We start from the raw sequence: 138,958 nt of genomic DNA, 5'->3' as shown, positions 1-138,958 counted from the left end.
GCGGGGAGCTCTGTGCATAGAAGGTGCTAAAACTTGTCGAATTGAATTTATCTGTTGACAGAACAAGAGCAAGTTCAATATTGGTTGAGCGGGGGGCGGGGGGGGGGTTTGCTTTACTATCTGGAAAAGGATGTAAATATCAAAGCCCAGCCTTTGGACTTTTGGCGTGCCTGCCTGAGGTTGTAACCGGACCAGTTTGTTCTCTGGACTGTAGGAATATGCTGGAAGGAAGGCGATTCGGCATTGGGGAAATCCCGAGACATAATCCTGTCTCCCACCCCGCCCCCATCGGCACCTTTTGTGTTTTCTAGTATAATTGGTGCAGTGCAGTCTACAGATTAATTTACAGGGAATCAGTATTGTGCAGCGGGTGAGAACACAAGCTCTAAAGTCAAAATACCTGGGTTTAAGATCTGGTTCAACTACCTGTTAAGTGTGTGACTGTGGACAAATGACTTACCCTCTCAGAGTCCCTTTTCTTCTCTGCAAAGTGGGAGTAATGATAGAACCGACCTCGGGGTCGTTGTGAGGGGTGAGTGAATTAAGGCACGAAGAGCACTTGGTGTGATACCTGACAAGGAGAAAATGCTTACAGTTTTACTTTATGAGATGTTGCTTTATGTTACTTTTAAATAATGCTTTATGTTTTATATTATTTGCTTGTTTTTATAGTTGGGAGGTGAAGGAGATGGGTTCTTTTCCCCTTGGAGTGCTGGGAACACTTTATAGCAGCACTGTAGAAGAAACTTTGGAATTGGCAGAGAAATTCACTTTGCCTTAAAATATAAACTTCTGTCGTCCACATTCCCGTGTCTGCAATTTAGAATCCCCAGAAGCTCTGAGCATGCTGAGGTGGCTCAGACCTCTTTGTGGCCACACCTGAACTCACATACTGCTCTCTACTGTCTTTATTTATTCTGTTTACTCTGAGTTGTCAGGGTTTCGAGGCAGAAAGAATGATTAGGTCACCAGGTGCTGCCTTGGACCCACTGGGGGTTACTTACAGTGTGGCGTATGCATTGATTTACCTTTCTGAATCCCTCAGATTCTGAATTCTGAAACTCACTTGGGTCCCGGAGTTCTGGTACAGGATTTCAGACCTGCACTGAACTTTAATTTGAGCGCCCTCAGTAGGCTACTTACACAGACACACGGGTGGACACATAATGTGACACTCAGACGTTGCACTTGCAGCTGTTCTATTACATTGCAACATGAAAGGTTTAAAAACAATCGAAACCTATGGCCTAGGAAACTAGCCCAAACTCCAGTTATTCTAGGATCCACTCGATTTATCAGTGAGTCGTCAAGCGTTTATTAAATGTCTAGCTATGGACAGAATTACGCGTGATAGCCCCGAATGGAAACAACCCAAATACTCATCAACAGATGAATGGATGAAGAAAATGTGTTCTATCCACACAGTGGAATAGTGTTCATCCATAAAAGGGAATAAAGTGATGATATGTGCCCCAAGGGGGGGCTCAAACTCGAAAATGCTATGCTTAGTGAAAGCAGCCAGACAGAAAAGGCTGCATATTGTTTGATGCCATTTATATGAAATGGATGGCCCTCTCCATACTTTGCATACGTCATAATTTTTTGTTGAAAAACTGGACATTTTGAATATTATAATATGGTGGCTCTGGGAATCAGATTCTCCCCCGCACCTCCACCCCAGGCTTTGCTGTTGTCCACTGTGGGCTGTAATTGTTTGTTCATTTAGTGACTTCTCTAGGCTATTTTTATAAAGACTGTATTTTTTGTTATGCGTGGTCAGTGAAGACTCTCTTCTGAGATTTGACCGAGATTTCCTTAAGTGTCCAAAGAGACATTTGACAGAGATTTCCTTAAAAGTCCAAAGCAAAACAAACAAACAAACCCCACATCAAACAACTCACAGTCTCTGCCGTTGAGATCTGGGTGAGTGTTGGGACAGGCCTTCAGCATTCAGCAGGCAGCTTACAGCTTACGTTGGGTCTTCACTGCTGTGCGCAGGCTTTCTCTAGTTGCGGCGAGCGGGGGTTACTCTTCGTTGCAGTGCGCAGGCTTCTCATTGCGGTGGCTTCTCTTGTTGCGGAGCGTGGGCTCTAGGCACGTGGGCTTCAGTAGTTGTGGCATGCGGGCTCAGTAGTTGTGGCGCACGGGCTTAGTTGCTCCGCAACATGTGAGATCTTCCCGGACCAGGGATCGAACCCGTGTCCCCTGCATTGGCAGGCGGACTCCTAACCACTGCGCCACCAGGTAAGTCCAATAGCTCTTTGCTTCTTATTGCTGGATAATATCCCATTGTATGATGTACCGCAGTTTGTTTATCCATTCTTCTGTTGAGAGACATCTTGGTTGCTTCCAGTTTTTGGCAGTTATGAATAAAGCTGCTATAAACATTTGTGTGGACATAAGTTTTCAGCTCATTGGGGTGGATACCTAGAAGTGCGATGGCTGGATGGTATGGTAAGGCCCTGTTTATGTTTAGCTTTGTAAGAAACTGCCAGTGTGGAACCCTTTCAGAGCCCTTGTTCCCCAAAGCATCTCACTCTCCAGCTTTCCTCCCTGGCTTTCAGTGCTGTCCGTTGTCAGCCTCAATTAATATCCTTTGCCCCAGGCTGCAGTGACTGGTTGACTGCCTTGAATGTTTTTGACAAATGCCCTCCCCATGGCCACTCTCTGCTCTGAGCAAGTTCTGAGTTACACACAACTCAGAAGGCAACTCACAAAGGCAACACCTTTTCATTAGACCTTCAGGAGCTATTTGACAGGTCAGGACAGACAGCCTCAGTTCTCTGAGAACAAGGTCCTGTCTGCTCCCTCCCACACCAGGAACCCACAAGAGAAGGTGGGTGCTGTCTTCAGAATCACTGCTGAGCTGGAGAGTGGGGAAGCGGGTGGGGGGGCGTTCATTCACCTTTCTCTTGATAAGTGTTTACTTGGTTGCTGTAAACCTTGACTATTTTCCACAGTTCAGACAAGGTAGATTTTTTTTCACTGTTTCTATGCTGGCGTGGGTGGGAAGTTTTTAAATTATTAATTCAATCTTTTTACCCTTATAGGTCTTTTCAGATAGTCTGTTTCCTCTTGAGTCAGTTTTGGTAATTTATATCTTTCTAGAAATCTGTCCGTTGTTCTCTGAGTTGCCTAATTTGTTGGCATGCAGTTGTTTATAGTATTCCTTTACAATCCTTTTAATTTTGTAAGATCATGAGTGATGTCCCTTCTTTAATTTCTGATTTTAATATTTTGAATCTTTTCTCTCTCTCTTTTTCTTTTTAGGATAAATTCTACTAGTTTACATGTTACATAGTTTATTCCTTTTCTCTTGCGGTTACGCTTAGATTCTTTTAGTGTGAATACTTAAAGTATGAAGTTAATCTTCGTCTTTCTTTTTTTTTTTTACTAAATGATTCGAAACCTGTGGTAGTCTTTGAGCCAAAGTCTACAAGGTACAGTCTTATGCCTTGTCTGGAAAAGTCTGTGTAGACTCTTGAATGCTGGTTTTCCTGTGCGTTGAGTTCTGTGCTGACTCCTGCCTTTCCTCAGTCTGCAGGTGGGGGTAGTCCTTGTCTTCTAGCCTCGTGTCTGTTGAGAAGTTGTAAATGACCTGCCTCGTCTTCCTGGTAGTTCTTAGGGTTTTCTCTTGGTCTTTAGGGTTCTGCAGTTCTGCTTGTGTGTCGACGAGTGAATTCATTTTTATTTGTCCTGCTCTGGCCTTGCAGTGCTTGGTCATGATTAACCATATACCTTCAAGAATCATATCTTTAAGTCTGGAGTCCCGTGTTTCCGCAGTTCTGGAAATCCCTCCACCATTCTCTCTAAGATACCATGTCTCCTCCATCCTCTCCTCTTCCCTTTCAGGACCCCTTTTAGGCATATGTTGGACTTCTGCATTTGCTTCTTCATTTGTATTTTCCATTTGTTTCTCTCTCTGCACTGAATTCTGGGGGGGGGGGGGAATTATCTTCAGATTGCTCTGCCCGTTCATTATTTGTCTCTTCAGCACTGTTTAATCTGCTGTTTAACCCTCCCAGTGAGCTTTAAATTTAAAAGTCTTTCATTTCTAGAAGTTTCATTTGTTTCTTTTAAAAAATGTCCTTGCCCCTTGTGTCCTCTTCTTTTCTTGGCTAGGTTCTGCTGTCTCTTGTCCTATTTTTAACTAGTTCTTGTGATGCTTTTCAAGGCTTGTGTGCAGTGTTTTTCTTTCATTTATTTAGTTTTCCTGTGGATGGCTTGGCTCTTCCAGGGTCCCAGGTCTCCCTTTCCTGTGAACTCAAGTCCCTGTTTCCTTTTCCATGTGTCTGTTACAACCTCAGGTCCCAGCCTCCAGGGCAGTGCTCTTTAAGAGAAATATAGTATGAGCCATGTATATAATCTAAAATTTGCAAATAGCCACATTAAAAAATAAAGAGGTAGATGAAATTAATTTTAATAACATATTACATTTAAGCCAGTAGATCCAAAATATTATCATTTCAACATGTAATCAATATGAAAATGAATTATTTTTGGTACTAAGTCTTCCAAATCCAGTGTATTTGACACTCACAGCAGGTCTCAGTTCGGGGCCACATTTCAAGTGTGTCATCACCACATGTGACTGGTGGCCGCCATATTGGATGACAGTTCCAGGCCCTGTGTTGGAGTCTGACTTTCCCCTTGGGCCAACTTGTGCTCGCACGTGTGGCTTTGAGTTTCCTCATTGTTGCTGGCACTTGGGGTCTTACCTGTCTCTTGAGCTTGACTCTGTATTAAACATGGTCTTTTCTCATATCTCTAGGTGTTTAGAGTTGGAGAAAGAGGTCAGTTTAGTCCACCATGTTGCCAAAATCCTTTCATTTATTCCTTACAACAATCTTTTTTTTTCTTCTTTTTTTAAAAAAATTTTTATTGGAGTATAGTTGATTTACAATGTTGTGTTAGTTTCAGGTGTACAGCAAACTGAATCAGTTATACATATACATATATCAACTCTTTTTTGAGATTCTTTTCCCATATAGGCCATTACAGAGTACTGAGTAGAGTTCCCTGTACTATACAGTAGGTTCTTATTAGTTATCTATTTTATATATAGTAGTGTGTATGTCAATCCCAATCCCACAATTTATCCCTCCCCCCCACCATCCCCTGGTAACCATAAATTTGTTTTCTATATCCATGACTCTACTTCCATTTTATAAATAAGTTCATTTGTACCCCCCCTTTTTTTTAGATTCCACATATAAGTGATATCATATGATATTTGTCTTTCTGTGTCTGACTTACTTCACTCATTTTGACAATCTCTAGGTCCATCCATGTTGCTGCAAATAGCGTTATTTTGTTCTTTTTTATTGCTGAGTAATATTCCATTGTATATATGTACCACATCTTCTTTATCCATTCCTCTGTTGATGGACATTTAGGTTGCTTTTTCCTTACAACAATCTTATGATGGAGGTACTCTTACGCTCAATTTACAGATGAGGAAACTAGGGCTCATGGAGCTTAAGTGACTTGCCCAAGGTCATGTGGCTGTTAAGTGGCCGAGAACAAACCCCCATACAGGTCTGTTTGAATTCCAAGTCCACACTCTATCCACCATGCGTGTTGCCATCTCATAATTGTGATTCCTCCTCGTTCATTCTCAGGAATTAGACACCACCAAGAGCTCTCTCCTCCCTGACTCCTTACACAGCCTTGCTTGTCTAGAGAGTAGCTCTTGGCCGAGACCTGGTAGTGGAGAGCCATGGACCAGTGCAGCCTGGGGGACAAGGGCACCCTTCCATCCAAGATGCACCTCCCTTCGTTTCCCGAGAGCCAGGCGCTCAAGTGCAGCGACACCCTCAACCGGGATCTGGGGCCCAGCTCACGAGACCTGCTGTACGACGGCCTGAGCCACTTGGACCTGGACCCCAGCCTCCCGATGCCCGACGCGCCCAGCGAGATGCTGGAGGACAACTTGGATGCCCTGTCCCTGTATCCGGGGAAGGACGGTGACTCCGTGAAGCTGCCGGAGGAGCGCGCAGATCCAGAATCCCAGACTTCCTTACGAGGTAAGGCTGTCCACCCGGGTCCCCCGCCTGGCGGGCTGTTTCAGCGCTCCTGTGGCTGGTGAGGGGTTGAGTGTACCCGGAACGGTTAAGAACATTTTTCTCTTCCACGGGCGAATAGGGAACAGTCACTTTCTTCCTACTTGGAAATTGTTCCCAACTTCCTAGTCAAGGAAACTGAACACTGATCCTGGGGAATAACGTTGAGAAACTTGGATGTTTGGGGGTTTCCTAATCTTGTGTGTGTGGTGTGGGCAGACCTTTGAGTTGATGGGACACTTTCCCATCCATCACCACAGCTCAGAGGCTCCTTTCGCGTGTCCAGAATGACCCAGTATCCTGTCCACCTGCTCCTTGGTTGTCTAACCTTCCTAAGCCTCATTGTCGCCATCTGTAAAGTGGGGGACAGTAATACCCACTCTGCTTCCCCCCCAGAGTGACAGCAGTAAGAAGCAGAAGAAGAAATGAAAGTAAAAGCACTTTGCAGGCTGTGAAGCACTGGACAGATGGTAGTGATTTTTACCAATACTGTTAGAATACCTTCCGACAGCCCATTGATGCAGTTCTAAGTCTTTCTCTTCCGCAGCGGAGGAGCAAAGGGAGAACTAATGGAATAGTCAGAGACCTTGGTTAAATCACCTTTTGGTTTACCTTCAGACTTCCGCCATAGGATAAATTTGATTTTTGTTTTTAACCCACTTCATGGGTTCTTGGGTAAGTTGCTTAGGCGAGTTGACTAAGAGCTCTTTGATATTTATAATCACATCACACGCGTGGAAGGCCACATCCGGAACAGCCCCGCAGAACAAATGTCAATGTTAATTGGGATCAGCCGCTCACGAAATGTCCTGCATACTCGCTAGAATGAAAAACTACTGAGGCCCACCCTCCACACGATGTAGACAAGCCATTAGCCTTGTCCCCGTGTTGGAACCATGGCTAAATGTGAAATCCTAGAAACCAAGGACATCCTTGGTATTGCAGGTGCTGGGCCAGGCCTGGCTACAGTAATTAAGGTTCTCAACCTGGACCACAGAAATTACCTAGAAATGCTGCTATGGTGAGTACGTGTGCGTTTTGCTGGGCAGAGAAACTGATTTTCACCAGATTTTCATATGGGTCTGTGCCCCCCAGCGAATGTTACAAAACATTAATCTAGTTCAGTTTTTCCTAATTTGTTTTAAACTTGAGGATTTTTTTTTTTTTGGTTACCTTATTAAAAAAAATCCACTGAACGTTAAATTTTTTTTTAAATCGATTTCTTTTTTTTTTTTAATTTATTTATTTATGGTTGTGTTGGGTCTTCGTTTCTGTGCGAGGGCCTTCTTCTAGTTGTGGCAAGCGGGGGCCACTCCTCATCGTGGTGCGCGGGCCTCTCACTATCGCGGCCTCTCCTGCTGCGGAGCACAGGCTCCAGTCGTGCAGGCTCAGCAATTGTGGCTCACGGGCCTAGTCGCTCCGCGGCATGTGGGATCCTCCCAGACCAGGGCTCGAACCCTTGTCCCCCGCATTGGCAGGCAGACTCTCAACCACTGCACCACCAGGGAAGCCCCTGAACGTTAAATTTTAACTCTTTACACTTCTCTAACTTAAATTCAGATTCATACAAATGGATATGCTTATATGTTTTAATTAGAAAAGTAATACATATTTATATAGAAAACTTAGAAAGTAAAAGTAATAACAAGAAAAATCCCCACCATGGCTCCCACACGTGGATTTTTAAAAAACGTAGGTGAAGCCACTAGGATACACGTGGTTTTGCAGAGATGTATTAAGTGTCTAATTCATTTGACGTTTCTAAAACTTAGTGTGTCTGCTTTCTTATATGAAGGTAGACTATTCGATTGTCACTGTAATGGTTATCCCATTGTATTGTCAGACCCTATTCTTGCCTGATAGACTGTTACAGTGGATCTGTGAATAACTTTGACGTTGAGTTTTCTCGTGGATGAGTTCTTCGCACATATTCCTCCCTGTAGGCTTGCTGGTCGGAGAACACACACAGTTGTAGAGCTCGTGTACACACTTTCTGGGAAGAGCAAGTGGCTTCCCGGACCAGTGACTCAGTGTGCCTGTTTTTCAGTGTCCCTGCCAATTTTTTTGAAACCACATTTTGTTTTCTAGTTTAACAGTTGCTTTAATGAGCATTTTATTTATTTATTTTTAGAGAAAAACTTCTGTTTATTTAGGCTGCGTTGGGTCTTCGTTGCTGCACGCGGGCTTTCTCTATTTGTGGCGAGCGGGGCTACTCTTCATTGCGGTGCACGGGCTTCTCATTGCGGTGGCTTCTCTTGTTGCGGAGCACGGGCTCTGGGCACGTGGGCTTCAGTAGTTGCGGCACGCGGGCTCAGTAGTTGTGGCTCATGGGCTTAGTTGCTCCGCGGCACGTTGGGATCTTCCTGGACCAGGGCTCAAACCCGTGTCCCTTGCATTGGCAGGCGGATTCTTAATCACTGCGCCACCAGGGAAGTCCCTCCCTTTACCTTTTATTCATCAAATCTAGCTCTGCCCCTTGTAGCAAGACAGAAGCAATCTGCTCCCTCCTCCACATCCTGGCCCTTCAGCTACTTGAAGACATCTCCCTCTCCCACATGGACATTCCCAGCCCCTTCACCTGTTCCTCTGATGACGTGATTCATGGAAATACCTTTTATCATTTACCCAAGGAGTACAGAAACATGGAAAATTCAGATATACAGGAAGAGGAAAATTAAGTTGATCCATGATCCTACCAATCAATCCCATTCTGTTTGTTTTCTATTCAAATTTATTTTTCCCTTTTAAAGACTAGATCATTCTGTTTTTCAACAGTCTGCTTGTTAGTGGCACAGCACTTAGTGGTACAGCATGAACATCCTTTCACGTCATCAGATATTTTCCTGCAGTTTTATCTTAAATGCCTGCGCCATAGACCATTGAGACCAGAATGCAGTCACCCACCTGCCCTCGTGTCAGTTATTAGGTGGTTTCTCACATTTCACCAGGAAAAACAATGCTGCAGTTAACTCGCTTGCAGTTAACTGCAAGATCTCCGTTAATTTGTACAGATCTACGTTAATTTCCTTAATTAAAAAACCCAGAGTGGAATTGGCTGGGAGAAAGGACTTAAACTTTTTAAGATTTTGCATTGTGCATTTCTGGCTTGCACTTGCAAGTGTGCTGTTGATGTTACGGTCATGAAGCCCCACCCGTCGTGTCACTCTGTCCTGGAAGCGCTCAGACTGTTGCTGTCCCCTCCCTTACCCCCCAAGTGAGGCCTCAAGATTGGGTGCTGCCCTGGAGGGGTGGCCTGACCAGGGTCCCTTCTCCCCTTCACCTGGTGCTAAACCTGGCCTTCTCTGCGTGAAGCTGCTGAAGTTGGGGTAAGGGTTCTTGGCCAACTCCCTGAGTCCGCTGTGGTCCGAGGGTGCTAGAGTGCTTCCGCCCGGGCTCCGATGTCCCCGGATGTCATAACCTGTGCTTTCTCCCTCTGTCTAGACCTGGGGCTAGGCGTGCTCAAGGTGCCCAAAGAGGCTGACAAAGGAGGCAGGGCCACGTCCAGGAGCACAAGGAAAGGGAAGCGGCAGCACAACTCCCCTCAGACCCCACTCCTGGACTGCAGCCTGTGTGGGAAGGTGTTCAGCAGCGCCAGTTCTCTCAGCAAGCACTACCTGACGCACAGCCAGGAGAGGAGACACGTGTGCAAAACCTGCAGCAAGGCCTTTAAGCGCCAGGACCACCTGTATGTAGGAGTCTGGTCAGGACGTCTGTTCAGGGGGCTGCTGGGGGCTGGGCGTGTTCCTGGTTCTTTTGCATCCCCTCCCATCCACCTGCACCGCCCCCCACCGCCGGGTGTCCCAGGTGTGTGCGACCTGTGCTCCTCCCATGGCCAGTGTTTTGGGGGGCAGGGCTTACACTGCCCAGGACAGGCCGCCCTCCCCAGCCTCCAAATTCACTCCGGTGAGGAGAGCGCCGCTGCGATTTGCAGACAGGACCCTTGTGCTTTAAAAACACACTCCGGAGGCAATTTTGTCATGGAGGGAGTTGGGCTAACTCTGTAGAGAAATTTTCAGAGTCCCTGGTAGGTGTCTGAGCAAAACAGATATGCACTTCATGATGAATATGTGTTGGGATAACACCAGGGCGTGAGGGGTTCTGAAATGCCTGTTTCTAGAACATGGCAATGGAGTGTTCACTCTTTTTTTTTCCTTTTTTAATTCCCCCTTTCTTTAATTCATTTTTTTAAACTTGACTTTAAAAAGCAAAAAAAACAAAAAAACAAAAACAAAAACAAAAAAAAAGCAAGCTCAGTATAAGAGTTAGGAGCAGAATTCCGTTTGTTCTTCATGTCTTAGAAATGATAAGCTTTTCTTGCTGCTGAGGGAGGAGAGACAGACTTTCAAACCGAGAGACTTGTAAGTGGGCAAGGACGATCCCTTGCATTTTTACAGCTCGCCCAGCCTTTACTGAGGGCTTCGATGAATCCCGCTTTCATTTTATCCTCTCCCCTCTCCCCGTGAAGGATGGGAAATGATTTACTCCTGTCACAAGCTGGTAACAGTTAGGGCTGGAAAGTGGGTCTCCGGATCCCCTCTCTGCTGCTTCCCTCAGATGGAGGCCAAGGGTCCACATTTGGAAAAGGGTTTTATTATTTATTGGGCCACATTGATTAGAACCATCCGGAGTAGGATTGTTGGGAACCCAGAGGGGTGATTTACCCATTTGTTTATATTTGTAATATATTAATGTAGATATAAGAATGATGTAAATATAATACATACTTGCATTCTTTTATATTTGCAGAAATTATAGGCAAATCTGGCTTTTTTTTTTTTTTTTTTTTTGCTGTGGGGCTCCCAGGTAGCTGTCTAGAGGAATCCTATGGGAAGGTGAAGACTCCTTTGTTCAAGGAAGGATCATCCCCAAGTTAGCATTTCCTCAAGTGCATTCTCAGAACTCTGGTTCTCTGGTTCTCAGGGATGCTAAAAGGGGCTATTTTAAAAAATGGTTTTGTGGGCAAACAAGTTTGAGAGACATGGAAAGTTAAACAGATATTTCTTTATCTATTCTGTGGCTTTTCAGTTTGCTACTATGAACCTCCAAGAAGTAAACTGTTTTTTCAAAACTTATTTGCCAGCTGAGCCCAAGTCCTCAGGGAGCAACTCCGGAGACTGGTGTTCCTTAGGAACCCACTTTGGGGAACTCTGACTTGGCTCCCACTGATTTTTTTTAATCTCAGATTAGGGGTTTGCTTAAGGGTGAGGGAAAGAGCTCCCCCTTCCAGACGGCCGTAGCAGGGGTCTTTCCTCATAGGGTCTGAGCAGTTTCTGAGCTGCGATGCTGCTGCCCCCTGGGGACACGCCTGAGGTCCTGCAGTGCGTGACCCACGCCGAGACACCCGCTAACCTCCTCCTCATGTGATTCCAGGACCGGGCACATGCTCACCCACCAGAAGACCAAGCCGTTTGTGTGCATCGAGCAGGGCTGCAGCAAGAGCTACTGCGACTACCGCTCCCTGCGCCGGCACTACGAGGTCCAGCACGGCCTGTGCATCCTCAAGGAGGCCCCCCCGGAGGAGGAGGCCTGCGGGAGCTCACCCCACGCGCACGAGGTGGCCAGCCAGCCCGCACCTGCGAGCCTGTGGTCCCTGGCGCCCCCGGAGGCCCCGTCCCCCAGCTCCCTCTTGCCCAGCCGAGACCTCCTGCGCTGTATCGTGAGCAGCATCGCGCACCAGAAGGTCCCTTCTCCCGGGCCAGCCCCGGGAGGGCCTTCAGACAGCCGCGAAGGGAGGAACACGGCCTGCTCCTGCCTGCCCGCATCGGGGTCCTCCTTCTGCGGCCCAGCCAGCACCCCGGCGGCCCCAGGAGCCCTGGGCACTGAGGTTCCCGAGGAGCCCCGGCCCCCGCAGAAGGAGCCTGCCACTGACGTGTCCACAGCCGTCCACTCGCGGGCAGCGGAGGACAGCGGCCCCGACCCAGCCGAGCCGGAGCCGCCGCTGCTCCAGCCCCCGTCATTCCTGGAGGGCTGGCCCGAGGGCGCTCCCCTGCCCGCCTGCCTGCCTCTGTTCCGTGGCCAGACTGTCCCCGCCAGTTCCCAGCCATCAAGCCACAGTTTCCAGTGGCTCCGGAACCTGTCGGGCTGCCCTAAGAGCAAAGGAAACAGTATGTTTGTCGTCCACCAGCCCTCTGCAGTGCCGTCCCGGGAGGGCTCCGAGCCTGGCCCCGGGCTCAGCAGCGACTCCCCTGCGGGGGAGCCCTCACCCAGCCGGGGCACCGGTCTGGAGGACACGCCGCCCTTCCCTCCCACGCTCCTGAAGGCACCGGGGGAGGCATCGGGTGACCCCAGCTATGCCAGTACCAGCGGGGAAGATGACTCATGGGCTTCCAAGAAGAGCAAGTTTGACTGCGACTCCTTCTCGTGGCAGAACCCTGGTGAGCCTGGCCCCCAGGACGGCCCGAAGTCCAGCAGCCTCCCGTCGGATGCCACGCCGCTCTTGTGGCAGCTGTTCCTGAAGTCTCAGGAGTCTCTGGTGAGCCACGAGCAGATGCAGGTGTTCCAGATGATCACCAAGTCCCAGCGGATCTTCTCCCACACCCAGGTGGCCGCCGCCTCCTCCCAGCTTCCCACGCCCGACAGCAAGCAAGTTGCCCTGAAGTCACTGCAGGGGCTGTGGCCGCAGCAGCCCCCGCCTATGGCGCCCACTGTTGACTCTCTCCATGCTGGCCCTGTGAACCCTGAGCCAGAGGGATCCCTAGCCCGCAGGAGAAAATCCACACCCGCTTTCCCCACAGAGGCCTCCCCCGGCAGCGTGAGCCAGGACACGAAGGGAAGAGCAAAAGTGGCTGCCACTCCACCTGCCCTCACAGCGTCGTCCCTGGACCCTCCCAGGAACCCAGACATCTCTTCTCTTCCCAAGCAGTTGAGATCCTCGAAAGGGACCTTGGACCTGGGGGACATCTTCTCCCCCAGGGGCCTGTGTCAGACCCAGTTAGGAGGGGAGGAGCCATCCAGAGCCCACCTGCCAGGGAAGCAGGCCCAGGCTGAGAATGGCACGGCTTCTGGGGCCACAAAAGGTGAAAAGGGCCCGGCCTGCTCCCGGGGCGGAGGCTACAGGCTCTTCTCTGGCAACTCCAGGGCCCAGCGCTTTTCAGGCTTCCGGAAGGAGAAGGTGAAAATGGATATGCGCTGTGCGGCTTCTCCAAGCCAGGTAGCCATGGCCTCCTTCTCGTCGTCGGCCGGGCCTCCAGCGGATCCCCCCTGGGACTCCAAGTCCAAGCGGACGATATTCAACAGGATCCAGGTACCAGGGCCCTCTCACGGGACCTGACCATGCGGGAGGCAGAGTCTTGTCCTTACCTGTTTCCGTGTTTCTAACTTGTCCAGGCACCGTATTTAACCTCAGCAAATCCTCAGATGCAGTTTGTTTACAGAGGGGGGAATGAAGGTCCAGAGAAGTGACGGTTCCTCCCAACACCCTCTGCCTCGCAACACACACACACAAAACAGAACAGGGTTTTAGAGTTGTCAGAGACACTTTGTGTCATGTTTCTTCACTAAACTTTTTCTATTTGCTTTCTTTCTGCCTTTCGCTTCCTTTTGGATTTGCCTCCTTCACTTCTTCAGAGAATGTAAAGGCAGAGCTCCTTTGCCTTTGATATTCGTACGTGAAATGCTGTCTTTTCTGGTTGTGAATCACAGGTCCACAAGTCGGACTTGGCCCCTGCTGCAGCCTGGCGCCGGTGCGCCCTTGTGGAGCAGCTTGGGTCCTCCCACGTCGTGCCCACGAGGTCCTGGGCGCAGAGAGCTCGGCCCCGTGTCTTCGTGATGCTCTGAGGGCCAGCGTCCTTCCTGTCACACCACAGCTGCCTCCTCCTCTTTTTTTTTTTAACAGCTTTAATATTCACGTACCATCTAATTCACCGTTTTGAAGTGTACCATCCAGTGGTTTTTAGTATGTTTACAAGGTCATGCACCCATCGCCATTCTTTGCCAAAACACTTTCATCACCACAGAAAGGAACCCCACACCCTTGGTTGTCACCCGCAATCTCTCCATCCCTCCTAGCCCCTGGCAACCATGAATCTACCTTCTGTCTCCATGGATTTGCCTTTTCTGGACACTTCATGTGATTGGAATCATACGCTACATGGCCTTTTGTGTCTTTTGCTTCTTTCACTTAACATGATGTTCTCAAAGTTCATCTGTGTCGTAGCATGGATCAGAACTTCATTCCTTTTTATTGCTGAGTAATCTGTCCATTGTATGGATACACCATATTTTATTTATCCATTCATCAGTTGATAGATATTTGGGTTGTTTTCACTTCTTGGCCATTGTGATAACGCTGCTATGAACATTTGTGTACAGATTATTGTTTAGACATATGTTTTCATTTCTCTTGGGAAATACCTAGGAGGGGAATTGCTGGGCTATAGGGTAATTCCATTTGAGGAAGTGCCAGACTTTTCCAAAAAGCTGTGCTGCTTTATATTCCTACCCAGAGTGCATGAGGCCTCCAGTTGCTCTGCATCCTCGCCAACGCTTGTTATCGTCCAGTGGTTTCTTTTCATTACGGCCACCTTGGTGGGTGGGAAATGATAATCTTATTATGGTTTAATTTGCATTTCCCCGATGGCTAATACTCTTGAGCATCTTTTTTTTTTTTTTTTTAATTTACCATCTTAACTTTTTTTTTTTTTAATTTATTTATTTATTTATTTATTTTTGGCTGTGTTGGGTCTTCGTTTCTGTGCGAGGGCTTCCTCTAGTTGTGGCAAGTGGGGGCCACTCTTCATCACGGTGCGCGGGCCTCTCACTATCGCGGCCTCTCTTGTTGCGGAGCACAGGCTCCAGACGCGCAGGCTCAGTAATTGTGGCTCACGGGCCCAGTTGCTCCGCGGCATGTGGGATCCTCCCAGACCAGGGCTCGAACCCGTGTCCCCCGCATTAGCAGGCAGATTCTCAACCACTGCGCCACCAGGGAAGCCCTCTTGAGCATCTTTTAATGTGTTTATTGGCCATTTGTATATCCTCTTTGGATAAGTGTCTTTTCAGAGTCTTTGCCCATTTTTAAATTGGGTTGTGTTTTTATTATTGAGCTGTGAGAGTTCATTATGTATTATAGATACATAAAGATACGTAGTCCCTTATCAGATACATGATTTGCAACTCTTTTCTCTTATTCTCTTTTCACTTCTTGATGATGTCCTTTGAAGCACAGAAGTTGTAAGTTTTGATGAAGTCCAATACGTTCTGTCTTTTGTTTGGTTTTAGAGTCATCCAAGAAACCACTGCCTACTCCAGGGTCACCAAGAATTACACCTGTGTTTTCTTCCGAGTCTTATAGTTTTCACTCTTGCATCTCATTTCTGATATGTTGGCTCAGATGTATTTTCATCTTCAGGGTGGAAGTATCTACCGGCTCCCCCACCTGATGAAGGAGGAGAACATGGCAGGTGGCTGGTAAGTTCAGAAGCCCCTCGGGAATCCTCTGGTGGCTTTGATGTGCTGGCCCTGGGTGAGCGAGCTCTAGATGCTTCACTCCTGAAGGGGTGAGCACCAGGCCACGGAGAATCGGGGGTATCGTCTCCATTTCTTAGGGTTCGTCCAGAGCTGTCAGGGGATCAGTGTTTGGGGACGGAGTCCCATTCTCCCTTTCTTCCCCACAGTCACCAGCACAGTGGTGGTCCCACAGACTGGGCAGAGCCAAGGAGCACTTACGTCTGCAAGAATTGCAGCCAGATGTTTTATACAGAGAAAGGGCTGAGCAGCCACATGTGTTTTCACCGCGACCAGTGGCCGTCACCTGGAGGGAAGCAGGAGCCGCAGGTGAAGGGGCGCGAAGCTGCCATTCATCTCAGGAGGGAGCCGTCCTCCTGCGGGGAGCCTGGCTGGGGGCCGGGAGTCAGGGCTGTGCTGCTCTGGAGGGGCCCCTTGCTCCCTACCTACTGTGTCTCTTAAAGGGCTGCCTCTTCTCTGGGTGTAGGTGTTTGGCATGGAGTTTTGCAAGCCACCAAGACAGGTGCTGAGGCCGGAGGGGGACAGGCAGAGTCCCCCGGGAGCCAGGAAGCCCTTGGACAACATGACCGCAGCCCCTTTGGTGGTCCCTGTGTCAGTGCCTGTGGCTGCAGCGAACCATCCCCCGGGGAGCAAGGTGGGTGCTGAAGGAAGTAGGTGCACTTCCTTCCAGCTGCTTTCCCCCTGCCGGTGGGAGCTGTGAGAAAAGCCCCCAAATCCTGACTCCAGAAGAGCTTGGTCTGTGTGTTCATTCATCCGTTCACCCTCCAGTGAACCTCCTTTGTGTCTGGCCCTGTGCTGGGCAGCGACCACAGCGGGCCTGCCCCTGTCCCCTGGGGCTCCCAGCCCAGCAGAGTACATAGACCCATCCCCGGACACCGACGGCCCAGAATGGGCCGGGCTGGGGGAGGGAGCTGTGGGAGCCCCGAGGGGGCACCAGAGACCCTGCCTGAGGAGGGGGTATCGGAACTGAGATCTGGAGGAGGAGGAGGAGTGAGACGGGCAGAGAGGAGGGGAGATTGCGTGGAGGTAAGGGAGAGTGTAGCAAGTCCAAGCCATGGTCTCTTCAGCCTGTGCTGGAAGGCCCCACCTGGACAAGCTCGTGCCGGACTCGGGGACGGGGTGCATGGAGCCCACTGTTTGTCTCGCAGGAGCTGCTGTCATTTTGAGGGGAACAGTTTTTCCTTTTGTCATGCTGTTGCATCTGTCTGGCCCCCACACCTTAAGTGCCAGTCATTTTAACAACGGACATGAGTTTCCAAAATGGTCTGAGTGAGGGCCTCTCCTTGGGGGGCGTGGGTGCCTGAGAAGGCTCCAGCCTCAAGTGTCACCCGGCTTCGGGTCCGGAGTCTGGCTCAGGCGTGGCGGCCCTGCTCGGCCTCCCGCGCGGAGGACTCTGGGCACGGCCATGCTGGGTGTGCGTCTGGCTGGTCAGTACCCTTTCCCACTCTCATGCCATCTTGAGGACTGAGCTGTGGGGCCGGTGGCCTCAGGTGACCCCCGTGGTTCTGAAGTCTCTTCTTCTCCAGGGACAGGGGAAGGACGGGGAAGAGAGAGACAGCAAGGAGAGCAGCCAACACAGGAAGCGGAGGAAGCTGCCCCGGCCCAAGGCACCGCTCATCCCTCCTCCGCCCTCCACGTCCGGGGAGCCGGGCCCGGGGGGATGCCGCCAGAGCTGGCTGCTCTCGCCCGTGCTCCTGGTGGACCGCCTCCTGAAGGGACTGTCCTGGTGCCCTCCCTACACGCCGCCCCCGATGCTCAGCCCCATCCGGGAGGGCTCTGGGCTGTATTTCAACACCCTCTGTCCCACGTCTGCTCAGGCCCGTCCCGACAGGCTCATCAGTGCCATGCTTGGTGAGTGAGGTTGATCACCCCACGACGGGCCTGCGGGGGGCCAGACCCAACCCCCTGTAGAATCTGGTCCAGCCATTCTCTCTGGCCTACGCCTGGGTCTGGTCTGGGGGTCCCGTTGCTGTTCAGAACTATCCCAGGACCATCTGGGACCAGCAGCCTTCTAGGTGCTTATAATTTTGTAGCCAGAAAGAAAATAGACGCCATTTAGCCTAACCACCCTTCTGCCTGCCCTTTCGAGTAATTTTTTTTTTAATTTTTTTTATTTTTGGCTGTGTTGGGTCTTCGTTTCTGTGCAAGGGCTTTCTCTAGTTGTGGCAAGCAGGGGCCACTGTTCATCGCGTTGCGCGGGCCTCTCACTATCGTGGCCTCTCTTGTTGGGAGCACAGGCTCCAAACGCGCAGGCTCCGTAGTTGTGGCGCACGGGCCTAGCTGCCCCGCGGCATGTGGGATCTTCGCAGACCAGGGCTCGAACCCGTGTCCCCTGCATTGGCAGGCAGATTCTCAACCACTGCGCCACCAGGGAAGCCCTCGAGTAATTTTTTAAACAGCTTTATTGAGATATAATTCACATGCCATATGAATCACCCATTTAAAGTGTACAGTGTTTTTTTAGTGTATCCTTAGAATTGTACACCCATCACACAATCTAATTCTAGAGCATTTTCATCACCTCAGAAGATTATTTCCACGAGCGGTTACACACAGGCCCTGTAGCCCCCAACTCCTCAGCCCTGGGCAACCACCAGTCTACCAACCTACTTTTTCTATGGGTCTCCCTATTCTGGACATTTCATATAATTGGAATCATACAATATGTGACATTCTGTGTCTAGTTTGTTCACTTAGAATAATGTTTCCAAGGTTCATCCATGTTGTAGTGTGCATCAGTGCTTCATTTCTTCTTATGGATGAATGATATTCCATTCTCTGGATAGACGACGTTTTATTTATCCATTCATCAGCTGACGAGCATTTGGGTTGTTTTTGTCCCTTGGCTATTACAAGGGACGAAAATGTGCTGTTATTGCAAATGTGCTGTTAAGAACATTTATGTATAAGTTTTTGTTGGACATAAGTCCTCATTTCTCTTGGGTATATACCTCAGAGTGGAATTGCTGGGTCAAAGGGTAACTATGTTTAACCGTTTAAGGAGCTGCCAGACTGTTTTCCAAAATGGCCGAGTCATTTTAAATTTCCACCAGCATTGTATGAAAGTTCCAGTTTCTCCACATCCTTGCTAACACTTCTTATCTGTCTTTTTTATTATAACCATCCTAGTGGGTGTAAAGTGGTAGCTCATTGTGGTTTTGATTTACATTTCCCTGATGGCTAATGATGTTGAGCATCTTTCCATGTGCTTATTATCCGTTTGTATATCTTCTCGGGAGAAATGTCTATTCAGATCCTTTGCCCATTTTTTAAATTGAATTCTTATCTTTTTATTATTGAGTTGTATCAGTTCCTTATATATTCTGGACGCAAGCCCCTTATCAGATATATGATTTGCAAATTCTCTCCCATTTTGTGGGTTGTCTTTTCATTTTATTTATGGTATGGTTTGCAGTACACAAGTTTTTAATTTTGATGAAGTCCAACTTATTTTTAGGTCTTTGATCAATCTTTAGTTAACTTTTATATATTGTATGAGGTAGGAGTCCAAATTCATTCTTTTGCATGTATGTATCAGTTCTTCCAGCACTTGAAAATACTGTTCTTTTCTCATTGAATTGTCTTGGTACCTTTGTGGAAAATCAGTTGACCATAAATGACTTGAGATTTTTCTTCTTTTTTAATACAGACATTTTACAGCTATAGATTTCCTTCTGAGCATTGCTTTAGCTACATTTTGTAAGTTTTAGTATGTTGTGTTTTTATATTCATTCAGCTAAAGTATTTTCTAATTTATCATTCCACTTCTTGTTTAATACACTGATTATTAAGGAGTGTGTTGCTTAATTTTCACATATTTGTGAATTTTCCAAATTGCCGCCTTTTATTGATTTGTAATCTAATTCTCTTGTGGTCAGAGAACATACTTTGTTTCTTTTTAAATTTAATTTATTTATTTTTATTTTTTTGGCCGTGCTGTGCAGTTTGCAGGATCTTAGTTCCCTGACCAGGGATCAAACCCATGCCCCCTGCAGTGGAAGCGTGGAGTCCTAACGACTGGACCGCCAGGGAATTCCCTTAAATTTATTTTAACATTTAAAATTTATTGAGGCATGTTATATGGGCTAGAATATGGTCTGTCTTGAAGAATGTTCCATGTGAATTTGAGAAGAATGTATTCTACTGATGTTTGGTGGAATGCTGTATTTTGTCTGTTTTGTCTAGTTAGTTTCAATTTCCTTGTTGATCTTCTGCCTAGTTGCCCTATCTACTGTTGAAAGTATTGAAATCTCCAACTATTATTTTTTAATGGTTTATTTCATCCTTCAGTTCTGTTGTTTGTTGCTTCATGTATTTTGGGGCTCTGTTTTTAGGTGTGTATATGTTTGTAATTGTCATATCTTCCTCATGGCTTGACCTTTTATCATTATGATGTGATTGTGATATCATTTGTCATTATTACAATAATTTTATCATTATCTCTAGTAATATTTTTTGTTTTAAAGTCGAATGTGCCTGACATTAGTATAGCCATTCCATCTCTTTTATGGTTGTTGTTTGCTTGGTATATATTTTTCTCTTCTTTTACTTTCAGCCTATTTGTGTCTTTGAAAATAAAGCATGTTACCTATAGACAGCATTAGTTGGATCATGTGTTTTTTTATCCAGTCTTACAAACTCTGCCTTTTGATTGGTTTGTTTAATCCATTCTTGTTTAATGTTATATTGATATGGTTGGATTTACATCTGCCATTTTGCTTTTTATTTTCTATATGTTACATGTCTTTTTCTCCCTCTGTTCCTCCTTTCTTTTGTATTAAGTATTTTCTAGTGTAACATTTTAATTCTTTTAATTTTTCACTTTTTCTTAGTTATTTCTTAGTGGTTGCTCTAGGACTTAAAATATATGTCTTATCAGAATCTGTTCGGATGTGTAATAACTCATTAACAATGAAATATAGAAATACTGCTCCTACCTAGCTCTATTCCTTCTAACTCTTTTGCTATTATATGTGAGAGACCCAGTAATACCTTACTGGTCATGTTTATTGCTTTATATAATTTTATTTCGTGTAAAAAACAGAGAATAAAGGAAAGCAAGCATGATTCATAGAGATTGTTATATTAACCTTCTTATTTACCATTTCTGATCTCTTCAAATATATTTCTATATGTTATAGGCCCACAATACATATGGTTTTATGCAGTTGTTTTTTAAGGCACTTAAGAAAAGAAATATGTAATCATACTGATTTTTATAGTTACCCATATTTACTAGTGCTTCACTTTTTTTTTTTTGGTTTGGATTCAAGTTACCATCTGATGTCATTTGCTTTCAATCTGAAGAACTTTCTTTAGTATTTATTTTTATTAGGGATATATAATTCACATACCATACAATTCATCCCTTTAAAGTATATAATTCAATGGTTTTTAGTATATTCACAGAGCTGTGCAACCATCACTACCATCAGTTTTCAGAAATTTTCATCATCCCCAAAAGAAGCCCTGTACTTATTAGCAGTCCCTCCTTTCCATCCTCCCCACCCCCAGCCATGGGTAACGACTAATCTACTTTGTCTCTATCGATTTGACTATTCTGTATATTTCATATGAGTGGAATCATACAGTATGTGGTCCTTTATGAGTGCCTTCTTTTAGTTAGCATGATGTTTTTAGATTTCATCCACGTTGCAGTATGTATCAGTACTTTGTTCCTTTTTGTGGCTGAATAATATTTCACCTTTAATATTTCTTGTAAGACAGGTCTGCCAGCAACAGATTTTCTCAGTTTTTACTTATCTGGGAGTTTCTTTATTTTACCTTCATTTTTGAAAGATAATTTGCTGAATATAAGATACTTGGTTGACACTTTTTTACTTTCAGTAATTTGAATATATTATCCCATTGCCTTCTGACCTACATCATTTCTGTTAAGAAGTTAGCTGTTAATCTTACTGTAGTGCCCTTGTATGTAACAAATTGTTTTTCCCTTTTTGCTTTCAAGATCTTATCTTTATTTTTGCTTTCAACATTTTGCCTATGTTATGTCTGGATGTAAAGCTCTTTGTGTTTAATCTTTCTTGGAGTTTATAGAGTTTGTTGGATATACGTATTGTTTTTCATCAAATTTGGGAAATTTTCAGCCATTAATACTTTAAATATTCTGTCCCCTGCTCCCCTCTTTCTGGTACTCCCACTACATGTATAATGTTGCATTTAATGACATCTCACATTTCTCTGAGGCGCTCTTCACTCTCCTACATTTTTTTCTCTCTGTTCTTCAGATTTCATAGTCTCCATTGTTCTGTCTTCAGGTTTGCTGATCGTTTCTTCTGCCAGCTCAGATCTACTGTTGAGCCTTATTTTGCTTATTGTACTTTTTTAACCCCAGAATTATTTCCATTTGGTTCTTTTTTCTTTTTTTTTTTGGCTGCATCACACAGCATACAGGATCTTAGTTCCTCGACTAGGGATTGAACCCGAGCCCCCTGCAGTGGAAGAGTGGAGTCTTAACCACTGGACCACCAGGGAAGTCCACATTTGGTTCTTTTTAAAAAATAATTTCCATCTCCTAATGGCATTTTCTCTTTGATGAGAAATTTTTATTTTATCTAACTTTAATTCTTTAAGCATGGGAGCTGGGGGAAGAAGAAGCCCCCATCTCCTTGGCTGCACCTACCTGGGTAGAGCTTCCATTACAAAGAGCCGGGGGCTAGGTGGGTAAGGGAGTGGGCCATGGCTCCAGTGCCACAGACTCTCACTGTTCTTACCAAGATTTAGTAGATTTTCTTGAATGAGTATTTCTTAAAATGCTGTATGCCTTTAGGACAACTTGCAGAGACTTTAGCTTACTGTTCTTTTTTTTTTTTAATGATTTTTTATCAGTAAATTGGTTGTTTTGCTGAGTTCCTTACTCTACTTTTTCAGAAGTCTTATCCCCCTTCTATGCAATCTTTTTATTTTATTTTATTGTGATGTGAACAGTTAATCTGTGATCTACCCTTTTAACAAATATTTAAGTGTGCAATACAGTATTGTTGACTATAGGTACAATGTTATACAGCAGATTTCTAGAGCTTGCTTAACTGAAACTTTATGCCCATTGATTAGTAACCTCCCGTTTCCCACTCCCCCAACCCCTGATAACCCCTATTCCACTCTTTGATTATATCAATATGAATTCAACTACTTTAGATACTTTATATAAGTGGAGTCATGCAGTATTTCTCTTTCTGTGACTGGCTTATTTCACTTAGCATAATGTCCTCAGTGTTCATCCATGTTGGTGCATATTGCAGAATTTCCTTTTTTTAAGGCTAAATGGTATTCCATTGTATGTTTATATCACATTTCCTTTATGTGCTCATCTGTCAATGGACATTTAGGTTGTTTCCACATCTTGGCTATTGTGAATAGTGCTGGAGTGAACATGGGAGTTCAGATATCTTTTGAGGTCTTGACTGCAGTTCTTTTGGATGAATACCCAGAAGGGGGTTTGCTGCATGATATGGTAGTTCTACTTTTAATTTTTGAGGAAACTCCATACCATGCAATCTTTTTTTTTCTAATTTTTAATTTTATATTGGAGTGTAGTTGATTTTTAATGTTGTGTTAGTTTCAGGTGTACAGCAAAGTGATTTTGTTATACATATTCACATATCTATTCTTTTTTAGATTCCTTTCCCATATAGGTTATTACAGAGCATTGAGTATAGTTCCCTGTGCTATACAGTAGGTCCTTGTTGATTATCTATTTTATATATAGTAGTGTGTGTATACCATGCAATCTTAAAGAGCCTGCTTTTAGCTGCTCTGGAAAGGCAGGCAGAAAGGGCCTTGTGGGTCAGTTCTAGCTAGTCTTCTTGAGGCTCTTCTTTGTGTGTTTTCCAGATCACATGGATGGCTCTTTTGGCATGTGTGTGGTGAAGGACGACACCAAGATCAGCACTGAACCGTGAGTTGGAACAGACTTAGAACCTGAGGGTCCTTCCAAAGTGGGGATGCTTTTACCCTCCTTGCATTCCAGTGTCGGTTTTTCCCAAGGGAGCCTTCATCACGGGAAAATCAGGTCTAGATCCAGAGCCTCTCTAGGAGAGAAGTGGTGGATTTTTCCAGGTGTTTCCCCAATATTCCTTCTGTCCAGACATACCATAGTTGGATCTCTGGGGACAGAATGCCCAGCACCCTGGGGTTCTAGGTAGAATTGGTGAGATACTCTTGTGTAGCCACGGACTGTGGCTAGATGGATGTTACCTTGGATGTAGAAGCATGCCAGGTATCAGCACATAACTCCCCTGTCCTAGACCCCAAACGCCTGAGGCCAGAAATCTGGCGATAAAGTAAATCGGAGGAAGGAAGGGAGTATCCCTCAAGAGGTCTCTGGAATACCTGTGCGTGTCTGTTGGGGTGATGAGCACTCCCTGTGTCTGAGACATGGCTGAAGGGTTCCACAGAGCAGGGCTGTGGCCTGAGAGCAGGGCTCACCGCACATCTCTCTTTTATTTCCCATCTTGGCCACACACATATGTCTTGTATGTCCGTGTGTATGGCCTCATTTCAGACACATCAACATAGGAAGCCGGTTTCAGGCTGAGATCCCAGAGCTCCAGGACAGATCACTGGTTGGAACTGACGAGCACGTAGCTTCTCTGGTCTGGAAGCCATGGGGAGATGTGATGACCAACCCGGAAACGCAGGATAGAGGTGGCTGAGACTTTGGGGCCAGGTTCCCAAGGGCCCTCCTCCATCTCCAAGGAGTTTCTCCTCCCAGTTCTCACCTTGACCAAGAAGCAGTGATCCCCAGGCGGGGGTGGGGTGGGCAGAGCTGGCCTTCAGCGCAGTATTGCTTTGCTGTGCTGCAGTCCCTTGCCCCACCTCTCCTCTCACCCAGTAGCTGGCCAGGCCACCCAGAGCAGGTGCCAGGAGCAGGGTTTCTGCCGTCCTCCTTGTCCCTCCCTTCCCTCAGCCTGCTTTTAACAGAGAGGTGAGGGAGATGGTGACAGGAGCCCCCCGCCCCATCTGTGCTGTCGGGGAGGTTTCCTCTCTGGCCCTTGCTGACCCTCTGTGTCTCCTCTCCTTCCCGCTGCCGGGCTGCCTGCTGGAAACAGTGACCAAGCTCTGCAACGTGGCCTGCTCCAGCGCGATGCCGGGCGGGGGCACCAACCTGGAGCTCGCTCTGCACTGCCTGCATGAAGCCCAGGGCAACATCCAGGTGAGGTGCAGGCGAGGGTGGGCTCAGAGGAGCTGTGGGAAGCTCCCTGCTCTCTTAGGGCCAGGGGCTCTAGGCGCATGCCACTTGCCTTCTACTTGGGGCTTTGCAGCTCACGAGAACCGAAGGCTGGCCACCCACCCTTCTCCCTGGTCGCTTTGGGACTGGTGGTGTCCTTGTGAACATAGGGGAAATGCACACATACGGGCTCAATCAGTTATTTATCTGGGGTGACAGCAGAGCACCAGGGTTCCTCCAGCATTACCTCATCTCAGCGGCACTGGGGAGGGGGTGCCTAGCAGAACCAACTCAGGGCCTGCATTGATCTGGTTTACTTAATGAACTTTAACTTTTTGATTAAAAATGGTGTGTGAAAACCTCTGATGCAACAGAAATGCCTCTGCCTCCTCCAAGGACCCTCCTCACAATCCTGAAATTTAGAAAATAAAGTCCAACTCTGTGTAGTGGGAGAGGAAGTCACGTCACCCGAGTTAGAGACCCAAGAGTTAGGGCTACGTGGTGCTTTTTCTCAAGCTGAGAGGCAGTGGCTGGCACGTGGCGGGTGCTCAGCAGAGTAATCAGCACATATTTCCTGGGTCCTCCTGATACCTGGTGATGTCACGGTGTCAGGCTGGGGCCAGCTCAGGGGCCCATTCTTGGCTTAATGCTCTGCTGCCACCATCTTGAAACTCTTAATAGTTTTTGAACACAGGGCCCAGTGTTTCCATTTTGCGCTGGGTCCTGCAAATTACATAGCTAGTCCCGACCGGGGTTACGCTGTTGAGCAAGACAAATGCCCTCTCTTTGCAGGGCTTACATTTTAGGAGAGTGAACACATGAAATACATTTTTTAAAAGTGATAGATAATGATTAGTGCTATGAGGACCATAAAATGGGGTAGGGCAGGGGCAGTGCCACTCCAAATGCTGCTCCTTGAAGAAATAAGGAGCTTGTGCCAGAATAAGTCCACACACTGTTTCCTTCATCAAGTAAATCTTGCTATGAAAAAGGTAACGTCAGCTGCACTCAACAGTACGCTTCGTGCTGTAGGCAATGTGTCCCAAGTGGTTCACAGCTGGTGGCCAGTCCACAGACCGACCACACTTTGAGTCGCCCTGGGGTAGGGGTGGCTTTAGGGAGGGCTGCACATATTTTTTGAATGAATGAAAGAATGAAGGCGGGCCTCTGCCTTACCTTCCCTCCCTCAGAGAGTTGCCCGCCACTCCTCTCGTTCCAGGTTGCCCTGGAGACCCTCTTACTGAGAGGACCCCAGAAGCCATGGGCTCACCCTCTCGCCAGCTACCGCTACACAGGTAACTGGAGCGTGGCTGCCCGCGTGGTTTGGGCCTGGTTGAGGCCCCTGTGCGCCAGTCAGCTTCCGCGGCACGCTCTGCACGTGCCTCTCGGAGTTCTCTTGGGGCCTGCACCTGCCCTCCCAGAAGGGCCCGTCCTCTCTGGGGGACTCAGTGGGTGCTGTTCTCTAGTTGGATCCAACCTTCCCCTTTCCACTGGTTCCCTCATGGGCTCTGCCTGGCCAGAAAGGGGGTGCCAGGTTGGGGGGGGCTCAGGTTCCGCAGCTGAGCACTCCAGCCCTGGAGTCAGGCAACCTGGGGCCCCCGCCTGCCCTTGGCAAGTCTCTTAACCAGCGGAAGCCTCAAGTTGCTGCATCTGTCAAGTGGGGATGGTAATAGCCCCTACCTGCTAAGGTTTTTGTGAGGATTGTGTGAGATAAAGCAAGTAAGGGGCTTAGCAGAAATCTTGGCATATAATTGGCGCTCGGTGGCCTGAAAAAGGAGGGGAGTCTGCACTTCAGCCGTGGCTGTGGTCCCAGAAGGAGAAACATCCTTCCTCCTCTTGGCTGTTTCTCCAATAGGTTCGGACATCTGGAACCCCATGGAGAAGAGGCTCTTTAAGAAGGCGTTCTGTGCCCACAAGAAGGACTTCTACTTGATACACAAGACGGTAAGGCGAACGTGGCAGGCTGGTGTAGACAAGGCTCCCTCACACGGCCGAGGCGCTAGAACTGCAGGGCCTGTCGGGGCGATACTCTGCTCATGCTGTGAACAGTTGACAACTAAAAAGCCATTGCTTTGAACAACCCCAAACAGTACAGAAATGAATCCCACGTTCAAAATAAAGCCCTCCAGGCCCCTCCCCACAATCCTACTTCTGATTGATAACCTGACAGGCATTTACTGCCCATACGGATTTTACACACCTATATGCACTTTCTCAAAAAAGGATGAGATCATATATTTAATATCCTGCTGATTATTTTGCTCTTTTTTTCAACTTGATGTACACAAAATTGCACATAAAGTGTAAGATTTAATGTTTTTGACATATTTATACACTTGTAAGACCATCACCATGATCAAGATAATGAAAATATGTCACCTCCAAAAGTTCCCTCCTGCCCCTTTGCAACCCTTCCTTCCTGCCACCCAGGTCCCTAGTCAACTCTTGTCTACTTTCTGTCACTATAAATTAGTTTGCATTTTCTAGAGGTTTATATAAATGGAATAATCGTACAGCATGTGATCTGCTTTGTCTGGCTTCTTACACTCAACGTAATGATTTTGAGATTCATCCATGTTGTCGTGTGTACCAATAGTTCATCCCTTTATTGCTGAGGAGTGTACCATTGTGTGGACGGACCACCGTTCATTTAATCATCCACCTGTTGGCGGTTTCCAGTTACTGATGACTACAGATAAAGTTGCTCTGAACATTCACATACAAGTCTTTGTATGGACATGTACTGGGTTCTTTTTTTTTTTTTTGCGGGGATGGGGGTGGGATTATAAATACCTAGGAGGGGAATGAGGGTAACTTATAGCAGATGTATGTTTAACTTTTTAAGAAACTGCCGAACTGTTTTGCAAAGTGGCTATACCATTTCCCATTCCCACCAGCAGGTTATGAAAGGTCCAGTTGTTCCACACCCTCGTCAACACTTGGTATGCTCAGTCTCTTTAATTTTAGCCATTCTAATGAGTGTACAGTAGCATCTGACTCCATTTTCCTAATGACTAATGATGCTGAGCATCTTTGTCTTTTTTTGCTATATGTGCACCTTCTTTGGTGGGCTGTCTGTTCATATCTTTTGCCTATCTTTTTATTGGGGTGTCTGTGTTTTTATTGAGTTGTAGGAGTTATTATTTTGTGCTGAACACCAGTCCTTTATCCAGATATATGCTTTGGAAATATTTTCTCCCAATATGCAATTTGTCAGTCTCCTAACAGTGTCTTTTGAAGAAAAGTTTTTAATTTTGATTAAGCATAACTTATTAGTTTCTCTTTTATAGACTGTGCTTTTCGTGTTGTATCTAAGAAATCTTTGCCTAACCCAAAGTCACAAAGATTTTCCCCTATGTTTTCGTCTGGAGGCTTTATAGTTTTAGGTTTTATTTCTAGATTTATGACCCATTTTAAGTTTATTTTTGTATGGGGTGCGAGGTGAGTTCATTTTTTGCATATGGATATTTATTGTTCCAATACCTTTTGTTGGAAAGACCATATTTTCTCCACTCAGTTGCTTTTGTACCTTTGTTAAATATCAGTTGGCCATATATATATGCATCTACTTCTGGACTCTGTATTCTGTTCCATTGATCTGTTTGTCTTTTATTAAGCTATTCCCATATTGTCTTTGTTACTGTAGCTTTATTCTAAGTCTTGAAATCAGAAAATGTTAGTCCTTCAACTTTGTTATTCTTTTTCAAAGTTATTTTTTCTATTCTAGATCCTTTTTATTTCCCTATGAATTTTAGAAATAACTTGTCAATTTCAAAATAAAAATTCCTGCTAGGAATTTGATTGGTACTGTTTTTGACTCCATAGGTCAACTGGGGAGAGTTGTTTTCTTAACAATATTGAGTCTTCTGACTCGTGAACAGGGTATATCTCTCTATTTAAATCTTTAACTTTTCAGCAATGTTTTGAAGTTTTTAGTGTACAGTTGTTGCATACTTTTTGTCAGATTTATTCCTAAGTACTTCTGTTTTTTATGATGTTATAAAGAGTTTTTTATTTCAGTTTCCAATGGTTTGTTGCTAGTATGTATAGAAATAAAATTGATTTTTATATTGATTTTGTATTCTGAAATGTTGCCAAACTAACTTATTAGTTTTGGTAACTTTTTTGTGGATTCCACTGGATTTTCTACATAGACAGTCATATCATCTGCAAATAAAGACAGTTTTATTTCTTCCTTTCCAACCTGGATGCCTTTACTTTTTTCTTGCCTTGTTGCACTCTAGAACCACCAGTACAGTATTGAGTAGAAGTGGTGAGAGTGGAAATCCTTGTCTTGTTCATGATATTTGAGGGGAAACCACTCCACCGTTAGCTGTAGGGATTTTGTAGGTATCATTTATCAGGATGAAGAGAAGTTCCTTCTATTCCTATTTTGCTGAGAGTTTACATCAGCAATGGACATCGGATTGTATCAAATGCTTTTTCTGCACCTATCAAGATGCTCGTATGATTTCTCTTTTTTAAGTTTAATATGATGAACTACATTGATTTTAGATTGTTCAACCCATCTCACGTTTCTGGGATGGGCTCCACTTAGTCATGGTATATTGTCCTTTATAAATATATATATATATATTGTTGGATTCTATTCGTTAAAAGTTTTGTTTAAAAATTTTCATCTATGTTCATGAGGGACATTGGTCTGTAACTTTCTTTCCTTGTAATATCTTTGTCTGGCTTTGGTATCAGAGAAATGTTGAACTGACAGAATGAGTTGGGAAGTGTTCCTTCCTCTTCAGTTTTTTGGAGGGCTCTGCCCAGCTGTCGCATAAGGCCATGAGGTATCCGCCACGTAAGGACACTCTGCTTTAATTAGTCCCAGTCGGTAGACACGTGGCTCCACAGGCTGTCACAGTGAGCGTCCTCGTGTGCACCTTTGTGTGCGTTTTCCCGGAGAGAAGCGTTCCTGGGCCAGCCTTGTTGCTCAGCGCGTGCAGAGCTTAGGCGGGTTGACTCTGGTGGCTTCTCTCGGAACCCCTTCATCCCCAGGAGGACTTCGGGATTCTCTGTCCCCTGTAGCAGAGGAGCATACCAAGCCGTAGGGAGAGGCGTTTCAGGAGGGCTTTCAAAAAGTGGCGGCTGGCCCCATGGGGAGGGGATTTAGGGCGTCAAGGCCATACTCACTGCTGCTCCTGAGGCACTGTCCTTAGCCGGCTTCTGTCTTCCTCCACTAGATCCAGACAAAAACTGTAGCCCAGTGTGTTGAGTATTACTACATCTGGAAAAAAATGATCAAGTTTGACTGCGGCCGAGCCCCAGTGCTGGAAAAGAGGGTCAAGAGAGAGCCGGATGAAGCAGACAGGACAGAAGCGAAGGCAGAGGGTCTCGGGGTAGGGCTTCTGGAGTTCAGCGCGGATCTGGATGCCCGGTGCCCATCCAAGCTGGGCGGGGGTGGGGGGGTGCACCCCGCGACGTTTGTGTTCTGGACCCCTGCTTCTCCCTTAGAAGGGCGGCGGGGTGGTCAGCACCCTTTCATCATCTCTGCCCCCTCTGCAGATCACTTGTAGCCCTCGGGAGAGACCCAGCCACCGTCCAACCCCCGAATTAAAGATAAAGACTAAGAGTTACAGGAGGGAGTCCATCCTCAACTCCAGCCCAAACGCCAGCTTGAAGCGGACCCCTGAGCTGCCGGGGAGCAGGGAGGGCCAGGGCTTCTTTCCCTGCAGGGAGTGTGAGAGGTACCGCCCTTTCCTTGGATGCTCCCACACCGCCTGCCCTCAGCCCCCTGGGGTCCCTGCCTCAGGGCTACCCGCCTCCCCCTGTTCTGACCCCTGTGTCCTCTGGTGCCTCCTCAGGGTGTTTGACAAGATCAAGAGTCGAAATGCCCACATGAAGCGGCACCGGCTTCAGGACCACGTGGAGCCCATCGTCAGGGCAAGGTGGCCCGTGAAGCCCTTCCAGCTGAAGGAGGAGGAGGAGGAGGAGGAGGAGGAGGAGGAGCTAGGGGCTGACATCAGCCCTCTGCAGTGGTGATTCTGGGCGGGCAGCAAGTTGGGACGGGCACCTCCAGCCCTGTCACGTCTCCTTTAGCCACTCCAAGGTACCCCTCTGCCTCCCTGGCCCCGTCAGTGTCCCCACCGGGCAGCCCAGCTTGCAGACACGAAAGGCATTAGGCCACGAGCAGGCAGGGGACGCACAGTCATCTGATCACTGCGAAGGCCCTGCCAGCTGTGCCAGAGGCTCTGTTCTCTTTAGGTTAATAGTCTCTTGCCTTCTTTCAGTTCCGCTCCTTCCAGAGCAGAGAGGCTTGGGGAGGGAAAGGTTACATCTGGGTAGCTCTTCAATCTTAGCCTCAGTTTCGGGCTTGGTTACATTCGTTAGATAAGGCCAAGATGTAGAGAATCAGTGGAAAATACCTTCAGATCTCCACCGTGTTGGGGCCCCTTACCGGGGGTCTCTCTGCCTTCAGATTCCGTCCCTAGTCTTGCCATGACTTGTACGTTGTTAGGTTTTTTTTGTACGTGTCGACTTGTAAATCTTATTAAATTGGGTTCTTAAGCAGCTGTCTTCTGGCTTCCCTGCCTGTTGATCCAGCGAAGGCTTCTGAGCCCCTGCCCCTCCCAAAAGCCACAGTGACGAGTAAACTGAGTCCCTGCCCTGGAGGAGCCTCACGCATTCATGCAGCCCGCATTTATCAAGCACCTACTGTAGTTGTGCTGGACACGTGATGGGGACATAGTGATGTGGAGGGGCAAGGCCCCTCCCCTCACAGAGCTTACATTTTAGGAGCGGGAAGGTAGCAGTGATAAATCAGCAAAAAGGCGAGTTTAGATGTCGATAGCGCGTATGCTTTTGGCCGTAATAACAGAGGAGTCAGCGTAGGTTTAAGCTCTCAGGACATGCGGTGGTGCCAGGGGCTCCACGGTGACGGCAAGGCCTGCCAGCGGCGGCCCGCGTCAGCAGGTCGGCTGCAGCAGCAGCAAGAATCCCCTCTTCTACGCGAGCACCCAACCTTCGGAGGGAGCAGGGCAGAGAGCAGCTCCCTCCCTTCCTTGTTGCCCTTTTTAAGAGTGAGGAAAGCTTGTAGCAGCGCCCAACAGAACGCTCCTCACGTCTCCTCGGCCAGAACTGTAGCCCGTGCTCTTTCTAAACTGATCCCTGGCAGTGGCGAGGGAAGTAGCCACCGTTATCCCGGACCCTCAAGATTTGTCTCCAGGACTGGGGAGAACCAGTGTGTTCCCTCAGATTTGCTGTCACCCGATCAACACTGGAATCCCATTTGCCAGGAAAAGAAGAGGAAGCAGAAATGGCCACTGGGGAGTCAGACCTTGTGTCCACAGCAAAGCGACGTGAGGAAAGTACAGCAGGGGGCCAAGTCCGAGGGAGTGACAGGGAGTGGCAGGCCAGTAGGTGGGTGGCGCGGGGGTGGGAAGCCACACCGAAGAGGCTGCTGAGGCCGAGACCCGCTTCCAGGCCATGGCGTGGGCGTGGCGAAGCGCTGACTCTGCCACGGGACCCAGGGGAGGCTGTTCAAAGCTCTAGCTGCTGTGTGGAGGCCGTGGGCGGTGATCCGGGAGGCCTGGAGAGTAGCTGGAAGGCCCTCAGGGGAGATGGTGGCCTGGGCTGGAGAAGCAGTGAAGAGGCCAGAAGCGCAAGGCTTAGGGATCACATTAGAAGTAGACTCAGACTTGCTGAGGGGTCACACGTCACAGAGAGAGCTGGTAAGGAAAAGGACGGATCGAGGTTGGCATGGCAGGTTGGGGTTTGAGCAACTGAGCAGATGCTATTAACTGAGATGAGGAAGAGGGACACATCAGAGGGTTGATAGCTTAAAGGCGTGACTGCGTCTATAACTATGTGCTGCCTTCGGAGGGACTGGCTAGGGGAGCAGGGTAAACGGTGGTGTCAGGAGGCTTCACAGAAGGGCCAGGTTTCAGCTCAGTAAATCGGAAAAGACGGGGAGGGAGGAGGAGCAGAGGAGGAAGTTGAGTTGGAAGCGGCGTGGGCACTGTGGCTGGGGGAAGGGCTCTGGCCTCAGATGAACCAGAATTTACAGCCTGGCTCTTCTTCCTTCTTTGCCACCTTGGGCAAGTCATTTTCCCTGTTTGAGTCTCAGTTTTCTCATTCTGTAACTGGGATGGAAAACACCTACCCCCATATATCTGTTGATGAGAAAATGTAAATCGGATGTTGGCAGGTGCCCCGTATGACCTGAGCACTCATGCTGTTGCTGTCACCGTGTGGGTCCCACCCTCCATAACAAGTGAAGCCCGATGACACTGGAAATGAAAGTCTCTGGCTTCATGGTCGGGTGGTATATTAGTTACCTATTGCTGCGTAACAAATTAAGCTGAAACTTAACAGCTTTAAACAAATGGAAACTTTTACAATAGTGCTGCTTAGAGGGGCAGGGAACCCAAACTGTTTGTGGTTATCCAAACTCACCCCCATCTTATCTGCGGTCAGAATACAGTGGCAACCACAAGTGGGTGGTCCAGAAGAATCTCTGAATGTAAGAAGAGAGTTGGGCAAAGGTTTCTTGTGAATTACCTCCCCCCAGCCAAACTCCACCCCCAGAAAACAGTGTTTTCTCAACCCCAAATTATCTGCATCGTAATCATCTAGGGGTCCTGTAAAAAATGCATATTCTTGTACCCCACCACAGACTTTCCTAATCTGAATCATTGGAGGTAGGGCCCTGGAACTTAAATTTTTTAAAGAAGCTTTCTTAGAAGAATAGTTTTTAGATATGCATAAAAATTGGGAAGATGGTATAGAGAATTTCCATATACCCCCCAACTCAGTTTCCCCTATTATTATCTTACATTAGTATGGTACATTTGTTACAATTAATGAACCAATATTGCTATATTATTATTAACTAAAGTCCATCCTTCATTCAGATTTCATTAGTTTTTACCTCATGTCCCTCTTCTGTGCCAGGATCCTCCCAGGACACCACATTACATTTAGTTGTCACATCTCCTTAGGCTCCTCATGGCTGTGACAGTTTCTCACACTTTCCTTGTTTTTGATGACAGTTATGAGAAGTCGTGGTCAGGTATTTTGGAGAATGTGCCTCAACTGGGGTTTGTCTTATGTTTCTCATGATCAGAGGGGGAGGAAGACCACAGAAGTGAAGTGCCACTGTCATCACATGTTATTACGGGTACACAGTATCAGTGTGACTTGTCACTGTTGATGTTAACTTCCACCACCTGGCTGACAATGTTTGTCATGTTTCTACACTGTAAACTTAGTCCCCGCCCCCAATACTGTCATCTGTGGAAGGAAGTCACTGTGTACAGTTCATGCGTAAGGTGTGAAGAGTCACGCTTCAACTTCTTGAGGGTAGAATAGCCACATAAATTATTTGGAATTATGCACGGAATATTTGTCTATTTTCCGCCATTTATTTATTTGTTCAGTCATTCATTTATATCAGCATGGGCTCATGGAGGTTTTATAGACTGGGTTATTATCCAGTGCTACTTTGTTGCTCAAATTGTTCCAGCTTTGACTATTGGGAGCTCATTCAGTTGGCTCTTGTGTCTCTTTGACATACCCCATTTGTGTGTCTGTGTGTGTGTGGGTGTGTGTGTGGGTGTGTGTGTGTGTGTATGAGAGAGAGAGAGAGAGACGAGATGGAGGCTGAGAGACTTCTGTTCTGGAACTACAAGATGCTCTAAGTGCATCCTGTATAATTTCCTGCCCAGTCCTAGAACCAGCCATTTATCCAAGGAGCCCTGGTTCCTTTTATTGGAGAACAGTATTAGAAACTAAGATCTGGGCACTAGGTGTGTTTGAACCAGAATTTTTAACACAGTCTCACCAGCTACTTCTTAATGAAACCAGAGTTAGAGAACCTCTGCTCTCAGTTTTGACTCCCGTCGCTCAAGTATCAGCATACCTCAGAGGTACTGCAGGTCTGGTTCCAGACCACCACAATAAGGCCAGTCATAGGAGTTTTGTTTGTTTCTTTCCCAGTGCACATAAGTTATGTTTACACTATACTATAGTCTATTCAGTGTGGAGTAGCATTATGTGTAAAAAAAAAAAAAAAAAGTACATATCTTAATTTAAAAATACTTTATTGCGGACTTCCCTGGTGGCACAGAGATTAAGAATCCGCCTGCCAATGCAGGGGACACAGGTTCGAGCCCTAGTCCAGGAAGCTCCCACATGCCACGGAGCAACTAAGCTCACGCGCCACAACTACTGAGCCTGCGCTCTAGAGCCCGCAAGCCACAAGTACTGAGCCCTCGTGCCACAACTACTGAAGCCCGCGAGCCTAGAGCCCATGCTCCGCAATAAGAGAAGCCACTGCAACGAGAAGCCCACGCACCGCAACAAAGAGTAGCCCCCACTCGCCACAACTAGAGAAAGCCCGCGCAGCAATGAAGACCCAGTGCAGCCACAAATAAATAAATAAATAAAAGAAGAGAAAAGTCTCCAAGTATTTGGAAACTAAATAGCACTCTTCTAAATAACTCATGGGTCAAAGAAAGAAATAAAAAATGAAATTATTTTTAAAAACTGCTAAAAAATGCTAACCATCATCTGAGCCTTTAGCCAGTCGTAACAGTAACATCAAAGATCACCGATCACAGGTCACCCTAACAAATATAGTAATAAAAAACTTTAAAGTATTGCAAGAATTACCAAAACGTGACAGTGAGACATTAAGTGAGCCAACTCTATTTGGGAAATGGCGCGGCTTGGACAGACTTGCTCAACACAAGGTTGCCACAAACCTTCAATTTGTAAAAACCGTAATTTCTGCGAAAGGCAAGAAAGCAAAGCACGATAAAATGATGTTCGCCTACTTCACTGGCCTTCCCAAGCCAATTTCAGCATAGGTCGACAGAGGGCGCAGGAAAAGGGATACCATTTTCAGTCTTACCACTTACGCCTTTCCAAGTGAAGGAGAACGTCAGGAGGTAAAGAGCGAAGGCGGGGACTAAACTCTTGCGCAAGGGAACTGTCAAACCCAGGCGTGGATTGGCCGTGTCTTCCGGCATGGAGCTGTCACGTGAGGATCACTGGTCAGCTGACTATGGTCCAAATTCCGCCGGGAAGTGAGACGGGACCAAGGGCTGATGTTGATTGGTGGAGGAGGATCCAGAAAGGTAGCACTTCAAGGCGGGTCCTTGGCGGTGAGGACTACGACTGGCTTATGCGGGGTCACGTGGTCTGGCCCGGTAGCACCAGGAAGAGAGTAGGGTGCCGTACGCGGATGCATACGCATGCGTTAAAGCATCGGGTCGCCAATTGGAGGCTGTGAGTCACGGGGCGGCGTGCGGCGGCTGGTGAGGGCGTGGCCGACGGGGCGCGCGCCGCGCTACGACGCCGCTGGTTGGCCAGTGCGAATCACGTGGTTCTGGGCCGCAGGAGGCGCGCGCCGGTGCGACGTCAACGCAGACCACTAAGCTTTCCTGAGCTGTGTACCGCGGCCCGGCCGCAGCTGAGTCCTCCGAGGGCCCGGGCGGTTTGATGAGTACCTTTGCGGCCGCCATGGACAACTCCGGGAAGGAAGCGGAGGCGATGGCGCTGCTGGCCGAGGCGGAGCGCAAAGTGAAGAACTCACAGTCCTTCTTCTCGGGCCTCTTTGGGTAAGAACCGCGCCGAGGGGTCCGGCCGAGACCTAGACTGGGAAGACAGAGGAGTCGTAGACTGGGGCGGCGATAGAGACGAAGGGCTCGAGCCTAGAGGACGGGGGGTGGGTGGGGAGGTTGCAGGATCATGTGACATGGTCTAAGGCAGCAGAGGTGACACCGGCCAAGTGCCAGGGTGCCCGGGTTGTGGCATTGGCAGAATAGTTTGAGGAGAGTCTGTCCGAGATGGTAGAAGGGCCCTGGGCTGAGGACACCCAGGCCGAGGCGACACCATCTGGAGGCAGGAAGGGGATCCAGGCTGAAGATGGGCCAAGGGGCTGGAGGAGAACCTGGGCCGAGGGAATATGGTCTCAGGCCTTGAAGGGGACCTGGCCTGCGGGGACTGAGGGAGCCTGGGAGGGCAACCAGGTCAAGAAGCCTTTTGGAGCTCTAGGAGAACCTATTTGAAGGATCCCAGACGGGCGTCTTGGGTCCCTGGGACTGAGGACCCTTGTCCGAGGGCTTCACCTTTTCAAGGCCTGGGGCGGTGGATTTGTGTGAACGCAGGCTCAGGGCTCAGGGCTAAGGTGATCCTGGGAGTGATGAGCCCAAGTCTGAGATGTGTGAGGTGTCTGGGATGAGTATGGCCTTGGTCACGGGTGAGTAGTGTAAGGGGACCTGACACCAGAGTGAGATCTGAGCAGAGGAATCCCTGGGGTGATGGAGTTACGGCTTCTGAAGAAGCCTGGACTGGGAGGCTGGAGACTAAGGTGGGGTGAGGCTTGATTTAGGAACTGGAGGGATAAAAGGGAGAGATGAGGGAGATGAGAAAACCAAAAGGGGCCGAAGACCTGCTGTGTGATCCTTGAGTAAGGATTGGGTGGGCATTGTGAGTAGTATGCGAGTGGCGTGCCCAGGATACCGCTGAAGGGGTCTGGGAGACAGAACCAACACCTGCAGTGTGGCAGACGTTTCCCATAAAGTTCACGTTGGCTCGTAAAAGTTGTTTGGATGGCCGTCCTTTGAGGAATTTTAGTGGCTTAGGAGTGTCAAAAACCTTGGTTTGAAAGTGGTCTCTGCCATTTCATGACCTTGGGTAAGCTGTTTAATTTCTCTGTTACAGGGGGGCTTAGTGAAACCTATCTCAGGTGTTTGTTGCTAGTATTGAATAAGAATGTAAGTAAAGTGCTTAGAATTGAGCCTGGGATGTGGTTATCACTCTGAGAGTGCTAGCTGCCATCAGTGTTACTTCCAGGAAGGAAACAGATGTGGAGCTTGTACAGGGCTGGTGGGGATCAAGGTAGGGGTCTGATGGGAGAAGTGGGGATGGGGGGTCAGAGCAGGGAGAAACAGTGTGATGAGAGAGGAGCTGAAAGAGGTTAGGAAAGGAACTCCGGGCCATGGGGACTTAATAGGCTGAGGGGAGGGGGCTTGAGGCCCCGGGTGGAGGGAAAAGAAGGCCGCGGAGGACTGAGGAGGGTTGTGTTGCTCATGGGCCTGGGAGGAGAGCTGCAGCGGGCCGGGTGAGTTTGTAGTGAGTTAGGAGGAACCGTGAGGAGGGGGCCGCATGGAGCCTGGCAGCAGAGACAGGCAGAGGTTGGGGAGGGCTGTGAGGCTGGGAGAGTCGTCCAGAAGGCTGGAGAAGGGGCTTGGGGGGAGGACCAGGGATTGGGAGAGATGGTGTTAGGAGGTTGGTAAGAAATGAAGTAGGGGAGGGTTCTTCCCGGGAAAGGAGATGGGAGCCGCTCGTTGTTATTTGAGGGTGGATTATGTTTAGTGAAAGAACTTGAGTAACCTGGCTGAGAATTGCCGGGTGTGGAGAAACATCCGGGGCTGATGGCCTGTATTGATTAGGTGAGAAATGTTTTATTTTAGAGGCTAAGAGTGGGGAGAGGGTATGTGTGTTTCTGCTTCCTTCACAAGGGGAGAAATTCAAGTGCAGTGTTCTGGGGTGGGGCTAAGAGCTCAGTTTTCGGTAATGGTTTTCCTGGGTGGCTTTTGGTGTCTGGTCCCTTTGGACTGGGGGTTAGTGTACTGTCGGGCCGTGCTTGGAGGGAGCAGCTGAGTGAGACCCTGAAACACCTTTCACCTGGTTGGGAAGGCAAGATGAACGCTTGCTAAAATACTATTAAAGCAAAATTGTCAAATGTGACTAAGGGCTAGATTCTGTTGTTTGTGGGAGGTGCCTGACCTGAGAGGAAGCTGCATGAACTGAAGGAAGGTTCTGGTGAGGTATGAGCTGGGCCCCAAGGAACCCTAGGTCATGCTAAGGGAGTGGGGGCTGGGGAAGGTGTTCTAGGCAGAGGGAATTGTGTGAACAGAAGTCTAGTGTGAGGGGAGGTTCTGCCCGAAATCATGGGGAACTGAGATCTAAAGGGAACAGGGATGGCTCCCCAGAGGAGAGAGCTCCATCTGGGAGGATGAACAGGAGTTCCAGGGGTACCCTCTGGCGGGGGAGCACTGATTCAGGCAGAGGAGACAGTTTGAGCAAGGCCCAGATGAAGGTTTAATGCAGGGGGTTCCGTGTTAGCCCATAAAGGTAGAATGGGCAGAAGGGGGTGAGACTGAACAAGAACCAGGCCCAGTCCTGGAGGGTCTTCTGAGAAAGGGCTTGGATTTGAGGAGGTGTTGGAGAGTACTGAGGATTTTAACGGGGGCCTGTCTTAGCCTGTTCGGGCTGCTGTAACAAAATACCATAGGCTCGGTGGCTGATAACCAACAGAAATTTATTTCTCAGGGTTCTGGAGGCTGAGAAGTTCAGGATTATGGTGCTGACAGATTTGGTGTCTGATGAGGACCTGCTTCCTCATAGACAGCTATGGTTTCACTGTGTTCTCACGTTGTGGAAGGGGCGGTGGAAGGGGTGAACTAGTTCTCTGGGGTCTCTTTTATAAGGGCACTAGTTCCAATCATGAGAGCTCCACCTTCATGACCTAATCACCTCACAAAGGCCCTCATACCATCACCTTGGAGGTTAAGGTTTCAACACATGAATTTTGGTGGGGAACCCAAGCATTCAATCCATAGTAGGGCCACTACTGGAGGGTTCCCATTTGCCTTTTAGAAAGGACTGCAGCAGCTGGTGTTGGGGAGAGTGAAGACAGTGACAGTAATACTAGCTGATAACGTTTATTAAGTGCTCACTCTGACTCTGAGTCTGGCCTGGGCCAGGCGCTTTACCTGCGTCCTCACATGTAGTCCTCACGACATCCCTGTGGAGGTGGACAAATGGGGGCTTAGAGATGTTGATATATTTGCCCAGTCCTCTGGTGAGTGGGAGATCGCGTTCACACACAGGCCTGTCTGATCCCAAAGCCCTCTTGCTGCCACACGAAGTTTCTCCTTGATGCTCGGGCCCGTTTCTGGGCACTCCGTTTAGGGAGGATGTTGGCAAACTAACTAGGCGTCTTAGGGAGCTTCCTTCCTCTGATTCTCCCATCTTCCCCACCCACGTGGCAGTTTTCTCCAAACGTCTGAAAGAAAGAGCAGGTGTATTCATCCCAGACCCTTCAGCTCCAAGAGCGGTTGCCATGGTGCAAGGCTAGCGCACAGGACAGGGATGCAGACGGAGACCGAGACCCGCCTGACCAGAGCCTGTCTGCCGGAGGGGCCAGCCCGAGAGGACTTGCCTCATGGGCGGGAACCACTCCTGACACCTTCCCTCTGGAGCCGGGGTTGCCGGGGTTCCCGGGGTTCAGCGTTTCACAACCCTCTGTGGCTTCTGAGGACTGGAGGAGGGAGTGTCGGGGCTCAGCTTGTCCCTCTTGCTCCTCCTTCCCCTTTCAGGAACCTCAGCGATGACAGCAGCCCAAACTGAGAGGTCTCTGCTCATGTCAGAAGGGCCAAGTAGGGCTGCTCCCGCCTGGGATCGGGGGCAGCCCCGTCACCTTGGATGTTAAGGCCTTCTTTGCTCTTCGTTGTTCCTGGGCTGCCAGACACTAGGGAGCTTTGGTGCACCAGCAGCCTGGGAGGGAGGCTGTACCAGCCAGCTCGCAGATCCAAGCTGCTTCTGTACCTTCCCTCCCCTCCTCGGCTCCCCAGCCAGGGCTCAGGAGATGGGAGAGCAGCCCAGACTTCTGCTCTGGAAGCAGAAAGGTGGCGATTTCCCAGACGATGCAGTTGTGGAAAAGGAGAGGGGAGATGCAAGATGCGCTCTTTCTTCCTTCCTGCTCCCTGTCTCCCGATGGATCCAGACTTATTGCTGTGCCCCTTCGGGATGGCGCAGGTTCCAAACAGTGGTTCTGTTCCCCGTGCTTTTCCTCGTCCCGAACATCTCCCCGTGACCCCTTCCCCCAAATCCAAAATAAAAACTTCTTTCCACTCAGATACCAGTCTGTTTAGCAAGTTTCTTCTTCTGTGAACTGAAAATCATAGTAATACCTACTTCGTAGGATTGTCCTAAGGAGAGAATGAGGTTGTGCATGTGAAGCGCTGCGAGCACAGTGCCTGACCCTGGTGAGTGCTTATTAAGTGCTTATTGTTATCAACAGTATTAGTATTAGGTATTGTGATGGGAAGTTGAGCCCGAGGCGCTGGAGAACTAGAGATAACAGGGTGCTTTCTGTGCACAAAGAGCAGCCTGCAGATCAAATGTTGACACAGTTCCTGCTTGAACCGCTCTTGGGCACCAGCAACCCCTGGGAGCCCTGGAGGCTGGCTTTCCTGAGGCAGAGATTGTGGCCAAGGTCCTCCGGGTAGGTGTCCCCCATCCAGGACCCCCCCCCCCAGGCCCTTGGCTGAGGAGTGCCGGCTTCCAGACCACCTTCCACCTGCAGAGCACGCAGGACCCCGGGATGTCGGTGAGCTGGGCACCGAGGTCACTCACTGTCCCCTGCCAGCTGCCAAGATCCACAGCTTAAAACTCAGCCTCTCTTGCCCGGGCTCAGAGTCGAGGCTTTCCTGAGGGGACACAAGGCTTCCAAGGAAGCCGGTCGTCATTTCGCCGCAGTCCGAGGGTTCTGCCTCTCTTGATGGATGGGACCCTGCTGTCTGCTCACACAGAGGTTTTGACACTCCTGTTTGGAGTGGGGCTACTGAGAGGCAAGGGTCTTTCCGAAACATCTTTTAAGAATAGGAACCATTGGGTGCTCTGGCTGGGATGAAGGAATCCTGTTGGGTTGCAGAGGGCATCCGTGCAAGAACCACGGGAAGGCCTGCTGGGTCGTGTGGCAGGCGTGGCCGCTGCGCTTGAGCTCACGGGCAGGAGGGCGATGGCCCCGGAACCAGCCCCATCCGTGTGGTGTGCAGGGGCTGGGGTAGGTGGGAGGCCCCCCGCTCTGTGGAAGCCAGGGGAGGGGCGCCACTTAGCTAATCTGGAGGTCAGGCGATGAAGCCCACGCTGAGATGCGAAAGGAGAACGTTTCCAGAACCCACTCTCTCGCCAGCCTGAAGCGGGTGAGTGATGCTCTCGTTGGCTCAGCACCTGCTCTGTGGCAGGCGCTCTCCTGGCTGCTGCCTGCGGGGACGGGCTGTTCCTCGTGCCTCCAGCAGGCCTGCCGGCTGCGGCGTCTCATCCCCACTTACAGCTGAGGAAGCAGAGGCTGGGGCGCCACGAGCCAGCACTGGAATCCAGGCCTGCCTGACTGTGGTCCTCGATTTTTCCACCCACCCCGAGCGACTCTAGAATTCCCGTTGCCGGGTGGCCGGCGGCCCTTGGGGTGTATTTCTCCTCCGTCGTGTAATAGCAGCTGTTGGAGCGCCTGCTGCGGGCCGCGCTCTGTGCCGTATGCCAGGTACTGCGGCTTCTGACCCTCACGAGACGCCTCCCCGGTCAGGCCCGTCGTCTCTGTGTTACAGATAAAGAAACCACGGCTCAGGGGTGACTAGCCCAAGGCCGCACAGCTAGCAAAGTGCCCGAGGCTGACTCCAGCCCAGGTCTCTCGGCCCCCAAGTGCGTTCTCTCTCTCCCCATTGCCCGTCCAGGCATTTCAGAGCTGGGCAGTTAGTGTGTTAACACTGGATTCTTCCGTCGTTCCTGGGGCCCTACGGGAGCTCGACGCACCGCAGAGCCAGAGGGGCAGCGAGGGGCTTAGCGCTGGTGGGCGATGCAGGAGGAGAGGCCGAGAGATGCCCGGAGACCCCGCGGCTGTGGCTCTGCCAGCAGAGGGGCGAGGCTGGGGGGCCGCTGCTCCCGGCGCCGGGGGCCTCTCTGTTTTCTGATGTACCTTCAGCCTGCCGCTCCGTGAGGCGGGCTAGGGCTCAGCGGGGGGCTGGCTTAATGGCTCCCTCCGGGCCTCCAGGCTGCTCAGGCTGCCCCCAGCTGAGAGCAGCATTTTCTCCTGAGATGAGGGAAACCTGAGCAGCGCTGGCTGTTTCATCGACAGGAGAGGCCGGAGCAGGCAGGGACCTTGTGCGCCCCCTCCTTTTCCAGAAGACTCTCGGACACAGGGAAGGAAGCTTCCTGGACCACAGGGTGAGCAAGAGGCAGGGCAGGTTTCCCGGCCCGGCCGCTTCCTGGCAGCGTCGGCTTGGGCCAGCCCCTCACCACTGTGAGCCCAGCTTCCTCCTCTTGTCAGCCAGGGTCATACCTACAGGGTGACTGTGGGGATCTCTGTGCTGCTTCAGGTGGCACCTGGCAGGCCGCTATAATGAGTCATGAGGATGCACAGCAAAGGAGAGGAGGTGGGGGCCCAGACCGGCCCTTGGGCCCGTTCTTCCCCACCCAGGGCGCGGACGGAGAATCAGGGCGGGGACCTTCAGGCCGAGGAGGGGGCTGAGGGCAGGTGTCTTTGGCACCGCAGAAGGACAGGGGTTTAGGGAGTGTCGGGGACCTAACGTGGGAGTTACTCCACCTGCCTTGCCTTCTGAGGCCCTCAGGAGACTGCAGGTTGGGTGGGTGGCTTGTTTCTGGGAGCCGGGAAGTGCCCAGGGGATGGAGAAAGGAAGGAGGGAGGCTGAGACTCTGCCCTGCTGACCCCCTGGCCCGGGTCCCACCGGGCTATCTGTGCGTGCCTGGCGCCGCACCCTTCCCTCCGTACGTACGGCAGCCACTGGAGGATGGTGGCTGTGCCTGGGAGACCTGAGCCTGCTTCCTCCGCCTTGCGGGGCAGGGGAGAGAGCAAAGCTGCGTCGGGTAATTACAGACAGCCCTGCACCAGCCCGGCCCAAACCAGTTCCCTCTATTCCCGGTGTGGCTCGGAGCTGTGTGATGGGAAGGGCAGAGCAGAGGCAGCTTGGGGGGATCAGTGGGGGGAGGGACAGTCAGCTGTCCCAGGCGCTGCCACCTGGGCTCTTCAGAAGATGCAGGGCCAGCTAGCCCCTCTGGCCCTTGTGCAGGGGTCCGAGGGAGGCCTGGTTTCTTTCCCTCAGCAAGTTTGTCGGGGAGGCCACTCTTAGATAAGTGACATGAAGTGACCTGACCAAGGAGAGAAGTCCTGTAGTAAACCATGCAGATTTATCACATGGGGAGACAGCTTGGAAAAGCAGAGGAGCTGGGCTCTTCTTCCTTCTGCCCATTCTTTCCTTGCCAGAACGCTCCTTATTATAGGGCCTAAACCCTTCTCGTGGCTTCCAGCATGGGGTCCCCCGTCCACCTCTCCATCCTCAGTGCCTGCCACTCCCTGGACCATAGCCATCCTGCTCCCCTTCTCTTCCTTCAACTGGCCAAGTTTGTTTCTGTCTCAGGGCCTTTGCACATGCTGTGATTGCTGCCTGGAATGTGCTTCCCTCTTCACATGGATGGCTCCTTAGTCATCTTTGGGGACTAAGCTTAAATCTCACATAGTCACAGCAGCTTTCCCTGACCTGCCCATTCAAAGAAGCCCCTCGTCCCCCAGTCCCTCTGCAGTTGTCTTGCTGATGTCCTGTTTACTGAGGGTCAGGTCTTTCTCCTTTGTTTGCTGCTGTTATCTGCAGTGCCTGGCACGTAATAAATGCTCAGATATTTGCTCCCCAGTTGAATAAATAGCTATGTGAATGGCTTCTCCTTCAGGATCTGCCAGGGACCCGAGTCATATTACTTTCCCCTTTGATGACTCCACTTCCATCTCTAAGGCAAGAGGCTGGAGCTCCAGAGATTCTCCTGTCATCTCCTGGTCATGGGAGTGGCCCGGACCCAAGCTTTGAGGGGAAGGAGGAGGCAGGCCTGGAGGCCTGAGCAGATGTTAATCCCTCTGGCTTTTCCACCCGCAGTTAGAATCAGTGAGCCAGCACGGGGTTGGCCCAGCTTAGTCTGGGATCATAGAATTTCAGCCCAGCAGCTGACAGGCCTTGTGTTCTGAGCCTGCCCTGTCCCGCTGAGCTGCGACAAGCCAGCTGAGGCTGACTCTGCTCATTGTTATCACCCGGCTTTGGGCCTCTCCGTGGTGGGACGGGCCATTTCTGCTCCTCCGGGAGCCTGAGCTTTTTCAGAGAATGTCTGGGTCTGGAGAGGATTTAATTGCACTCACAAGGAAGGGAAGGATGCGCTAGGGGATCCATGGGGTGGGCAGATCTGTGGTTGTGGCCTGTGAATGCACCTGGCTCCTTTCAGAGAACCTTCCAGAGAAGATCCCCCAGGGGGTTTTGTAGCCTGGCCCCCAGGGACCCTTCTGAAATCTCTTCTGCCCAAAGCTTGTGAAAGTTCCTCACCTCTCCAGGGCCGGGAGTGGGTTCTGAGGAAGTCGCTCCAAACAGGGGCCCCAGGCCCAAGGCGTCTTGTGCAGCTGTGGTGGGAAGATGGGGGAACCCAGCAGGGTGAGCGTGGGAGGTGTGCGTCACCACATCCCTCAGGGCTGCTTCCTGGGGACAGCAGAGGGTGGGTGCAGAGTGTCAGCACAGCCCCAGAAGGCAGAGGGGAGACTTCTCATCTGAAGAAGCAGCTTACCTGGTGCGATTTGGATTCAGGAAGCCAGGATTCCAGTCCCAGCCACCCTGCCAGCCCGCCCTGGGGGTATTGCCTTCCGACGTTACCTGACATGGGACAAGTCACTGGTGGCTGCTTCCCAAGAGGTCAGTCTAGGTCAGCTTTTTCCCTCCCAGACTCTCCTGATCATCTGAATCATCTGAGGCCATTGTTACAAATCTTGATTGCAGGCCCCACCCAGACCTGCTGAGTGAGCTCTCCAGGGAGGGTGGCTCTGGGGCTGTGGTTTGATTATTACAGCGAACATCTGATGTGCATCCAAAGCATGGGCAAGCTGGCCCTACCGCACCAGCAGTGCAGAGGGCAGGGGTGCTCCCCATACTGTGTCCAGAATTAGGTCGGAGGCCCTCACCCTCTGTGGCTGGTGTCGGCGAGGGTCCAGGGCCGGATGACACAGGGCTGAGGGCTGGGACAGTGAAGATGATTTATTTGTGTGGCTTTATTTTTTGGGGGGGGTTGGGGGGGCCGGTGGGCAGCCTCACAGCTTGCGGGATCTTAGTTCCCCAACCTGGGTTGAACCTGGGCCCCGGCAGTGAAAGCGCCGAGTCCTAACCACTGGACCGCCAGGGAATTCCCATTATTTTGCCATTTTAAATAATCTTGTGCTGAGCATCCTTGTAGCTTCGCTGCTTAGTTTCTTTTTTTAAAATTTTTTTTTGTAGTTTATATTTTTTTATTTTTGGCTGCGTTGGGTCTTCGTTGCTGCGCGCGGGCTTCTCATTGCAGTGGCTTCTCTTTGTTGCGGAGCACAGGCTCTAGGCGTGCAGGCTCAGTAGTTGTGGCACACGGGCTTAGTTGCTCCGCGGCATGTGGGATCTTCCCGGGCCAGGGCTCGAACCCGTGTCTCCTGCATTGGCAGGCGGATTCTTAACCACTGCGCCACCAGGGAAGTCCCTCTGCTTAGTTTCTTAGGATAAATTGCTAGGAATGTAATTCATTGCTGCATCACAGAACCCAATGTAAATGCTAATATTTAAAATACATATATATTTTTTTTCTCGAATAGGTAAAATATGCAGACGATTTTAAAATCCAGACAGTACTAACGAGGGATATGAGTCTGTCTCCCACACCTGGCACCCAGTTCTACAGACCCCACCTTAGAGAAAAATACTGTAACTATTTTTTGTGTGTGTATTTTTCCAGAAACCTTCTATGTCTACATGTATGTTTCTGTTCTCACCCTCTTTTTCTGTTTTGTTTTAACACAAATGGGAACTTTCGGTGTACATATTTTAAAACAGTATTTCTTCATATGTCTGTATTAGTATATATCTGCCTGGTCGTGAATTGGCAGCAACACGCTTTTAGGGTTGAGACGCCTTCATTGGACAACTGCAGTGTGCAAGGGACAGGGTTAGGGCCTCGAGGAAAGGACAAGGTGTCCAGGGATGGACTCTTCCCCAGAATGCTTTGCAGTCTCGTGGGGAAAAGGAATTTGCAGAGATCCTGGGATCCAGTGGTCAGCACCGAGCATCTGAGCAGGAAGTGGAGGAGACTGTCAGAGGCAGGGCTCCTGGGGGTGGTCGGGAAGGGCCCCCCCCTGCAATGAGGGTCCAACCCAGACCTGCCCAGCGAGGGCCTAGCCAGCCTTTGCGTGATGGGCTGGGGGCCACCGACTCTGTCTCTCTTGGGCTCGAGCAGAGGCCTGAGCTGTAGCTGGACTTGGGAAGCTGGCTTCACGGGGACATGCTGGGGCTGGGGCTGGGGCCACCATCCGGCGGAGATGTGAGGGCATATCTCCACTGTCGCTGGGGCAGGAGGCTTGCTTTTCCATTTTTTGGGGGGGGCCTCACTGTGCAGCATGTGGGATCTTAGTTCCCTGACCAGGGGTCGAGCCAGTGCCCCCTGTATTGGAAGCTCAGTCTTAATTAACCGCCAGACCCCCAGGGAAGTCCTGGCTTGCTTTCTCTTTGATACCAGATTAGATCTTTTTCTTACCTTTTTTTCCTTTCCTTTTTCCCAGAGGCTCATCCAAAATAGAGGAAGCATGTGAAATCTACGCCAGAGCAGCAAACATGTTCAAGATGGCCAAAAACTGGAGTGGTATGTGATCCCTGCTAGAGCGCCTCCATGGCTCTTTCTCCGTTTTTCCCTCAGCTTCCGGTCCCAGAGGCCTGGCTGAGGTGTTGGCCTTGCAGCTCCCCCACCAGTGCCATCTCCAGCTTTACAAACCCACTGGCCCAACATCTGGTCATTCCGAGCCCGCTGGGTTGTTTTACAACTTGGGTCACAGGGCCTTGGAATGAGAACTTAGAGGATAAGGATAAATAGATTATTGAATTCAGATAGACCCATGTAGATTGATGAGCTCTTTGAGGGGTTTCTCCTTGAATTCAGAATTTCAGGTTTCCAGCAAGGACCTACTATATAGCACAGGGAACTATATTCAATTTCTTGTAATAACCTATAATGGAAAAGAATCGGAAAAAAGAATATATATGTGTAAAATTGAATCACTGTGTTGTACACCTGAAACTAACACAATATTGTAAATCACCTATACTTCTACTAAAAAAAAAAGAAAGAAAGAATCTCAGGTTTCCCTGGAAGCAGTTCCCTAATCCTTCCATCAGAGTCTGAATTCTGGGCTGGGGATCATTCAGGTGGTTCCAATAATAACATTAACACGGCTCCATTTATTGAGCCCTCTCCTAAGCACCAAGCTTGCATTATTTAACTGAATCATCACAGCAACACCATGAGGGTCAGTACCATTAACATCCCCATTTCACAGATTTGGAAACTGAGGCTTGGCCCAGCCCTTTGCCCAACACGCCACGACTAGTGAGTGACTGAAGCAGAATTCAGAAACCAGAACTCTGACTCTGGAGCTGGAGGGCTTAACCTGCCCCATGTGGCTTCCTGACCTTTGGAGCCAGAGTGACTTGGATCTGTGTCACAGCTCAGGCTGGCCACGTGACCCCAGGGAGGTTACCTGGCCTCTCCAAAACTGTTTCCTCCTCAGCACGGCAACGGGGAAAGGAACGGTCCTGACCCTGCGGGGCTGTCATGTGGGTTCATGGAGATCAGCCGTCCCCACGCAGGGCAGTCAGCACAGCACAGTAGCAGCTGCGAGCTCCATTTCCCACTCCTATTAGCAGCACCGCTCCCTCTAGAGTGGGAGGGGAAGCCCTTAGAGGACTCCAGTCAACAGACTGGCAGACTGCAGGAGCACTTACAAGGTCCCCAGCCATCTGTGTGCTCTCACTCCAGTTGGGGCAAGACACACACACAGACAGTACCATAGAATACTGGAAGGGCCTCTTCCCGGAAGAGGGCATCCCAGGTCACGTGCCTCCTGAGACTCTCACAAGCTGTGTTGGTGAACGGAGTGGCCCTTCTGACTTGGCCAGGAGGGGTATGGTCAGACCCTGGCAAGGCTGGAGCTTGGGCGGCGTCCGCCAAGGAGAGGTGGGTGGGCAGGGAGGGGCTCTTTTTTTAATCTTTTGGCCGCACCGTGTGGTATGCGGGATCTCAGTTCCCAGACCAGGGATTGAACCTGTGCCCCCTGCAGTGGAAGCGCAGAGTCTTAACCACTGGACCGCCAGGAAAGTCCAGGGAGGAGCTCCAGGAGGTCCAAGGGGCCAAAGATCTGTTTGGGTGCTACCTGCAGGCCTGGAAGAGAGGTTCAAAAAGCCAGCGCTCGAGCCCTTTGGGGGCTGACTTCATAACATGGCTTCAAACATCAGCAAGATTGGATCAAGAAGATCAAGCAAAGACAGTGTTGAAACCCAGGGAGGAACTTTCCAACTACAAAGGAAGCGAAACCTGGGATGGGGCTGTGAAGGCACGGTGTGGAGGCACAGGGCAAAATGGACTATCGTTTTCTGAGAATATTTTTGGTGTCCTGAAAATTAGAATAGCTTTTTCCTAAGCTTTCACAGCATGTATTGTGCCTAGAGCCAGATCCTATGTGTATTTTTATATGCTCCTAAGGTAACAATACCATTAGAGAAAGAGTATTTCTTTCTCAATCGCATAGATGGTGCTTTTCTCCTAAAATTTGTCACCTCCCTCCTTCCCCCAAATATTCAAACAAAAGTCTTAGGCCTTTTTTTTTTTTTTAACTTTTCCCCCAATGATGCTACTTTTCTGGAAATTCTGCACTCAAGTTTGGAGCCCTTAAAAACAAGAAAGAAATCATACATAGTGCAAACCTGGGTGGCTTTGTCTAGCCTCCTGCTCTAAAGGGACAGGATGGGGGCCAGGCCCGATTGTCCTCTTCCAGCTCAGGAATTCTGTGATTCGGACTCGGCCGGAGGAGGATGAAGGGCAGGGGCCTTAGGACTGAGCTGGTGTTGGCCATTGGAGCTCCCACTTAGCACAGCCCTACCCCTGGAGGAGGAGGGGTCCCGCTGTCTCCCACAAGTCAGATTAGGAGCCGGAGACGTGCGAACAGGATGGCTTGGGGCGCCTGGAAGGTGGCAGTTCGCAGCTGAGTACAAGACAGCCTGGGCTTCAGGTGTGGTCTCCGCCTCCCTCCACCCATGGGCATTGGTCCCCATGCTCTCAAGTTCGTGGCATCTCCGTCCTGTTTCCCTTTCTGGCCGTGAAGTCCCTGGGGGAGTGGACCTTGTGAGGCCTCCTTGCCACTCAACCTGCAGCGACTCCGTACGAGGGACCGGCATGTGGACAGAGGCAGGGGAGCCGGGGAGTTAGATTGGAAGGGCTGGGGGCCGTGCAGGGAGAAGTCAGGCTTGGAAGGGGAGAGGCAGTGGAGGGTCTGGGGTAGCTGCATCCTCATCTCCACTCTCTTGCCCAGCACCCCCGAGCAGCCCCATCCCACGGGTCAGCCGGCACGCTGCCTGGGCCGGGGGTGGGGGCAGCAGCTCCGGGGTCAGGAGGCCCGAGGTCTAGGCCTGCACCTCGGCTCACCCCGGCCAGGCTCTTCCTGTCTCGGGGACTCTTTCTGCACCTGGAGAGCTCGACCACCTCCCTGGGACCTGTCTGAGCGACCTAAAGCGCAGAGCCGCCCCTAAGACGGGATCCCCCTCTTCTGTTCCAGCCGCCGGAAACGCCTTCTGCCAGGCAGCCCAGCTGCACCTGCAGCTCCAGAGCAAGCACGACGCGGCCACCTGCTTCGTGGATGCCGGCAACGCGTTCAAGAAAGCCGACCCCCAAGGTGAGGGCCTCTGTGGGCTGCTGGAGCTGGCAGCCCAGAGCGCCAGCTGAGCCCCAACCCAGAGAAGGCCTCAGGTTTCCGACCCAAGATAGTAGGCAATAGGCTGGCCTGGAGGCGCTGGCGCTCTAACTTCAGCATTGGCTCCCTTCCGGCTGGCGTTGGCCTCGCGCTCCAAGCCTCCGCCTCCCCTTCTGCTCTGTGCCTGCAGCTGATCGCGCCCCTCCCCTCCTGGAGCCTGGGAGCATTTGGGAGTGGGAGTTACATTTCAGACCCACCGCATGCCAAGGAGAGAGGAAAATCTGTTCTGTTGTCAGAATTAACATGTGAGAGGGGGTGGGAGGGGGTGCAGAGACCAGCCAGGTAGGAGTTGCTGCCGAAAAAGGAGCGGAAATTATCCTAACCTGGCTTCCCTACCCCCTGGGGGCGGTGGGGATGGGGTCAGAGAGAACAGATCCCAGAGACGTAGCTGCAGAGAACAAGTTCCTTAGAATGAGAGCGTGCTGGGGACAGAAGCCCAGTTTGGGACTGACTCACTGTGAGGAAACCGTTTCTGTCCCCCTGGGCTCATCCTGAAGTAGAAGCTCAACCCAGTGGGTACCAGAATTTTGGATTTCGTGGAGCTGGAATTTTATTTTTTAATCATGGTGCCAGACATCGGTTGCCAACTTTTAATTTTAACAAGCTCATTTTTTTAAATGACCATCTACAATTACTACTCACTCATAAGAGAATGGGAAATATGTGAATATTAATTTTTTTTTTTTAAAAAAAGGAGATGCATCACCTTGGAATAAAGGCCTATCCTTCCCAAGAGAGGGCAGTTGGCACCAGTGCCCGGGGGTCTCTCCAAGGATCTGTGAGCACTGGTTCACACACCAGCGCTGGGGAATTGGTGGCGGATTCGTTATCACCATCGGGACATCTAGTTCCCAGTGGAGGATTTGACGTCTGTGTGGACCAAGTAGCTGTTCTCTGTTCCCAGACGTGACGGGTGGTTCCTGTGCAGCCGGGTGTCTCACACATGTGAGCTCAGGCTCAGCAAGAACCCAGGGGAGGCCTTGTGACTGGGTGGGCCGTCGTCGCTCTGCACAAAGCTAAGTGCATCTGGCTGGCAGCGCTGGGCCACAGCAGGCCACGTGGTGATGTGATGACGACCCAGGGTGACCTTGGGTTTGTTTTCAGCTCAGATCACCCAGGGAAGTCTGTGTGTCCCCCGCAGAGGGCCCCCGCCCCCAGCCTGCCTTCTCTCTGGGGAACTGGTCGACCTGCAGATGCTGCCCCAGCATCTGTGACGCTCAGCTGCTGCTCCAGAGTGCCTGGAAGGGCTGATGTCGGGGGTGGGAGCTGAGGCCAGGCTGCATGGCACGTGCACAGCGCCACTTGCTCTTCACACAAGCCCCCGCGCTTCCGGGGGACACGCCCCACCTGGCACCGTGATGTCGCGTCCTTCCCCAGCTTTTGACCTGAGCCTTCTCAGCGAGCAGCGATGGTCTGCAGGGTGTGTGTGGGGTGCTGGGGCCCCGGTCGGGGGTGTGGCCCAGTGCCTGGCCTCCGGAAGCGTGGAGGGCGGCTGAGGCGTCGGTGGGAAGGCAGCAGTGGTTAGGTGTGGCGACGTGCCCATCTTGGGGCTCAGAGGCCAACTTGGTTTCTCTAGGGATCAGATCAGCGAGCCTGCTTCTCTGGCCTGGATGCTGAGGGTGGGAAGGGGTGGATTTGGTACTGGCGGTGGCTCTCAGGGAACAGGAGGCACTGTGGCTCAAGGGAGAGCCTAGTGTGGGCAGAGCCGGGAGCGGTGCCTTGGCTGGAGCTCCAGGCTCTTGGTGCTGAGCCGGGAGTGGTGTTGGAGCGGCAGCGTCCCAGCAGCACCGCATCTCGACTGCCCGCCCCAGTCAAGGAGGGCGGGGCTCACTGTGGTCTCTGAGGCCCGGGGCAGCCTGCTCCCCTGTGACCTCGGGGAGACGCCTAATCTTTTGGGTCTCCGTTTCCTGGTCTGGTAGAGCAGAGACCACACGTGAGATAAAGCACAGACGTGCCCAGCACGGCCCCTGGCGTGTGATAAACGTCCAGTAAGGGGCAGCCCTCGGCTCCCATCAGATGGCAGCCCGGCCTGGGCACCCCCTGCCTCCACCCCTGGCCGCTTGCCTTGTGAAGCAGAGCCGGAGGGCCCATGTGGACCACTGCCCGGTTTCCCCGAGCAGGTGGCCAGCTCCCTGGGGCCTCGCTGCTCGCCTCGCCTGCCTCAGAGGCCTGGCCCTGTGTCAGCACTTCGTACAGGAGTCCTGGAAACGCCCCCTCCCCACCGCCGACAGGCCGCTGAGCCTGTGCCTGGGACTGCCAGGGCGGAAGGAAGCGATTGGGCGCCTGTCACCGCTCTCCCTCTGCGAGTCTGCCCTGAGTGTGGGCCGAGGGTGGCCTGCCGCCCCCTTGGTGGCTGAGGGCAGAGGGGGGAGGTGGTGACCACAGCTGTCATTGGTTCCCAGCCGCCGCCGGCCGCTATGGGTAGACTCAGGCCAGGGAGGCCTCTTACCCTGCCCGCCTGCTAGCCGGGCCCGGGGGTGCGTGTGTGCGCACACGTGCACCCAGGGCAGGGCAGTGGCCAGACCCCCACTTGCCCTCCCCCGTGTGCTCCCCCAACCTCACTGCCAGCCTCACTGGGTACCTGCTGTGTACCAGACACGTGGCGTCTTCCTTGTACCCATTCCACTTCTTCGTGGGGTTCTGCGATTTGCTTCCTTGTACTGAGGAGGCCTGTCTCCCTAAGCCAGCACCTTCCCCTCTCTGGGCCTCAGCCCTCCCCGCCCACCTTCTGGGGCTGGATCATTCCCAGAGCCCCTTTCTGGCTCCCAGTTTCTGCAGGTGGCTGGTCGGGGACAGGTGTGCCAGGGTGCGTGGGCTGTGCGCCCCTGGGGTCCTGGTGACCGGAGATAAGCTGGTTGTAGCCAGTGTGTCAGCAGCTAATCCGCTAGTGCTCTGGCTGGGGTGGCAGCTGGCAGCCTGCCGCTTTCAGGGACAGCTGTCCTGGAGCGAGGGGACTCAACCTTGTGAATCCATGCTGCTGCCTGCGGGTGAGCCTTCTTCCCCTACTGCCACCGCAAGGGCCGTCTTGCTGACGACACTCCAGGCCAGCGCCGGCAGGCCCGGGGCGGCCGCTGCAGGGGAGCTTCCGGCCTCTCCCCCTCCAGGGCTGCTAGCCTCACCCGGGCAACCTTTGCCCCTCTGCCTGTAGGTGCCTGCTGTGCGCCCCATCGTTCCAGCAGAGGGGGCCTGTGAGTCGCTTGTAGGGGGGACCTGCTGGCCGCATCCACCCCCCTGGGCTGGAGGACGGAGCAGCGTGGGGTGTGCACGGCTCACGCACCGCCGCCCTGCCCCGGCTCCTTATCCCCCGTGCACTGGGCTGCCAGCTCAGCAGTTACTTCCAGAAATGCTCTGTCACAAAACGTGTGTGTGTGTGCGTTGAAGTAACACTGCTTCAGGCTGTATTTGTTTGTGGTGTTCTCTCCCTTTTCTCCTTCTCTGCCCCTTTTTGCTTCCTTTCCCTCTTCCCTACTGCCTCAGGCTTCCCCCATCAGCCTCAGAACCTTGACCCAGTGGGGTACGCTCTCTGAATCTTTTAGGGGTCCCGAGGGGCCTTTCAGAATTGGACCCGACCTACCAATCCTCCCTCCCCCAGAGCAGTGCTCACAGACACCCCCTTTTGGCCTGTAAATTTGGTGGTTGGTGGGGGAGCTTGTGGACTCCCTGAAGGGCCAGCCACAGGTCTGGGCCGAAGAGCCTCTGTCACACGTCTCCCTGCGTGATGAGACCATTAGCCCCTTGAGAGCAGACACCGGGCCTGCGGCTTCATTGCAGCATCTCAGCCCAGTGGGCCCTGCTGACTTTGGAGACCCCGGCGGCAGACCAGGGGGCTTACAAATGCCGGACTGCGGGGTGAATTTTCAACCTTGCCCCAGCTCAGAGCCCACCTGCTGTGGTCTGTCCAGGCTCTCTGTCCGTCTCCCTCCATCTCCCCCAACACCCTTTCCTCCTGAGATGCATTAAAATGGTGTTTAAAAAAAAATCCACCCGAGAGCTCATCTCTATCTGCTAGAAAATGCCACCCACTCATGCTTCTCTCTCTCCTCCAAATAACTTGTCAAAAAAAAAAAAATGCCTCTCCCAAATTTCCAAATTTAAAAACTTGCAAGAGGTAGTACAACAAAGGTGCCCAATTCTTCCTCCCAGGTGCCATCCCAGTGTGTGTGTTTTGTCGGTGAAACCTGGGGCTTGAGGAGCCAGCAGGCAGCAGTGCCAGGCGGAGGAGGCTGCAGAGGGCTCTGCTGCAGGCTGGGATGTGGGCAGAAGAGTGGGGACCCCAACCGCTGGGGCCTCAGCATCACAGCACCCAGCCGCCTCCTGCCACAGACGGAGGCCAGGGGATGCAGCTGGTTCGGGGTCCCACCGTGAAAGGGTGGCAGAGCCCAGGTGGGACCTGGCCGCCTCTGCCGGCAGCTCATCCTCAGGGGCAGGGCCTTGGCAGATCTGGTCCAAAACACCCACGGGAGTCTGGCCGCCAGCTGGCTATGCCCTGTCCCAGGGGTTGCTGGGAAGGTGGTGGCATCGTGGCGGCCCGAGGGAGAGGGCCGCTGTATCAGCAGGGCTCCCCCGGAGGCATGTGCCCGGCAAGTCACAGTCAGCAGGATAAATTAGCTTGACCAGGTTTCCTGCGGCTCGGGGTCCCCTCACCTTCCCTCCCTGCTCAGGAGCGTAGCCCTGGCCCCTCCCAGTGCAGCCCTGCACCTTCCTCCTCTCCTCGGCCTCTGCTGAAATGACTTCACCTTCTCATTTCTCCTCCCCGCCTTCCTTTTTCTCTCCCCAGAGGCCATTAACTGCTTGATGAGAGCAATTGAGATATACACAGACATGGTAAGGGTCACTGCGTGTCCTGTCTGCCCCGTTGCAAGTCCTACCATATTGCCCCAGCTTCGCCTCTCCTCCTCCGGCCCTGAGAGCAGGCGGGAGACTGGCAAGGTGGGGGGTGTCACCAGAGCCGGGCTGGGCTGGGCTGGCTGGGTCCTCACGCAGCTCCTCACCAGCCTGGCTCCTGGTGGCAGCTCCCAGCACGTCACAGGGGCTGACGGCCCCTCCCCAGGTCCTGCCTCTGGCCCCCCACAGGCCGTCATTGTCCTCACTCGTAGACGTCACTGCTGTTGGGGTCCTCGCGTGTCCGGTGCGTTTCCCCTTACCCAGACCTCCCCCCCGCCAGCGTCCCATTTGATTCGGGGAGGGTAGGCAGGGCCCAGAGTCAGCTCAGCCCCTGCCCTGCCCCAGGGAACATCCCCATCGACAGGTGAGGCCCAGGGAGGCAGCTGCTGGGCTGAGGCCAGGGAGCCAGGACCGTGGACCAAAGCCAGGCCCTGGCGCCTGTCGACTCCACTTTTTGCCCCTTCGCGCTCTACCTCTGTCAGACCCCTCCCTCGGGCAGGAACCTGGGCCGGAACCTGGGCCCTGCCTCTGGCCGGGTCCAGGGCCGTGCTGTAGTGGTGTCGCTGTAGCAGTGGCAGCAGCCGCCGTGCATTGAAGCAGACGCTCCGAGCTGGGTGGTTTAGTCTCCCCTGCAGCAGCCCCGTGAGGTGGGCACTGTTGTCATCCCGTTTGACAGGAAGGAGGGTCCCAGACAAGAGACGTGACTCGCTCAGGGCCCCACGCCTACCGACAGGAGTCGCTGAGACCCAAAACTAGCCCTGGCTGAGCCCAGGGCCTTGCCCCTTCCTGCTGCCCTCAGCAAGGAGGCGGCCATGGACCAGGCTCCGGGTGTGAGTGGCGGGCCAGGCATCTGGACCCCCACTGGGTGGAGGCAGGTAGGAGGTGCTCAGCCCCTCTGGGAGCTGGAAGGCATCCTTGGGGAAAGCCCTGGGCGCCTGCAGGGGAAGCTGGAGAGCAGGGGTTGACCTGTGAGGAGGGCTGTGTGGCCGCACGGGACAGGGAGGCTGTTTCTTAGGCAGCGGGGCGCCTCTACCAGGTGACTCTGGGCTGGTCCTCCGCCTCTCTGGACCATCTGTCACACGCCTCCTCGGGCCAGAGCTTCTGGCAAGTCCCTGTGCAAACGGTGCCTCGGCGTTGCTCCATCTGCCTGTGCCCCCATGGAGACTGGATGTGGAGGGCCGTGCCCGCCGTCACCCAGGCCGCTCGTGCTGGAGCCTCCCTTTTAAGCCCCGTGCCCCTCTGTCTCTTGGGACCTTCTGCGCACCTCCCCTCCCAGGGGCGGCTGAGGGCTGAGAATCCAGCTTTGGGGGACGTGGAGGGGTGTGGTTGAGCTGGGGCGGGGCACTCAGGACGCCCCTCGTCACTGAGGGCTCCTTCCCACGTCTCACCCAGGGCCGGTTCACCATCGCGGCCAAGCACCACATCTCCATCGCTGAGATCTACGAGACGGAGCTGGTGGACATTGAGAAGGTCAGTGGCAGGTGGGGCCCGGCCAGTGGCCGGGGAGGGCTGCCTCGGCCGGTCCTCTGAGACCAGGACAGGAGCACGGGGCACCGGCAGAGCCTGGGTAAAGGGCTCCGGTGAGTCCCGGGCCGTATTGCGCCCGAAGGTGATGAAGGCTGCATTGGCCCCTCGCCCTCCCCCCACCGCCCGTGTCTCCCCAGGCCATCGCCCACTACGAGCAGTCTGCAGACTACTACAAAGGCGAGGAGTCCAACAGGTACCCCTCCTGCCCGCCCCAGCCCCTTGGCGAGGGCCCCGGACCCGGCTGCCACCAACCTCCCTCCCCTCTCTCTGCCCCATTCAGCTCTGCCAACAAGTGTCTGCTGAAGGTGGCCGGTTACGCGGCGCAGCTGGAGCAGTATCAGAAGGCCATTGACATCTACGAGCAGGTGGGGCGGGCGGGGCTCCGAGCCCTGCTCTCGGGGGCGGCACGGCGCCCCGTCCTGCCTGCCAGTGCCCCGGCCTCCCCCCAATCCTCTGCACTTCCCTCGGTCATCCCCACGCCCTCACCCTGTACTCAGCCTGGCTGAACACTCCTCTGCCCACGACCCCATGCGGTGTCACCGCCTGTCACTGCCGTCTTCCTAGACAGGCCCTTCCCACACTGCTCACAGGGCACTTCCCAGGCAGCCCCAGAGTGAGGCCAACTCTGAAGAAGCAGAGTCAGGGAGAGAGTGGAAAGAACTGCGAGGCCCGGGGTAGCCAGAGGCAGCGGAGGAGCCTGCTAGAAGGGGCCCGGGGTAGCCAGAGGCAGCGGAGGAGCCTGCTAGAAGGGGTCCGGGAGGTGGTGTCTGCTGGGCGGGGAGGGCTGGGGGGGGCCCAGCCGCCCTGGTGGGCTCAGCCTGGCCAGGAGAAAGGCAGGCAGCTGGCCTCGGAGGAGAGCGGGGCGGGCGCCGCCTCTCATGTTCCCGCAGCCTGCCACCCCTCTGCCCACCAATGTGCCAGCCTCCTGTCGGGCCTGACAGCAGGGCCGCCTCTCCCTCCACCATCGCGGGCGCCTCGGGAAGCCCACGGACACCTGGCCTCAGCCCTGTGGCCACACCCCCGCTCCCCATCATGCCCTGGTCCTCGGCCACTCACAGACTGGTTGCTGACTTCCCCGGGGCTGGTCTCTTTTCTCCCTGCCCTCGGGGTCCTGGGTTAACAGGGCCCCACTGGGGAACAAACCCCGTTCCCAGCTGGCCCCCAAGTGCCTGGCAGTGACCCTGGCCCTCTGGCTGCCCGCCTGCTCGTGCCTGCAGGTGGGGACCAACGCCATGGACAGCCCGCTGCTCAAGTACAGCGCCAAGGACTACTTCTTCAAGGCGGCTCTCTGCCACTTCTGCATCGACATGCTCAACGCCAAGGTGAGCCCAGGCCCAGGGGCCCACCCAGAGCTTACCCACCCCCCACAGGGTGACTGCCCTTGGAGCACAGTGTCTGTCACTAGGCCGAGTCGCCTCTTAACCCCTTCGGAGGTTAAGCCCCTCACTCACGTCTGGCCCCTGGCATTTGGCCTTTGGGCAGGAAATGCTTGTTTCTATCCCTGATTTCACTCGCTCAGTCCCTGTAGCCTTTGAGTTTCCAACTCCCGACTTGCTCAGTGCCAGGCTTTTTCTTTTGTGGGAGCACTTTTTGAGTCCTTACTGCACCCCATGAGGTTGATACCATGGTCGCCCCATTTTACAGATGAAGACACTGAGGCTGAAACCAGCGTCCCTTGTTCAAAGCACGTGGCTAGTAAACTGCAGCCCCAGGATTCCAGATCTTTCTGACTCCCAGTGTCATGATTTGAACCAGAGCCTAAATGCCAGTTCTGCTCGTTCTCAGGGCTGCTTAGCAAGAGAGGGGTCAGGGCTGGGTGAGGGGTTGGGGAATGGCCAGGGAGAGGAGCTGGGTTCTGCTGGCGTCTGGGATTTCTTGGGGTCTTCAGCTGCCCCATCCTCAGCCACATGGTGTGTCTGAGCCCCACCCTTGCTCCCTTTGCCGGCGTCCGGCAGGGCAGGTGAGAGCTTGGGCTTTGGGGTCAGGCCAGTTCAGATCCCCAACACGTACCTGTGCCCTGAGCGGGTCACTACCATCTCTGGGTCTGTTTCCTACTTTCGAAATAGGGTCACCATCGTTTGACCCTCCCCGGGTCCTCGTGAGGGTTAAACGTGAGAAGTGCCTGGCGTCAGGCCTGACACATAGGATGTGCTGTTATGAGGCAGTACCAGGCAGTTGTTGCCATTGCCCCTACCCTGGGTGGACCGGGTGCAGGAGAGGCACTGAGCACCGGCCTGGGGAACCCTCCTCCTTCCCCCAGGCCCCCGCCGCCCCCGTCCCCTGCATCTGTCTCTGCGGCCAGGCTTGCACTGAGCTCAGCTCCGTGAAGCTGCCGCCAAGCACAGAGCCCGGCGTCACTGGAGGCTGGGGTGGGGGGGGTGGAGGCGCAGACAGCTGACTCGGGGCCAGAGCGGCCCCCGATCCCCTCGGCTGCCGGGCCAGCTGCTCTGAGGGCCCTTCTTTACTAACTTGTGCCCTTCTTCCTCCCCTCCGCCCTCGCCGACACTCAGCTCGCTGTCCAGAAGTATGAGGAGCTATTCCCTGCATTCTCCGACTCCCGGGAGTGCAAGCTGATGAAAGTGAGTGCCGGGGGCTCAGGCCACCCCTTTCCTGCGTCTGCACTTGGAGCAGGGCGTGTGGATGGGAATCTGGAGGCTTGGCTCCGGTTAGCACGATCACCGAGATTTGTACAGTAATTTTCAAGGGTCTTTTGTTTCCCCCTCGCCTGCCGTTTGGGTCTCCAGTTTCTGGATGAGACAAGTGAGATTCAGTCAGCAATGGAGCTGGGGGCAGAGCTGGGAGGCTGCAGGATCTCACACGCACACAGGCACGCGTGCACGCGTGACGTTCTGTGTTAGTGACTTTTCGATGCGGAGGGCAGGGTTGGAACACAGCCCCTTCCTTCCTGTCAGCATGGGAGTCCCCCCGACTTTCACTCACCCAGATAGTGTGTGTGTGAATCTCATCCAGGTCAGGCCTCAGGCCAGCCTGGGCCCCTGAGCCCCGCCTGCCATTTTCTTGCAGAAACTGTTAGAAGCCCACGAGGAACAGAACGTGGACAGCTACACCGAGGCGGTGAGTGGCTGGCAGGCGTGGCCGCCCTTGTCAGATGTGCTCCCATGAATTTCACCCTTTTTTATCTCCAGCCCCGGCCCCTGGCTATGAATTCCTTTCTCCCGTCACTCCAGGATCCTCACAGGTAGCCCCAAGAGGTGCGGGGAGTGTTCTCCCCGTTGTAGAGATGATGGCACTGAGGCCTCTCGGGGCCGGAGCTGGGATTGGAGCCCATATCTGTCTGCTCCTGAAGGCCAAGGTCTTTGCACCACTCAGAGTCCCCCTGGGGGAGCAGTTAAGGATGTCTCACGTCAGGCACTTCGGGTGATCCTGGATGTGCAGGGAGGGAGGGAATGAGCCGCGTCATTCCCGCTCCCCTCCCCGAAAGCAGGAGGGAGGAGGAGCAAAGGGTGCCGGAGAGGCGGCATTGGGAGGGTCCCCCTTTCCAGCAGCTTCTCTGATAGAACCGCCCCACGGAGATGTTTCTCCCTTTCCTTACCCTGTTCTGAGCTTTCTGGAACTCAGTTCCATCCAGCTCAGGTCCACATTAGGTCCTCCAGACTGTATCTGTCAAGCATGTCTCTCCCTGGGTACCCATCACCAAGGCCATCACTCATCATCGTAGGCCTCTGAATGATGACAGAGACCAAACTCGTCAGGACCATCCCGCCCCAGACAGTCCATCCCGCCGCTTCTTATGTCTCCAGGCCTCAATTTCCCATCCGTAAAACAAGAAAACTGGACTTTTTTTTTTTTTCAGCTATAAAATCTTTCTTCCCCCCAAGGGAAGCCTCACGCCCAGGCCAGTAGAGACACAGAAGGGAGCCGCTCCGGCTTGGGTTGGGGCCCGCTCCTCCTCGGGGACTGAGGCTGACAGGAATACACCTGGAGGATCTTGGGAACAGAGACCGTGGGCTAGGATTGGTGGCAGGGCGGGAGCCGAGGCCAGGCGTGGGGTGGGCCGCCCCTCCTGACACCGGTCCCCCGGCGCACACAGGTGAAGGAGTACGACGCCATCTCCCGGCTGGACCAGTGGCTCACCACCATGCTGCTGCGCATCAAGAAGACGATCCAGGGCGACGAGGAGGACCTGCGCTAGGCCCGCCTGGCCCCCTGGCGCCCGTCTCCCTGCCCCGTCCGCTCTCCCCCAGCCTGGCCCTCCAGTGAGGATCGAGAGGATGGCGAGGAGCCCAGAGAGAGGTGGGGCCCGAGACGTTGGCTGCGAGACCTTCCCTCCTCCCCACCAAGGAGTCTCGCAAGCCACAGCGCAGGCTCAGCACTGCTTCGGGGGCCCCTGAGGCCAGGCCTGCTGGCCAGACGGTCACCCTCTGTTCTCGCCGCATCCCTTGCCCCCTGCCCCTTTATTTAAGCCCCCGGAGGTACCCTTCTCCCCGCCCCGACACGCAGAATCTTTGATGCAGACGTATTTGCTGTGGGTGCTGCCGGGGGTCAGGGTCAGCATCTGGCCCCCCATCTCCCAACCAGCTGACTCATGAGGTTGGTGTCTGTCTCTCCACCTTTGCCCCCCAGCCGAGCTCTGAGCCCACGTAGCCACCGTGATTTGCTGTCACCGCTGGGGGTGGGCTCCTTCCCCACCCAGCACGGGAGCCTCCCAGCCTCCTGCAGCCCTCACCTCTCAGGGTAGTCCCAGGCCCTGGAGCTCCGAGGGCCATCCCCATGCCCACCCCTCCATCTCCACCCTGCGCTTCGAGGTGTTGTTGGTGGGGTGGGAAGCTGCCGCTGCCTGAGGAAGGAAATAAAAGACAACACTTGTGCACGAGTCTCTTCCTCCTCACCCTTCAGGGCCTGTGTCCCGTCTCCCTGGCCCTCCCGCCTTGGGCTCTGGGCATGCTTTGTGGGGAAGAAGAGGGCAGGCTTAACCAGGAGGATGGGCTGGGTCAGAGCCTAGAGAAGGGGAGGCCCAGGACTGGTGGGTTTGGGAGCCATGGGCTTGCGATCTTTGAGCTCTGGGCTTTCTGGTCCTTGGTTTCCTCAGCTGGAATGATGGGTGCCAGTGCCCCTCCCCCAGAGCTGGCGGGAGGACCGATGCATCCCCGGTGATGAGAAGGGGTGGAGGAGGCCCACCAAGTTTTCCAGCCTCACAGCCCACGTCCATACTTCCCTGCAGGGAGGCCTGAAAGCCCCAGTGGCACTGTTCCATCTGTCGAAGGGTGGGGGAGGGAGCGGCTTTGGCGGGCGGAGTACATGGAGGACTGAGTGGGTATGGTGAGTGGGAGGGGAAACAGCAGGAGCCCTTTGCCCAGGAAAGGAGGGCAAGAATCAGCCGCCGCCTCCACACTCCAGCACGTGGGCCTGCCTGTCAGGTGGACAGTCTGATGTGCCTGTGCTTCCACCGGCACTGGGCTGGGCCGGGCGCTCCCCACTTTGGAGTGGGGGAACAGCCGGAGGAGGGTCAGTGCCCAGTTGCAGACTCAGTGTCACAGTATGTGGCGTGACGTCAGGAAGTGAACAGGGGCTGCAGAGGAGGTGCTGCCCAAGAAACCAGGGCAGGCTCCTCGGAGAGCTGCTCCAGCCTAGAGCCTGGAAGGAGTTCAGGAAAGGTTCAGGCTCAGCGTGTGTCAAGAGAGTGGCCTCTATATGACACCCTGCCCTGCCCTTCTGTCCCCTTCAGCTTCTCCCACAGCTCTAATCGATTGGGAACGGCTGCCTAGAGCTCAGTTAAGACTCCTGAGATCTCAGATTGATTACCAGTGTCTGCCATGGCACAGGCTGAAGAGTAAGTAGTGTGAGAATCTGTTTGTGCCACCCATGACCTAAATAGTGATTCTCAACCCTGGCTGTGCTTTAAAATCATATTAAAAGTGCTCAAGCTTGGGTTGCACTCTGATAAATCGTGATTTGATTGAGGTTCCCCACCCTTTTGGTTTTGGAGGGTTTTTTTCCATAGGTGATCCAAACGTGTAGTTAGGGTTGGAAACCACTGAACAGGACAATTCTTTCCTTTCCAACCCATTTGTTTATTCATTCACTCAAACATGAAGGGAATGTGGTTTCGCGGTTACCAAGGGAGGTAGAAGAAGCCTGAAGAAAACATTGTTCAGAAGCGGCAGAACCAGACCCCACCCCCATTTACTCAGCAATTATCTACTCAGCACCTACTGTGTGCCACGCCCTGGTTCAAACCCTGGCATTACAGCACTGAATAGCATAACCAGATCTGGAGTGGACACAGACTCCTTTCTTTTCACCACCCTCCAGATCCAGTCTGCCTTTGAGAACTCTCCTCTCAGGTCTCTTATGCAAGTGTCCCAGGTGCTTGGCAAAGGGCCTGGTACATAGTTACGGGTTCTTAACATGTTTACTAAATGCTCGTTCCATGTCAGGCTTTGTGGGCCAGGCATCAGGGATTTGACTGTGACCAAGGGAGATCCAGTCACTGCCTTCACAGATCTTGCAGTGTGTGTGCGTGCGTGTGTGTGTTTTCTTTCTGTATGGAAGGGGGTGACAGAAGATTACTCAAGGTGACCAGGACAGCTGGCCAACTCATGTCTTCTGGAAATAACATACAGGTATACATAGAGTCCCCAAACCCTTGATGCCCTTCTGGAGACAAAAAAGTATATACAGGAATCCCAGAAGACCTCATCCTGTCTCCACCACTTACTATCGATATATCAGTCAAGGGACTTACTCTCCCCGAGCCTCAATTTCATTCTCCAGAAACGGATAATAAACCTCTTTCCAGAGTTGTTGCAACAGTTTTTGGAGATAAATTCGTACAGTGGTCAATAAATGCTGAATAAATGAACGCGGGGTAACGAGCAGGGTAGTTGTGAAGATTCAATGAGATAATCAGCCAACATGACTGATAAAGTAGGCTTTCAGTAAAGAAGGTGGTGGTAATTGGCCAGGACAGATAGCTAGAACTTTTTCCTTGGGGTAAGAAGAATGCATTTCACCATTTTAAAGGTGATGTGATTCAAACAAACTATGGAGCTATTGTGTTTGGGTTCCAATACTGACTGCTGCTTCTAGCTGTGTGATCTTAGACAAATTACTTTACCTGTCTGTGCCTCAGTTTCTTCATCGGTAGAACATATCGTACCTACCTCAAGCCTGCCTGTGAGTTTTAACTAAAAATTGATAGATGCAAAAGCGCTTAGAACAGTTCCTGGCAGGTAAGGGCTATATTGAGCATTAAGGTTCTTCTTATTCCGCCTTCCGCACAGCCCACAGCAGGGGCCACCACTTCCCACCTTCAGGTCTTAATCTGCCGTCCCCACGGCCCTGAAAAGGACCAGGCAGGAGCGCGCAGGCGCATTGAGGCAAAGTCTGGTGGGAAGCCCAAGCGGCCCGGCTGGCAGCCATCTTGGTAAAGGGCAGCGTCGGCAGCTTCTCTACGTAATCAGTCTGCGCGACCGGCCGGCGCCCGGCGGTCCATGGCGAAGAGCGGGCAGCCGCGGGGGCTACGGGGACCGGTGTTTGAGGGGCGTGATGGGGGAGGCGGCCGTGGCCGCGGGGCCTTGCCCGCTGCGCGAGGACAGCTTCACACGCTTCTCGTCTCAGAGCAATGTGTACGGGCTGGCGGGCGGCGCGGGCGGGCGCGGGGAGCTGCTGGCCGCCACCCTTAAAGGCAAGGTGCTAGGCTTCCGCTACCAAGACCTCCGACAGAAAATCCGGCCCGTGGCCAAGGAGCTGCAGTTCAATTACATTCCCGGTGCGTGGCGCCATGGGGCTGGGGGCTTGGAACGTAGTGCTGAGAAGGCTTCTGAGGCTCTGAGCCAGGTCACCAGATGGGAGAATGGGATCAGGGTGATGGTGATTGAAGGGGGTCAAGGCTGGTTATCTGGAGGCATTGGGGTCAGAGGACAGGGCTAATAGGGGCCTTAAGTAGTTAGGGTTCAGGATTCCTCAGACTCAGAAACCAGGATCCCTCCTACCATGGTGATAGTGATGAGGACTCGTACCGTCCCAGAGGTCATGATAATTTGTGGTGGTCGGAGATGACTGAGTCCTAGAGGTCAGGGCTCACTGTTGATTGGGAATATTGGGGTCAGGGGTCTGCCTGAAACGTGAACTTTGAACTGTCCTCTCCCAGTGGACGCAGAGATTGTCTCCATCGACACCTTCAACAAGTCGCCCCCAAAGCAGGGCCTGGTGGTGGGGATCACGTTCATCAAGGTACCCAGAGCCCTCCACCTATCCATTTTCTCCTCCTTACTGAGTCTGACCCATATCCCTCTTGCTGTCCCTACTCTCCCCTGAGGCCAGTTTCTTCTCCCAGGATTCAGGAGACAAAGGCAGCCCCTTCCTTAACATTTACTGTGACTACGAGCCTGGCTCTGAGTACAACCTGGACTCCATTGCCCGTAAGTGTGGCCTGGAGGGAAGGAGGGATGGGAAAGGGGGGGGGGGCTGTCAGGTCCCCTGTGCCCATCTGCCTGTGCTCCCCCTGCAGAGAGCTGCCTGAACCTGGAGCTCCAGTTCACTCCTTTCCAGCTGTGCCACGCAGAGTAAGTAAGCCACAGGTGTGATACAATAGGGAGTGTGTGTGTGTGTGTGTGTGTGTGTGTGTGTGTGTGTGTGTGTGTTGGGAGGGCGGAGGCTGTAGCAAACTGGAGACCACAAACCTGCCTATAGACAATCAGACTAGTTTGTTTTTTAGAGCATCGTGCATTTAAGGTAGCCATGGACCAGACTTGGCTGATGGGCTACCATTTTGTTATCCCCGAACTAGATAATTTGAGAGTGAATTGAGCACCTGTGCGCCAGACGTGTAGAATTCTCAAATTCTAACGATCTACATTTGGGCATTCCAAGACCCAGAAATGCCAATTTTTCTAGAGTTATAAGCTCTGGGATTCCAAGATTTGAAAGTTCTACAGTTTGATGATTCTGAGATTCTGTAATATTAAAGCCCTAACATTGTCATATTTCAAGGAGACAGAATACAGACCGTCTAGAATACTGATGTTCTAGAATCCCAAAGTATAAGAATTCCATTCTAGAGCTCTGAACTCCAGAACACCAGTGTTCTAGCAGAGGGGTTGGCAAACTTTTTCTTTTAAGGCGCAGCTTCGGGGTCAAATAATCTCTATCACAACTACTCAAGTTGGCCACTGTAGCAAGAAGGCAGCCATTGACACTGTGTAAATGAATGGGTGTGGCTGTGTTCCAATAAAACTTTATTCACAAAAACAGGCCGTGGGTTTTGGATTTTCCCTGCAGATCATAGTTTGCCAACCTCTGGCCTAGCAGATGAGAGTTTTAGAAACTGAAGGTTCTAAAGCACTAATGTTCTGGGTTCTACGATCTGGGTATTCTACCAATTCTATAAGTCTGAATATCCATGATGGCAATTTCCAGAAGTTCTAGCATTTCAAAGGAGACAGAAAACAGAACTTCTAGAACACTGGGGTTCTAGGGTAAAGAGGTACTAGTGTTCTGAGGTTCTGCAGCCCATTCTAGAGCTCCATGTTCATTCCTGAATCCACATCCAGAGTGAAGATTCTAGCAAGTGAGGGCTCTAGAAACAGAAGGTTTCTGTGATTCTGAGACTGGAAAGTTCTAAAATCTGAGATTCTGTGAGGGCTAGTTTCTAGAATTCTACATCCTGAGATCCTAGCTCTGGATCCAGTGTCTAGAACCCAGAATGTTAGGGTTCTCGCAGGCAAGAGTTTCTACAAGAGGAGGATTTTAAAACACACGGACTCTACCACACTGGCATTCTAGATTTTTCTGCTTTCAGGGTCCAGGTCGGGGATCAACTGGAGACCGTGTTTCTCCTGAGTGGGAATGACCCAGCCATTCATCTCTACAAGGAGGTGAGGCAGGGGGAGGCTGGGTGGGCAGAGCCCTGCTGGGGCCACCATGGGCTGGCACGGGGCGCAGTGTGTGAGGCTGGCCGCTGACTCCAAGCGGATGGCGGGTCTTGGTTCCCCCAGAACGAGGGGCTGCATCAGTTTGAAGAACAGCCCGTGGAAAACCTCTTCCCAGAGCTCACGAACCTGACCAGTAGGTAGGAGAGGCCCTGATAGAGGCCAGTGGGAACCGGGGCAGGCAGCCTCAGAGAAATCAGGTGGTGGGAATTGACCCCTAGAGAAATCAGGCCCAGCGGAGGCCCAAGGCTCTACCGGAGGTGGGGTGGGGTGGGGTGGATGCTTCTAGGGAGGTGGAGGTGGGGGCTGGGGCCTGGTGACGGCCCTCAGGCCCCTCTGTCCACCCGTCCACCCCCAGTGTCCTCTGGCTTGACGTGCACAACCTGCCCGGCACGTCCCGGCGACTCTCAGCTCTCGGCTGTCAGAGCGGTTATGTCCGTGTCGCTCACGTAGACCAGCAGAGTCGAGGTGATGGCTGGGGCAGGGGCCCAGACACGGGGGGGCGGGGCGGGGCCGGGCGGGGCGGGGGTGCTCGGGGCTGGGCCCTGAGTCCTCGCCCTCCACACAGAGGTTCTGCAGACTTGGACGATCCTGCAGGACGGCCCCATCTCCCGAGTGATCGTGTTCAGCCTCTCGGCCCCCGAGGGTGAGCTCTGGGCAGGGGGAGGCCAGGCTGCGGGCTCGGCTCCTCCACCCACATTTGTACCCCTCTCCCCACATGCCCAGCTCCCCACCATCCCTCCCTCCCCCCTGTGTGCCCCCACTCCAGCCCGGGAGCTACAGTGTTCCCATTCCCTCCCCACGACGCTCCTGAATTTCAGCTCCAGCTACTTGCCCCTGTGGTGGTCTGACTTTAGCTTTTACCCTGGAGTTGAACTTCTGCCTTTCCCTTGGTGGTCTGACTTTCACCGCTCACACTGTGACTTCCTCTGACCCCCCCGTCTGTGGCCTCTTCACTCTGTCTCTCGCTACCATCCAAGTCCAGGCTTTTCTCACGGACTCAGCGCTGTCTCCCCACTCGGGGTCTCTCCTTTCGCCCCACATGTTGATCTGTTCCTCTTACCGCAGTCTGTCCTTCTCTGGTGTTTCTCTTGGCCTGACCTCTGTGGTCTGTCTTCTGCCCCTTCCCCTGTGGTTTATCCCCTGATGCTCTCACTGTGGTCTAACCACGGACTTTTGTGCTGTCACCTAACCTTTGTCTCTTCTACCCTGGTGGTCTAACCTTGGACTTTTTAAACTGTCATCCAACACCTCTCCCTCCTCCTGGCATCTGACCTCCATCATTCTCTCGTGGTCTAACCTCTAACCCTCCCCCTGTAGCCCAGTCTCAGGGGTCTAACGTGTGTTCCTCTCAGGAATGGATGGATGGGGAGGAGGGAGGAGGAGCCTAGAACCTGTCCCCTCACACCTCCCCCGCCATTCACGTTCCTTCTCCAGAGACCGAGGACAGGCCACAGCGGGAGGAGTACAGCGTGCTGGTGGCCAGCATGTTGGAACCAGCGGTGGTGTATCGGTGAGGGCCACGGGGCACGTGGGTGTGGGCTGACCCCATGCCTTTGCACGGTGATCTAACCTTGTCATTCTCCGCAGAGAGTAAAGCTTTGGGTGTAGTGGTTCAGGGCTGGGCAGGTAGAGGTGTCTGTGTCCCAGGGAGAGGAGCATGAGTGTTTAAGTCTAGAACTTGTAGGGGATGTGCTGAGGCCTTGGGTGGGAACCGAGATGTCCCGTCCCCCTGGGGTAGGTGGACAGAGCATGTTGGCAAGTGTTTAATCACAGGCTCCATGTGGGAGAAAGCCCTGGTTTATGGGATCTGCCCATTTCCGTGCTGTCAACACTCCCACCTCAGTGGATTTTGAGCCACCAACGTGATGCCAAGCTGCTCACAAAGTTTCTGAAAATTTCCCAGTCGGCTCCCGTGAGCCAGTGCGAGCCAGCTGGGCACAGCTGGTGGGCGGTGAAGGTGTCCGGGCTGGGGCTGAGCTCTCAGGCTTCAGGGGGCCTCGTGGGTGTCCAGACTGGAGACAAGGGGGTCACCAGAAGGAAGGTGTGGGTTTCTATTTGGGAGCAAGGCAGTCCCACCTCCAGGGACGGTGTGGGCGTCCAGATCAGAGACAGTTTGAGCTCCCCTTGGTGGATATGAGGATGTCTAACTCGGAGACGAGGGTGTCCAGGCTTCAGGAGGAACAGCACATCCAGACCTGACCCGTGAGGGTCCGGTGCTAAGGGTGGCGGGCACCGCAGTCGACCTCAGTCTCCCCGCCGTGGTCTGACCCTCAGGGACCTGCTGAGCCGGGGCCTCGAGGACCAGCTTCTCCTGCCTGGCAGCGACCAGTTTGACAGCGTCCTCTGTGGCCTGGTCACCGACATCGATTTGGATGGGCGGCCGGAGGTCCTGGTGGCCACCTACGGACAGGTGGGGCCGGAGGGGTGGGGCTGCCGTGGCCTGTGTCCTCTGCCTCCTGCCTCTCCCCGTGTGACCCCAATCCCCTGCCCCTGCAGGAGCTGCTCTGTTACAAGTACTGCAGCCCAGAGCGCGGGCTCCCCGGGGCCCAGCGTGGCTTCCGCTTGCTGTGGCAGCGGAGCTTCTCGAGCCCCCTGCTGGCCATGGCGCACGTGGACCTGACCGGGGACGGGCTGCGCGAGCTCGCTGTGGTCTCCCTGAAGGGCGTGCACATCCTGCAGGTAGCCAGGGGCCCCTGAGACGGCGCCTTAACACCCGCCTCATTGAGGGCACGATCTCACGGGAGAGGGGCAGTCAGGCCTCGGCCCGATCCCTCTGGAAACTGGAGCCTGGGCCCCGCTTCGGGCAAGGGGGTCATTGGCTGCAGGCCCCCTCTTGGGGGAGGCAGGCGGTTCCTGTTGGTCAAGGAGAAGGGAGGTGCTGGGGGCACTCACAGCCAGGGGGAAGGGGGCCCGGCCACAGCATCTGTCAGCCCCGGCCCCCTGGCCTCCCTCCGCCTCCCGAACGCCTGTACTTTGTTCCGCCTGCTTCGACCGTGTCCCTTCCCTGTGGCCCAGCCTGGATCTGCCCCCGAGACCTGACCTGCACTCTTCCACTGCGCCCTAACCTTGGCCCTCCTACTGCAGCCACCCTTTCTTCTACCTGTGTGACCGGCTTCATTCTGCCTGTGGTCTAACCTTCAGCCTCCTTCTCCAGCCAGTCTCCAGCTTTCTGCCATCGTCTAATATCAAACCCTTCCACTTTGGTCTAACCACTGAACTTTCTACTGTGGTCACGCCCGTGACCTGTGGTCTAATGTCCAGCCTTCTCCTGTACTTTGACCTCTCACCCTCCAACATCAGCTTAACTGCCCTTACGGTTTAATATCCAACCATTCGAATGGCCCAAGGTCCAGCCTGGAACCTTCCGTTGCTGTTTAACCTCCAACTAATGTGTCTGACCTCTGACCTTTTCACTACAGCCCGGCCCCAGCCCTTCAGCTGTGATGTACCTCTGTTTCCTGATCTGGTGTTTTCCCACCCCTTCGCTCTGGTCTGACTCCAGGCTCCTTTCCCATGTGGTCTCACCTGGGTTCTTTCTACTGGAGTCTAGCCTTACTGTCTCCTCTACAGGCTTTGCTGGGGCCTTTTGCTTCAGTCTAGTCATCAGCGGAATGGTCCAGGTTAGACCTCAGAGAGATAGAGGTTGGACCCCAGTGGAAAAGTCTGAGGTTGAACCACAGTACATGGGACAAAGGTTGGACCCTCGAATAAAACGGAACGAGGAGAGGTCTGAGGTTAGACCACAGTGGACAGGGCTGTGGTCCACCTGGGGGAGAAGGGGCTTCCCTTCTGCTGTGGTCTCAGCCTCCCAGCATCCCGCATTGTGATCTCTTTCAAGCCATTCCACTGTGATCTCCCCTCCGTCCCTTCTCTCAGGGGCTAACTTCGGACCCTCCAACCAGGGTCTGGCTCTGTCCCTTGTGTGGTGGCATAGTCCTCTCTTTTCCACTTTGGTTTGCTCCTTCTCTGTCCTGTGGGCCTAACCTTTTCTGCCAGGGTCTCACCTTTGTTCCCCCTGCTGTGGACTAACCTCAGCCTCTCTCGGGTGGTCAAGCCTCACCCCCATATAACGCGAGCTCTCCTTTATGTTTTTTTGTTTGTTTGTTGGGGTATAGTTGTTTTACAATGTTGTGTTATCTGCGTTATGTTTTGATCCATCCCCGTCCCCTCCACCAAGTTCTAACCTCAGACCCACACATCTGGGGCTGGGCTTTGTCCCTTCCACCGGAAATTCACTGAAGGCCGTCCCCCTGGGTCTGACCTTCACCCCATCACAGAGACCCATTCGAACCCCACACGCGGACCTCCCACCGTGGCTGCGCTCTCAGCCTCTGGGGGTTGGGGGGGGCGGCATGTAACCTGCACCTTCCAGCTCTGTGTCAGCCCTGCCCTCCTCTCTCGTTCCCCACAGCACAGCCTGATCCAGGCCTCGGAGCTGGTTCTGACCCGGCTTCGGCACCAAGCGGAGCAGAGGAGACGTCAGCCACAGAGGCTGGGGGACAAGGTGGGCGCCGGGCCTGCTGAGACCCCGGCCTCCTGAGCACCCACCCACTGCCCACCCCAGGCCTGCCACAGTTCCTTGGGGTGCCCGCCTCCAGCTCTTCATGGCGGGGGAAGCATCCTGAAGGAGGCACTGGTCTCCCCAGACACCCCAGGGTGGTGGAGCAGTGGGTCCTGCTCTGGCTCCGCCCCATCGTGCCCTGTGACCCCCACTCCCCTCTCTGTGCCTCTGTGTCCCCATTTGAAAATTGGATGATCCCACCCCACCCCGCCTCTATCCCCTTGAGACTCGGTCAGTGGTGATTATTTCTGTGTCTAGAGGAACCAGACTTGCACTTGTCTCCATTCTTTTGTTCGGCATACGCTTGATGAGGACCAACTGTTGCCAGGCTCTGTCGGGAGCCGGACTCACCCAGAAGAATGGAGGGAGGGGGGGACTTTGGGGATTGGGGATCCAAGGTCAGACCCAGCAGCTGGACTGAAGTGGGATCGTAGCGTAGATTTCAGAGGAAAGAAAGGAAGTTAGGCCCTACAGGAAGTTAAACCTCCATAGGAAAGACTGTAGAATATAAGGGAAAGGTCTGTAGGGTTATTAGACCTCCGCAAGTGAACTGAGGTTAGACCCCAGTGGAAAGCTCTGGATCTGAGGTCAGGGCTCAGTGGGAAGATAAGGAAATTGAGCCTCAGAGGAGAAGATGTGGGTGGAAAGGACTGTCGTGGGGAAGCCATGGTCAAATTGTAGCAGGGGGTCTCAGGCCAGACCCCCTGTGAATAATGCTGAAGTTGGACCCTAGCAAAAATTACTATGGTTAGACCTTGCGCCAAGAGCCAAGGTTAACACCCAGCAGAAGTGATCGATTTAGGTCTCAACTGGGGAGTCCTGAGATGAGCCCCAGGCTACACTGTCCTGGAAAGGGCTAAGGGTAGGCCTAGTTGAAAAGCCCAGGGGATTGGGGAACCAGGAAGTGGGAGACAAGGCTAACTTCCCTGCCCCATGGCTGTAGCGATGGCCCCTCCTGTGGCCACTTCTGTGGCACGAGGAGAAGGAATTGAGGCCTACATCACGGACCAGTGGAGGGCGGGGACAACAGAAGAAATCTTGCCAGGAATAGAATCGGGTCGGGAGGGTGGGGGAGCAATTCCTGAGCGGGGAGAAATTCCTGAGCGGGGTCCAGGCTGGTTGTGGGAGGGAGTTCCTTCCTTGCTGCTGCAGGGTTTGGGTGGGACCCCTGCTTCCTGGGGGGGAGGGGCAGGCACCATGGTCGTTCTAGCCATCTGTCTACCTCCTGCCATGGAAGTCCACCCGTCAGTCTGACCATCTGCACCGACAGTGAAGACTAAGCTACCAGTGCCCCACAGTGGGTCTTCAGGAGGCTGGAGCCCACCAATTCTTGGCCACCCCTGTCTTCACCTCACCTCCCAGAACCCAAGTGTGGGAAATTGCAGGGAGCCGGAGCTGGGTCGTCTCCCTCCTCTCCTGGCAGTGGGCCCGGGGGTGTCCAGCCAGGACTGGCGATGGGCATGGGCCATTGGCAACATCAGGGTCTCCCTCCTGCTGCCCGTCTGCAGAGGCTGAGTGCTCCGTCGCCTCCTGTCCTGGGTGGGAGTGGGACCCTAGGGTGGGATTTGGGACATTTAAGTAGTGATGTTCTGGGTCTGTGAGGTGTGTGCACGTGTGTGTGTGTTCACCATTTCAGGACTCGTGAGTTTGTGTTCCCAGCGCCTGCCCGGTCCTTTGCAGCTGGCTGCCTAACTTCTTGCCAGCCCCTCAGTCTGGGACAGTGTGTAGTGTAGCAGTTAAGGGAGAACCTGAAGCCACACTTCACCACTCTGTGCCTCAGTTTCCCCATCTGTAAAATGGGGCTAGTAGCATTTACCTCACAGGGCTTTTAGGAGGGTCAGTTGTGTCAACATGTGTCAAGCACTTATTAAAAATGTTATAACAATGCCTGGCACGTGGTAAGGGCTGGAAGCCCCTTGTGAATGGCAACTGTTGCTATTATTATTAGTGGGTGCCTTTGTGGTTGTTTCTGGCTGGCTTTGTCAGCAGGCACAGCATGAGAATTTGGATCTGACTCTGGCTAAAAACATTCTTGCCCTCCCCCCAGTTCTGGGAGCCTGTGACTATTTGTAGCTGTTTTGCCTCTTTGGCCCTTGTATGGATCAGCAAGTGTGTGTGTGTGTGTGTGTCCGCGCGCGCGCGTGTGTGCTGTCCCTTGCCTGTGGTGCTGAACCCAGAGGGTGGGTGGGAGGCTTGGGCTGCTTCATCTCCCCCCACCCCACCCCCCGCCCCTCCTCTCTCCAGGCCCCGCCCCGGCTCCCCGCGCCGGCCTCCCCTCTCCCCGCCTCCTCCTCCTCCCTCCCTGCTCTCTCCCCCGGCCCCCCTCCTCCCTCTCTGGCCGACTCCCCCTCCCCCGAAGCCCTCCCCCCCTTCCTCTCCTCCCTCTATCCCCTCTCCCTCCCCTCCTCCCTAGCTCTCCCTCTCAGTCTCCAGCTCGTCCCTCTCTCTCCCTCTCTCTCTCCCTCTGTCGGGCGGAGTCGCCCACCACTGCCAATCCAGTGCTGAGGGAACCTGCTCTAGGCTGTAGCTGCAGGTAGGAGACCCCCAGTTAGCGGGGGCTTGGGGGAAGGATGGTGTTACCCCAGGTGGGTGGAGGGGGGCATTTGAGGAGCCAGGAGCCGCTTCTCCCTGAGCTCCGTTATAGGGGATGGGGGGCTGCATATCCCGGGCGCGGGTACCAGGGCCCTAAGGTGCAGTAGGGGCGCCACCAGCGGTCAACATCCTCAACCCCTCCTGCGCTTCAGGGAGCACGGCGGGCTGGGGAGGGGGCGCCTCCTGGGCACTGAGGGGGTGAGAACACCCCACCCTGTCTGGGGCAGCACCCGCACTCGCGTTCTCCGCCTACACCTCCGCCCCCGCCTTCCTGTGTCTGGGTCTCGTCTTTCTGTGTCTCCACATCTCTCAGGGGTCTCTGTCCTGCGGAGTCTGGCCGCCTCTCCGAGTCCCTTTCCCTGTCTCCCTCAGTCTCACTCTTGTCTCTGTCTCTCTCTGTGCCTGGGTCTGTTCCGGCTCTCTGTCTCTAAGTCCTTGGTTCCTCTCTGCTTTCCTCTTTCGCCATCTCTGTGTGTTTCCCTCTGTCTCTGTCTCTACTGTCTCAGCTTTCCCGTGTCTCTGTCTCTGTCCATCTCCGCGTGTATCTTTCTCTTCCCTGCTTCTCATTTCCATCTCCGTCTCTAGGACCTGGTCTCTGTTTCTCTCTCTCTCTTTCCTCTCCGCTTCTTCTCCCTGGTTAACTGCCTCCTACACACCTTTGTCTCCGCCCCTGGCAAGGGGAGACCTGGGGGAAGAAGACCCGCCCCGCCCCCTGCCGCCACCGCAGAGTGGGCTCCCCCAGGAGGCACGGAGTCCCCCAGACTCCTCTCCCTTCCTCAGCCGAGCTCCCCCCATCCTCCCGGCTGGCATCCGCCCATCCCTCCCCTGAGGACAGAGCTCCTCTGCTCTCCCCTGCCTTATTTCTGGCATCCTGAGGCCAGTCCTTCTTGCAGTCTAACCTGTAGCCTTTGTAGAGGAGACTGAACCAGTCCTGTCTGCAATCTAACCTCCCATTCCTCTTCATATTGACTGGACCGGTCCCTGCTGCAGTCTAACTTCCATACCTCTTTTGCCGTTTGTCCATTTCTTGACTCATTCATTCTTCTGACAATTACTGAGCACCTTTCCTGCTCCAGGCACAGTTCTAGGTACTGGGCCAGGCCAGTCCCTCCTGCAGTCTCGCCTCCATCGTCTCATGGTATGCCAGCCCCAGACCTGCCTCCCAGTGGGGCTGGAGCTCAAAAGCTTCTCCACCGCCCCTTGGGGGCTCTGAGAGGGCCCTTCTGAGTCTAGAGGTCCCTGGCCGATACATCCTCTTCTTTTCTGTTGGGAAGGGGGCCCCAGAGAAGGCGGGCGAGATGAGAGGTGTGGGGCTGAGCCTGTAGCCCAGGCTGTGATGGGGTGAGGTCCTCGAGTGCCCACGTGGGATTCCAGGTGGGTTAAAACAAGCACCAGCTTAGGAGTCCCACACCTTGAGTTCCATCTCTTTTCTGCCCCTGACTTGAAGTTGCATGACTTGGCCAAGCTCTTTGCCCCTCCGGACCTCAGTTTACCGATCGGCGTACCATAGGCTGAACACTGAGACTGTGTGTGTCTGTGTGTGATCCCCAGGCTGGGACATTGTGTGCAGGCGGGAGAGCCCGGCTTACCCTGGAGCAGTAAGCGTGCATGTTTAGAAGCCCGTGTCCCCACCGAGAGCAGGCAGTGGGCACTCCCTGCACCCACCCTGAGCGCGGTCAGGAACCATCACCCCCCTTACCAACATGAGGGACTTGAAGGAGGGGGTCCCACCTGGCCTGCCAGACTGACTGCCCCACCCCACTGAAGCTTGCAGTCCCACCCTACAGATGAGGTCTCCGAGGCCCCGAGAGGTGGGTGAGGCAGAACTGGGGCACTCGCCACTGACCCAGCTGGCCACTGGCCCACAAGGGAGGGGACAGATGGCCCCAGGAGACGGTGCCCGCCATCTGCCCTCCGGAGTCCCACCCTGGCCTCCACCTGATGCTTTTGCCCCTGGATTCTAAACCCAGATTATGTTTCACGGCTGCTCATGGAGCGAGAGAGGCAGAGGCAGGAGGCGCAAGAAGAGGGAACCCAGCTGTCCCCAGTGACAGGGCTCAGACCTCTTGGTGGTTCATTTAACAGATATTTATCTAGTGCTTTCTCTCCCTGACCCCTTCTTCCCTAAGGCCCCGGGGAGAGGACACCAGGTTTTGCAGGAAAAGGTATTGAACCAGGCTGCTTTGCCCAGCGCCAGGGCAAGGAGGGCGGGCCTCCTATTGGCTGACCCGGGTCTCCCTTGAGGACTGAGGCGGGAGGGACAGGTGGTTGGACCTGAGGGAGGACTTCCCAGGCCATGGCCCTTCCCTGAGAGAGGGAGTGAGATGGTATAGATGAATTCTTGACTCCCAGGTGGACCTGGTTTCTCCTGAAAGCTGGGGGGAGGGGAGGGAGGGAGAAGAGAGCGTGAGTCTTTGCCTTGGATCCTGGTGGGTTTGTAATTATGCCTAAGTCGTTGCTAATTAGGGGACTACTAATTAGATGTATCATTAGGGGCCTTGCCGAGGGGGCTAATTGTGCGGTGGCCCTTTAAGAATCACCCCGCCCCCTGCCCCCCTACACACACACACACACACACACACACACACACACACACACACACACACTCTTCAGGGAAGTTCTGCCAACATTTTGCCTCCCTCCCCCAAAGGAGCCAGCTCCCAATCCATGAGGACATGGGTGTACGTTGGGGGCAGGCTGTGGGTTAGACTGTGAGAAGAACTTTTCAGACAGAAATGGACGTTACTGGGAGAACTGAGGCTGGTGGCCAGGAGAGGGGTCCGGGAGGGTGGAGGCCCTGAGGACCCCTGCCTTCCTCTCTCAGTCCCATATTATAGGCTATGGGGTTACCATGACAACACAAGGGTGGGGCAGGGGAGCTGGAAGTCAGGACCACTCTTGGAGAGAGAAACTGGGAGCTGCAGAATGGGTGATGGGGGACGTTGGGCAAGTTATTTAGCCTCTCTGAGCCTTGGTCTTCTCCTCTGTGAAATGGCTGGGTCCTCCCCAAAGTGGGATGGTGTCATTTCAAACAGAGTGGCCACAGAAGGTGACATCTGAGTGGAGAGCTGAAGGAGAAGAGGGAGCGGATATGTGGGGAAGAGTGTCCCAGGAAGGGGGAACAGCAGGTGCAAAGGCCCTGAAGCAAGAACTTGCCCGAGGAACAGCAAGGAGGTGGTGTACCTGGGGCCAAGTGAGGGAGGGGGAGAGAGAGAGAGAGATGAGGCCAGAGAGGGAATGAGGGGGCCAGATTGTGCGAGACCTTATGAAGCGGGGAGGGGCTTTGGTGTTCTGAGTGAGACCAGAGCCATGGAGGGTTCTGATCAGAGGGGACGATGTGAACTGATTGGCATTTTTAAAGAAGACCTAGACACAGAAATAGCCACTCGAACCCAGGACCAGAGGCAGGAAGAGAAGTATTCACCCCACACCCACAAATGTGGGTGTGGGGTCAGAAAGCCCTACCTAGGACCTCATGTCACAGCTTCTAAGGAATCCTGCACCTGCCAGAGACCCGGGGATGCTGGAGAGAGACATCTGCCAGCATTGCAGGGAAGGATGTGAGTGAGAGACCCTCCAGCAGCCCCTCCCCAGCCCTACCTGAGACAGACAGACAAACACCCCAGCACCTGCCACAGCCCAAATCCCAAGCAGGAGCCCTCCAAGCACCAAGTTGGAAACCATAGGAATCACAAAATGAGTTGAGGGCCCCCCAGCCCCTTGCCTCACCCACTAACTTATTCAGTCTGTGTTCTTTTGTGCCTGACTTCACTCTTCCATGGCATGTCTGTGAGATTGATCTGCATTGTTGGGTATATCAGTTGTCCGCTCCCTTTTCAGTGCTGTATAATACTCCACTGCATGACTCTTCCGCCATGTACTTCTCCATGTTCTTGTTGATAGGCATCTGGGTTGTTTCAAGAGGGGAACCATTATAAATGAAGCTGCTGCGAACATTTGTGTATGTGTCTTCTGACGAACACTTGACTTATTTCTCTTGGGTACATACCTGGGAGTGGAATTGCTGAGTCCTAGGATGCTTGATGTTCAGCTATAGTTTCCTGCAGTGGTTTGACTCCCATCAGCAGTGCATGATGTCTTTATCTTTCTGTGTCTTTCTCTCTTGGTCTCTGCCTGGTGCTCTCTGTGTCTCTTTGTGACCCTGTCTCTTTGAATCACTGTCTCTCTTTGGCTCCCCCAGTCTCTCTCCTCCCTCTGTTAGTCCTCAGCTTCTCCCCCTTTCCCTGACCCCAATGAACCTCGACTCCTGAGCAACAGGGAGGGGTTTGCTCCCCTCACCCAGACTTCCTCCTCCCCCACAGGACCCTGACCCCCTCCATGGCTCCCCTGGCCTTGGTGGGGTTTGCACTCCTCCTGGGGACTCCCCCATGCTCAGGGGCGGCCACCCCGACCCCCTCCCTGCCACCTCCCCCAGCCAACGACAGCGATGCCAGCAGCATGGGGGGCTGCCAGGGCTCCAACCGCTGCCAGCCAGGGGTCCTGCTGCCCGTTTGGGAGCCCGATGACCCGTCGCTGGGCGACAAAGCCGCGCGGGCCGTGGTCTACTTTGTGGCCATGGTCTACATGTTCCTGGGTGTATCCATTATTGCCGACCGCTTCATGGCATCCATCGAGGTCATCACGTCCAAGGAGAAAGAGATCACCATCACTAAGTCCAACGGCGAGACCAGCGTGGGCACCGTCCGCATCTGGAATGAGACTGTGTCCAACCTCACACTCATGGCCCTGGGCTCCTCGGCCCCTGAGATCCTGCTGTCTGTTATTGAGGTCTGCGGCCACAACTTCCAGGCGGGCGAGCTGGGCCCGGGCACCATCGTGGGCAGCGCTGCCTTCAACATGTTTGTGGTCATTGCCGTGTGCATCTACGTCATCCCAGCTGGTGAGAGCCGCAAGATCAAGCACCTGAGAGTCTTCTTTGTCACCGCTTCTTGGAGTATCTTCGCCTACGTCTGGCTTTATCTCATCCTTGCCGTCTTTTCCCCGGGTGTGGTCCAGGTGAGCAAGGACCCACAGACATCTCCTTGGTGCATGTATGTCAGCAAAATCCAGAGGGGTGGCTCCCCGGGCTTGGAGAGTCAATGCTTGTATTTGCAGAAATGCATGCTCACATCTGAGAGGGCCGCCAGGTACGGTTGTGCAGGTCACGCACTGCACAAAGGCATTGGGCCGGAGAGGGCAAGTTGGGACTGGAGTCCAGTGGGTGCTCCCAAGCCAGGTCTGGATGGCACTGCAGGTCCTGGAAAGGGCTCATCTGCGCAGTGTGGGGTGCCATTTTGCAATATGCCCATCCAGAACTCTCACAAGGGGGCCATATGTGCTAACAGAGTCCTAGTGATCTGTGTAATGCATACGACAGTCTAGCCAGGTATTTGCCAGGTATGGTCACACATGTTTTCTTATACTCCCTGCCTTTTGCATAATTTATTTCCACTTTGGCAATAAGACATCCCCCGTTTGCATAATTTGCGTTACAGTTGCATAATCCAGCCTTGTGTTTTCTGACAGTGCTAACTTGGGTAACTTGGTGTAACTTGGTGCAATTTGCATAGTTTACCCATGGATTTTGCATAGATCCATGCCCACATCTGTGTAATCTAGCTCTGTATTTGCCAGATATGCAGTCGTGGTTTGCATAATTCATTCATTATTAATAATTGATTTCTGATGTTAGGATAATTTATGCCACTTCACTGTAATTCATACTCACATCCAATCCAACCTAGGTATAAGCCCAGCCCACTGCAAAGACCACTTTGCATAATTTATTCCAATAGTGAGACAAAATTTAGACCCACAGCTGCATAATTTACACCCACATTCACATAATCATTTGCCTCTCATTTATCCAGTGTCTTAACGGCATACTGCTTAGTCTTCCTTTAAAAGATTTGCCCAATTCATTTCCCACAGCCCCCATGACCACCACCTACATTTGCATAATGTATTCATGGGCCTGGCTTAATTCGCTCACACACGTGCATAATTTATTTGAGCCTACCCAGGATTCCTTCACACGTACGTATAATATACTCATGCATATCTGTCATGTTTTGCCAGTTATAGTTTCTTTCCAGGAAGGATCTAAAGTTAGAGTTATAAAAATTCTTTGCAGATGATATCAAGGCAGATCTGAGGGATTAGAAACCACAGTGAGGAAAAGGGGCGATGGTAGCACCAGAAAACAGGGATGAGAAAGGGAGAGAGACAGTTACTGTGACTGACTCACTACTGTAATGCTGAGTTTCCTGGCTGCCGTGGCAAAAAGTACAGAACGATGCTTCACACGGTTCTCAGGCACTATTAAAAAAGGATGCTATTCTGACTTGGGTTTTCAAAGTGGTCCCTGACAAGGATTTACACCGAAACTGTGAAAGGAATTTTAGACACCATGGGTGGGAGGTGGGATAGGGATGGGATAGGGAGAGGGAGAGATTTCCCCTGAGAAGGAGCTGGCTCAGACATAGGGAAGAGAGTGTAAAATGCCACAGCTCTGGGTAGAGAAGTGGCTATGGAGGATCTCTTCAGGAGTAAATGGAGACCAGACTTTTGGGATGTTTTCATGAAATGGCCAGACTTATGGGATGTTTTCATGACATAATCGAAAGAACGGGCATGAGCTAAAGATGATGCCATTCCCTCCTAGAGGCAACGAACTGGAGTAGTGAGAGATGGGTCTGGCTCTGGGTTTTCTCCAGAAATGCTGTGTGACGTCAGGCAAAACCTGTACCCTCTGGACCTCCGTTTACACATCTGAACCACAGAAGGGGTTGAAGTAGACCATTGGTTCTGCACCCTTCATATCCAATCCTCCCTTTTTATAACAAATTTTGTTATATCCCCTTTATTCTGCTGGTGTGAAATTCTTAGCTAATAGGAGAGAGGTTTTCTAGCCTCAGAGTTTGGTGCCTGGACTCTGGAACCCGAGGCCTCGGTTCAAATCCCATCTCTGTTGTTTCCTAGCTGTATGACCTTGGGCAGGTTCCTTACCTGCTCTGTGCCTCAGTTTCCCCACCTGTAATCAGGGGGTCATCCTAGTACCAGCTTCAGAGGGCTGCATGAGGATCTGTTGAATTGCTACATGTGGAAGGGCTTAGAACAGCGAGCCTGGGACAGGGTAAATGTGAGCTCCTCTTCCCGTTAACAAACTTCCCTACACTGTTGGCTTCCCAGAAGTCAGTATAATGCCCAGACCATGATATAAAGGAAAGTAATATCTAATAGAACAATCTGCATTTCTACATGTAAACGCTTGGGCATGACTACCTTCAAAGGCATGACGAAGAGCCAGATGGTGGCATCTACTTACATATAATGAACAAGTTGGTGTTTAAGAGAAAAAAAAAAATCAGAAACCATTCCCATGCACGGAGACCAGCAGAGGAGTGGGTAGCCATGAGATTGAAATCAGGCATATTCGGCGTATATTAAACCATACAGGAAAATACTTCATACAGATATAAAACAGAATGGAGGGTAGACTCCAATTATCATAAGCAGGGTTTTCGCTGACGTGAATGTCCAGTGGGAGGTTCTGAAGTCAGGCAGGATGTGGGACAATTCTGCATCGTGTGGGACTGTCCCATGAGTCGCTGGATGTCACCAGGCTGGGACCGTATCCCCCTCCCCAATTATGGTGGCAACCCATAAATATCCCTAGATCTGTGACACCCCCTCTTGGGGGCGTTCTGTCCACTGAGACCCGAAGGTGTGTCTCGCTCCCCTCCCAGGGTGGGCAAGCCCGTGAGCCCATTTGCAGGGGATGCGCTAGAAAGCAGATGTGAATCTATCAGAATCACCTTTTGTTTACCTGCAGGGAAGAAAGCCGATCTCAGGTGTTTGAGATCTCTCTTCTGATTAAGAGAGAATCGCCCACAGCATATACAGTGGCCAGTTCAATGAGCACAAGGCAAGAGTTCATTTTGCAGCTTGCGTGGAAAATTCAGTTTCTTTTCACAAACCTGCTTGGTGGCTTTCTGTGGTACTATTTCCAAGTCCTGCCTTTCCTCTGAACCATCAGTAAACACAGCGACAAGGGCCTGTGGCAGTCGGAGCTTAAAGATCGTTCCCCTACCAGGCTCATTTTAAATACACCTCTGGGGCCATCTGATTTGTAAATACTCCTTGATCTTTTCTTCCTTATCTTTAATGAGAAAGGTAGCATATGAGTCTTTACATGAATATTTCAAGGCGAGCTGTCACGTGTTGGTGGATGTTTCCTGTACATGCCTGGGCCTGTGCCAGACCACAGGCAGACTTGAGTCCCAGACCTCAATGAGCCCAAGATAATAGCGCTAGTAATAATAATAATGGTAATGGTCATTTCATGTTTTGTGTATTTTCCATGTGTCAGTAACCAACAAGGCTAAGTGCTAGGGGTATATAAGCTCATTCAATCTTGGGGATGTCCCCATTTTACAGACAAGAGGCTGGGCCAGGCATTCCTCTTCTAGAACCAGGATCTAAACTCAGCATTGCCTTGTCTCTCTGGGGCGGTAGCATGTAAATATGGGAACTCGCTTTATGAGGCTGTCAGACAACGAGCCAAACTTGGGCTTCTTTTAGAGTCAGAGTCCTGTCCCTAAGGGCCAAACAAATCCTAAGGAAGGAGAATCTGGCAAGGGCTGTACTCACTGGTGGGGGGCGGGGGGGGAGGGAACACGACAGTTTGGGGAGGTGAGCAGAGGACAGACCCTGGGTGATGGGTAGGCTTTGGAGAAGTGGAGGCATCCTGGGTGAGGAGGGGCCGAGGGGAAATGGAGCAGGGAGAGAAAAGACAGAGGGAGAGAGAGGCAAGAAGAGACACCAGCTCGGGGCTGGGACCACACGGTGGGGACGTGTCTCTGGCTTGGTGGTGGCTTAGGATGTCCGGGGATAGGATGTCTGGGTTCCCGGCACTGGGGCAGCTAAGTGTGGTTCTCAGTGTGACAAAAGGTGGTTGGATGGATGGATGGATGGATGGATGGATGGATGAATGAGACCAGGAGAGAGGCAAGAAGGGCGGGGGAAGGGGGGGGAACATAAAGAGAGAAGAAGGGTGGGGTGGGAAACTGTGAAGAATTTCATGAGGGAGAGAGGTAGGTATCTACAAAAGATATGAAAGAGAGACAAGGAGACAGCGGCAACAAGAAAGGAAGACACAGAGGGAGAAAGATAAAAAACCAACTGACATAGAGGATGAGACAGAGGCAGAAAGAGAAAGAGACAACGACCTAGAGAAACAGAGAGAGCGAGATATGGGGCGAGGCAGGGAGGAGCAGAGACAAGAGCCAGAGAGAGAGAGAGACAGAGATGGAGGGAGATAAGGGAAAAGGGGAGAGACAGAGACACGAAGAGGCAGGGGGAGAGGCAGAGATGAAGAGAGACAGGAGAGAGGCAGAGACAGAAGGCCAGATGGGGACAGATGCAGGGGAGGGGCGCGGGGAGCGCCGGGTGGCGGCCGGGACCGGGCTCTGGGAAGAGAGGCGCCGGGAGGCGGCGGGCCGGCTGCGAGCGCGCCCCCTCCCGGCGAGGCGGTCCTGACCCGCGGGGCCGCCCGCAGGTGTGGGAGGCGCTGCTGACCCTCGTCTTCTTCCCGGTGTGCGTGGTGTTCGCCTGGATGGCCGACAAGCGGCTGCTCTTCTACAAGTACGTGTACAAGCGCTACCGCACCGACCCGCGCAGCGGCATCATCATCGGCGCCGAGGGCGACCCCCCCAAGAGCATCGAGCTGGACGGCACGTTCTTGGGCGCCGAGGCGCCGGGCGAGGTGGGCGGCCTGGGCCCGGGGCCCGCCGAGGCCCGCGAGCTGGACACCAGCCGCCGCGAGGTCATCCAGATCCTCAAGGACCTCAAGCAGAAGCACCCGGACAAGGACCTGGAGCAGCTGGTGGGCATCGCCAACTACTACGCGCTGCTGCACCAGCAGAAGAGCCGCGCCTTCTACCGCATCCAGGCCACGCGGCTAATGACGGGCGCGGGCAACGTGCTGCGGCGACACGCGGTGGACGCTTCGCGCAGGGCCACCCTGGCCGAGGGCCCCGGCGAGGACGAGGACGACGGCGCCAGCCGCATCTTCTTTGAGCCCAGCCTCTACCACTGCCTGGAGAACTGCGGCTCTGTGCTGCTGTCCGTCACGTGCCAAGGCGGCGAGGGCAACAGCACCTTCTACGTGGACTACCGCACGGAGGACGGCTCCGCCAAGGCCGGCTCCGACTATGAGTACAGGTGGGTCCCGGGCAGTGCTCCCCGGCCCGCCTGGGGTGGGTGGGCAGGGAGGGCCGGCTGTTCGAAGGTCATAGGTTCCGCCATCCAGCGGCCTCCAGGCTCCTCAGTCTCCTGGCTACCTCTGGCGCCCATCCTTACTTTGCTATGGGCAGACCTGCAGTATTCATTCATTCATTCATTCACTCTTGAGAGTCTACTTTGTACCAGGCACTGTTCTAGGCATTTGGCAAACGCTGCTGGACAAGACAGACAGCAGTGGCTGTCCACCTACCACGGGCTGCTCCTCCCATGGCCATGCTCTACCTGTGCATTCTTGTGCTTGACACTCCACCGTGTTCATTATTATAGCTCCATTATATGTATCACACCTGGTAGAACAAGCACCCTCCCACACACCATTAGTAAAGTAAAAATGTTTATTGAGCACCTACTATATGCCAGGTGTATACCCTGGTGAACAAGACAGCTAAGGTCCCTACCCTCAAGTTGCAATAAGGTTATAAACTATGAAACATATAAAAACATCAGGTGATGGGGGGAAATGAAGTGGGATAAGAGGACAGACAGTGTCCAAATTGTCTCTGGGTGTTTGGTTCCACCATAAAGCTACCCACTCTTTGCACCCTCCTGTGTCTCACTGCCCCAGTCCCTCTTCTCACCCCTCTTTGAGCAGAACTGTGATCTTGTTCAGCAACTCCTACTGCACGCCTACTAGGTGCCAGATGCTTTTTAAAAAATTTTTATTGCAATATAGCTGATTTGCAATGTTGTGTTAATTTCTGCTGTACAGCAAAGTGACTCAGTTATATATATATATATATATATATATATATATATATATATATATATATACATTCTTTTTCATATTCTTTTCCATTATGGCTTATCACAGGATATTGAATATAGTAAGACCTTGTTGTTTATCCATCTAACAGATGCTTTTTTAAGGGGCTCAACAGAGAACAGTAAAGAAGATAGATAACTTCTGTGTCCTCATGGGACCACAAAATTCTTTGTGTATTTGTAGTTCTGTCCATACCACACTCTTTCAAGAATTATAGGTTTACAGTATGTTTTGTTATGTTAACTGATGTGCAAGTCTCCCATGGTTTCCTATAATAATAGCATTTATTGTGTGTCTTCTATGTGCCAGAAACGAATCTGGGCAATGGAGACCAGCAGTAAACGAAAGACGTAAAAGTCCCTGCCCCAATGCAGCTGACATTCTCATGGGAAAGACAGGACATTAGAAAGTATACATTCAAGACATTAAAATATCAGGGAGTGGTAAGCACAATGAAGAAAAATAAAGCAGAATACGGGAGAGAGTGTTGATGGCTGAGCTTTTCATAGGTTCCACCTGCTGAGTTGAAGCTGAACTGTTCACAGATCTTTGGTTCTGCCATCATGCGGCAGCCAGCCCCTCATCCGCGAACTCTTCTCTTTCTGGGACTGAGGTACCCGTTTCACAGATTTTTACTTCCACCACTGTGCCTCAGCAAAGACCTTTGGTAACCCAGGCTCCCCTCTGCCCCATGATATCTACACATCTTTCCACTGCTTTGGACATTTGTAGGTCTTTCCCTCCACCTCAGTCAGTCCAGGATCCTTTAGTCTGCCCATCCTCATCCACCTCTCCCACCCTGCCCCTCCGCAGCCTTCCCTGAGTGGAGCACAGCTGTTCATGGATCTTTGTTCCATCATCCTGTAGCATGGGATCCCTTTGGCCACCCATGACCTCCTCCCTCCATCCTCTCTGCCCATCCTACATCTCCAGCCTTCTTCGACTGAAGAAAAGGTATTCACTGTTTGGGGGCTTGCTGTGACTCAGTCTATCCACCATTCCCCGCCTACCCACACCTCTGGGTCTGCATTGTCCCCATCAAAGCCCCAAGCCTTTGCAGAAGGAAATGAGTACACGTGTCACCTGCTGGGATCAGAGGCTGCCTTCTCACCTGCCAATGACGTCATGAAGGAGATGTTTGAAGTGAAGGAGTAAATGCTGTTCAGTGGTGGAACCAAAGAGCCAGGAAGAGTTGACACCTTCCTATCCATCCCTGTTCTCCCAACACAGTTGATATTCACAGGCCTGGCATCACTTATCAAGGCAGCTTAGGTCCAGGACTGGGAGGGAGGACACCTGGGCTCCAGTCCAAGCTTAGCCCTGCCCCCTGTTCCCTGTGTAAGTTCCTGCCTCAGTCTGGGTAGACAGGGCTGTCACGTACAGTTGTTGAGGTTGTGCACTGCACAAGAGCAGCACATCTAAGAAAGCACTATTCATATAGTGGACATTGTAGATTTCTATGTCTATTATGACAATTTCCAGATTCGTGGAAATAGTGTCTTGAAGAAGGGGAGCCGTTTTCTAATTTGCCCACAGGTATCACTAGGCTATGGTGGTCCTCTGGGGTCTTAGTTTCTCCAAATTAATAATGATCTATGAGGCCCCCAAACTGCACAGCTCTTCCAAGACTCTGAGATTTAAGCCCCTATAATCCTAACATGCTAAGGGTCTAAAATTCTAAGATTCCAGGTTTCCCACATTTTGATATTCTAATCTGTACCCCAACCAGTCTCTGATCTGATGGTTCTAAGATTTTCATTTTCTCAGATTTTGTGCACCCAGTATGGGAATATGAGTCCTGTGAACCTAGCCTTCTATGATTCTGATATCTGGTTTCTAAAATCCCCATGTTCTTTTTCTCCCCAACTTTTTTTTTTTCTTCATTTATTTATTTACTGGCTGCATTGGGTCTTCGTTGCTGTGCGTGGGCTTTCTCTAGTTGCGACGAGAGGGGCTACTCTTCGTTGCAGTGTGCAGGCTCCTCGTTGCGGTGGCTTCTCTTGTTGTGGAGCATGGGCTTAGTTGCTTCACGGCATGTGGGATCTTCCCGGACCAGGGCTCGAACGCGTGTCCCCTGCATTGGCAGGCGGATTCTCCCCAACTTTTTATTTTGAAAAATTTCACACCTACAGAAGGGCTGCAAATATAGTCTGGCGAGCCCTCACGTAACCTCCACCCAGATTCACCAATTGTTCCTATTTTGTCCTGCGTGCATTCACTCTCTTTCTTTAATATATAATAATATGCTTTTTGAGATGCTACTCTTTTTTAATTTTTATTTTATATTGGAGTATAGTTGATTTACAATGTTGTGTTAGTTTTGGGTGTACAGAAAAGTGATTCAGTTATACATATACATATATCCATTCTTTTTCAGATTCTTTTCCTATATAGGTGATGACAGAATATTGAGTTCCCTGTGCTATACAGTAGGTCCTTGTTGATTATCTATTTCATATATAGTAGTGTATATTAATCCCAAACTCCTAATTTATCCTCCCCCCCCCCACCTTTCCCCTTTGGTAACCATAAGTTTGTTTTAGAAAAATATATAATAATATTAATAACTGTGGCACTTTATTAGAGTGAGTTGCAGGCAGCAGGGCCATTCACCCATAAACATAAGTGTGCATCTGCTAAGAATAATGATATTCTCCTCCATCATCAGAATACAATGATCACACTTAGGACATTTGATACTGAATCAATATTATGATCCAGTCTACAGTCTATGTTTGCATTTCCCCGGTTGTCCCTATCTCACCCTTCATGGCTGTGTCTTCACTCCCTCTCTTCCCATCCAATCTGGAACCACGTGGTGCATTTGGTCGTCATGTCTCTTTCACCTTCTTCAGTCTGGATCGATCCCTCAGCCTTTTCATGACTTTCATGACCCTGACACTTTTGAAGATGTTAGACCACTTACTAGAACAAGCCTCAATTTGGGTTCATCTAATATTTCCTCATGATTAGATTCAGGTGATGCACTTTGGCAGGACTCCATGGAGGTGACGCTGTGCCCTCCTCGGTGCATGGTGCTGGGAGGCACATGACGCCCACGTGTCCCATTACTGATAATGTCCAGGTTAACCGTTTCGTAAAGATGGTGCTAAAAGCCCAACATTCTACTATCCCTTAAGTTTCCACTTCTAACATGCCATTACTTTAGGATTCACTAGTTAGCTAGTGCAAATATCACTAGCTAACTTTTGTTGAGTGTTTCCCCTGTATTAACTCAATCCTTATAACACTACCGTGAGGTAGACAGGGTTATTGCCTCCATTTTACAGATGAGGAAACCGAGGCTCAGAGGGCTGCAGAATCCTAACTGCCTGGAGATCACACAGCTGGCACAGGTCGGCCCACCCAGCTGGGTGCCTTAGCCACCACGGATAGCGCCCCTAGGCTGACGGCTGCCCCAACAGGGAGCCCTTGTTCCCTCCATCCAGATCTTGTCATCCAGTTCTACCTCTGCCAGAATCTTGGGGTCCCTCTGCCCCTCCCACAGAGGGATAGGGGGGATATTATAGAGTTTTGACATCTGTTAACATCCCAGAGTCATTTTGATGTCTGCAGCCCTGCCAGGAGGAGCCCACTCATTCCCTGTTCCCTCAAAGTTTCACCTTGACTCAGGCCCTGCCTCATTCCCTCCCCTACCCCGTAATAGAACATCTTGCATGTGCTTTAGAAAGTTACACAACTGACGCTCTTTTAAACCTAAGCCAGTTCACATCCCTCCTCTGCTCGGAGGCCTCCCATGGTTCCCATCTCACTTGGAGTAAAGGCCAAAGTCCTCACCGTGGCCCACCAAGACCCCATGACATCTGCCCCTGTTCCCCTGCTCCCTCAGATGCAGCCTCCCTGGTGTTCCTCAAACAGTCCAGGCTCACTCCTGCCTCAGGACATTTGCACTGGCTGTTCCCGTTACAGGAATACTCTTCCCCAGATATCCTCCACGTGGCTCCCTCCCTCAGGCCTCTGCTCAGATGTCACCTCCTCAGAAAAGCTTTCCCTGACCACTCTAACACAGCTCCTTCTCCTCACTCTCTACCCTCTTTCCTCTATTTTCTCCAGACCATCATCATCACCTGACATTATATGTTTTATTATTCGTCTCCTGCACTGGAACAGAAGCTCCACCAGGGCAAGGATTTTCCTCTGATCTGGTTTGCTGCTGTTTCCCCAACACTAAGAACAGTGCCTGGCACACAGCAGATGCACAATACATGTTTGTTGGATGAATGAACTGTAATTAAATCCCTAGATGTGTAATTGTCACTGTGATATGGCTCTGCCATGGGGCTGTTCCCGTGTTCCCAGCATTGCCCAGCAGTTACTCTGGGAGTGTATGTTGAATGACTGAATGATGCCAAGTTAAGGAGTGTGGACTTTCTCTTGGGGATATCTGGGAGCACAGAATGGTTTTTATGAGAAGCATGGCAAGGTCAATTCTGGGCCCTATGTCCCTGCTACTGAAAGTGTGGTCCATGTACCAGAACCATTCACATCCCTTGGGCGCTAACTAAAACTGCAGAGTCTTGAGACCCAGGCGCTACTGAACCAGAATCTGCATTTTAACAAGATGCCCCAGGGAATTCGTGTGCACATGGAGGTTGGAGAAGCATGGCTGTGGACCACTCCAGGCTCCCTTTCCACCCTGGGACTTTGCATGTGCTGTTCCCTCTGCCTGGAGCTCTCCTGCCCACTAAATCTTCTCCCATGAAGCCTGCCCTGATCGGACCTTCATCATCAGATGATGATGTTGGGAGGGACCAACTCTGTCTTGTTCTCCCCCTGCATCTCCTGCCCCGGAGAAGCCCACCCTCATTCACCCTCAGTATTACTTGTTTAATGCCTGTCCACCATTATATTTGTAAGTTCTTCCGTGGTGCGGCCCCCTCCTCTAGGAGGCCCACCCTGGCTCCTCCCACCTCCCCCACAGCCTTTGAGCGACCTTCACCCCTTTCTTTCCCCTCTCCTCCACCGCAGCGAGGGCACGCTGGTGTTCAAGCCGGGCGAGACACAGAAGGAGCTGCGTATCGGCATCATCGACGACGACATCTTCGAGGAGGACGAGCACTTCTTCGTGCGGCTGCTGAACTTACGCGTGGGCGACGCGCAGGGCATGTTCGAGCCCGACGGCGGCGGGCGGCCCAAGGGGCGGCTGGTGGCGCCGCTGCTGGCCACCGTCACCATCCTGGACGACGACCACGCGGGCATCTTCTCCTTCCAGGACCGCCTGCTGCACGTGAGCGAGTGCATGGGCACCGTGGACGTGCGCGTCGTGCGCAGCTCGGGCGCGCGCGGCACCGTGCGCCTCCCCTACCGCACAGTGGACGGGACGGCGCGCGGCGGCGGCGTGCACTACGAGGACGCGTGCGGCGAGCTCGAGTTCGGCGACGACGAGACCATGTGAGCGCGCCGGTCGGGCAGCCCGCGGGCCGGGGCAGACCGAGCGCGGCCGGCGAGAGGGGCGGGACCAGGACGGGACGGTGCCCGGGCGGGGGCGGGGCCTGGATGGGCGAGGTCGAGAAGTGGGTGGACCTCGGAGAGGCGTGGTCTTGGAAAGGGGTGGGGCCTTGATGGAGCCCTCCTCTTGAAACGGAGAGGTCAGGGGAAGTGGGGCAGGGCCCAGGGAAGAGGTGAGACAGGGGAGAGGAGGGAGGAGACTGGGGTGACGGGGCGTGGCCAAGATGTTGGGACGCGATGTGGGCGGGGCTTGGGAGAACTGGGCTGGTTTGGGGAGAGGAGAGTGGGACCCCAGGAAGAAAGGCCAAGTGAGGAGAGAGGAGAGGAAATAGGATGGGGCCTGGGGAGAGGAATGTGGAAGGCTTAATTGGTAGAATGGAGGAGTGTGGCCTGAGGTTCCTTTCAAGGCGGGAAGGTGTCTGTGGAAATGGAGGGCGAGTGGGGTCTGGGTAGGGACTCAGGGAAAAGGACAAGGCCAGCGAAAGAGGGCGGGGGTCTAAGGAGATGGGGCAGAGACTGAGGAGGTGGATGGGGGAAGGGGTGAAGCTACTGGGTAGGCGGAAGAACCTGGGGAAATAGCAGGAGACCTAAGAGGAATGTGGGAGAGGCTTTGGGAAGAGGCCGAGTAGGAATATGGGGGCCTAGGAAGAGACACGGGAAGCTGGAGGGCTGGGATTTGGGAGGGTGGGGTGGAATCTCGGGAGGTGAGCTGGATACACAGGAATACGTATGTAGACACACAGACACAACCAACACGCACACCGGCACATACGGACACACAAAGTCAAAGACACAGAGTCAGGGCTGGTCTCACGCCCAGACATCCGGCAACCCCTTACACAGATGCCCGAGTCCCCTCCATGTGTGCCTGCAGCCTCACATCCCCCTCCCCCTTCCCCCCGCCCCCCCCCCCCCCCCCGCCTGCCTGGGATGCAGAAGGTTCCTCCCCTCCTTTGCCCGCTCCTTTCCGCCCCCGCACGCCAGTCTGTCTCTCTCCTCCTGCCGCCCACGCTCCCCCCACCTAGCAGAGGCCCTACCGCGCTCCCCTTCCGTCTCCCCCTCCCAGCTTCTGTGGCTTGGCCTCCAGCTCAGCTTCTCACTGCTCTATCTCTCCATCTCTCCGTTTGCGTCTCTGCGTCTCTCGCTCCTGGCACTCCCCCTCTGGGTTTCTGTTAATCTCTAGATCTCTGTCCCCAGTATCTAGCTAGCTCTCTGACTCGGGTTATATTTAAGTCACGAACTCTCCATACCTTTCCATCTCTCTCTCTGTCTGACTTGGGTTGAGAACTTAGGTTGGGGGCTGAGGGCACCGTTCCAGGCCCCATGTCTCCCACCCAAGAGGCCGAGGGGATGGAGGGCGTTATCTTTCTACTTGTTCCAGCCCTTCTTGTAGTCTGTCGCTTCCAACCAACTTCCCGCCTGCCGCCACAAACCCACAGGCCCTCTCCTCCCGCACATGGCTTCCCCAGGCTGGGACACCCTCTGTCCCCCACCCCCGCCCAAGCTTCCAGCTGTGGCTTCAGGAGACGGAGAACAGGAGGCTAATTAGCGTTTAGGGAAACACATCCTTCCTCTGACGGGCAGGCGCTAATTAGAGATGCTTCGAAGCAGCTTGTCTGGAGGGTTGGCCCCAGGCAGGATCAACACGGAGATGGAAGAGACACCCAGAGGTGGGGCGGCGGGGAGATATGCAAGAGAGAGAGACAGACAGAGAGGCACCCAGAGACAGAAGAGACCTAGCAAAAGAGAGCCGGAGCCAGAGTAAGGGAGAGTCAGAGAGAGAAACAGAGAAGAGAGCGAGAGCACGAGAGAGACAGAAAGACACAAACTGAGAGATGGATACCGAGGAAGCCAGAAGCTGAGTGACAGAGGCCCATCAAGAGAGGGGAAACGGAATTGGGAGACTGAGACGGAGGAAAACTGAAAGGAAGAGAGATGCAGGGGAGATCAAGAGAGACGTTCTTCTCACTGAGAGCAGCTCAGTGGGACTCAGGGAAGGAAAGGCCCTCCTGATGCTACAGAGAAAAAAGAGTTTGGGTCAGCAAGAGAGGATGGGAGACAGGATAAGAAAGAGACTGGGTCTGAAATCAGAGTGGAGTTCCCAGGAAACAAGGAGGGCAGGCGTGAGGATGACAAAATGTCAGGCTGGGGAGGAAGGCTGTTTCCTTTTTAAAAAATAATTAATTAGTTTTAATTTGAACTATAGTTGATTTATGATATTGTGTTAGTTTCAGGTGTACAGCTAAGTGATTCAGGTATATGTATATGTATATATATGTATATATATTCTTTCTCAGATTCTTTTCCATTACAGATTATTACAGGATATTGAATATAGTTCCTTGTGCTATACAGTAAATCCTTGTTGTTTATCTATATTATATATAATGGTGTGTATCTGTTAATCCCATACTCCTAGGGCTGCTTCCTTTGATCTCAGGAAGTCCTGCCCTTGTCTAGCTCGAGTCCCTCTTGCTGTCCCTTGATAGTTGGGTTTCTGCTCCTTTTGGGTCCCGTGAGGGCACACTTGTCTGGGCGCCAGTTGGCGCGTGTGTCACTGCGTGTCAGTCACTGCGTGTCAGTGGATCACGACGTGTCTGAGAGAGAGTGAGCGTCGGAGGTGTGTGTGTATCACCCTGTCAGTGTGTCAACGTGTCAATAGCCGTCTGCGTGTGTCAGGAGACCCCCTCCTTGCTGCGGTGTTTCAGCACCGCGGACAGCTCCCAGCCCACTCCTGAGGTGGGGGGCACCCATTTCTTCCACCCACAGAAAATTTTAAACATCTTGAGACTGGGAGTGGGTGAAGGCGGAAGTAGGCGTATGTCTCCACGTGACCGTCTTGTGTGCGTCTGTCTTTGCATGGGTGTCACTGTGTCCTGTGCGTTCGTGTGTTGAGATAGGTCTGTTGATTGAGACCCCTTTGCTTAGATTGTGTTGACTTTGGCTATTCCATTCTGTTGCATTCAGTCTCTCCGACACTGACAGACGGAGATGGGGAGCGGAGGACACAGAAAGAAAGGCAGAGAGCTGGGGAGAGACTGAGACAGAGAAGGTCAGAGAGGTGGAGAGAGAGAGACACAGAGAGGCTGATAGATGGGCAGAGAGACAAAGGACGATTGAGAGACTGTGATGCGGAGAGAGACGTTGAAGGGAATAAACAGACGCCAAGAGGCGTGAAGAGCGAGGCGTGAGGAAGGAGGGTCTACGTGGGACCACAGCAGGGGGCTTACACGGCGGTGATGTCGCCCAGGCTGCAGAGGGGCTGTCGTGCTAGTTGGCATCTGGTCCGTGTGATTTTGCCACTGCATAGGGAATGGCTGCGGGGTATGATGGTGTGTGGGTGTGGGCGGTGTGATTGGCTGTGCTTCCTCTGCTGGGTGACCGTGTGGGCTGGGTGTTTGTGTTTCTGGGTTCTGGGGCCAGGCCTTGTGGTTCCTACAGCTGAAAGAGCTGCTAGTGGCAGAGCTGTGGGCTTTGGGGGGTTGTGGGTCTTCGTAATAGAGGGGGGGGTCGGTTGTATGCCTGAAGGGGATGGATAACTTTTGGCTGTTTCTCCCCGCCCACCCTCCTGGTTACCATGGCAGCGGGGAATGCAGAGAAAATCCATTAGCCCTCAGTTACACCTGCGAATGTGGTCAGGACAGGAAACGGGAAGCCAAGGGTCTCCCGGACTGAAAACTCTGAGTGAACAACTGCTTATGGAGGGCACACTATATGCCAGGCACTGTTCTAGGTGTTGGGGATACAGCAAAGAACATAAATGAACAAAGATCACTGCCCTGGTGGAACTTACATTTTAATGTGAAGAGGCGAATGGCAAACAATAAACAAAATAAACACATTAGACGGTGTGTTAGAAGATGATCTGGAACAAGGAAGACATAGAGCAGGGGAAGGGGGCCAAGCGTGCTGGGGTAGGGGTAGGGATGGACTTCAATATTAAAGAATGCGGTGGGAGTGGGTCTCATTGAGAAAGAAAGTAAAGTTTGAACAGAGAACTGGAGGAGCTGAGGGAGTGAGCATGGGGAAACCGTGTTCTAGGTGGAGGGAACAGCCGGTGCAAAGGCCCTGAGGCACAAGCAGGCCTGGTAGGTTCAAGGAACAGCGAGGAGGCCAGCGTTGCTGGAGGGAGTGAGCGAGGGCGAGAGGACTGGGAGGCCAGAAAGGGAACAAGGGCCAGATGGCAGGGGTTCTTGTGGGCCATTCTTGGGTCTTTGGTTCTTCTGAGCTAAAAGTGAGATGGGAGCCAGGTGAATGTTCTGAGCAGAGGAAGGAAGCACCCAGTCTAACCTAGGTTTTATCGGGATCCCTCAGCTTGATGCTTCATACAAACTCAGCTTCGTCAGATGCATCTGCGCTTGTTTCTGTCAAATGGGGATAATAAGAGAGCCTTCCTCCCAAGGGTTGTTGTGAACATTGAATGAGATTCCAGAGCCTGAGATGGAGCGAGTGCTCAAGAAACTGGGTGGCCAATGGGCGAGTTATTGGTGATTCAGGGGGAGGGGGTCTTAGGCTGCGTGCTCTCCCTCTCTGCTCAGGAAAACTCTTCAGGTGAAGATAGTTGACGATGAGGAATATGAGAAAAAGGATAATTTCTTCATCGAGCTGGGCCAGCCACAGTGGCTTAAGCGAGGGATTTCAGGTAAGGGGTGATGGGTGGGCTGTGGGAGAGGTAAGGGGTCCAGGGTGGGGGGACCCTTGGAGGCTCAGTTGTGGGCAATCCTTCAAGCTCGTGGATCTGAGCTTCCCAGGGAAGATCTCACCTTCTCCCTGTCTCTGTCTCTCCCCAGCTCTGCTACTCAATCAAGGTGAGTGGACTTACTTCCAGACCTTGGGGGTGGGTCAGTGCCTCAAGTTCCCCTCAAGGTCAGGTTTGAGGCAGGTTGCAGGTGTGATAAATTTGGTGGAACCAGTGTGAATTTGGGGTGACAGAAGTGTAAAGGCCAAGATCGTGTTTTGGTTGTAGTTAAGATGGTGGGGGGGAGTAAGTCATTGAATCCAATTTGGATTTGTGGTGGGGTCAGAGGGAATCAGGTTTGAGGTTGATTAGGGCTGGGTTGAGGTTGGGATTTGGGATTAGTATTAGGAACTGGGTCAAAGCTAGAATTAAGATGGAGATTGGCTTCTGGGTTTGTGGTGGGATCTGATTAGAACTGGGGTCAGATTGAGGTCAAAGCTAAGGTTGGAATTCGAGGTGAGTTTGAGGAATTTGAGGGTAGAGTTGGAGCCAAGGTCAGAGATGGGGGTGAGAGTTGGGTCTAGGGTCAGGGGCTTGGAGATAGTGACAGAGTAGTTTTGGAGCTGAGATCAGAATTGGGGTTTGGGGTTAAGATTAAGGATAGACTGAAGATTATATTAGTCAAGGTAAGTAATACAAGCTACTAGAACAAATAGGCCCCTAAATCCCAGTAGCTTAACACAATAAAAGTCATTTCTCACTCAGGCATAGTTTTCTGAGACTGTTCCTGGTTGGCGGGTGGCTTTCTTACGAGAGTTAGGATTGGGTTGGTGCTGGGCTTGGAGCAAAGGATCAACATACTTTGGGGAGGTCAATGAGCCCAGAGCCAACTGTAGATGGTTCTGGGTCCAAGATTTGTACCAAAATCGGGAATCCCCCTCTCTCCTCACCACCTCAAACACACTCTAGGATGTTTTCAGAGCTTGGATATGAAGACCAGGCCTCTTCCACAGGGTGGTGATGGTAATGACAATAGTGGTGATAATAATAAAGTAACCTTTTTAGTTATTGTGTGCCAGGCACTCTTCTAAGCACTTCACATGAATTAACTCCTTTAACTAGGAGTTAATAGGAAACCACCCTATGAGGTAGGTACTGTTATTGTGCCCATTTTACAGATGTGAACTCTGAGGCACAGAGAGACTAAGGTATTGTCCAAGGTCACACAGCCCCCACCACATGAACCTCAGAGCCCACCAACTGAACTTCGTGGACCAGCCCATGGGAGCTGGGTCTCAGGTTGGGGAAGGTGGTGGTCAGATGGGAGGCAGGGGCAGGGGGGGGGAAGCATCACCAAGGAGGCGTCCCAGAGAAGAGCAGACAGGGTTTTCTTCATCAGTGGGAACAGGTAGTAAAGGCATCGCAGGCCCAGGTAGGTAGGTCTCCTTGGAGTCTAACTCCCATCCCTCATGCTGCAGGGGATGGGGACAGGAAACTGACAGCTGAGGAGGAAGAGGCTCGGAGGATAGCAGAAATGGGCAAGCCGGTTCTTGGGGAAAACTGTCGACTGGAGGTCATCATTGAGGAGTCGTATGATTTTAAGGTGATTTTCTGGGACCTCACCTTCCTGGAGTCTTGCCTGGGTCATTTCCTTGGGGAGAGTCCAGGAGGGGATCAACCATGAGGGTCACAGGGGAAGGGCAACCAAGGTCCGAGGCCACCGTCTGTGTCCCTCCGTTAGCACCATGGACAGCACACGCTTCCCTTGTCCCTTCTTGCTAGAACTGGGATATGGAAGGTTGAGGACCCCTGAGCATGGGGTGTGAGCCCGCATCCCCAGTACCCCTCATGGAGCTGCCCTGGGGTGATCATGGGCCATGGTCTCTCCCCACCCTCTCATCCCCAGAACACGGTGGATAAACTCATCAAGAAAACGAACTTGGCTTTGGTGATTGGGACCCATTCGTGGAGAGAGCAGTTTTTAGAGGCAATTACGGTGAGCGCAGGTAAGTGGGAAGGGAGGAGAGAGGAAGAGAGAAAGAAGAGAGGGATGGAGAGACAGAGAGAGGAAGAGAACTGAAAGGGAGAGGGAAAGAGGGACATGGAGAGAAGGACAGAGAGCGATAGAGAAGAGAAAGAAGACAGGAAAGACACAGGGATATGCAAAGAAAAAGACTAAGAAACAGATACAGAAAGACAAAGGAAAAGATAGGGAAAGTATACAAATAGGAGAGATGGACACACAGAGAGGCACACAGAATCCCAGAGAAGGACAGAGATGCGGAGAAAGCATGAAAGGTGTGGAAAATGAAGACGCAGAGGGCCAGAGAGAGAGAGAGGCAGGTAGACACAGAGACACGGAAAGTTGGTGGAGACAGGGGCAGAGGTGGAGAGCTGTGAAGCGGTGGGATCCCAGCCCGGGCTTTCTCCTGGTGTCAGGCAATTGGAAGGTGGAAACAGGTTAAATGGCATGGCCTCTCCACACAGCCTGGGTTCCTCTGTTGCTATGGAGACAGTCTCCAGGGCACCCAGTTCTCCCACCTGAGCGGGTTCTCACCCCCTTAGGCCTCAGACAGGCTCACACTGCCCCCCTGTGGCCAGATATTTGATGACATGGATTCACAGACACAATCTTGGAGACCAACACTGGCCATCTGTGATAGGAATTGGGGAAACTGAGGCCAAGAGACATAAGAGGGACTGGCCTGAAGTCCCTCAGGGAATACAGAAAGGACCAGGGTGGAACTCAGGACTTCTGTCCCTTGAATAACATCAGGTTTCCTTCAGGGAGGCCAAGCTGGTGGGAACTGAAAACACATGAGGAATTGTGGTTGGAAAGAAACTGGTCGGTGGGATCAAAAGAAACCAGGCACCAGGGATGGAAAAGTAGCCGGTAGCAGGCCTAGAGACACCAGATTGTAGGCCTAATAGAAATGGAGTGGCATCTCCCTCTGAAGCCACATTCTTTCAACATCTACTTCTGAAGGATCCTCTGGACCCGGTCCTATGCAGGGCCATTGCTGGGGACAAAGAAATGATCATGACAGCTCGGGACCTGTCCTGACAGAGCTCACTGTCCAGTGGGGGAAACAACCTGTCACAAGAGAGTGACAACCCAGATTGGGCAGGACTGGGACGGGGTCCCCAGGGAGATATGGGAGACCACATCGGGTGTCTGACCCAACTTGAAGGTCAGGGAAGGCTTCCTGGAGGAGGAGCCTTCTGATCTGAGTCTTCGAATAGGAATAAGAGTTAGCCAGGAGGAGGGAGCCAGACAGAGGGAAATCCAGAGTCTGGAAATGTGCAAGATTATGGCACATTTAGGGAGGGTGATTGGTTTCAGGCCTGAAGAAAAGGCAGGGGATGAGGCATGAGAGGTGAGCAGGGTCCAGACCCCAAAGGCCTTAGAGGCCACAGGAGAGGGCTTGGGTGTCATTTTAGGTGCAGTGGGGAGCCATGGAGCTTTTTTCTTTTCTTTTCTTTTTTTTCCCCATGGAGTGTTTTTTGAATGAGGGGAGCGCCTGGAAGTGGAGAGAACCTGTGGAAGGAAGAGCGAGAGGGTGGGATGGGGTGTGAGCTGAGGCTGTCAAAACTGGCAGGAGATGGGTCATGCAGGGTCTGAGAGGATGTGGTGAGGAATTTGAGCTTCAAGAACAGTGGGGAGCCAGAGAGGTCCCTCTAGGGGCTTAGTGAAGGTAAGAGGGTTGCATGAAACTGAAACTGGGGGTGTGAGATGGTGGTTGTGGAGGCCATGGGTCTATAGAAAGCAAGTGATTAGATCAGAGGAAGTAGTAGAGGAAGAATAAAACCATTATGGTAATAATAACAGTAATAATAATCACAACGATGACGACGATGAAGACAGATTGAGTGTCAGGCAGCTTTGAAGTCCGTTTCCTGTATGAATTCATTTAATGAATGTATCCCGAGTATCTGGGTTGGGGCTTGATCATTTTGTACTTTGTTCCTTTTGGTTCCTCACGTGAGCACAAAGCTTTTTGAGGTGCTGAAGAAGGGTGGTTCTCGCTTCCTTAGGGGATGAATCATGTCCCATCTTGCACTTAGAGGTGATTTTGTACTTCCTTTACCTCCCGATGGAAAGTTCTTTGCAGGCTGGACTTGGTTTCAGGCATCTTTGAATCGCCCCCCCAAGTCACCGGCATGGGCCTTCAACAATGGCTGCAACAATGACAGTCACAGTGGAGATGTGCCCGGCCCCGTAGAGAGCACATTATATGGCCTGACTCATGTAGTCATCCCAGCCCTCTCTTGAGGCAGGTCTGATTATTATTCCCATTTCTCAAATAGACATTCAGAGGCTCAGACAGGTTAGGACACTGATTCAAGATCACACAGGGTTTGACACCAAAGAGTCGGCTCCAGAACCACAGGCATACCCGTGAGGCTCCCTCTAGATGGGAGAGGCTGGAGAAGTAAGCAGAGGCCAGAGCCTGTGGGTACTGGAATGCCAAGCTCAGGAGTGTGGGCCTGGATCTGAGGGCAATGGGGAGCCAAGGCAGGATTTGGAACAGGACAGGGAGAAGCCCCAAGAGACAGAGTGATAGCAGCCCCCTCCCTCCCAAGAGTGTGTCCTCCCTGCTCTGACCTCCGCCATGTCTCAGTATGGTCAGTTAGGGATGCGTTCAGTGGCAAACAACAGAAAACTTGACCGTAAGTGGCTTAAGCACACTAGACTTTATTTTTTCTCACGGAACAAAAAAAAACCTGTAGGAGGCAATCAAGAGTTAGCAGCAGCTCAGTAATGTCATTAAGGGCCCAGGCCCCGTCTTTATTTCTCTTTCCCATTCTCAGCTGTTGTCCTCATGGTTGCAAGATGGCTGCTGTACATCCAGGTGTCAAGTCCATACTCCAGGCAGGAAGAAAGGAAGCAGGGAAGCAGGAAGGGGCAGAGTGCCTGTTGCGTTTGAGTTTCCAGGTTCTAGTTTCCAATTGCATTTTACTTGGGGTCGCGGCAAAAACATTTTCTTTGTGATGCAACATGCAGAACCGAGAAACCTCACAAACCACTTAGTTAAGCATTTACAAATTCAACCATTTATTTCTTTAACAAGCCAAGTGGCTAAGTGAGCTAGAAAAGTGGGAAAGGGATATATGACCTGAATCCCCAAATCCATCAGTCTCTCGCTGCCTCCACTGCTACCAGCTGTCCTATGCTCCCTGACATTCCAAGGAACCATTGGGTGGGACCATGGAAAGTGGCTTCATGATTTGGTGGCTGGTCTGGCTTTTATTTCCTGACTTGCTGTGAGCAACTGGCCAGGGGTTACAATGTTTCTTATCAGCATCCTTCCAGATGTAATTCGCGGCACACTCAAGTGTGTTCATTGCTTCTCATTCATTGCTTTCTGCTTATCAGTTTCAGGTGAAGGTAGGAAGACATTTCGTTTGCACTTTCCCATTACACAAGTCACTGCAGGTCAAAAGTGGGTCAAATTCGGTCACAATACGTAACACAAACAGCTCTAAGGATGATGCATTCTTTACAAATCTCAGAAAACACATCTGTAACAACAGTACCCCTATCAGGAAAGCTAGAGCTTTCCAGAAACCCTATGTTTATGTCTCATGGCCAGACTGGATCACACGACCACTGCTGCAAGGTATTCTGGGAAACCAAGTATTTAGCTGAGGACCTGACTGCTGTTGGCTGCATGGAATTCTGGGAAAGTGAATATTTTTATCTGAGGACAGTGCTGTTGCTAGCCTCAAGGGATTCTGGGAAAGTGACTAATGTTAGCTGGGCACATGGTTCTCTCTAGCCTCAGGGGATTCTGGGAAAGTGAGCACCTTTAGCTGAGCATGTGGCTACTGTCAGCTGCAATGAATCAGAGGAAGTGAATATTTCTAGCTGCACACCTGGCTGTCAGTAGCTGTAAAGGCTTCTGGGAAAGGCATATCTTTAGCTAGGGACATGGCCACCCCTAGCAGAAGGGATCCTGGGAAACTACATATTTTTTATCTGGGCACATGGCCTCCTCTAGCTTCAAATGATTCTGAGAAAATGAATATTTTTACCTGGGCCCATACATTCTCTTAGCTGCAAGGGATTCTGGGAAAGCAATTCGTTGGGGACTTGCTGCCTAGAAGTTGAAGGAAAGGGGGCTCTGTAGGCGAGGAAGGAGGCATGGGCGTGTGCCCCAGCTGGGTCGTATGCCCACAGGGGACGAGGAGGAGGAGGAGGACGGGTCCCGGGAGGAGCGACTGCCGTCGTGCTTTGACTACGTCATGCACTTCCTGACGGTGTTCTGGAAGGTTCTGTTCGCCTGCGTGCCCCCCACCGAGTACTGCCACGGCTGGGCCTGCTTCGGTGTCTGCATCCTGGTCATCGGGCTGCTCACCGCCCTCATTGGGGACCTCGCCTCCCACTTCGGCTGCACCGTTGGCCTCAAGGACTCTGTCAACGCGGTCGTCTTCGTGGCCCTGGGCACCTCCATCCCCGGTAACCCCTCAGGAGACCACTTGTTGGGGGAGTGTCTCAGAGAAGCCAGGCAGGTGGACCCTAAGAGAAAGGCCCTGCAGAAATAAGGTGGTGGAATCCTACAGAACCCATATGGTGGGTCCCTTGGAAATAGGCAGGTGGGTATAATAGAAACTAGGCGGAGGGAACCCATGGATTCACTATGTGAACTGAATCCTCCCCAAAAGCAAGCAGGTGGAATGTCCCATAGAACTAAGATGGGGGGAAATGGCAGAAACCAGACGATGGATGCCAGGGAAAGAAAGTGGCAGGACATTGAAGAGACAGGTGTTGGAAGGAGGGTCCCATAGAAATAAGGTGGGAACTTCATAGAAACCGTGCAGTGAGTTCCACAGACACGAGATGTTCATTTTCCGTTTCCTCCCCCTGCCGAGCAACCAGATGAAAGATTCCATAGACCTTTGTTGCTGGGCATGATAGGAACCAGGCCAATGAATCTCAAAGCTTTAACTACGATGAGAGTCAGCGTAGAAACCACATGTTGGAGGGGGTGCCATAGAAATAAGATAGGGAGGCTTCAGAGCCTGCAGTGTCCGCGATCCCCTCTTCCCCCCATAGAAATAAGATAGGGAGGCTTCAGAGCCTGCAGTGTCCGCGATCCCCTCTTCCCCCCATAGAAATAAGATAGGGAGGCCTCAGAGCCTGCAGTGTCCGCGATCCCCTCTTCCCCCCATAGAAATAAGATAGGGAGGCCTCAGAGACTGCAGTGTCCGCGATCCCCTCTTCCCCCCATAGAAATAAGATAGGGAGGCCTCAGAGACTGCAGTGTCCGCGATCCCCTCTTCCCCCCATAGAAATAAGATAGGGAGGCCTCAGAGACTGCAGTGTCCGCGATCCCCTCTTCCCCCCATAGAAATAAGATAGGGAGGCCTCGGAGACTGCAGTGTCCGCGATCCCCTCTTCCCCCCATAGAAATAAGATAGGGAGGCCTCGGAGACTGCAGTGTCCGCGATCCCCTCTTCCCCCCATAGAAATAAGATAGGGAGGCCTCGGAGACTGCAGTGTCCGCGATCCCCTCTTCCCCCCATAGAAATAAGATAGGGAGGCCTCGGAGACTGCAGTGTCCGCGATCCCCTCTTCCCCCCATAGAAATAAGATAGGGAGGCCTCGGAGACTGCAGTGTCCGCGATCCCCTCTTCCCCCCATAGAAATAAGATAGGGAGGCCTCGGAGACTGCAGTGTCCGCGATCCCCTCTTCCCCCCATAGAAATAAGATAGGGAGGCCTCAGAGACTGCAGTGTCCGCGATCCCCTCTTCCCCCCATAGAAATAAGATAGGGAGGCCTCAGAGACTGCAGTGTCCGCGATCCCCTCTTCCCCCAAAATCGGAGGGAGGGTCCCTGAGAAACCAGGTGGAGGAGCCTGAAACTCCTGTAGGAGCGAGGAGACCACGCGTGGAGGCAGACACCTTTCTTTTCCACATCAATGTGTTCACCAGCCAGGTGGTGGCGCTGTAGGCCCAGACAGCAGGTGATGGGTCCTGTAGAAAGCAGCCACTGGTGAATGGGTCTGTGAAGCCTGCCCTCCACACCAGAGACTTGCAGTCTTAGCGAGATGTTCAGGAATGGGTGGAGGCCAGAGAAGCGAAGCTTGACAGAAGCCAAGTGGGGAATTGATGGGCAAGGGATGCCACGTGGCTGGGGCCTAACATTTATCTTGTCCAGCCAGGTGGCAATGGGATAATTGGGCCTGTAGAAACACAGGCAGTGGGTTCATGGGAAACAGCTAGTGATTCCCAGCGAAAGCAGGCAGCAAGTCCCAGAGAAAGTAGGCAGCAAGCCCCATAGAATAGAGTGGATTCCACAAAAATCAGGTAGTGTGTGTGTCCCACAGAAAGTAGATTGAGTCCCACAGAAAGCGGGCAGCAAGTCTCATAGAGAGCAAGCAGCAGACCCCACAGAACATAGGCAATGGTGGGGAATAATAGAAACTAGGCAGGGGGGGCCCATAGATTCAGTATGTCAGCTGAATCCTCCCCCAAAGCAACAAATGGGATGTTCCATAGAACTGAGGTGGTGGGAAATGGTAGATACCAGACGATGGATTCCATAGAAAGAAGGTGGCAGGGCACTGAAGAGACAGGTGGTGGGAGGGGGTCTTATAGAAATAAGGTGAGGACTTGATAGAAACCATGTAGTGGGTCCCATAGAAAGCAGGCAGCAGGTCCCATTGAGAGAGGCGGTGAGTTCCAGGGAGTAGGTAGTGGATCCCACTGGATGCAGACAAATTCCGTAGAAAGCAGGCAGTGGGTTCCCTAGAAAGTAGACAGCAGATCCCATAGAAAGCAGGCAGCGGGTCCCATAGAGAGAGGCGCTGAGTTCCAGAGAGTAGGTGGTGGATCCCACTGGATGCAGACACGTTCCATAGAAAGCAGGCATAGGGGCCTGTAGCGAGCAGGCACAGAGATGGCGATCGACTTTGCCCCCTGGGTGGGGTCAAGGGCACAGAACTCCAGGAGTGGGAGGCGAGGCCCGCGCGACACCGGGGTGAGGAGTCTGGATCCTTGGGCCAGCGGGGTGCTGGTGGGTCTCTGGGGAGCAAGTGACTGACGGATGCTCGTGGGGGGGCCCGCGGAGCCCCCCTGACCCGCGGCGTCTCTGCCCCTGTAGACACGTTCGCCAGCAAGGTGGCGGCGCTGCAGGACCAGTGCGCCGACGCATCCATCGGCAACGTGACGGGCTCCAACGCCGTGAACGTGTTCCTGGGCCTGGGCGTGGCCTGGTCGGTGGCCGCCGTGTACTGGGCGGTGCAGGGCCGCCCCTTCGAGGTGCGCACCGGCACGCTGGCTTTCTCCGTCACGCTCTTCACCGTCTTCGCCTTCGTGGGGATCGCCGTGCTGCTGTACCGGCGCCGGCCGCACATCGGCGGCGAGCTGGGCGGCCCGCGCGGCCCCAAGCTCGCCACCACCGCGCTCTTCCTGGGCCTCTGGTTCCTCTACATCCTCTTCGCCAGCCTGGAGGCTTACTGCCACATCCGGGGCTTCTAGGGTCCTCCCCAGGGACTCGGCCTGCCCCTCGAGACCACCGCCTCCGCGCTGGACTGGCTCTCCTTTGTCCTCCAGAGATGCAGCCTTGTCTCCTGGGCCTCGGCCTCCCTTCCTCCTGGGAAGCCATCTCCCCCTGTCCTCGGTCCCCACTTCCAGCCTCCTCCCTTCCCCTCGGGAGCCTCCCCAGGTCCTCCTGCGAACAGCCCCGTCGGTTACCTGCAAGTCCAGCCCGTCCGTCCGTGTTCGTTACAGCTTTGTTACTGGAGCAATTTCCACCTCGAGGCCCCTCCCCAGAGAACCCTGCCTCATCCGGAATCCTCTACAGAGTCTCCCATCTGTCTCCCTAGGCACCCAGGCTTGCTCCATGCCATAAGTCCCCCTTCCTCTAGAGGACCCCCTCACCACTTCCACGGACCTGTGCCCCAGGGCCTCAGAACTCAGCCCTGCCTGGGGGGCCCTTGAAGGAGGCTGGTCCATCCCAGGAGGTCACAGATCTCAGCCCTTTCCCCCAACCCTCAGGGAGCTCTGTGGGCCTCGGGGGATGGGGGAGGAACAGATGGGTACGAGCACAGGGGGGCACACCTTCCCTGATTTCTCCACTCAGGTCCTTGGGAGGACACTAATTCTCGAGGCTTGGAGAAGGGAGGGGAAAGTTTGGGCTTCCAGAGCTGGAGGAGGCACATTTTGGACCTGTAACTTCTCACCTTCCAGCGCCCTCACTTGCCTCCACTACCTCTGAGAGCCCAGCCACGCCTTGGAGGTGGGAGGGGGGCTATGTGTGTACATAGTGTGTTTGGGGGCGGGGGGACGCGGGAGGGTGCATGACTTGGGGAAAGGGTGACAGACTTTTCTACTGAGAGGGCAGCAGACTCCCTCAGCCGTGAGAATTGGCTTTGGGGAGGAGGCCAGGAATCCAAGGGAGTACAGCCAATCTCCCCTGACTATCTAGAAGGCTCATTTTGCCCTCAGTGCCAGCCAATCCGGGCAGGACCCTCGAAGAGGAGATCGAGGGTCCCAGAGGACCAATGCTACAAGCCAGCAAATGCTGCCACATCTCTGCCTGATGGGGAGCAGGGGTGGGTGGGAGGGTGGGACTGGGGCCAGGGGGTCTGGGTGGGCATTTTTAACTTTGGAGGCCACCTATCTGTTGGTAGGCCATGTGCATTTTCTTACTGTTGATGTTTCCTGCCCAAAGGACACACTTGGGGTGCGAGGAGTGCTTCCCACTTCTTGGGACCCTGAGGATGACCCCGCAACCCCCGTAGCACTCTTCTTCCCACAGGTTTTTAGCGTCCTATCGTCCTGCTGTGCATCAGCCCCAGCGTCCCAGACCTGTTGCCCACTTGCCTTCTCTACTCCTAGCTCATCAGCACCAGTCGCTGTCTCTTTTCTTTGTGATTTCTGTAAAAGTTGCCATAAAACTTTGAAATTCTGCCTGGAAAAACAGCCTCCCCGTGGGAAGTTGGGACTCACGAGGGGAGGGCTAATGAAGTCTTTGATGGAGATTTGGGCAACTGTGAAATACACCAAATAATCTGGGTTTTTCCATGCTCCCCTCATCCTCTGCCAGGACACACCAGCATGCACCAGCCATTCTGAAGATCAGCCCTAAGCTCCCCCTAGCCACGCCCCCACTCATTACCCAGGAGCTGCACTAGCCACGCCCTCATCCATCACCCAGTAGCTTCCCTAGCCACGCCCCCACTCCCTCAGCCACAAACTATTCCGCGTCATAGGGTATCCTGGGAACGCAGAAGAGAAGGACCCTGAGTCGCCTGAGCAGGAGAGCCGGGGTTGATGCGGGTTAAAGAAAGCAGGTAACTAACTGTCTCAGAGGAGGGGGGTGTGTGTGTGCCCGGTTAAAGGGCACAGCCTATGTAAAGGTGTGCAGCCTTGTGAGTTAATGACTTTTTCATAGTCTTGCAAGTGGTTGAATCCTGCAAGCAAGAATGGAGTGTGGGCACGTGGGGAGTGGGGAGTGGACCTGGGAGGGGGTGGGCAATGTGGACAGTTTCCAGCCCAGAGAGTGAGGTCTCCCCTGGGCTTGGGGAGCCAAGTGGGGGGTAAGTAGAAAGAACAGGTTTGAAGGATATGCTGGATTCAGGTGAGTACATGCCGAACGTGAGATGCCTGTGGGACATCCAAAGGAGATGTCAGGGTGGGGAGAGAGCCAGGGGACACCTGGAGCTCAGTAAAGGAGGCCGCACTTGAGAGAGATTTGGGATTTGTTGGCAATGAGGTGTCACCGAGCCGCAGGAGGGGGTGGGCTGCCCAGGGCGTGGATAGTGTGAGAAGAAAGCAGTGCCTTGAGGAGCCCCAGTATCTAAGGGGCACATGGAAGGTGGGAGACCTGTCGATGGAGAAGAAGCCAGAGAAGTAGGTGGGAAGCCAGGAGACTGGGGCACCTGAAGCCAAGAGAAGTTTCCAGAATGAAGGTGTGGTCAACAGGACCCAAGGCCATGGAGAGATGGAGGAAGATGAGAACTTAGAGGCTACCCTTGGGTTTAGGTTTTGATGTGAGCAGTTAGGGGGAGGGTGTGGGGGCAGAAGTCAGGCAGATATAGAGTGAGGAGGGGGTGGAAGTTGGGGAAACTGAGTCAGAGCATATAGACCACGCTTTGGAGAATCTTGAGAGAAAGGAAACTACGGGACCTGAGAGGGCTTTTTCCTGCAAGGTGGGGAGACGTGTGGAGCAGGAGGGCACTGAATGCAAGGGGGCTGAAGCTCTTGAGAACAGTGCCAACAGCAGCGGGCAGTTAGGGAGCACCCACGATGCTGGCACTGTGCTGGGCTTCCCAGGGCACAGCCTCGTCCGGTCCCCTGCCAGTCCCCGGAGTGCCCCCCTTCTACCAGTGAGGAAACTGAGGCTCAGAGAGGTGAAGCAACTCGCCCCAAGTCTCACAGCGAGGAAGGACAGAGATGGAAGAGGATGACATCCAGGGTGCAGAACGGGACCAGGACGCCTCTATTTTACCAGACGTGAATAGGGAAAGGTTTGAGTCTGGGGAGAGGAGTGAGGTCTCAGCTTCAAAGAGGAGCGTCTCCAGAGCTTGGGATGTGGACGAGACGAGGAACATTACAAATGCCCCTTCATCCCACCCCAAATGCCATGATCCTCACCGGGATGCAAGGCGATCCAAGGGGCAGCTTGGGAGTGATTTGAATTATTTGTCATGGGATGCAACATAACATAATGATTTACTTTCTGGGTGCTTCAGTTCCCTCATCTGGAAAATGGGGATAATAATAATAATAGGAACTAACAGTACCTGTTTCACAGGATTATTGTATTGAATATATATATATATATTTTTAGAATAATACCTGGCACATAGTAAGAGCTTAACAGATGGGAATAGTTATATTGTCCAGGTATTTCCCCCTTACTTGCTCACTTACACATGCACACACACACACCCCACCATTGCCATCCTGGAACAGACAGCCTCAGAATGACAGAGAAATACAGACTCCCCATGAACTGCTTTGCCACCTGAGTCCCAGATGCTAAGTCACCAAACCCAGGGGGCAAGAACTAGACAAGGGGGATTATTCCTTCCCCACCCTCCAGACCCTGGGTTTCTTTAATTCACTTTTCCATTGGGTGCCCGCCCTGTGTCTGGCGCTGTGCTGGGGACACTGCAGTGACCACAATGTCTCTGGGCCCTGTTCTCCCGAGGCTTACACGGTAGTGGCGGGACATACGCCAAACAGGGTGCCAGAGGTGGTGGTCACAGTGGGACCTGCGAGGGCAAGAACTCTGTAGCAAGGCACAGCAGGACACTGATGGCCCTGAACTGGGTGACTTAGGCAAGTGTGAAAGGGGATATTAACGAGGCTGTGCAGAGTGCAGGGAAACAGACAAGGGATGGTGGGGCACCCTGGGGCTAGCAGAGGTGGGAGCTCTTACTACCCCTAGCCTGCTGGGCAATAGAAGGGGGTGATTTCCAGAACCTGAAGAGGGTGGTTGTATGTAAGTCCTCGTAAGAGCTTCCTAATCAGATTTTTATTAATAGCAGTTAGATACGGGTTTAGATGTGAATAACAAGGATCCAAAATAATAGTGGTTTAAATAAGATAAGAGTTTCTTTCTTTCTTATGTAACAGTTCACGTCTGGTATGGCGCCTCTATTTCAGGGGGGCAATACAGAACCTGCTTCTACCTTGTTGCTCTGACATAGCTAGAATATGACCCTCACCTGTTTAGTCCGGGATGGTGCACCTCCGTGTCATCATCTTCCAACCAGAAGGACGGAGAGGGAAGGAGAGGTCCCGGATCCACCGTCCTCTGTAAGGCTTTGACCCAGGAGTTCCACTTAACGATTCCTGCTACATCTCAGTGTCCAGACCTGAATCGTCTGGCCACACTGAGCTGCAAGAGGAGCTGGGGAGAAAGTAGTTTTAATTCTGAGTCATTATGCTAAAAATCATAGAGAATGTTTAAGGAAAAGTGGGAAATTGGAGGTTGAGGGGCAATGAACAGTCTCTTCTACAGAAAGGTTTGAGGGAACTGACAGAGCTGATGCTCCAAAAACCAAACAGATTGTGGGTACTGGATGAAATCAGCACTGAAATGAATGCCAGAGGGCGCTAGGTCCTCTGCATCATCTGTTCTGCGAACCCAGGTCCTCATCTGTATCCAGTCCTGACCCTCTAACCTTCCCCAAATTCTGAAATGCACATTTCCTCTGCTTCATCTTTCTAACAGTTTCCCAAGTTCTTAATCTATTTCCTCCAACTAAATCTTCAGCTTAAAACCTCCTCCTACTCCCCCAATTTCCTCACTTGCCTTTTCTGTGACACTCCATGCATCCCGTTCTGGGTATCTGTTGCTACATAACAACCATCCAAAACTTAGTGGCTTAAAATGACAAGATATTGTCTCTCACGGTTATGTGGTTGGCTCCAGTTGACTTAGGCTCTACGGGTTGACTTGGGGTCTCTCATGATTGCAATCAGCTGTCAGATGAGCGTACAGTTATCTGGAGGCAACTCTTAACTCCTAAGATAACTCACTCACATGGCTGACAGTTGACGCTGGCTGTCAGCTGAAAGCTTAGCTGGGGCTGTTGACAGGAGCCCGTGTCTTTCTTTTTTCTTTTTTTTTAGCCTGTGTCTTTCTTGACAATTTCCGTTTCTCTCTTCTTTTGTATCTTGTCTGTGCACTGCTGTCTCCCCACCCCCACCCCCGCCCCGCACCGACCTGTCTCTTTCCAGAGGTCTCTGTCGCTTTTTGACCCTTTCACCTCTCTGTTTCTCTGCTTTGCTTCCTCGATCTGTATCTTCCGCTCCCCCCCCACCTTATCTCTCTGTTTCCAAACGTCAGTGTCCCCTGCCCACCGCCCCTGTGTCTGTGTCTCTGTGTGTGTATCAGTTATCTATTTCTGAGTAACAAACCACCCTGAAACTTGGTGGCTTAAAAAAATGATTTTAACGATTCTGTGTGTTGATGGTGGCGTTGGCTGACATCATCGTGTGGCTGCATTCATCTTGGAGCTTGGCTGGGGCTCGAATGCGCGAGGTGCCCTCGTTCATGGCTGGCAGTGGGCGCTGTCTATGGGTTGGGCCATCTCACTTCTCCCTGGAGCCCCTCTTCCTCCCCTAGTTGTCTAGACCAACTTCTTTGCAGCATGGTGACTGGGTTCCAAGAGAGCCACCGTGGAAGCTGTAAGGCCACGTCTGCCATATTCGGTGGGTCAAAGCAAGTCACAAGATTCAAGGGGCAGGGTAATAGACACCACCCCTTGGTGGGTGGAGAGGGCACCCTAGAAGGAGGGGAGGAATTGTTGGTGGCCATTCATGGTAGGCTGAATAATAGCCCCTAAAAGATATCCACATCCTAATTCCCAGAAACTGTGAATGTGTTCCCTTCTATGACAAAACAGGATTTTGCAGGTGTGATTACATTAAGGATCTTGAGATGAGGAGATGATCCTGGATCATCCTGGATCACATGGATCCTTAGAAGAGGGAGGCAAAGAGGAGATTATACTACACACAGAGGAGGAGGCTGTGTGAAGACGGGGCAGAGATTTGAAGATGCTGGCCTTGAAGATTGCAGCAATGTGGCTACAAGCCAAGGAATGCCACAGCCCCCAGAAGCTGGACGAGGCAAGGAACTGATTCTCCCCTAGAGCCTCTGGAGGGATTGCAGCCCTGCTGACACCTGGATTTTGGCCAGTTGGGACTGATTTTGGACTTTCAGCTTCCAGAACTGTGAGAGAATAAATTTGTGTTGTTTTAAGTCACTGAGACTGCACTAATTTGTTACAACAGCAGCAGGAAATTAACACACCATCTCTAGAGCTAATCCACCACTGCCTCTTGTCTCTGAGTTTCTATGGATCTATACATCTTGAACTCTTTTTTTTAATTGTGGTAAAATACACATAACATAAAATGTACCATTCTAACCATTTTCAAGGGCACAATTCAGTGGCATTTAGTACCACCACGGTGTGGTGCAACCATCATCTCTATCTAGTTCCAGACCTTTTTCATCTCCCCCAAAGGAAACCCCGTACCCATTAGGAGTTACGCCCCATTCGCCCCCCACCCCACCCCCAGGCAGCCACTAATCTACTTCCTGTCTCTGTGGTTTTGCCTATTCTGGACATTTCACATAAATGGCATCCTACAGTGTATGGTATTTTTTGACTGGCTTCTTTCACTCAGCATGAGTAATGTTTTCAAGGTCCATCCATGAGATAGCATGGAGCAGAACTTCATTCCTTTTTATGGAGGAATAATATTCCACTGGAGGAAAATACCACATTTTGCTTATCAATTCATCTGCTGAAGGATGCTACTTTTTTTTTTTTTTTTTGGCTGCGTTGGGTCTTCGTTGCTGCATGCGGGCTTTATTTGTGGCGAGCGGGGGCTACTCTTCGTTGCGGTGCACGGGCTTCTTATTGCGGTGGCTTTTCTTGTTGCGGAGCACAGGCTCTAGGTGCGTGGGCTTCAGTAGTTGTGGCACGTGGGCTCAGTAGTTGTGGCTCACGGGCTCTAGAGCGCAGGCTCAGTAGATGTGGCGCACGGGCTTAGTTGCTCCGCGGCATGTGGGATCTTCCCAGACCAGGGCTCGAACCCGTGCCCCCTGTATTGGCAGATGGATTCTTAACCACTACGCCACCAGGGAAGACCCGAAGGATGCTACATCTTGAACCCTCATGTTCTTTTTATTTCTTTGTCATGCCTCACATGCTCATAGCAATTTAGATTTTGGAAGTATATTAGTAAGGGTTCCCCAGAGAAATGAAACCAATAGGATGTATATAGATAGATAGGTAGATAGACAGATAGTAAATGATTTATTTTAAAGAACTGGCTTATGTGATTGTGGGGTCTGGCAAGTCCAAAACTGGGAACCCAGGGAAGCACTGAGGTTGCAGCTCAAATCTGAAGACAATCTGGAAGCAGAATTCCCTTTCTCAAAGAACCTCAGTCTTTTCCTTTTAAGACCTTCAACTGATTGGGTGAGGCCCACCCACATTATGGAGGGTAACCTGCTTTACTCCAAGTCAGCTGGTTTCAGTGTGAATCTCACCTGCAAGATACCTTCACAGCAACATCTAGGCTGGTGTTTGACCAAACAACTGGGTACCATAGCCTAGCCAAGTGGACATATACAATTAACCATCACGGGGGGCGGGTCTCTTCTCGCCTTGCCCCCCTTTCTGCCCATCCACCATGTGCCTGGCTGGCTGTTGTCTCAGGCTGGGCTCCAGAGAAGTCAGCCCAAGGCAAATGGCTTGTTTGGAAGGCGATTCCAGGAAACACTGGAGGGGAGACAGGGAAAGAAACCATTAAGGGGCGTGTTGACAAACAGGTCACCCCCTGTGGAAAATGAGGTCCGCTGGGGACTCTGTAGAACCCTCTTTCGGGGCCCAACCCAGGGTGAAGAAATTGGGGTGCTTATTTACTAACTCCCGGCTGCTGAGGGGGAAGGCCGCTTCCTTCAGTGGGGGGCGTCACAGGTGGCGGCGTGGGGACTGCTATTGGGTCAGAGGGGTGCGAACGGGGCATCCCTGTTCCCGTGGGGAAATCTGTGGGCACCAAGGAACGAGGGGAGGCACACCTGTGCCCAGGTCTCCCCCTCCCCTTGCCCCACACCCCCCAGCCCCCTTCTCCGCGCCTCGCACCTGGGAGCACAGAGCTTCTGGTCCCTCCAGGGAACAGGGAGGGCTTGCTCCTGGCACCTCCTCTGCATCCTGCTGTCTCCCTGAGGACTGAAGTCAGACTCTAGGGAGGACTTCCAGGCACTCAGGGCTGGCGGTGGGGGGCAGAAGGGATGGGCCTCCCAGGCCTCCAGGGACTCAGTCCTCAGCGCCTCCCAGGGCGCTCGCCCTCTTGCTTCTCCTCCCCCTGCCCGCTCCCTGCAATTTTCTCCCCCTGGGGTGGCGGGAAGGAAACATCTAGGATGATGGATTGAAAAGGGGCAGCTGGGGTCAGGAGAGGAGGGACCGAAGGACAGAGGGGAAGAGGAACAGACAAGAGGCAGGAGGGAGGGAGCGGGGGAGGGAGGGGGTCCAGAACAAAACATCGGGTGGGGGGAGGGCAACAGAGACAGACAGGAGAGAAAGAGGTCCCCAGAGATAGAGAGAGATGGGGAGGGGGAGGGGGGGAGAGACAGAGAAAGGAAAGGAGAGATTGAGAATGAGAGTGAAAATGAGAGAGAGAGAGATGGAGACAGAGAGAAAAAGATGGAGGGAGAGACACATGAGACAGACGGATGGGTGGACAGACACACACACACACCCAAGACAGGGAGGGACACAGTGAAAGAGGAATGGGGGTGGGGGGGAGGGGGTGGGCAGGAAGAGTGAAGAGGGGAGACCCAGAAAGGAGACAGGGAGGCAGATGCGGAGAAAAAGGAGAGAGAGGCCGGAGAGACGGGAAGTGGGTGGGGGAGCGGCGGCCGTGGGCCCCTCCCCCGCCCGCGTCGGGCCCGGTCCTCCCGGTGGCCTCTGGCCGGCCATGGCTAATGGTATGATTGCTTGGTGGGGCGGCAGGCAGCGGGTGACAAATGAGCCTCCGGAGTCACCAGCTCTGGTGATGGATGGGCCTGGGCGGCAGGCGGAGGGGCGGGCCCCGGAGCGGAGGAGAGGGGGCCCACCAAGATAAATGTTTCCTTCTCCTGGAGCCGGGCCAGGCACAGGGGGAGGAACTGGGGATTCGGTGCGATGCATCTATGAAAGGCCTGGGCAGCGGGGTGGAGGAAGGCAGAAACCCGGGGACAGGGATGGGGGTGCAGAGAGGTGGAGAGACAAAGGCCCAGAGACACAGGTCCCCAGAGACGGACTGGGGGTAGGGGAGGGAGGGAGGCCTGAGAGAAAGTGAAGGGGAGAGACCGGGAGTGAGAGTGAGAGAGAGAGAGAGAGATGGAGACAGAGACACAGAGAGATAGCCCAGAGAAAGAGAGACACAGAGATAGAGAGAAAAAAATAGAGGGAGAGACACATGAGGCAAACAGCTAGAAAGACAGACACCCAAGACCGAAACAGAGACACAGAGGCCCCCTCATATAGGATCCGCTTTTCCCCACCCCCGAGATACAGACCCTTGGGGAGAGACTAGGAGTGGGGCAGGAGGGCGAGGCGAACACAGCTGATGAGAAAGAGGGGAAACTGAGGCGGAGAGCTTGCAGGCCGACGAGAGAAGATGGGGGGCCCTGAGCTGGTCCTGGCTCACTCCCTCGGCTCCCACAGCCTCGGAGCGCAGACCCTGGGGACCACTGGGGTTCCCTGGGGGTCGCCGCTGCCTGGTGGGCACAGCCCCAGTGGCCCGTGCTCCGGTGGGGGGACCGAAGAGAGCAAGAAGGTCCCGCCCAGCCACTGAGAGGTTGGTGGCGCGCTGGGAGAAACTGGTGTTGGGGAGACCTGTGAGGTCCCCCAGATCTATTCATGCAGATCTCAACGGGGTGGGCTAGGCTTGGGGCTTTCCCATCTATAAAATGGGGGCAGGGTGGGGCTAGGGGGCGAGACCCCATCCTGGGGCTGGTGTTCATGTGCGAGTCTGTGCCCCCGCTGAGATGCACACACACACACAGACACACACAGAGACACACACAGACACGCACACAGACACGCACACAGACACACGCACAGACACACACTCACAGACACACACACAGACACAGACACACACACAGAGACACACACACAGACACGCACAGACACACACACACGCACACACACACACATGCACACACACACACACGCACACACACACACACACACACACCAAGAGACGCACCCAGATACACGCACCCAGAGAGAAATGCACACGGGCAGTCGGGATGCTTCCAGATTCCTGAACATAGGGGCCCAAACATCACCTCACAGATGCAACCAAGGCGGGACCAGCAAGTACGGGGCACCTGCCAACCAAGGGGCTGGACCTGGACCCATCTGCACCCTCCCCTGCCTGAGACGATGGGTACAAATGTCTAACCAAGGACCAATTAAGGGAGACAGCTCTGCAGAGGAGGCCTGAGGTCTGAGAGAGATGGGCCAGGGTGTGTCTGAGTGTGTGTCAGGCAGACAGAATGGGGGCAGCAGGAGTGAGAAAACCAGCCTCCTGCTTCCTCCTCCCTCCAGGCTCTTGCCTTCCCCAGCAGGTTCTCTCCCAGACACTCCTACTTTCCCCTTGCTCTTCTCTTTAATTAAAAAGATTTATGCCCAAGAGTCCAAGCCCCTCCTCCCTGTTTGGGGGCTGAGCGATGCAAAGAATAACTCTGGTCTCTGTCTGCTGTCTTCTCTGTCTCCGGCTCTCCCTCCCTCTCCCTCCTCCCTCTCCCTCCTCCCTCTCCCCCCAACCCCCTCCTCTGTCCCGCTCACTCTGGGCCTCAGTCTGCCCCCTTTCCTCCTTTCCCTCTTTGCGCCACTCTGTTTCTGCCTTTCCCCAGCCGCCCTGCCCCCATTGGCTTCACCAAGACCGCCACCCAGTTAAGACACAGCTGGCTCCTTCCCTCCATCCACTTACCGCCCCCCGCCCCCCCATCAGATCAGGCCACCCTCCTTGTTTTCAGAATCAGCTTGGGCGAAGGGACCTCAACACAACCCCCAAGACCCAAAGCGAGGCTGGGGGCCCAGAACCCTGGCTCCCGCACCCTAAGCCTCGGCTGAGAGCAGTAGGGGGAGGGGAGGGGGTGCACCCAGAAAAGCTTTGCATCTTTAATTAAAAAGTGATTTAAATAAATTTTCTGCTCCAAAACCCCTATCTGGGGGGCGGGGTGTGTGTGGCAGTGATTAAAGGCTCTCCCCTGACCCTCCGCCTGCCTTAAAGGGCCAGCGTCACCCGAGGGACAGTGCGTGGGAAAGTGTCAGGGGGAGCACCCGTTGGCTTGAGGACCCCGGACTCAGACAAGGTGCCCAGAGTCCTGGCACCTTCCAGTTTAACCATTTCGCCATCACTCCTCACTCCTCAAGCCCAAGGCTCATCCAGCTGATGGGGAGATTGAGGCTTAGAGAAGGAAGAATTGGTCTGAGGTGGGTCTGGACCCCAGATTCCTGGAGGAGACCCAGGGATAGCCAGGAAGGAAGGTTGGTGGTGTGCCGAGGTGGGGGGGCCAGAGGACGAGAGTCAGGGACACAGAGAAAGACAGGGATGGAGATCCTGGGTGAGACAGAGAGAGTGAGGGCCGGCGAGAAAAAGATCCAGGGAGAGACAGAGATGGGGGGGTGGGCTGGAGGTGAGGCTGAATCCTGGGTGGACGAGGAACGGCCTTCCCCGGGCCGGAGGGGGACCAGGGCCATCATCCTCGCCCTCAGCCAGAGCCCTCCAACTTGCCTTCTCCCTCTGGGAAGTGCTGCTGCTGTCCTAACCTCAATCCTTCATGCTGTAGCTCCAGCTCTCTCACCCCCTTCCCTGGCCCGGGTGGTTTGGTTTAATTTCCACAAGCTGGGAGGAGGTAAGAGCAGCAGGGTGTGGGAGAGGTGGAGCTGTTTATGAGGGTCATAAAAATATCCTTAGAGAGCCCAGCAGGGGTGGGCGTACGGCTTGCAGCCTGCCCTCTCAGCCCCCTTCTCTCTCTCTGGGACTCTGTCTCCCCCTCCCATCTCTGCCCTCCTTTCTCTGGGTCTTTGTCCCCTCCTCCAATTTCTGTCCCTTTCTCTCTGGATCTCTGTTTCATTTCTCTCTGGAGCTCTTACTCTGGGGTGATGGTTTGTAACTTTTGGGGGGTCAAGTATCCTTTTTGATCATAGGATGAAAACTATGGGCCATCTCCCTAAAAAAACACATAAGCACCAAGACCATAATTTGCCAGGCAACCTGAGGGAGTTCACAGGCCTCTTGATACCCACTTATACATCCCCTCGGGAATCTGAGGCCACCAGAAGATAAAGACACTACTGTAGAAAAGCCAGTGAGAGAATGAATCCCAGGGGTCTCAACCTCCCTCCCCCCAACCCCATGCCCTCTCCTGCCCTCGCTGGCCTCCAAAACATTCCTGCCCCAGAACCTTTGCACCTGCCATTCCTCTGCCTGGAATGATCTTCCCCAGACATCCGTATGGCTCCCTCCTTCCCCTTCTTCAGGTCTCTGCTCAGATGTCACCTCCTCTGAGAACTTGCCCTGTCCAGCTTTTGTCACCCCCCTGTCCTTATTCTGCTTTGTCTCAGAGCACTTACCACCTCCAGGCATGATTTTATACTTACACATTTATTTACCGGACTAATCTCTCTCCCCCACACCACCCCCAGTAGCATGTGAGCACCGGGAGACCAGGAACGGCTGTCTTTTGTTCCCTGTTACATCTCCAGAACGTCACCCAACACACAGTAGGCACTCAATAAACTTTTGTTGCAGAAATCTTTCTTTCATTAGAACACCAGTTTCAAAGGCTGCCTGGGTCCCAGGCTCCTCCAGGAATCAGATCAGTGAAAAATTGGCAGAGGGGCAGGGTGATAGTTCCAGGCATGTGCACGCATGCGCGCGCACACACACACACACCACTTACACACCCCCTATATTCAGAAACAGAAACAACACACCCACACCAGGCATGATCCAACAACCAGACACACACAGACACAGCTGGGGACACACACACACACACAGATGGCTTCAGGCAAGCGCACAAGTGTCCTTGTCTCCCAGGGTGGGAAGTTAGGGGGGGCTGGAGCAAGAAGAGAAAGTACAACATAGGGTTTGGTTACTTCCAGCCTCTGGTTCTACTCTGAGCTATCTCCCAGTCACAGAGAGAGAGAACAGGGAAAGGGGGAGGGGAAGAGGGACTGATCAGAGGGCCTGAGTGGGAGCCTGGGCGGCCAGGAGAGGCAGAGATGTGGGGAGCAGAGACGGGAGAGAGACACAGACACAGAGACAGAGAAAAAAAGAGAGAAAGAAATGGAGAGAGAGAGACTTGAAGACCTAGAGAAAAGAGGGAAGCAGGGAGATGGAGAGAGAGAGAGACGGAGACGGGTGGAAAGGAGGAGGAAAGGGGGGAGAGAGAGAGAGACAGGGACCTGGGGCGGCCGGGAGGGGGAGAGGCGGAGAAGACCCGAGCGCGGTGGGAGGAGAGCGCGCGACGTGGAGAGAGGAAGGCAGGCAGGGTGGGGACCAAGGCAGACCAGACGCTGCGAGACTCCGATACAAAAACCCGCCCCCGAGAGCGGCCGCAGCCCCCGGGAGGGGGGAGGGCGAGGGGAGGGGAGGGGGCTCCGGACGCTCCCGCCCCGCCCCGCCCCGCCAGCGGCCGAGCCGCCGGCGGACAGTGGGTTAAGCATCTCCGCTGTGGAACTTCCGGATGTGACCACAGAGAGAGGGAGAGACCGGGAGAGGGGGAGAGGGGGAGAGACGGAGCCGCCAGCATCCCTCCGGCCCGCCACCGCCGGGACCCCGCACCGCGCGGGGAGCCGCCGCCCGCCGCCCGCCCCCCGGGCCGGGCCCCCTCGCGCCCCCCTCTCCCCCGCCTCTCGGTCTGTGGATCTCGGGCTGGTTCCATCCTCCCAGGACCCGGGGGAGGGACTGGGGGCCCCGGGGAGGGGGCCTCGGGCGGCCCTCCCCCGCCTTCTCGCCCCTGCCCTCGCTGGCAGGAGCCCCTAGCTGTGACCCCCGCGGGGGCAGGAGGCTGGGGGTCCATGCTCGGAGCCTCCGCTCGGCCCGGCGCCTGCCGCTGACGGCGGTGGGGGTGGGGGGGCCGGGCACCCAGCCTCCTGCCCCACCCCCTGGCGTCGGCACCGCGGGCCATCTGGGGCCGCTGCCCCTGGCTGCGCCCTCCCCGCCGGCCAGGCCCTGGAGGGACCCGGGAGCTGCCGCCGGCATCAGCCCATGGCCCGGAGGGTAGGTCTTAGGGCGGGCGATCCTGTGCCCCGGCCGGTGGTCCCATCCCCCATCCTTCCATCTCCTCCCTGGGGAGCTCTGGCCCCCATCAGCCCATCCCGCTCTCTCCACCATCTCTTTCTCTGCCTCCCCTCTTCCTAACCCCGGGTCTCCCCTCTGCCTGCCCCTCAGTCTCCCCTCTCTGCCCCTGGTCTCCCCTCCACCTCAGGCCCTTTATCCTACCCATCCCTCTTCTTTTTCATCCCTCCCCCATCCTTCTCCCTGGTCTACTTTTGTTCCAAGTCCTCCAGAGGGTTAGGCGTGGGGACAGTGCTGGGAGAGGTGGGTCTCACCAGGCAGGGCCAAGGGATTCTCTTTCGCTGTCCTGGGGATGGAGAGACAGGCGAAGAGGTGAGTAGGCACCTTTGGGGGTGGAGGGGGGCAGGAATACCACAGGATTCGAGGACATCCTAAGATGTGCAATGAACAGTGGGGGGCAGATGGATTCAACTTCAGTGCTCAGGAGAAGTTAGGAGAAAAGGAAAGACACACACACACACACACACTCAGAGCCCTCCGCGCACACACCCGCATGGCAGACACACTGGTGCTCCCCCCTCCCCAGTCCCTTTGCCTCTTTGAACCTCAGTTTCTTCATCTCCGAGGAGAGGATTGGACGTGGGTGACTTAAAGGTCCCCTGGCTTCCCCGGTGCGTGTGCTTCTGTGATGACAGGACACAGAAATCTCACGCGTGATTTCTCTTTGGGGCTATTGGCACAAGTGCGTTTGCGTGGTTGAGCCGGGTTATACTTTGGTTCAACAAGTGTTTATTGAATGTGCACCAGGCACTGTGCTAAATGTCTCATGCATTGATTCATTCACTCACTCATTCATTCCTGCGCCTGGCTTTTGGCTGTGTGTGTGTGTATGTGTGTGCGTGTGTGGTGAGTTCACATGGGGAGTGGAGTGTGACAAGTTAAGATGCACTCAGACGTGCATATTCATCTGTGAAATGAAGTTGAGCGGGGGAGACTGTATGTGTACATTTGTGTACAAACAATGCACTGCTTTGATGGGCAGTGCCCACGAGCGAGAATCAATTTCTCTCCCGGCTCCTCTCTCTCCCCTCCTCTCTCTCCCCTTCTCTGTCTCTCTGTCTCTGTCTCTGTCTCTGTCTCTCTCTCTCTGCCCCCTGTCTCCCTTTGCCTGTTTCTCCTGTATCTTCTCTCTGTGTGTGTCTCTCTCCCTTTCTGCTCTTCCCTCTGACTCTACATCTCTCTTTATCTCTTGTCTCTTTCTCCACCTTTTTTGTCTCTCCCACCATTTCTCTCCCTCCCTCTCTCTCTCTCCCTCTAATCTCTCCTTCCCTCTGTCTTTCTCTTGCATCTCCCTCCCAGTCTCTCTCTTCTCTCACATCTCTCTCCCTCTCTCTGAATCTCTCTTCCCCCCAACTCTCTGTGAGAAGCTGGCAGTTACCGGCCAGCCAATCCCTGACCCCCCAACCCTGACCCTCAGATCCAAGACCTGGGTCAGTCTCTGTCCCCTGGACCCTCCTGCCCACACGCTGGGAATCTCTGACGGGACATTTTTCACAGTCCACGGGTCCAAGGGAAGGCTTGAGGACAGGGCCTTCAGTCCCACCCAGACAGCTCCATGGGACATCGGGGGCCTAAGGGAGCAAGGCTGGGACACTTGGGGACAGTAGGGCAGGTGACTGGGGCAAGGAGGGGGCATTTCCTGGGTGCGAGGGTAGGGAGGTTTCTTGTTGGTGCTGACACTTCCCTGGGGCTCTCCCCCTCTCACCTCCCCCCACCCAGTACGATGAGCTGCCCCACTACCCCGGCATCGTGGACAGCACTGCAGCCCTGGCTGGCTTCTCGGAGGCAGTGCCCTCGGCACCGAGAGCCCCCGGGCCCTACGGCCCCCACCGGCCTCCCCAGCCCCCGCCCCTGGGCTTGGATAGTGATGGCCTGAGGAGGGAGAAGGATGAGATCTACGGGTGAGTGGGGACAAGGCTGAGGGCTCCATGGGGTCTCGGGATGCGCCCCCCGCCCTGTTTCTTTGTCTCTCTGGATATGTTTCTCTTCTCTGACTCTGTCTCACTCTGTCTCTGTCTCTCCACCTCTTCCCTCTGGGTCTCCTCTCCACCTCCCGGTTGCGCCACACTTCCCAGCCCCCCTGCCCTCCCCTCATGAACTCTCACCTCTCCTGCTTCCCCCAGACACCCACTCTTCCCGCTGCTGGCCCTGGTCTTTGAGAAATGTGAACTGGCCACGTGTTCTCCCCGTGATGGGGCTGGGACTGGGCTGGGCACACCCCCAGGCAGTGACGTTTGCTCCTCCGATTCCTTCAACGAGGACATTGCAGCCTTTGCCAAGCAGGTGGGCACCCACCATCCGCTGTGCGCCAGCAGAACCAGTAAAGTGGGGTGGGCAGGAGACAGGCTGTGCCCTCCCTGGCCTCTCTCTTTCTCTCAGGTCCGCTCCGAGAGGCCTCTCTTCTCCTCCAACCCGGAGCTGGACAATCTGGTGAGACCTGGGCCCTCCCCAACTCCTCCTCCTCCAAGGGGGTCTCCTGTTCCACCCTCCATAGCCCTGGGGTTGGTTGTGGGAGCAAAGAGGAGACTGCCTGGCCCACGTCCTCAAATAGTGATAATTGTTGCCCATTTGCAATGCAGTGTAGCCTAGAGTTTGAGAACAGGGACCCGATGGCCTGAGTTCGAATCCCAGCTCTACACTTACTAGTTCTAAGAACCAGGGCAAGTAGTTCCATCTCCCTGGGCCCCGTTTTCCTCATCTGTGAAGTGTAACTAGTAATAATTTCTATCTTGTAGGGCTGTTGTGAGTGTATAATGAGTTAAAGAGAGTCAAGCATGTAGCACAATGCCTGGCACTGAATGGGGACTCATTAAGTCTTCGCTGTTCTATCAGTCAGAACAGGGCTCACACCAAAATGAATAAAAGCAATTAGCTGTAAAGGAGAGAGGAGAGGAGAGAGAAGAGAGGGAAAGGGAAGAGAAGGAGGAGAGGGAGAGAGAGGGAGAAATACCACGGCTTGTCCCTTCCTTTTGCGGTCCAGCTCCCACCAGAGCTTCCTATTGGCTGAACCCTTTTGGCAAAGGACTCTGGGAAATGTAGTTTTCAGGTGAAGGGTGGGAAATGGATCCAAGGGCAAGCCGGCAAAGGATGTGGTGTTATTATTAGAGCATACCTTAGCTCACTCCTCTTGTGATGGGTCCTCTTCTGTCTCTTGCACCTCTTGCTTCTCTTTCTTTGTCTCTGATCTCAATCTCACACTCCCTTGTTCCTTAATTCTGGGTCTCCATCTCTGTTCTCTATTTCTCTCTGCCCCTGTCGTTTTGTCTTTGTCTCTCTTTGCACTCTTTTTCTCTCCGTCATCCAATGCACTTTTTGTTTCTCTCTCTTCTTCTTCCTCCTCCTCCCCCTCTTCTTCTCCTTCTCCTTCTCCTTCTTTCTTCTTCTTCTTCTTCTTCTCCTTCTCCTTCTTCTTCTTCTTCTTCTTCTTCATCTTCTTCTTCTTCTTCCTCTTCTTCTCCTCCTCCTCCTCCTTCTTCTCTTTTTACACCTCCTCCTCTTCCTTCTTCTCTGTCTCGCTCCCTCGCTCCCTCTCTCCCTCCCCTCTTGTGTCTCTGTTTTCAGATGATACAGGCCATTCAAGTGCTCCGCTTCCACCTGCTGGAGCTGGAGAAGGTGAGTGCTTGTCACTTCCCCTCACGCCCTCACTTGCCCCCCATCCCTTCCCTTCTTGCCCCCTCCACCCCTCCTTCAGGCTCTCTCCCCACCAGAGTTGCAGCAGAAGGCCACCCCCATCCCTATACACCCCAGCCCTGGCCCCCGGGTGGCCCCCCCAGTACCCCGGTGCCCCCTCAGGTCCACGACCTGTGCGACAACTTCTGTCACCGCTACATCACCTGCCTCAAGGGAAAGATGCCCATCGACCTGGTCATCGAGGATCGGGATGGCGGCTGCAGGGAGGATCTCGACGACTACCCGGCCTCCTGCCCGAGCCTCCCAGATCAGGTGGGCCCCAGGATGGGGCAACAGGCATTGCCCTGAAACCAAAGGCATGCCCAGAGAGCTGGGTTCCAGCATCAGGGCGCTGTCACAACACACCACACAACCTCGGACAGCCACCGTCAGACATGGCCTGACCACGGGACATGCACCAACTATGCAACAGCTACACAGACTGCAATACAGCTGGATGACAGCACACATATACACCCCAACAGCTGCAGATACCACACATAGACTTGGCTACACCCACATAGGTTCACAAACAGCCACAAAACCCATTACACTCACAGTCAGGTGACATCATACGCCACATACTTAAGCACTCACAGCCCAGCGGCATAATAGCGTCATAGATCACACAGCCTGATTGAGACACTGCCGTTCTAGCGTGTGTGTGTGTGTGTGTGTGTGTGCAGTACACACACCCCAACAACATAACAGCCACCCAGCTGGAGATGGAGGCAAATGGCCCCAGATCCTGCGACATAAACTCAGCTACACCCACACTTAGACCCAGAGTGGCCACAGTGCCTGCACACACACACACACACACACACACACACACACACACACACATGCTACCCTAAACTCTTTTTCTTTTTTATAAATTTATTTCTTTATTTTTGGCTACATTGGGTCTTCGTTGCTGCATGCAGACTTTCTCTAGTTGTGGCTAGCGGGGGCTACTCTTCCTTGCAGTGCACGGGCTTCTCATTGCAGTGGCTTCTCTTGTTGCAGAGCACAGGCTCTAGGTGCGTGGGTTTCAGTAGTTGTGGCACACGGGCTCAGTAGTTGTGGCTCACGGGCTCTAGAACTCAGGCTCAGTAGTTGTGGCACACGGGCTTAGTTGCTCCACGGTAGGTGGGATCTTCCCAGACCAGGGCTCGAACCCGTGTCCCCTGCATTGGCAGGCAGATTCTCAACCACTGCGCCACCAGGGAAGTCCTACCCTAACCTCTTAACAATTGGACTACTATAGGTGTGGGCACACACCTTGCCACTCAATGGCCACGTGGCCCCAGATTCATTCAGTCTCAGATACAATGAGACTATAGTTTCATAGACTTAAGCACCCAGGCAACAATCACACAACAGCTGTGTGGATCCCAGTGAGGCCCATACCCACAAGGCGGTCACACTATCAACACAGCAATTATACAGCATGACACCCACACCCAAATACAAACACGTGGCCGTACCACAACTACGCAGACTCGAGCATGCGCACACAGCAGTCACAGGTGAGCCTCAAGGACCCTCTGCCCCACGACCCGTATTATGCACCTGCTCAGTGGCACACTGTGTGCGTGTGCTGATCAGTTACAGCCCCCTTGGAGGCAGAGCCATATTCTGTATCTTCACACAGCTGCCAACACACGCCTATGGCCATCACCCCCCGCCAGAGAATCACGGAGCTGCCTGCCCACTCATGCAGGACTCAGGATAACCACACACTGTCTCCCAAATAGGACACCAACCCCTAGAACTACAGCCACAAGCTTAGAAAAATAAATGTAGCCTTGCATTTGTCAGATACAGCCACCTGGCCGGTTGAGAGAGTGACACAACCATGCTCAAATATGGCTGCGTGTCTTAGCTCTGCCCATGTGACACCTCCTCTCCAGGGACGACCTTGCCTTGTCGGGCACGGACGTAGGCACATTCACACTTACGTGCTGCATGACAGTCTCAGGACAGCTTCAGGTACACTGACATGGACGCTCATCCGATCGGATCCAGTGCCAGAAGGGCAGGGTGACAATTCCAACGATGCTCAAAAGCCTTCAGACCTAATGATTCTGTCGTTTGCACACAACCCATCCCCAATGCCCTCAAACTCTAAATTCCACACAGATATTCTGAGCCCAGAGAAAACTTCTCTAAGGTGCCGGGTCTCAGGCTGAGCCCTGGCAGGGCACAAATGATGCATCCACACTGGGTCATTTGCAGGGGTGGGGGACTAATTACAAAGCAGAGGGCAGGGTCTAGGACATTCAACAGGGCCAGGGGTGTACCCCAGGGCTCAGCAACAGCAGGCGGCTGTTGCCATCCCCACTTCCACCCAATCTGCCTCCCAACAACTGAAGAACCTTAAACCAAATGACAAAGAAATGATGCATCTATACAGGTGGGTGGGCCTCCTGCGACACAGAGCTGCGGCAGGGGGTGAATTCAACACATTGTCAAGTTCCTCAACGTGTGTAGGAGTTTGGATAAAGAAAATACAGCCCCCGACTCCCTGATCTGCAATTTGGAGACCCCCAAATCTTTGAAAACTAGAAGTTGGTGTTTTTTTCCCCAGAAGTTTAGTGCAAACTCATTGGGCAGCAAAATCTGACCTGAACTAATGAGAGGCTATTTATAGCCTTTATTTATTCCACTTAGTTAAATATTCATCCATTTTGCTGCAGAAATGTTAATGAGTTTGATGATGAGGTTATGCCCTGGACCCTGTGGAGGTGTTAGGAAATACATGGCGTGTGCACTGATTTACTGCCTAAAGATGTGAAACGTTTTGAATTTTGAAAGAGCACTGGCTTCCAGGGATTTCTGATAAGGTGCCAGAGATCTGTACAAGCTCATCTTTCCTGAGTGATTGCTGTGTGCCTTTACGTAAGTTAACTCACTGAATCCTTACCACACTCTGTGAGGGCGGTGGGGATGGCTATTGTCCTCCATTTTTCCAGTTGAGGAAACTGAGGCACAGAGAGGTGAAGTGACTTGCCCAAGGTCACACACAGCCAGGAAGGAGGCAGACACAGTCTTCACACTCAGGACTCCTAGCTCCAGAGCCCGTGGTCTTAGCCACCGTAGTATATTATACCCCAAGCCTTGGCACTGACTTCCAACTCCTATTTTGCAGAATACTACATGGATTAGAGACCATGAAGACAGCGGGTCTGTACATTTGGGGACCTCGGGTCCATCCAGTGGGGGCCTGGCCTCCCAGAGTGGTGACAACTCCAGTGACCAAGGTGAGAAGCTTGAGAGGTGGAAGGGAAAGGTGGGAGTCAGTCTGAGGATTGAAGTTAGACAGCAGGTAGGACTTCCAGAGGGGCAAGGATGACTGGGGTGTGGAGTGGTGCCTTGGGGGAGGGTTCTGGGTCCCTCTGGTCCCCCCACCTCTCCCGTCCACAGCACAGCGTGCCTCTCCCTGCTCAGGAGATGGGCTAGACACAAACGTGGCCTCTCCCAGTTCTGGGGGAGAGGACGAGGAGCTGGACCAGGAGCCGCGGCAGAACAAGAAGAGAGGCATCTTCCCCAAGGTGGCCACCAACATCATGAGAGCCTGGTTGTTCCAGCACCTCTCGGTGAGAGCCCTGGGGCCCTGATGCGGGGTGGGCAGAGAGAGAGATGGGGAAGGATGGCTACACAGAAACTGAGGCCCGGAGAGAGACCCAGAGATGGGAGACTGAGGCAGCAGGGAAATACTGAGGGAGAATCTCAAGCAGATGGGAATTGACAAGCGCACACATCCATGAGCACTACCTGTGTGCCAGGTGCCACTAAGGGTTCTTGACTCATTCAGTCCTCTCCCCCACCCCCGACCCTCCCATCCAGTCACCCACCCATCAGTCATCCACCATCCAGCCAAACATACCCCGTGACGACAGGGATGTTATTAGCTCCATTTCGCAGATGAGGAGACTGAGGCCCAGAGGTCTCACAGCCAGAAGTGGGTTCAAATGCAGGCAGTTTGGCCTTAATCACCAAACCACCCTGCCTCAAGGAGACAGGAGGACAGACAGGGAGAGGCCGAAACAAAGATAGAGATGGGGAGTTATGGAGAGCATTGAGTCAGAGCAAGAGAGACACAGGGGGAGACTGAGTCACATTGGGGGAGAGACAGACAGACAGATAGACACAGAGAAAGATAAGAGATTGGGATGGGGAGAGACATGCACAAGGACCTGACGGACTCAGAGAGGGCTGGTGCTGGGCTTTGCCTCCTTTCTCCAGGGTGGTGGAGTTCCCCCAGTACCCCCCTCCCCCAGCTCCACCTCCCTGATGAGAACTGGCCAATTAGCCTCTAATTGCTGGAAGAGGTGGGGGGACACCCACTGGTGTAATTGCCCGAAGCTTGGCTCTGCCTCCCTCCATTGGGCCCTGGGGAGCACGGAGAAACTCAGACACGCCACCGTCTCTCCTGGCCTTGCCTCAGCCTGGGCTCACCAACTCCCTGGGCCCTGGGCAGGCTAGGCCTTGGGGATCAGAGGGCAGCCAGGCAAGCAGGGTGACTCTTGCTGGTGGCCACAGCACCCGTACCCCTCAGAAGAGCAGAAGAAGCAGCTGTCGCAAGACACGGGGCTCACCATCCTGCAAGTCAACAACTGGTGAGAGACGCGGGAGGCCGGGGCCGTCCGTGCGCCAGCCCGGGGTGGGAGGCCGGGCGCTGTCCGCGGTGCTGAAGGAGGCCCCAAAGCCCCTCGGAGCCTCTCTTCTTCCTGCCTCTGCTTTGCCGCCCCTGTACCCGTCCTCTCTTGCCTGCTCTCTCTCTGTCCCTGTGTATCCATTTCTGCCTCTCTTCTACTCCCTCTTTGCACCCTTCTCCGTTTCCATGACCCCCTCCCAGGTTCATTAACGCCCGGAGACGCATCGTGCAACCAATGATCGATCAATCCAACCGCACAGGTACAGGGAGAAGGTGGGAAGAGAGGGCCTAGTGTTCCTGGGGGAATATCAAAGCCTGAACCAGGCATCCTGGGGCTCAGCCTGCACCCGTCAACTCCCCTAGCAGGGCAGGGTGCAGCCTTCAGCCCAGAGGGCCAGCCCATGGCGGGCTACACGGAGACTCAGCCGCAAGTGACTGTCAGGCCCCCAGGTAAGCCCCGCCCCCTAACTAAGCCACACCCCCAGCACTCCAGGCCCCTCCTCCAAACAATGTGCCCCACCTTCTGGGATTAAGTTCTTGAAAAATACCTTGCTTCATTTGCTTGAGAGGGGAGTCGAAGATGCAAATGCAGATTTCCTGGTCCCCACCTTTCCTCCCAGAGTTTGCTTCTTCCAGGCTTCAACCACCCATTGGAAAGCTCCACTTTTCCTTAAAGGACCAACACCCTCTTAAAGGATGACTCAGTTTGTCCTGATAGAGGAGTCCCCTGGGGAAGGAAGGGGGAGTGGGGCATATGGGGGTGTCTGGTGAAGACCACTAACACTCCTCTTTTGTCTTCCAGGATCAATGGGGATGAGTTTGAACTTAGAAGGAGAGTGGCATTATTTATAGAGGCTGGAGTCAGGAGAAATGTGAGTGTCCTAGGTCTAGGGGCACTGGGTTGGAGATTGTGCTATTCTCAACCCTTCGTAAGACCTCCAGACTCCCAACAGTGAGCCCACACAGAGCAGGGTCAACCTGTGTCCCTGAACTGAGGGTTCTCCAATTCATCCATCCATCCATCAATTCACCCATACATACATTTATCCATCCATCAGTCATCCACCAACCCACCATCCATCCAAACATACATTCACCCGCTCATTCATTCATCCATCCACCCACCTAGCCACTCATCCGTCCACCTCCAAACTGATCCACCCACCCACACATCCACCCACTTATTCATGCATTCATCCACCTACCTACCTACCTGCCTACCCATGGGTCCATCCATGTGTGTATCCACCACCCTTCATCCATCAGAAGATACATCTACCCACTCATTCACCCACCTCCACATTGATCCACCCACCCACATGTCCACCCACTTGTCAACTTACCCATGCATTCACCCACCTACCTACCCACCCATTCATCCACCCATCCACATACTACATACATTTCCAAACATATATTGACATGCCTCAGGTAGGGTCCAGCTCTTGAGAAGATTCTGGGCTCATGAGGAAGTGGACATCAGAAACCAATGGCAATCTAGTCCAACAGTTCAAACAGTAAAACACAGCTATCATAAGCTATCTCTGAGATATCAGGGAAGACTTTGTAGAAGAAGTGGCTTCTGGGTAGGGCATTGAAGGATGAATAGGAGACCACTGGGCAGAAGGTTGGGGGCAAGGTAGCAGGGTGCATTCTTTTACTCTCCCAGGTCTTAAGTCTAGAGTATCTTCTCAGTCTTTACAATAACCCCAAAAGAGAGAAGCTATTATTATTTTCATTTTACAGATAAGAAAACTGAGGATCGGAGAGAAGAGTTCACTTGTGCAGGTTCACTCAGCTTAGAAAAGCAGAGGGAACAGCATGTGCAAACGCCCAGGGTTGAGAGGCTGCCTGGAGTTTCTAAAGCACAGATCAGATCTTGACTCTCCTTGGATTAAAATCCTTCTGTGGCTCCCTAGTGCCCATTGGATGAGGTCCAAACTCCTTGGTTTGGCATCTATTCATTCATTCATTCCATACACATTCCCTGAGCAACTGTGTGCCCAGCCCTGTGCTGGGTGGTGATGGGGACACAGCAGTGACCATGACAGCCCAGCCCTGTGCCCATGAGGCTCACAATCCAGTGGGGGAGACAGATCTGTCCCCAGACAGTAATGACCTACAGTGGGCAGGGCTGGGAGGAGGGAACCCAGGAACTGGAAGAACCCAGAGGGGACATCGGGCCCAGGCTGGGGGGGTTCAGGGAGGACTTCCTGGAGGAGGGCACTTTGGAACTGAGGCCAGGAGAATAAGAGGAGTGAGACAGGAGAGGAAGGAACAGTATATGCAAAGGCTATGAGACAGTCCCTCACTACACACACATGTACATACAAAGGGACTGGGCTGGGCTGAGGCGGGTGAGTAATGAACTCAAGGCCCACAGAAAGGCTGGGAGATGAGAGTGGAGACCTGCGAGGGCTTAGGCTTGGAGAGCACTGGAGGCCTGAGCCTGGGAGGAGAGGTTTGTTCAGTGCCCGGCAGGTCCATGGGGGGGTCTAAGCTCTGCCCTGACCAATTGCAGACAGGTGAGCCCTGGTCCAGAGTCAGGGGACCTCTGGGACCAGGAGTGATGTAGGGAGCTTCTTATCCTGCTCCCCAAGCAAGCTGCCTTTTTTCCCTCCACTTCTCTCTCCACTCTTTTCTGTCTCTCCCCAACCCCTGCCTTTTCCTCTTTGTCTCTCCCTTTATATCTGTCTCTCTCATTCTTTCTCTTTCCTCATCTCCATCTCTGATTATCTCGATGTCTCTTCTCTGTCCTGCTCTGTCTGTCCCTCTCGCCTTATCTTTTTTTTTTTTTTGTAATTTATTTATTTTTGGTTGCGTTGGGTCTTTGTTGCTGCATGCAGACTTTCTCTAGTTGCAGCGAGCGGGGGCTACTCTTCATTGCGGTGCGCGGGCTTCTCATTGTGGTGGCTTCTCTTGTTGCAGAGCACAGGCTCTAGGTGCACGGGCTTCAGTAGTTGTGGCACGTGGGCTCAGTAGTTGTGGCTCACGGGCTTAGTTGCTCCTCGGTATGTGGGATCTTCCCAGACTAGGGCTCGAACCCGTGTCTCCTGCATTGGCAGGTGGATTCTTAACCACTGCGCCACCAGGGAAGTCCTCCTTATCTTTATCTCTTTCTTTGTCTTGACTGTCTCCTTGTCTTTTTTTCATCTCTGTCTGTCTCTTTCCCTCCATTTCTGTTCTGATTCTCTGCCTCTCTCTCTGTGTTCCTCTCACTGTGGGGCTGGTGGGGATAGCACAGAAGGCCTGATGTAGGTCCAGACCCCCTCCCCATCTCCTGACTTGGCCTCTCCTCTCCTCTCCACAGACCCCCACCTCTGGACTGTGGCTGCCAGGCTCATACCTGCTTCTGGTCGACGCCTGGCCCTCTGGCTCCAACACCCCACCTCCTACAGCCCCCCAACTCAATGCCTACCTCCCTGGGGCCCTGCCGGGACATGAGGGGCCTGAGCGCCCACTCGAGGGTCTCTCAAGGACAAAGACAAGGCCTCCAGGCCCTGTGCCCCACTTCTGCCCTCACCTCTGCCTGGAACCCGAGCGGAGATCCTGGGCCTGGGTGTTCAGAAGATGGTGGCTGGGTACCCCCCCCACCCCTAGGACAGAGAAGGGATTGGGGGTGGGCTGGGGCCATCAGGGAAGGAGGGTCACCCAGATCCGACATTTAGAGAGGTTCCCTTCATCCTCCCAGCCCACCCTCTTTCCCCCTCCCACACCTCCCTCTTGTGTTGTCTTCTACCTTTTTTTTTTAAGCATAAAGTCTTAAAAACAAAAGGCCACCAATCTGAGTTTGTGGGTCTCTTCCAAGATTCAAATTCTCATCAGTTTGAAGCTCATGAATCACTAATTATAATAATAACTGATGCTCTTTATCCTGCTCTCTCCTCAGGCCCTCTATGTATCAGCTAGCTATTGCTGTGTAACAAACCATACCAAAGCTTCATGGTTCAAAAGGCCAATTAATTTTTAGCACATTAATCTACAGGTTGGTGTAGTAGGCTGAGCTGGGCAGTTCTCGTGGCTTCAAAAGGGCTCTCTTGTGTGTCTGTGGCCAGCCACAGGTCAGCAAGGGGGCTCTGCTGGCAGGCAGTGGGGGCAACAGGAGTGACTGGGCCGCATGGTAACGTACACCAGCAGGCTGACCTTGTTTGTGGAAAAGGACCAGCTCAGTCCCCCTTCGGGGTGTCTGTCCTGGCTGTTCCCTTTGCCTGGGACACCTTCCTGGCTCAGAGGTCACCTCTGCAAAGACACAGGAACAGCCACACCAAAGCACCCCGCTCTGTCCACCGCTCTCTCTCACCTCATCCCCTGTCCCCCATCACCCCCTCCCTGGAATTCTTTCCATCACTTATTTGCCTATTCATTATCGGCTGGAACCTCAGCACTTCCAGAAGGCAGGAGCTTGTCTCTCTCTGTCACCGTGGTGACCTGGGGCCTCAGACAGCAAGCACCCTCTACCCAGCAGGTGCCTGGGAAACAGGTGGAGAACGGAGGAAGAAATTCCATAGTTCTGAGACTCAGCCGCCTTCACCTCGTCATTCATTCCTCCTGGCCACGGGTATGCCCTGGACATGCACCCTCTGCTCGTCCCTGCACTCGAGTGAACAAACCCAAGACCCTGCCCTGGGGGAGCTGACGTCCTAGTGGGGAAGACCCACGATGGACCAAATAAACGAGCACATCATTTAGTCTGTTAGAAGCTGACAGTGTCATAAAAAGCAGAGCAGGGTAGGGATGGGAGTACAGGTGCCTCTTTTACACATTTATTTACCCTTTCTCTGGTTCGTGCTGTGCCAGGCTCTGTTGCAGGAGCTTTATGCCTATCAATCTGGTAAACGCTTACCACTAAGCCCCAGGAGGAGGAATGATCACTGGCCACAGTTCCCAGATCAGGAAACTGAGGCCCGGAGAGGTGAAATCGTTCGCCCGGGGTCACAGAGCTGGAGAGCTGGTGTTCCCATTAGAACCCAGGCAGGCTTTGAGCTAACCACTTGCCTCACAACCTCTCATTTTTAAAAATAGAATTCTAAGAGTCTATGATTTCTAAAGGGCCTATATCACCAACTGTTTTCTGAGTTACATATTGTTTTGGTGACTATGATTACGGTTTGTCTCTCCCCAAACTCCCGGGGGCTGAAGTGGGATGGATGAGGGATATACAGCAAGAAGGACTTCCAACACCTCTTCTCCCCACTTTTAAAGGCGGGTTGGGGAGGGTTATGGGGGAGGGGGCAGGGCTGGGCCAAGGCCTGAGGTCTACATCAAGGGGAGGGCTTTGTATTCCTGCAACCTGGCCTGGCTGGCAAAGGGACACTGGCAAGTGGGGGAGGGGAAGCTCTCCTCTCCCCCTCCCCCACCCGGTTGAAAATACCTCTCATTTAATCCTCTCTAATTAAATCAATCGGCTGTGCTATGGGGGAGGAGGGAAACTGGGCGGGAGGTTAATTGTAACTAAAAATACCTCCCCCACTTCCTGGGGTGAGGAAACAGCTGAACCTGGAGTTCTGAGGCTGCCTGCGCAGTGGGTGGGTGTTGCTGAGTGGAAGGGGCAGAGAGGTGGGGTCTCTGACGGGTCTGCAGGGTGGCCCGTGTGGGGCTGGGTGGCAGGGCCGGGTGGTCACCGGGGTTGGTGCATGTGCGTGTGTGTGACAATTGCATGACTGCTGAGGCCATGGGCTTAGGATGCCAGCATGTCGACGTGCCATTGTGGGGAGGGGCATCGGTGCAGCGGCCGCCTCCAGGAGTGTGTCCGCCGCCGAGCCTACTACTGAATGGGACGTATGTCACTGAGGAAGGGCTGTGGCTGTCACGCTGTGCCGCATAGGTTGTATGTCTCCGTGTGAGTCCGTGTCCATGACTACAAGACAGTGGGTCTTTATAACTGGGGACCACCTTGCGTGTGTCCAAAGCCTGGTTGTGTCTCCACGGCCGCTCTTCTCTCCAGACCAGACCTCACGGTGGCCGCGCCTGAACTGGGAAACAAGTGCAGTGGGGATCATCCGATCCGGGGGCGGCTGGGGCTAAGACGCGGCACTGAGCCGCCAAAGGCCAGGTGGGCGTGGCCACCACGCTGTGGGCGTGGCCACCACAAAGGACAGCCCCGCAAACAGCAATCGGAAGAGACCATGGAGCTGGGAGTTGATCATGGCGCTCCTAGGAGGGAAATAGATGTCCTCTCCACTAAGTTCTGGCTTGGTCTGTATACGCGGAAGAGTTCTGGGTCTAGTGAACCAAAGTCTAACCTGAATCCTAAAATCAGAGAGTCACGGGCCCTCCGTCAATCCCCAGACTTGAGCCAGGTTACAGACCCAAGGCCCCTTGAATGAGGGGAGGCCGGGTCCCCTCGAGGAAGGACCCCAGTACACTGCCCAAAATTCATACTGTTAATCTTTCTACGGGTCTTCCCCAAAGGGACCTACAGCCTTTGGCCAGGGTCACTGCGCACTGGGAAAAAGGAAATAATCAGACCTTTCGGGTACCGCCAGACACCGGCTCTGAACTCATGCTGATTCCCAAAGACCCCAAACTTCAATGTGGCCAACCAGTCAGACGGGGTGTTCATGGAGATCAGGTGACTAATGTTTTTTTTCCACTCAAGTCCGTCTCACCGTGGGCCCAGGGCATCCCCGAATCCATCCTGTGATAACTTCCCCAATTCTGGAATGCACAATTGAGATAAACATACTCAACAGCTGACAGAATCCCTGACAGACACCACCTTGGTGTCTAGCTGGGATGGTGGGCGAGACCACTGGACCACCTGGAACGGTCTGGGGGTGTGTCTGGGTGGGATCGTGTGTCAAAGTGAGTCATTATAACTGGGGGCCTCCTTATATGTGTCCATGGCAGTGTCTTCTGTGTGTGGCTTTGCAGCCTCTTGTGTTACGTGTCCACAACAGTGTGGGGTCAACCAGCGCGGATGCACCAGAACGTGGGGCCGGGCAATGAGGCAGGGCTTCCTCCAGAGGGCGCTGGGGAGCCAGGGAAGTTGTTTGATAGCAGTTTTATTGAGATATAATTCAAATACCATAAAATTCACCAATTTAAAGTGTGTAGTTCAGTGACTTTCTTATCTTCAAAGAGTTGTGCATCCATCACCACAATCGGTTCTAGAACATTTCCATCACACCCAAAATAAACCCTCTACCTCTTACCAGTCACTCCCGATTCTCCCTCCCCAACCCCAAACCCCAGGCAACCACCAATCCACTTTCTGGCTCTGTGGATTTGCCTGTTCTGGACGTTTCTTATACATGGAATTATACAATACGAGGTCTTTTGTGTCTGCCTTCTTTCACTCAGCATAATATTTTCAAGGTTCATCCGTGTCATGGCAGTGCTTCATTTCTTTTTAGGGCTGATAATATTCCATTATCTTGGAAGAACTTTGAGCAGAGAAAGGGCAGAGTCGGTTTGTGCTTTGCCCCTCGGGCTGCCATATGGAGGGTGGAATAAAGAGGGGGTGTTATGAGTGGAATTCTGTCCCCCAAAGAGATATACTGAAGTCCAAACTCCAGGACCTGTGAATGTGACCTCATTTGGAAGTAGGGTCTTAGCAGATGGTCAAGTTCAGATGAGGTCATCGGGTGGCAAATCACCAAAAGCTGAGAGAGACAAGGAAGGCTTCCCTTGTGGGTTTCAGGGGTGACAGGCCAAGGCAGGGACGTGGGGAAAGAATATGAGGAAACAGGGCCAGACTTTTTATTTTTTATTTTGTAAAATAAATTTATTTATTTTTGGCTGCGTTGGGTCTTCGTTGCTGCGTGCGGGCTTTTCTCTTGTCGCGGCGAGCAGGGGCTACTCTTCGTTGCGTTGTGCAGCCTTCTCATTGCGGTGTCTTCTCTTGTTGCGGAGCACAGGCTCTAGAGCGCAGGCTCAGTAGTTGTGGTGCACGGGCTTAGTTGCTCCACGGCACGTGGGATCTTCCCGGACCAGGGCTCGAACCCGTGTTCCCTGCATTGGCAGGTGGATTCTTAACCACTGCACCACCAGGGAAGTCCAGGGCCAGACTTTTTAGAGATGAGAGTGCCATCAAATTTCTACATGGTATCTCAAGATATCACTGTGCTCACCCCCACAGCTCATGGTGTAATTGCAAACACTCAGATAATGCCTACTATGTGCCAGGCACCGTTCTAAGCACTTTACATATATGGATTCACTTAATCTTTGAAACAACCCAGCAAGATAGATACTCTCATTACCCTCCATTTTGCAGATGGAGCAACTGACACCCAGAGAGATTGGGTAACCTGCCCAAGGTTGCACAGTGAGTATGTAGCAGAGCTGGGATTTGAATCCAGGCTGTCTGGCTCCTGAATCCATGCCCTTAACCATGATTCTATGCTGCGTGGAGAGCTTGCTTTTTCTACAGCCAAGGAGAACTCCGAGGCATAACTTATTCAGCCATCACCCAATTGATGAGTGTCTTTGTGGCTTCCAATTTTCTGATATAATTGGGTGCATCCAGGTTTTGTGGGGCCTGAGGCTCATACAATTCGAGGGGCCCTCTTTTGGAAAAACTATAGAACTACCAGCACATTAGGTGCAGGGTCTTGAAAAAGGCCTGAACAAGTGAGGGTCCTGAAGCCCCGGCGGCACTATCATCACAGTAAATCCCCCTCTGCTAACTGTACTGCAGAAACAGTACTAGCTGTAGCAAATAGAAGCACAGAATATCCACATGCAGTCTGCACACGTGTGCAAGTGTTAGGAGGAAAGCTTCCTAGAAGTGAACTTTGGACTTTCCATCCCCAATGCCTAGAGCAGTCGTGCCTTCGACATAGCATGTGCTCAATAAATAGTTGTCAGATATCTTTAACAGGACACAAAAACACTAATTGTACAGAAAAACTGGACAAACTGAAGTATAAGATGAATAACTCCTGTTCGTCAGCAGACATCATTAAAATAGAAAGGCAAGCCACAAATAAGATACTGGTAGTACAGACATTCAACAAGCATTTGTATGCAGAATATATAAAGAACTCCTACAAACCAGGAAGAAAAAGACAACCCAATAGAAAATAGATCAAACACTTAAATGGACGCTTCACAAGAGACCATCCAAATAGCCAATAAGAACATGAAAAGATGCCCGAGTTCATTAGTCATCAGGGAAATGCAAATTAAAAACCACAAAGTGGATCTACTGGAAGCTTCGAATTGTGAGTGGGAAGGTAAAGTGGATGAACCACTTTGGAAAACTGTTTAGCAGTTTCTTTTAAACATAAACATACACCTACCTAAGCCAGCAATTCTGCTCCTAGGTATTTACCCAAGAGAAATGAAAACATATCCACATAAAACCTTATACATGAATGTTCACAGCAACTTTATTTCATAAATAGCTCTCCACTGGAAACAACCCAAACATCTAGAGAATGAAGAGACTGTAGAATATTCAGACACTGGATTATCACAAAAAGGACATGCTGTATGATTCCATTTATGTGAAATTCTAGAAAAGGGAAATCTAATAAATGGTGACAGAGAGCAGATCAGTGATTGCCTGGGGCTGAGGCTGGGGTAGGGCATTGACCCGAAGAGGGGGAAATCATGAAACTTTCTGGAGTGTTGAAAATGTTCTGTGTCAAAACAGACTCACAGACTTAGAACAAACTTACAGTTACCAAAGGAGAAAGGTGTGGGGGAGGGATACATTAGGAGGTTGGGATTAACATATACACACCACTATATATAAAACGATAACCAACAAGGACCTACTGTATAGCACAGGGAACTCTACTTAATACTCTGTAATAACCTGTATGGGAAAAGAATCTGAAAAAGAATGGATATATATCTATGTATAATTAAATCACTTTGCCATACACCTGAAACTAACACAACATTGTAAATCAACTATAGTCCAATATAAAATAAAAATTTTTTTAAATAAAATGATGAAATAAAAAAAAGAAAGTGTCTTCAGATGGTGGTTACACAGGTGTGTTTGCCAAAATGTACTGACATTTTATTGTATGTAAACTAGACCTCAATCATCTTGATTTAAAAAGAAAAATCACCCTTTCCTGTCTTCTGTCCCCACCCCTCCTATCCCCTGCCCTTCCCTCCACAGAGATGACCATCATTCAAGTTTGCTGTGTATCTATTGTATCTGGTGTGTAATTCTATTCAATTATGTGAGCATATGGAAACATGTCAATTTTTAAAAAATTGGGATATCACACATGGTTCTGCAACTTGCTTTTTTTCACTTAGTATAATTTGGAAATATTGTTTGTATCAATACAGAGCCTGCTCATTGTTTGGCATGGCTGCATAAGTGGTCCATTATATGGATGGGTTTTATTTAAGCAGATCCATATGGAGAGACGTTTACACTGTTTCCCATATTTTGCTCCTACAAACAAAGCTGGTGTGAATATCCTTACACACGTCATTTCCAGATATATGTGTATCTGTAAGATAAATTCCTGAAGGTGGAATCACTGGTCCAGGGGAAGGGGCATTTTTCACAGGTCATTTGATAGATTCTCCCAAATGTCTTTCCAAACAGGCTGTACTGATTTACATTAATTTCCCCTGATTGCCAGTGAGTCTGAGCATCTTTGCAAATTATTCTGGGCCATTTCTATTTCCTCTTCTGTGTGGGTTCAAATCTTTTGACTGTGTCCTTCCTAGGCTCTTTATCATTTTCTTATTGGTTTGTAGCAGCTCTTTATATATTTTGGATCTTAAGCTTCATCATAGATATTACAAACACTTCTCCCAGTTTGCTGCTTGTCTTTTGGCTTTATGGTGACTTTACCCTCTCAAAATGTTTCCATTTTTTGGTTGTCAAATCTCTATTCCTTTTCTGTTATGGCCCCTGAAAATGACTTCCCAACTCAAGGTATTAAAAACAGAGAAATAAATGGAAGAAGAGAGGAAACTCTGCCCAGAGACAGCCATCAGGGCATCTGTCAGAATTGAGGGCCCAGAGGTCACAGCCCGTCAGGGGTGAATTCTATGGCCCTTAACATTTCCAGAAGCTCTTAATATCCATTAATTACCTAGGGAAACATGTCTGTTCCAATACGTGCACAAAAATTCCAGGTGGGGCTGTGCCTTTGCCGTTCTCAACTGCCTTAAATAACCCTCGTGACATTATTTTTCACCCATCAGATTGACCCAGGTTAAAAAGATGATGCTCACTGCTGGCGAGGCTGTCGGGGAAATGGGCACTTTCATCTTCCTTGAGGGGAATTTGTACAACTTCAATTTAGCAGGATCTTTCTAAATACAAAGTGGGTAGGCATTCATTCAATAACCTTTTAAAACTTTCTCTTGAAGCTTAATATACAGAAAAGTGCACAGATCATTAGTTTGGTGAGTTTTCCCAGAAAACGAAACATACCTGCGCCACCAGCATCCAGACCAAGAAACAAACCCTGAGCAGCCCCCCGCAGCCCGGCTGGTGCTGCCCCCGCCCCCATTGCGTTGCAAGGAGCTGTGGTTTAGTCCTTCTAATGTATGAATTCATCACAATTATTTAACTATTCTTCTGTCAATGGGCATTTGGCTGGGTTCCAGTTACAAATAATGCTGCTGCCAACACACCCTGGCTTTTGGTGGACACACGTGCATTTCTGTGGAGTGTGTGTCCACGAGCGGAACTGCCAGGTCACAGAACGTGCCCAGGTTCGATTTTAGCATTCTTTGAATTATTTTCCAGAGTTGTTTTACCAATTAATGTTCCCGCCAGCAACATATGTGAGCTCTGATTGTGCCACATATTGAATTAGTATTGTATTTTTTTATGTTAGCCATTCTAATGATATTTACTGTGATATTCATTGCAGTTT

The 138,958-nt window shown here is 52.8% G+C and overlaps 5 protein-coding genes across 19 annotated transcripts; all 5 read left to right on the top strand.

Annotated features, from left to right (window-relative positions):
* Nucleotides 1-5,719: 5,719 nt before the first annotated feature.
* On the top strand, nucleotides 5,720-30,708 carry ZNF541 (zinc finger protein 541). Its single transcript, XM_057534654.1, has 15 exons — nucleotides 5,720-6,026; nucleotides 9,504-9,747; nucleotides 11,433-13,305; nucleotides 15,409-15,467; nucleotides 15,674-15,833; nucleotides 15,991-16,125; nucleotides 17,015-17,375; nucleotides 23,379-23,442; nucleotides 24,049-24,191; nucleotides 24,596-24,699; nucleotides 25,934-26,009; nucleotides 26,570-26,658; nucleotides 29,910-30,050; nucleotides 30,232-30,413; nucleotides 30,531-30,708. The coding sequence occupies exons 1-15, from the start codon at nucleotides 5,720-5,722 to the stop codon at nucleotides 30,706-30,708; spliced, it is 4,116 nt and encodes a 1,371-aa protein (XP_057390637.1).
* Nucleotides 30,709-36,047: 5,339 nt separating this feature from the next.
* On the top strand, nucleotides 36,048-61,554 carry NAPA (NSF attachment protein alpha). The gene is made up of 11 exons (XM_007168203.3): nucleotides 36,048-36,287; nucleotides 47,078-47,157; nucleotides 50,120-50,236; nucleotides 55,092-55,138; nucleotides 56,591-56,668; nucleotides 56,863-56,918; nucleotides 57,006-57,090; nucleotides 57,943-58,047; nucleotides 59,236-59,304; nucleotides 59,750-59,800; nucleotides 60,777-61,554. Exons 1-11 carry the CDS (start codon nucleotides 36,169-36,171, stop codon nucleotides 60,876-60,878), a joined length of 909 nt encoding a protein of 302 aa, XP_007168265.2. The 5' UTR covers nucleotides 36,048-36,168; the 3' UTR covers nucleotides 60,879-61,554.
* Nucleotides 61,555-64,140: 2,586 nt separating this feature from the next.
* KPTN (kaptin, actin binding protein) lies at nucleotides 64,141-71,456 on the top strand. Its single transcript, XM_007168202.2, has 12 exons — nucleotides 64,141-64,457; nucleotides 64,839-64,921; nucleotides 65,025-65,109; nucleotides 65,199-65,253; nucleotides 66,489-66,564; nucleotides 66,685-66,758; nucleotides 66,977-67,086; nucleotides 67,187-67,264; nucleotides 68,056-68,131; nucleotides 68,896-69,031; nucleotides 69,118-69,300; nucleotides 71,033-71,456. The coding sequence occupies exons 1-12, from the start codon at nucleotides 64,235-64,237 to the stop codon at nucleotides 71,159-71,161; spliced, it is 1,308 nt and encodes a 435-aa protein (XP_007168264.1). The 5' UTR covers nucleotides 64,141-64,234; the 3' UTR covers nucleotides 71,162-71,456.
* A 2,145-nt stretch (nucleotides 71,457-73,601) lies between these two features.
* SLC8A2 (solute carrier family 8 member A2) lies at nucleotides 73,602-104,565 on the top strand. 5 transcript variants are annotated; one of them, XM_057534956.1, is made up of 10 exons: nucleotides 73,602-73,715; nucleotides 78,210-78,790; nucleotides 83,334-83,998; nucleotides 89,832-90,254; nucleotides 94,850-94,953; nucleotides 95,102-95,119; nucleotides 96,468-96,592; nucleotides 96,896-96,995; nucleotides 101,171-101,449; nucleotides 104,097-104,565. In XM_057534956.1, exons 2-10 carry the CDS (start codon nucleotides 78,233-78,235, stop codon nucleotides 104,471-104,473), a joined length of 2,649 nt encoding a protein of 882 aa, XP_057390939.1. In that variant the 5' UTR covers nucleotides 73,602-73,715; nucleotides 78,210-78,232; the 3' UTR covers nucleotides 104,474-104,565. The 5 variants fall into 5 exon arrangements, with proteins under 5 accessions (XP_057390939.1, XP_057390938.1, XP_057390940.1 ...); XM_057534955.1 differs by having other exon boundaries at nucleotides 78,097-78,790; XM_057534957.1 differs by lacking the exon at nucleotides 101,171-101,449 and having other exon boundaries at nucleotides 78,097-78,790.
* A 13,458-nt stretch (nucleotides 104,566-118,023) lies between these two features.
* On the top strand, nucleotides 118,024-130,925 carry MEIS3 (Meis homeobox 3). Of its 11 annotated transcripts, none has more exons than XM_057535063.1 (14): nucleotides 118,024-118,759; nucleotides 119,042-119,149; nucleotides 120,557-120,738; nucleotides 120,961-121,120; nucleotides 121,217-121,267; nucleotides 122,399-122,449; nucleotides 122,630-122,779; nucleotides 125,640-125,751; nucleotides 125,915-126,087; nucleotides 127,034-127,110; nucleotides 127,350-127,408; nucleotides 127,515-127,598; nucleotides 127,951-128,020; nucleotides 130,459-130,925. In XM_057535063.1, exons 1-13 carry the CDS (start codon nucleotides 118,748-118,750, stop codon nucleotides 127,998-128,000), a joined length of 1,269 nt encoding a protein of 422 aa, XP_057391046.1. In that variant the 5' UTR covers nucleotides 118,024-118,747; the 3' UTR covers nucleotides 128,001-128,020; nucleotides 130,459-130,925. The 11 variants fall into 11 exon arrangements, with proteins under 11 accessions (XP_057391046.1, XP_057391047.1, XP_057391045.1 ...); XM_057535064.1 differs by having other exon boundaries at nucleotides 118,027-118,759; nucleotides 122,681-122,779; nucleotides 127,512-127,598; XM_057535062.1 differs by having other exon boundaries at nucleotides 118,027-118,759; nucleotides 127,512-127,598.
* Nucleotides 130,926-138,958: the final 8,033 nt, after the last annotated feature.

This window comes from Balaenoptera acutorostrata, chromosome 19 (assembly GCF_949987535.1).
Source record: "Balaenoptera acutorostrata chromosome 19, mBalAcu1.1, whole genome shotgun sequence".
Classification (NCBI taxonomy): Eukaryota; Metazoa; Chordata; class Mammalia; order Artiodactyla; family Balaenopteridae; genus Balaenoptera; species Balaenoptera acutorostrata.
The sequence above is the reverse complement of the archived record's forward strand: the minus strand, read 5'-3'. Positions and strand labels throughout refer to the sequence as shown.

Coding starts and splice junctions, on each gene's coding strand:
- ZNF541 (XM_057534654.1), top strand. CDS start 5,720: ATGGACCAGTGCAGCCTGGGGGACAAGGGCACCCTTCCATCCAAGATG. Junction 15,834..15,990: donor GAGGGAAGCAGGAGCCGCAG/GTGAAGGGGCGC, acceptor CTCTGGGTGTAG/GTGTTTGGCATGGAGTTTTG. Junction 17,376..23,378: donor GCTCATCAGTGCCATGCTTG/GTGAGTGAGGTT, acceptor TGTGTTTTCCAG/ATCACATGGATGGCTCTTTT.
- NAPA (XM_007168203.3), top strand. CDS start 36,169: ATGAGTACCTTTGCGGCCGCCATGGACAACTCCGGGAAGGAAGCGGAG. Junction 50,237..55,091: donor CAAGAAAGCCGACCCCCAAG/GTGAGGGCCTCT, acceptor TTCTCTCCCCAG/AGGCCATTAACTGCTTGATG. Junction 59,801..60,776: donor TGGACAGCTACACCGAGGCG/GTGAGTGGCTGG, acceptor CGGCGCACACAG/GTGAAGGAGTACGACGCCAT.
- KPTN (XM_007168202.2), top strand. CDS start 64,235: ATGGGGGAGGCGGCCGTGGCCGCGGGGCCTTGCCCGCTGCGCGAGGAC. Junction 65,110..65,198: donor CAACCTGGACTCCATTGCCC/GTAAGTGTGGCC, acceptor CTCCCCCTGCAG/AGAGCTGCCTGAACCTGGAG. Junction 67,265..68,055: donor CAGCCTCTCGGCCCCCGAGG/GTGAGCTCTGGG, acceptor TTCCTTCTCCAG/AGACCGAGGACAGGCCACAG.
- SLC8A2 (XM_057534955.1), top strand. CDS start 78,113: ATGGCTCCCCTGGCCTTGGTGGGGTTTGCACTCCTCCTGGGGACTCCC. Junction 96,593..96,895: donor AGGAGTCGTATGATTTTAAG/GTGATTTTCTGG, acceptor TCTCATCCCCAG/AACACGGTGGATAAACTCAT. Junction 101,450..104,096: donor CCTGGGCACCTCCATCCCCG/GTAACCCCTCAG, acceptor CTGCCCCTGTAG/ACACGTTCGCCAGCAAGGTG.
- MEIS3 (XM_057535062.1), top strand. Junction 120,739..120,960: donor GAGAAGGATGAGATCTACGG/GTGAGTGGGGAC, acceptor TGCTTCCCCCAG/ACACCCACTCTTCCCGCTGC. Junction 122,450..122,629: donor ACCTGCTGGAGCTGGAGAAG/GTGAGTGCTTGT, acceptor GTGCCCCCTCAG/GTCCACGACCTGTGCGACAA.